The 104487-nt window shown below is 42.6% G+C and overlaps 1 protein-coding gene across 11 annotated transcripts; it reads right to left on the bottom strand.

Annotated features, from left to right (window-relative positions):
- Positions 1-509: 509 nt before the first annotated feature.
- On the bottom strand, positions 510-81557 carry ASXL1 (ASXL transcriptional regulator 1). 11 transcript variants are annotated; one of them, XM_054467020.2, is made up of 13 exons: positions 81032-81554; positions 73351-73433; positions 70702-70810; positions 48265-48357; positions 11576-11696; positions 11402-11499; positions 10404-10497; positions 9783-9935; positions 8350-8513; positions 8155-8251; positions 6851-6956; positions 5917-6550; positions 510-5401 (listed from the first exon to the last, which is right to left on the bottom strand). In XM_054467020.2, the coding sequence occupies exons 1-13, from the start codon at positions 81086-81088 to the stop codon at positions 2495-2497; spliced, it is 4716 nt and encodes a 1571-aa protein (XP_054322995.1). In that variant the 5' UTR covers positions 81089-81554; the 3' UTR covers positions 510-2494. The 11 variants fall into 11 exon arrangements, with proteins under 11 accessions (XP_054322995.1, XP_054322996.1, XP_054323006.1 ...); XM_054467021.2 differs by lacking the exon at positions 81032-81554 and adding an exon at positions 80071-80520; XM_054467031.2 differs by lacking the exon at positions 9783-9935.
- Positions 81558-104487: the final 22930 nt, after the last annotated feature.

The raw sequence follows: 104487 nt of genomic DNA, 5'->3' as shown, positions 1-104487 counted from the left end.
ATCTACTCAGGCTCACTCAACCAGCATCAGACACCCCACCCTGGGCCAGCACCTTCCTCTCACTGTCACCAAAGGCTACAGAAAGAGGTGTTTGTGGTTAAGGTTTTCCAAGGTCAGAGCTAGTCACCCTCCCACAGAAGACCACTAACCATTAGGAAGCCACTTGGCAACCTCAACCTCAGTGAAGCTGTTTGGATGAGTTGCTGCAGAGGGATGTCACAGTTTGTGACTCGCACTCCCAAGGGGAAACATTCTCATTACTCTCAGTAGATTGCTGACTGCAGTCTATGTGGTGAAGTCCGCCAAGTCATCAATGGCTAAAGACCAGTGAAGCTGCCAAGTCATTCCTTTTGGACTAATCTCCCAAAAGAAGAGCTCCAAGTATAATAAGAACAGTAGCTCCAGAGCCAAGGTGAGGAGAACTGGCGTCTACTCCTTCCCTTTCAGCTCAGCACTCCAGCTGACCTTCCCACACCAGCGAGGCAGCCACAGATGACTGAGACCACAACTGCAGGTTGTACGGGTTTATTGTTCCAATACCACAAGAGACATACAGAAGCAGTGCTTTCTCTGGGCAGCCCCATGGACCAGATCAGTGTCAGACTGTACCCTTGAGTGTCCCCAAAGGTTCCAGCAGAGGGAAGAAGAGGACTGGACATGCTTGGGCCCCTGTTCCCGGTCTTTGGTAAACAGACGCTTAAGTTGACAACTTGGACTTGGCCAATACTGCATTCTAAATCACCACATCATTCCCAACTTGTCACTCATGCTTCAGATGACGAAAATGCCACATCAGATTAAATGAGAAAAAAACCTTTCAGATAAAATGAGACTTGAAGTCATACAAATTTTATACTTGACCTAAATTAAGCAAGAACCCTCAACTCTGTAATAAGTCGAAATACAAGATATAAGGCAGGAAACAAGGCAAGGGAAAACACACACAGGGGCATCTACTTGCTGGAAACATGTTGGGAGAGAGGCAGGAGCAGGCATGGCTTTGTTTCTTCCCAAACCTGCCTGATGTCAAAAGTACGTCAAAAGGAGCCTCACAGTCCCAGGAGAGCATGGTCCCAGGTATTGCTGTGACAGGTGGTGACCCTGGAGCCAGATCTGGAAGGCCTTCCTGGGGGCTGCCCAGGGAACTCACCCATGAATCCAGAAGCACTTAACACTGGTGGTGGTGATTTGTCACATATGGCAGCGAGCAGCCATTAAGGCTGTAGGAGGAGAGATGTGAAAAGCAAGATGCGTTTGCTCGGTGGCGTGTGGACAGGCTGACTGTGGCTCTGCAGGCTGCAGCAGGTCCAGCCGGTGACCCAACAGGGCATCAGGCAACCTGGCAGGTCACAAGTCAATCATTTCACCCTCATGTCGAGCAGCACAGCACTCTGGCTCTGACAACAGGTGTAGAGAAGGAGATTGCACCACTTTAATGCAATGATGCTGAAGATGTAAAATCAGGAAGAGACGTTCATGTTCTCTGTACAATACATCCATTTACAGAATCAGCCAGTACTGTGTACAACATATAAATACATGATAAAACATTAGAGGTGCATAGAGCATACTTACAGAAGCCAAAAAATTCACTTTATACATCCAAGAATAAAGAGTTAAAAATATAAAAATAAGAAACACACACAGCTTTGAAATGTAAAATGACTTTCACATACACAGGTGCGTGGAGATGCCCACTCCCATAGGGTCCAAAGTGACAGGGAGGATGTCAAGCAGAGGAATTCACCTGCAAACGTCTGGACGGCTGACTCACAAGGTCTACAGATGGCATTTTCATAGGAAAGACAACCCTATTCCCCAACCCCATTGTCCAAGCAGAGCTATTCAAGGTTCCAAATGATCCTGTGCGTTAGCGGATCACACTGAGACACAAAAGTTCCAAATTTGCTTCAGCAACAGAACCAAGGTCAAACTTGCTCCGTCAACTGGCAAATGACTCAACTGTGACCCTAAGGTCAGCAGGTGCACCAGCCCCCTGGTGGGCAATGCCAGGAGTTACTTTAACCCTGTGCTGGCTTCTTTCCTGGCCATCAACTCCCCAAAGTAGCAGAAGAAAAGATGGCAGGGAAGGGGCAGTGGAAGACTGGCATTTCTACTTAGTTCAGGTAGGTTAACTCCCTTGGTGGAGAATGCAACCTTCTTGCTTCAGTTTCAAGTCCCTCTGGGAGTCAGGCAGTCCCCCCACACCCCGCAATCCCACTCTGTGCCACATCAGGCTCTGTCTTGCAGGAGAGCTCAGGCTGGCTGGCTGGCCTTGGGCAGCCCAATGGGTTATACCCAGGAAACCCCGCCAGCAAGACCAGAAGGGTCGCCAAGTGACAGAGGGCTTTAGCAGTATAAATTTTGGGGGAAGGCAAGAGTGCTCCTGCCTAAAAAGAGTATTGTATCAATGATATTCTGTATACAGATTTAAGATCAATCATTATCAAAATACACACACTAAATATACAATGTTTCCCATGGCCATAATTTATTATCTCACCACAAGGCACAATACACAGAGCTTTGAGGGTCCAATACAGTCATCGTGACAGAACGCACCGCAGCCTTGGCACATGATCATGGCTTTCAGGCTGCACGCACACTGGAGCGAGATGCTTTCCACCGTGCTGCTGTCAGTGAACATTTGCAAGGAAAGTGATGCACTGTGGCTCGCACCAAAGTTTGCTTTGTGGCTCAGCTGCACCACACTTCCAGCAAGGCCTTTGGGAAAGGTGGGAGAGCTAGAGGAATAATTAAAGCTGGTGGAACTCAGCTGGAGTTTAGAAAGCTTCCCATAAAATGCCTGCTTGATGCTGAGTTGGGAGGGGAGAGAAGAAGGCTCCAGAGGCTCACTGAGCCCCTTCCCTGGCTCTCGGGGTAATTTCCAGAAGGGCAAGTCCATGACAAAGGGCATCCCTTGCAAGTGACCCACCAGTTCCAGGGGACTATGCCCAGTAACTTTCCTGTTCTCGGCATTTGCCTTAAGAGGACCCCCCACAAAAGTCTTCTCATTCTTGACGCTGCCAACAGAGGCGTGTGGCTTTGGAGCCCAGTCTTCCCTTGGAGTCTGTACCCCACCAGACATGGAGTTTGTGCTTGGTCCCAACTTCCCACTGGGAAAAACTGGAGGGATCTCAGCAGGCAGAGGCATCGGGTCCGCAGGCCTGGGGCGCTGAAGGGTTGCAGCCACATTCCCAGAGCCAAAAAGCTTCCTCCCTTGGCCTGTAACATTGCTCTGATCACCCAGGGCCCGACCTGTCTGCTCCGGACCAAAGGAGATCATATTTGGAGATGAGAAACGAGGTGTTCTCGAGGTAGTAAGATCTCCTGGGCTCTTGCCTGGAGCAGCATTTGAATTACTGTCCTGTGACATGGCACAGACTTCCTTCTGATCTTCACAACTGAAGGAAGAGAACTGCTCTTTGGAATCCATTTCTTCCAGTTTCCTAGAGGATGTAATGGGATTTGTCACTGGACGGAGGGAGTCAAAACTTGGGACTGCCTTGGAATTCTTTTGGCGTGCTCCAGGAGCCTGGGTGGCCTCAATCCTGGCAAGACCAGTGCCTGTTTCACAGCTATCTGGTAGAAGAGGCTCCTTCAAAGCCCTTAAAGAACTTGGGCTGCTTCCACCAACCATGCCACTGTTTTTTCCAAGACCATGTAAAGATCCCATGCATAGGGAGCCACGGCTCTGCTCTTTTGTAAGTGGTACCTGTGGGGATTCTGACATGCTGTCATCATGGGCTGGTGGAAGAACCTTCTCTAGGGGCAAGTTACCCTGCAGCAACTGCATCACAAGTGGGTTAGTGGCCTCTACTGAGGACCCAGGCCTGGACAGGCACACGGCTCTCGGCTGGTACTCAGTATTGGCCAGCAGTAGGGAATCTGGGATCTTTTGGCGGACCGCACATACTCGAGACACCCAGCTCTGAGGAGCAACCATCCCATCTGTCCTTGTAACCAGACACACGTCACCATTCACCTTGGACAGTGAGGCAGATTGGTTCCAATTGGGTTTCTCATCCTTGTCCACCGAAGATCCCTTTGTCACTGCAGCTTCACTAGTGTCAGCCTCACTGCTGTCCTCCGTGAGGTGACCTTCAAAGTCAGAGGCTGTATCTGTGGACTCACTGTGAGGACTCAGTGCTTCAGAGTCTCCGTTGATTTTTAGCTTTTCAATGTCCACCTGTTGACAGTAACTGCCAGTGCTGTCATTGCCTCCTCGAGATGGCACAGTCCAGAGTGAAGTAAGGCTGTCAGGAGGATCTAGACCCTCCTCGGCTGTCAAATCCCCAGGCAATGCAGGAGGGGTGGGAGCAGCTTTCTCCCACTCCTCTCCAACCTGGGGCTCAACAGATGGTACATGTTCTCTGGATTCTGGTTCAGGCTGTTTCACTACCTCATCATTCGATGGAATGGGTATCCAATGCACAGAACTGTTAGAAACAAGAGCCTTGGTTTTCAAGTCTTCTTGTCCAGTATCACTTTCCCTCATAGAAGGGCATGAGCCACCAAGCCCTAATTCGTCATCAAATGGTCTGTTCTGTAGGCAATCAGTCGGTGAGGATTCAGGTGTGGAACTGGGGGTCACATTTACAGGATCCTTCATAGTGGGATGACTGTCAAGAGCTTGGCCAGTTCCTTTCTCTAATGTATCATCTCCCACTAGAGACGGAATAGGGCCATTGTCTGCGGCAATGGTGGGTCCTCGCTCCTCATCATCACTTTCCCAGGAAGTGGTGCCAGACTCACATTCAGTTCTAACATCCGGACGCAACTGAGGCTGCTCCACTAATCTCTCAGCTACTGAGGTTTGGGAGGACAGTGGGGACAAGGCCTGGCATGGCTGGTCCCCAGTGGGAGCAATGGGGAGTTGGGAGGCATCTCCTAGCCCATCTGTGAGTCCAACTGTAGCCCTCTGTAGTAGGCAGCTTTCCTCCTTTCTCAGAGAAGGCAGGTCCTCTCTCCTAGCTCTGGATACGGCAGTTCTGGCCTGGGTATGCTCCCCATTTAGAGGATAAGGCGGCAGTAGTTGTGTTCGCTGTAGATCTGACGTACACTTTCCAGGGGTGCTCGGGCCTCCCCTGGGCTCAGGGTGGCCACAGGTCTCACCACCATCACCACTGCTGCCGCCTCTGCCACCTCCCTCATCGGTGGCCCCGCCGCCACCTCCACCCGGGCCACCCCCCCCTCCGATGGCAGTGGTGGCCGCCTCTCTATGGCAGTGGTGACCTCTCGCCCCTCGGACCTGCAGAGCACGGGCTTTAATGTCTGCGAGGGTCCTGGCGCCAGTCCAACCCCGGCAGGAGGACTCCGTGGTGGGGATGATCCGGGGGCATATCTGGTAAGTGGGCTGACCTTTAACCACCCAGGGTGGTTTGATACGTGAAAGTTGAATCTGCAAAAAAAGAATTAGAAAATAGTTTTAACTGACTGGGTGATCTGACCTAGGGGCTGTAAAGCAAAACAAGGATTCTAGTAGCTTAAGGGTCATGGCATACAGAATCAAATAATTTCCTTAAAACAATGAAATCATCATAGTAAAATGGCTGCCATAACACACCATTCAGAGAAGATTCTGCTCAAGGGCTGTTATATGCCACACTTCTAAATTTAATTTCTGGTGGGACTGTGTGAGTCACTACAGCAAAGAATCTAACGCTATCTTTAAAAGATTTTAAAACCCCAAAGGATTTTGACCTCTCAAGATAACTTCAACAGAGTGAACAAAAAAGTGAGGAAGAAAAGAACCTATCTCACTAAACTTGAAGGCTGTCTCAAGCAAACCTCTCATAAAAAGCTCTATATTCCCACATAATTAACTTCAGGGCCCCAGAGTTAAGGGCTCTATAATCTCATGACCCTCAAAGAAAACCTGGCTCCAGGGCAGCCAGGAATCAAACAGTCTCCTACCCGGATGGGCGGGACTTTGGGCTCCTCTTTAGTGGGCTGTGGCTTTTCGGTGTGAACACTTTCAATTGTGTTACGAAAGGACTGACGATCTTCAAGCCGGGGCTTCTTTTCGGGAAAGGATGCAGAGGCCGCCTGCTCAAAGGATTTCCTCTTCTGATCCTTGGGTTCCTGATCCACAGTTTCCTGAGGCAGGCTAGGAATTCTGTTTGGAGACACAGAGGCACGTGCCAAGTTGTCTGGCTCAGCCTGGATCCGAGAAGCCACAGATTCAACTGGGAATTCGGGACGCTCCAGGTCGGGTGCTGCAGAGGATGTGCCTGGCAGATGGGGACTGCTCAGCCCTGCTGGGTCAGTCTTAGCCTCCCCATCCTTGTAGAGGGGAACATCTGAGGCCACAGATTTTGCATCCTTAGCAACCCCTGCTTGTTCTGGCTCCTGTTTTTTGTATAGATTCCTTCTGGCTCTGGTTCGGAGATCTGGCCGAGAGCGTTTCTTAAAATGCCCATCTCGCTGTCGCGTGGCTGGACCACGCTGTGTACGCACTGATTCTCCCGGGACACACAAGCCACTTTTGATTTCAGCCTCCTCCTGGCCCACGTTCTGCTGCAATGACTCTTCTTTGGTCAAACCCAGCCTGCAAATCAAAATCACAGCCATCAGTTTCAAGCCAGAATGGACATGTCTCTTTTATTTCTATGAATAATATGGACCCAGAAACACAGATATCTCAGAACAAAATCAATCTGCGTGGTGCACAGTCTAACCATGGAAAAACTTCTGTTAGCTTCACTATGAATGGCATTAAGATAAATGACCCAAGTGTCACTGCAATCTCCACATTCTTGTCCAACACATAAGTATACGCTATTTTGAGACCATCTACCTCTATCCCCTCAAAACCCCAGACCAGGACTCATAGCTCCAACTGCCTTACTTCTGTCCATAGTAGTCTTCAAAGAACTTTTCTTTCCATTGTTCCACCTTCTTTTCCTTCTCCATTTCCTGTCGTATCCTGACTTGCATCTCATGAGTAAATTCGCCTAGGGAGAAATAAACCTCTTCTAGTAAGTGCATTCGGGATATTAATGTCTTATGGACAGCTGAATCTCCCAGTTTTAAAACAACACGTCTCTTCTAAAGGCTCTCTCACATCATGCTCTTATAGGGACAGAGCTAACACATCTACTATAAGGGAAATTCACTCTTCCTTAAAGTGAGACCAAGCAACTCCTTGATCGAAAAAACAAAACAACAAACAAAAGAACCATTCTTATTTCCTGTGTAGATAAAAAGTTAACATAGTAGGTAGGCCTGATTGTTTACTCTTAGAAAGGCCTACTTAAAAGAACAGCCCTTGGCTGACATCTGGGAACTTAGATTTCACGAGGGTTCGTAACCACCCTAACTGATATGAATTGTTCACTGTGCCTAAATTGTTTATGCAAACAATACAGCTTATGCTGAACACCTGCCTTCCTTTTGGGAATCTGGAATCTGGGTATGTGCCAAGCAGTGGCTTCCTACATGATCAGCCCTTGATAAAAACCCTGGGCACCAAGTCTTTAACAGGTTTCCCTAGTAGACATTTCATACATGTTGTCATAACTTGTTACTGGGGGAATTAAATGTGTCCTGTGTGACACCACTGAGAGAGGACCTTGGAAGCCAACACATGGTTTCCCTGGACCTCACCCCATGTGCCTCTCCATCTGCTGATTTTACTTTGTATTCTTCTGCTGTAATAAACTGCAGCCCTGTACATATAACTATATGCTGAGTCCTGCTAGCAAATCATCAAACCTAGGGGTGTTCTTAGAGCCCTCTCAACACTTTCCCCACAAAATTAAATTAATAGAAGCTAACAATCACTCCAAGTGACAATGCCTAAAAAGACAGAGCATGGTGGAGCTTGTCAACTCCACAGTGTACTTTCCTCCACCCTTCCAGACGATGCCATGATTACTGGAATAGGTGTTTATAGTTTTAATGATTTTAAAAAGGAGATGATGAATGAGTATATACATACAATATAGTGAAAGTCTAAACCTAAACACCCTGTTATTTCTTCAGAGCTGTGTGGCATATTAATACCCACCACATTTATTAGTAATGAGGAAAGCCTGTCTTATACTAAATAACCCTTTGAGAAGAGCGAGCTTGGGTTTTAAATACCAGGAGACATGCAACACCACACGACAGGTGCGTTGCAAGCCGTCCGAGATGATCAAGTCTACATACCATCAGCCAGGCGCTCCCGCCAGCTCTGAGCCGCATGGGTAAAAAACTCGTTATTTAGTGCACTGCTGCTGAGACGCAACAGGCCATCTGTCCCCACCTAGAAGGATCAAGGGGGGAAAAAATCCTAATAAATAAACTTATAAGAGAACAGAAGCCCACCCAGAGAGAGGCAAAGGGGAGGCTGCCCATGTGCACCTGTCTGTCTACTTCAGGCAGGAGGAAGAGGAGCTGCTGCTGGAAGTGTGATGGTAAGGCATGGAAGGTCCGAGAGTTGATCAGGGCACGGAGGTTGGTGTTGACAAGAATGGACCCAGGTGTCTCAAAATCTATTTCTTCCCCTCTGTTGCGCTTCATTTGACCTATGATTTTTGAAGCAAGAAGAAGCAAGGTACAGATTTCAGCTTTTTAAAAGAAAAAACAAATGCCAACTGATGGGAAAACTTTGGTGACAGCATCCAAGCTACCCAGAAGTTATCTGCACACAATCTGCTCAATTGTCCAGTCCATCCTAACCTGTATATTCTTTCCAGGTTACTGTCATTGCCATCAAACCTAGGACAACACTTGGGGTTGCATCCCCTCAGACAAAACTCTGTACCGTGCTGTGTCACAGCCTGAAAAGGACCCTTCCCACAGAAAATCAGGCAAGGGGCAGGTTCTGAGCTTCCCTCCAAAGCTGGAGAACAGGCTCCACAAAGCTCAACTGGAGAAATCATGGAAATTGTCCAAAAGTAAATCTAGTTAGTATACTATAGAAAAATCTGCAGAAGCCTTCTGCGAATGGGCTGGAGAGGGATGATCTCCATGCAGAAATGTACTAAGGACTGTTCAAAGCCAACTGAGATGCTAATACCTCTCACAGAAGCCTCAGCAAATGTTACTTTTATCTGAAAAACTCACTAGGACTAGAGACCTGTGAGACCTTAGATTGAGCACTGCTGATGAGCTGGAAAAGCAGCAAAACAGCAAACCTAGTTCTCACATGGGCAAAGGTTTACTCTAATTCTCAGAAGCAAAAGCTTGTCTTCTTAATGGTTTCATCTACAAAAAAAATCAGTATGTGGGTCATTAAGAATTAAATCCTGAAATAGCAAAGAGCATACTAATATTGCAAATAACCCTAATGGGGGTGGGGTGGGGTGAGGGGTGGGAGGTATAGATAATAGCACTACTGAATTTGTTTGCATCACCAAAATTCAACACATGCTTCCACTCAACATACTGACTAGGTTGTAAAAAAGGGAGCGTCTGATAGAGACTACAGATGCTGGGAACAAACGTGGCAAGATGCTACTGAAGAGAGAAAAGGGGTGTTGGAATTCTTCACTGAGAAGCTCAGAAGCAGTTTTCACTCACTCACTACGCAGTACAAGGCAGGCACAGACTAGGCCTACAGGGACATACGAGAAACAGTGTGGCATCATCTCTGCCTGAAAGGAGTTCTCACAGTCTAGCAGAGAGCTACAAATGAAATAACCAAATTACAAAGTAAAAATAAACAAAAAACAGAGGGCCACCCAAGAAGTAAAAATAAACTGGTAAAGGAATTGGAATAGAAGACATCATCTTCTCACTAGGCCTGCAGGGGCCCCCTTTACAGGCAGAGAAATAAGTGCCAAGCCACTCACCTGTGGCTGGCTTCCGGAAGCCTCTCAGGAGCGGGGCAGGGTCCTGGGTGACCTCGGCCTGGCCACGAATAGCAGCGCTGCCCAGGGCCAGAGAGCCGCTGCTGCTGCTGGATGGGCTGCCGCTCTCGCCATCGGCGTGGCAGCCCGAGAACCCTGAAGGCACAGCATTCCACTGGTCAAAAGTATCACAAGCCGCGCCCATGGCTCTCAGACAAGCTCACTTCTCCCAGCTCTCCCTGAGATGCTGCCAGCAATACTGGGATGCTTCTATCTCCCAGCCTTAGGCTGAGAGAAACCACCACTTCATGGTCTGGCTGTAAAATATCACCTTACAGGTGCCAAACCGCCATCTTTATTTGTATAGCACTACACCTTTTACAAAGCACTGGCACAATCAAATCCTCCGTTGAATCCTCACGACTGCCCTGGGAGACAAAGAGGAAGGCACACAGCAGAGCCCAGCACTAGAACCTATGGCAGGCCTCATCCACTGGCAGGGCTCTTGCCTGTGGCCCGACAGCTCTCCTCGTATCACACTATTAGGTCAGAAACTGCTGACAGAGGGCGGCCAGGTCCCCAGGACCTGAGGAAAAAGCATCACAACCATGAGTTTACACATACCTGATGCAGATTCCACGTGGGCCCCGTTTACCTTCAGAGGAGTCAGGACAACTCGAGGCAGCATCACCCCAGTCTTTTTCTTTTGTTTGTTCGCCTACGTTCCAAGAGAGAACAAAAGAGAGCCCAAGTCAACTGCAGAGCCACAAAAGCATTCCCTGGCGACACTATCTCTACTCACTCTCTTGTAAAATGAAGTTCGTCTTCAACCAGATCTGTCAAATAATGCTGACAAGAGCACGGGTTAATGTTACTGAGCTACGTGCTGGTCACTGTGCCAAGCATCATTCCAAGCTACAAAAACGTACTGCTATCCCCATTTTACAGGTAAGGAATTTTCCCAAAGTCTCAAGGCTAGTAAGTGCAGGGTTATCATTCAAACTGCTCACTCCCAATGTCCTGTTCTCTCTACTCTGCACTAACCACACTTTTCCCTGAATGTTCACGTGTATATTACAAGAATGAACAGAATCAGGCTGGGCATGGTGACTCACGCCTGTAATCCCAGCACTTTGGGAGGCCGACGCAGACAGATCACTTGAGGTCAGGAATTCAAGACTAGCCTGGCCGACGTGGCAAAACCCCATCTCTACTAAAAATACAAATATTAGCCAGGCACGGTGGTACGTGCCTGTAATCCCAGCTACTCGGGAGGCTGAGGCAGGAGAATTGCTTGAACCCCAGAGGCAAAGGCTGCAGTAAGCGGAGATCATGCCACTGCACTCCAGCCTGAGCGACAGGCGCGACTCCATCTCAAAAAAAAAAAGAATGAACAAAATCACTCAGCCAAGGTAAAAAAAAAAAAAAGAAAAAACTTACTCTGCTCAAACCTACTGTTCACTTTTCCTGCGGCCCCCTGTTAAATGCTACTAACAGCTGGAGACCAGACTTCTATTCTTCACTCTCTGAACACACTCACAGCTCACTACAGGAGAAGGAGGGATCTTGCCTTATACCTGTCATCATTCATCCTCCCGGGCTAGGCTCTACCTCTTCCTTACCTGTGAGGAAGCTCTGTAGCTGTCCCTGGGATTGGAAAGAGGTCGACTCTGAGATTCTGTAGAACAGGATGCGTTCGAAGATGTTTCATCAAGAGATACTGGAAGAGAGGAAAATAAAGCTTAGTCCCTAGTGCCTGCTGTGGCTCCCTCACCCATCCAGTAAAGGGTCCTTACCATCGTTTTCACCACTCACAGTGCTGGCTTCATTAGACCCACAGCTCTCCACATCAGCCGTGTCCTCTGGCTCCTCTACCTCCACTGTAGCTGGATGGCGAGACCACTGCAGGGCATCCTTCTGTGATAGCAAGGTACAACTCAGGTAAACAAAACCCTACAAATTCTTAAAGCAAGGCAGTCATTCCTAAATGTGTATGCTTTTGAAAAAGAGGAATTTAGAATACTGACAAGTTCCTAACCCTTTCTAACTGACCTTTTTCTCAGCAAGTTCTTTTCATAAATATATCATTAAGAAAGTTAGATACATTTTTGCATTCAAACATTCATTAAACATTTATAGGGTGCCTCCTATAAGCTATACTATGTTAGTTCTGGGGAGGGTGGAGTGCTAAGGAGCAGGAATCAGGGCCCTGCTCTCAAGGAGCTCAAATAAGTAGGGGGGTCAATTAAACTGCTTACAATACAAAGTACAGTACATAGGTGAACATGGAGAGCCGTGGCAGCCCAGAAGAGGGGGCACTTAACTTCAATGAGTTGAGCGAAAGATGGCATGGAGGTGAATAACGATCAGGGAAGTAACACATCCAAAAGGATGTGTTGCTTAAGCCGGGTTTTAAAATAAATTAGCAACTAGACAGACAGGTTGGCAGTAGAGAGATTGCAGGAAGTTCTAGAGAGTGGGATGAGCAAATGTGAAAGAATATTCCAAACTCAGGGAAACTAGGGCTTGTGGGGAACTCAATATGCAGGACGCTAGAGAGGGCACGAGGGCAGATGGGTAAGACCCATGTGGAGTGATCAAGAATTTGATTGTTCCAGAGTCACTGAAGGATATTAACTACAGGAATGATTTGAGTTTCCGGAATTTCATCTGGCAATCACGGGAAGCCTAGAGGCAGGAAGAAGAGGTAGACACTATGACAGATGTCCAACGAAAAATGCCAAAGATCTAAACCAAAGATTGTGGCCACAGGGCTAGAGTGTAGAGGAGAACTCCATCCCAAATTTCACCTCCTAAGAAAAGCTTCTTCCAATAGACTCACTAGATGTAGACTCAGAATTAAACTCTACCCATTCCGAAGAAGAACTTAGGAGTTATCTCACACCTCAAAACTACAAAGAGTGTGGATGAGAATACTGGCAGTTGGAGACAAGAAGATGATAAGTTGGGGCAGAGAAGAATGTCTTCTTTGAATAAAAGTATGTGAAAAAGAGTTGATGAAGTCATGACTCTGCTAAAAAGGCACCATAAATTTAAAATGGGTGCCCACAACAATCTAACTCATCAATTTCATGAGTCTCTTGATCCACTACATTGAAGTTTCATCAATTTATTTTCATTGGTTTTAGCCAAAATCATGTATCTTAAATTAATAAAAAAGAGGCCAGGTGCAGTGGCTCACACCTGTAATCCCAGCACTTTGGGAGGCTGAGGCAGGTGGATCACGAGGTCAGGAAATTGAGACCATCCTGGCCAACATGGTGAAACCCCGTTTCTACTAAAATACAAAAAATTAGCCAAGTGTGGCGGCACGCACCTGTAGTACCAGCTACTCGGGAGGCTAAGGCAGGGGAATCGCTTGAACCCGGGAGGTGGAGGATGCAGTGAGCTGAGATTACGCCACTGCACTCCAGCCTGGCGACAGAGCAAGACTCCGTCTCAAAAAAAAGAAAGAAAGAAAAAAGAAAACAGTTTTCTAGATCTTTACCTCTTTTCCTTAACTGGGCATACATGGTCTTCAGAATCAAAAGCTAAATAATATTTTTAGTTATGCTTATTGACTGTCATGTTCTTGGTATAATAAAACAAATTTAATCTCTCTTCTCTCATGGGCAAACTAAGATAAAATACTCCTTAATGAATTAAGAAAGTCTATTACACCGGCAAAGTTGACCCCAAATCTCCAGTTCTGACAAGAGTATGAGAAAATCATACATACACTCTTGATGAAAGTAAAAATGGCATAAAAAGGTTCACATGCTGCCAACGGAAAACTATTAGCCAAAACCTAAAAAATATGTATGTATCTTTTATCCCAGTACAAGATTTACACAAGACATTAAAAATATTAATTCTTACAAAGGAGAAAACAAATCAATTAAACTACATTAAAATTAAGACCTCCTATTCATCAAAAAACACTATTACCTACAGAGCTGAAAAAGATATCTGCAACTTACATAACCAATAAAGAACTTGTATTTAGACTACATTTATAAATCAGGCCGGGCACGGTGGCTTGCACCTGTAATCCCAGCACTTTGGGAGGCCGAGGCAGATGGATCACTTGAGGTCAGGGGTTCAAGACCAGCCTGGTCAACATGGTGAAACCCTGTCTCTACTAAAAATATAAAAAGTAGCTGGGCGTGGAGGCGCACACCTGTAGTCCCAGCTACTTGGGAGGCTGAGGCAGGAGAATCACTTGAACGAAGGAGGCAGAGGTTAGTAAGCCAAGATTGCACCACTGTACTCCAGCCTGGGTGACAGAGCCAGACTCCTTCTCGGGGGCGGGGGGAGGGGGGGAACAAACATAAATCAATGGGCAAGAGGCAACTCAGAAGAAAAATAAAAGATGTGAATTAGGCACTGCACAAGAGGATACTGAAGTAGCCAAAACATATAAAAGGGTATTTAATCTCACTAACAATAAGGAAAATGCAAAATAATGCAAATTAAAACCACAATGAAATAATACCACATCCATCAGAATGCCTAAAATTAAAGTTTGACAATATCAAGTAGCATTAATTAGGAGTAGAAGAAGTACACTGAAAACGGATCCAAGCATTCGAGAATATAATTTGGCCTTATCTGGTACAGTTGAAGATACAAATATCCTCTGACCCAGCAACGTCCCTCCTAGGCTTGGATTCCCTAGAGAAGTACATGCACATCCACACAAATCACAACCCACATGTTCATGATGCAGCATTTGAAATCTGGATTATAAACAATCAAAGTAGCTGCCAAAGGCAGAATCAAATTGTAGTACATTCAATAAATGGATGATTATACAGCAACAAAAAATGAATGAACTATAGCTACTAATGACATAGATGAATATTAAAAACAAAATAGTGAATGAAAGCCAGATACAAAATAATGCATAGTTGATGATTCTGTTTGTGAAAAGTTCAAAATAAGCTCAACTAAACTACAGCATTAGGAATGCAAAGACGGGTAGGTAATCTAAAGGAAAGCAAGAAAATAACTTTCATAAAGTCAGGACAGAAGTTACCTTCAGCGGGAAGAATGGGGCTGTGACTGGGAAGGAGCAGTGGGGGGTAGGGGAGGTGCTCCTGGCTGCTGGCCATATTCGATGTCGTGATCTAAGTGGCAGTTACAGGGTGTTCACTTTATAATAATTCATTGAGCTGAACATTTGTGTCCTATGCATTCACTGTATTACATTCCCACAACTATAAAAGTTTAAAAACAAAAAATTTTAAGGTATTTCCTTCAAGGAACACTACCACAGATAGCCATTTAAAAGAAAGCTGTAGAGCATTTAATGACGAGAAACGATGATACAACAAGCTAATTAGGCAGTTAAATTCATACAGTATGATTCTATCATCTTTTTTAAAAAATGAAAATTTGAATGTGTTTGCACAGAAAAATGCAAGAGAAATTCTTGCTAGGCTGTTGGCCACCACCATCTCTAGGTGGCAGGTTTTTTGTTTGTTTTTTGAGACAAGAGTCTCGCTCTGTCACCCAGGATGGAGTGCAGCGGCATGATCTCGGCTCACTGCAACCTTCTCCTGGGTTCAAGCGATTTTCCTGCCTCAGCCTCCCGAGCAGCTGGGATTACAGGCGGCTGCCACCACGCCCAGCTCATTTTTGTAGTTTTAGTAGATATGGGGTTTCACCATGTTGGCCAGGGTGGTCTTGAACTCCTGACCTCAGGTGATCCCCCCACTTCAGCCTCCCAAAGTGCTGGGATTACAGGTGTAAGCCACCGTGCCCGGCCTAGGTGGTAGAATTTTATTAAGTGCTTTATATTCTCTTCAATTGTGGGTATTTTCTACTATTAACATGTGTTGTTTTCTGTGATCAAGAAAATAACAATGAAAAAGAAAAATTAGATGCTAAATGCTTTACCAAGAGCTAAATCAAAATTTCTTTCCTCTAGGTCCTAGAGTCTGGGGAAACCAAGTACTGTTTACAAATCTCATTAGTTAAACAAACAGGAATAGGGCCTGCTTGTCTGCAATTCAGACTACCCAGAAGTTTCTAAAGCCATGCATTTTCAGTAAAAAAACAATGAGGAAAACAAAACTTTTAAGAGTAAGATTTGCTATTCTAATACTGCATAATTTTTATTGTACAGACAGGGTCTTGGTCTGTTGCCCAGGCTGGTCTCAAAGTCCTGGGCTTGGCCGGGTGCAGTGGCTCAAGCCTGTAATTCCAGCATTTTGGGAGGCCGAGGCAGGCAGATCACTTGAGGTCAGGAGTTCGAGACCAGCCTGACCAACATAATGAAACCCTGACTCTACTTAAATACAAAAATTAGTTGGGTGTGCTGCACATGCCTGTATTCCCAGCTACTTGGGAGGCTGTGGCAGGAGGATCGCTTGAACCCAGGACGTGCGGGCTGCAGTGAGCCAAGATCGTGCCATTGCACTCCAGCCTCGGCAACAGGGTGAAACTCCATCTCAAATAAATAAATTAAATAAATAAATAAATAAATAAATAAATAAAAATGCTGGGTATCGTGGCTTACACCTGTAATCCAGCACTTTGGGAGGCCAAGATGGGTGGACCACCTGAAGCTGGGAGTTCAAGACCAGCCTGGGCCAACATGATGAACCCCCCCCCTACTAAATATACACACACACAAAAAAATTAGCTGGGCATGGTGGCACACACCTGTAATCCCAGCTACTTGGGAAGCTGAGGCACAAGAATCGCTTGAACCTGCGAGGTGGAGGTTGCAGTGAGCTGAGATCATGCCATTGCACTTCAGCCAGGGCGACAGAGTGAGACTGTCTCAAAAAATAAAAAAAATAAAAAAAAAAAAATCAAACTCCTGGACTCAAGCGATCCTCCCGCCTCAGCCTCCCAAAGTGCCAGGTTACAGGCCAGTTCTACAATTAGCCACATCCAGCCAATTCTGCATTTGTAAAAGATCATTAATCTTTCCATATAAACTCTATAAGTTTGACATAATTGACTTTTCATACATTAACCCTGTATGTCTGACAAAAACGAAATGGGTTACTGAAAATAACAGGTGCCAGAAAACATGCCCTAGGATTCAAGATTTTAACATTTTGCAAGAATAATTTTCATCATGAAGCTTTTAAAAAAATAATGGTTGATCTTTCACTGAATCCTACATATAAAAAATTCTATAGGCCGGGCACGGTAGCTCATGCCTGTAATCCCAGCACTTTGGGAGGCCAAGGCGGGTGGATCACAAGGTCAGGAGTTCGAGACCAGCCTGGCCAACATGGTGAAACCCCGTCTCTACTAAAAATACAAAAATTAGCCGGGCATGGTGGTGCACGCTTGTAATCCCAGCTACTTGGGAGGCTGAGGCACAAGAATCACTTGAACCTGGAAGGCAGAGGTTGCAGTAAGCCGAGATCGTGCCATTGCACTCCAGCCTTGGAGACAGTGCAAGACTCTGTCTTAAAAAAAAAAAAAAAAAAAAAAAAAAATTAACCAATCCTTCACCACACACAGTTACCATGAGAGGGAGAGTGTGAGATGGGTAGTGTGAAGACAATTAAGATCTACTCTCTGCAAATTTCAAGACACTGGGATATCTGAATGTGAACTGCATACTAGATGGTAATGCTGCATTAATGTTAAATTTTCTGAGTGTGATAACTGTATTGTGCTTATGTAGGAGAATGCCCTTGGATCAATGTATACCTCCTCATATCCTTCCCCTATTTTTTTTTAAATTAAACTTTAATTTAAACACAGTGATATGCACAGATCTTAGGTGTACCATTTAATGAGTTCTAACAAATGCATATCAAGATATAGTACATTTCCAACACCCCCAAAAGTTTCCTTGTGCCCCTTCCTAATCAACCCCCATTTGAAACCACCCCTCTCGGCGGGGTGCAATGGCTCATGCCTGTAATCCCAGCACTTTGGAAGGCCGAGGCAGGCGGATCACGAGGTCAGGAGATAGAGACCATCCTGGCTAACACGGTGAAACCCCGTCTCTACTAAAAATACAAAAAAAAAAAATTAGCCAGGAGTGGTGGCGGTCGCCTGTAGTCCCAGCTACTTGGGAGGCTGAGGCAGGAGAATGCCGTGAACCCGGGAGGCGGAGCTTGCAGTGAGCCGAGATCACGCCACTGAGCCGAGATCACGCCACTGCACTCCAGCCTGGGTGACAGAGTGAGACTCCATCTCAAAAAAAAAAAAAAAAAAAAAAAAAGAAAGAAACCACCCCTCTCACCCCACTAAGGCAATCATTGTTCTGACTTCTATCTCCATAACGTACTTTTGCCTGTTCTTGGTCTTCATGTAAATGGACTCATACATATATATTCTTTTGCATCTGGCTTCTTTCACTCAGCCTGTTTATGCTATTCATCTACGTTGTTGCATGCATCAGTAGTTCATTATTTGTTATTACAGAGTAATATTCTCATATATGACCATTTGTATATTCTCTCTTGATGGATATTTGGGTTATTTCCAGGTTCTAGCTATTATGAACATTCTTGTAAACTTTTTGTAGACGTTTTCATTTCTCCTGAATAACTATCTAGGAGTAGAAATGCCAAGTCATAAGATGGATGAAAACTAACTTTATTAAAAAAAAATTATACTCCCAACAGCACTTGATGAGAGTTCCAGTTGATCCAAATCCTCACCATTATTTGAAGCTGGAAGTCTTATTTTAACCATTCTAGTGGGAGTATAATGGTACCTCATTGTGGTTTTAATTTTAATTCAGAGTGCTAGAATTCAATGATTTTCATTTTAATTTGCCTAATGTCTAAAGATGTTGAGCATTTTTTTTTTTGAAGTTGTTTTTTTTTTTTAATTTTACTTTAAGTTCTGGGATACGTGTGCAGAACGTGCAGGTTTGTTACATAAGTATACATGTGCCATGGTGGTTTGCTGCACCTATTAACCTGTCATCTAGGTTTTAAGCCCCGCATGCATTAGGTATTTGTCCTAATGCTCTCCCTCCTCTTTCCCCCCACTCCACAACAGGCCCCGGTGTGTGATGTTTCCCTTCCTGTGTCCATGGGTTCTCACTGTTCACTCCCATTTATGAGTGAGAACATGGGGTGTTTGGTTTTCTGTTCCTGTGTTAGTTTGCTGAGGATGATGGTTTCCAGCTTCATCCATGTCCCTGCAAAGGGTATGAACTCATTCTTTTTATGGCTGCATGAGCACTTCTTAATGTGCTTATTGGTCATATTCATATCTTCCTCTTTAAGTATTTGTTCAAGTCTTTCATCCATTTTTTTTTGAGTTGTCTTTTAAAAACTGTAGTTGTAGGGATTCTTTATTCTGAAACTTTTTAATACTGATGATGAGTATGTATTCCTTTCACAAATACATTTTGAACATTTTTATATGGAAAGAAATTCAATTTTACAAGAAAGCTGCAAGAGCTTTTCATTCTACTTTTGCAAGAGTAAAACAGTACAAAGAAGACTTGCTGTATACTTTTTACTCACGTTCATCTATTAATAAAAATAAGTGTTTCTAAAACGCATAACGTAGTTCGGCAAGGTAACTAGAAAAGAAGCTAATGATGAAAAAAAATAAACCATCAGTAATAGGTAAACCAAAATAAAATGTTCTCCCACAGGTCAGATGTTTTAAAAAATACAAGACACTATGAATGTAGCAAATCTGAGCAAAGGAGAGCTAACATTTAAATTGATAAAGTTTAAACTGCCCAAGATTAGATTCTGAAGTAAAAAAAAAAAAAAAAAAAGCAAAATATCAGTTATACCTCTCCTTATATCTTTCCTGAGCAAAAAATAAGTACTATCTCTTAGGAGAAGGCTGACTTCAAGGCTGTTAAAAACTAAGAACATACCAACCATTCAATGTATACTAGAATTCCTTTCAATGCATAACAGAAACAAGAAGGGATTAGAAGAGAAAAGCATGTCATAATTTCCAGATAGCATAATTATTTACATTAAAGATCCAAGAGACTCAGACCTAGTAAAAGATTTTGGCCACATTGTGACATTTAAGATCACATTAAAAAAAAAAAAAAAAAAAAAGGAAAAATCAAGTGATACTAACATCACCAATTAACATCATCAATTAGAAAATTTATCCATCAGCCGGGCGTGGTGGCTCATGCCTGTAATCCCAGCACTTTGGGAGGCCCAGGTGGGTGGATCACCTGAGGTCAGGAGTTCAAGACCAGCCTGGCCCACATGGTGAAACCCCGACTCTAGTAAAAATACAAAAATTAGCCTGGCGTGGTAGCGCATGCCTGTAATCCCGGCCACTTGGGAGGCTGAGGCAGGAGAATTGCTTGAACTGGGAGATGGAGATTGCAGTGAGCTGACATGGTGCCACTGCACTCCAGCCTGGGCAACAAGAGCAAAACTCCGTCTCAAAAAAAAAAAAAGAAAATATATCCATTTGCCAGGGTTGAAGAAAAAAGAAAACAAAAATATAATTTATAACAAAAATATAATTTATAACAAAAAAGAACATAAGTTACCCAGGGATAAATTCCACAAAAGAATTATAATCATTTTATGAGGAAAACATAAAACTTTATCAAAAAAGGTTTAAAACCTTAGTAAAGCCAGGCATGTTGGCTATGCTTGTGATCCCAGCACTTTGGGAAGCTGAGGAAGGAGGATCACCTGAGCCCAAGAGTTCAAGACCAACATGAGCAACATTAAGGAGACCCCCGCTCTACAAAAAAATTCAAAAATTAGCTGGACATGGTGACGCGCACCTGTAGTCTCAGCTACTCGGGAGGCTGAGGTGGGAGGATTGCTTGAGCCCAGGAGTTTGAGGTTGCAGCGAGCTATGATCGCACCACTGCACTCTAGCCTGAGAGACAGAACAAGACCCTGTCTCAAAAAAAAAAAAAAAAAACCCTAAATAAATGGAGAGCTATACCATGTTCTTGATTAAGAAGATTTTATATCATAAAGATGTCAATTTGGCTGGGCGTGGTGGCTCAAGCCTGTAATCCCAGCACTTTGGGAGGCTCAAGTGGGCAGATCACAACATCAGGAGTTCAAGACCAGCCTGACCAACATGGTGAAACCCCATCTCTACCAAAAATACAAAAATTAGCCAGACATGGCGGCGTGCACCTGTAATCCTAGCTACTCACGAGGCTAAGGCAGGAGAATCGGTTGAACCTGGAAGGCGGAGGTTACAGTAGGCCAAGATTGTGCCACTGCATTCCAGCCTGGGTTGACAGAGCAAGACTCCATCTCAAAAAAAAAAAAAAGACGTCAATTCTTCCCATTTTGATTTGTCAATTCAATGCAGTTCCAATAAAGCTCTCAACACGATCTTTTACAGAACTTTACATGGAAAAGCACAGGGTCACAAAGAGCCAAGATACTCTTGAAGAACAAGATGAGAGGAGTTGTTTTTTAGAAAGTTCTAGTAATTAAATGAGTAGACTGGTGATGCTAGGGACTAGGAGGTGAGAATAGGAATGACCTACTGGGGTTTCCTTTTGGGGTGATGGAAATATTATGCAATCAGACCATGGTGATGGTTGCATAACTTCGTGAATATACTAGAAGCCACTGAATTGTATACTTTAAATGGGTGAACTGTATGGTCTATGAATTAAATCCCAATAAAAGTAGGTAAACAATGGCTTACAAAATTTTACTGATAGTTCTAAAACATATTTTTTGTTTTTGTTTTTTGAGACAGGGTCTCACTGTGCGGGCCCAGGCTAAAGTGCCACGGTGCTATCACAGCTCACTTGCAGCCTTGACCTCCCAGGCTTAAGTGATCTTCCCACCTCAGCCTCTCAAGCAGCTTTCCGGAACTAGAGGCACGCACCACCACTCCAGGCTAATTTATTTCTTTATTTCTTTCTTTATTTTATTTATTTATTTATTTATTTTTTTGAGACGGAGTCTTGCTCTGTCATCTGGGCTGGAGTACAGTGGCTCCATCTCAGCTCACTGCAACCTCCGCCTCCCCGGTTCAAGCAATTCTCCTGCCTCAGCCTCCCGAGTAGCTGGGGTTACAAGCGCCCGCCACTATGCCCAACTAATTTTTTGTATTTTTAGTAGAGATGGGGTTTCCCCATATTGGCCAGGCTAGTCTCGAACTCCTGACCTCGTGATTTGCCTGCCTCAGCCTCCCAAAGTGCTGGGATTACAGACATGAGTCACCGCGCCCGGCCAACTTTGTTATTTTTTGTAGAGATGGGGTTTTTCCCATATTGCCCAGGCTGGTCTTGAACTCCTGAGCGCAAGCAATCCACCCTCCTCGGCCTCAAGTGCTGGGATTACAGGTGTGAGCCACCACACCTGGCCTAAAACAAAAGATTCTGATAAAAAAAAAAAAAAATGTTTTTAAACCTACACATACCTATTAAAGTACACAGAAAGTTTAAAGATCCAAAGTCAAAATGCAACTTTGGAAAACTGTGGCTAAAATGATCCATTAATGATGTTTTAATTTTCTCATGAAAATCCTAAAGAAGAATTAAAACTAGGAAAGCAATCTCCATACACGCTTGAGAAAAGGCTCCTCCATTTAAACAAAATACTTAACCTAAAAAGGTTCTATTGAATGTGAAATCCATTTGCATTATCAAAAGCAATTTCAATATTATAGCTATCAACGAAAGAAAAGGAAGAGTTGTTATTTAAAAAATGAACACACTCTTGGAAAATAGTTTAAAGAAACTGTCTGAGTTCTTATTAATAATAAGAAAGGAGTTTCTATCAACCAGAAATAAATTCTTGTAAGTTGCCATTCACAGCTGAAACTTTCTAGCTAATGGTGACCACAGGTCCACAATCCCTTACCTGAAATCTTTGGGTCTAGATGTGTTTTTATTTAGAATTTCTTGAATTTTAGAATGTTAATATATGCATATATTGTGTATTAGCACCACCAACAACCCATAATCAAACACATTAATTTTTTAAAAAATAAAATGTAGACAAAGACCAAGTGAAACAAATAAGCTAACCTAGCCCTGTCAATCTACATCAGAGTTTTGACACAAAATGAGTTTAGACAGGTCAGGTTTTACTACTAAATCAGTCAAGGGGAAAAAAATTCAGTTCTCATAATATTTTGGATTTCAGAATTGTTAATAAGGGACTATAGATCTGTATTAGGAATTTGAAGAGTTCATCATTAAACACAAGGAATTACAGACTTTTTAAGCATAAAACTTGATGTCATGATCATAACAAAGCATGTTTCTCAAAACTTTTAAAAAAGATTATTTTTCTCATCATAATTACAAAATGCAAAGAAAATGTAATGAAATCTTTTCACTAACCCCCACAGAAAAAGCCTCCAAGTCACTTCCATTTTACCCAAGCATACAATATGAAAAGGTAAGGGAATAGTCCCTTAGAGAAATTCTCACACATTTGGGCATGGAGATTAAGGATAAATGTTGCTGCAGTGTTTATAACAGAGATTAGAAAACAGTGAAAAACGCACATGTTCATAGCAGGGGACTGGATAAATAAAATCCAGTAGCTATATTGATATGGTACACTATTAAACATTAAAGAAAATAAAATACACTTATATAAACAAACACACCACATACCTCCATATGAATAGGAGATGCATGTTAAATTAATGATAGTGGTTGTAGCTACTGGGAAGAACAGGGGCAACAGGCCAGGGTGGCAGGTGGGGACACAGGGATTGGGGTTTGGCATAAAAGCCAAGGGCATTTTCCACTTTCTCTGTACAAAGCCTTGAGCTTCCATATTTAAACATGGCAAAATAGAAGTTGGTTAAGGGGTATAAAATTACAGTTAAATAGAAGGAGTAAGTTCTAATATTCAATAGTAGAGTAGGAAATATATAGTAAATAATCATTTACTATATATTTCAAAATAACTAGAAAAGAAGAATTTTAATGTTCCCAACACAAAGAAAAATGTCTATGCATTGCATACAGGTATCAAAATATCACCTGTACCCCCAAAATACATATAACTATTATATCTCAATTTTCAAAATTTGTAGTGTACTGCATTGAATCTACAAATCAAATTGGGAAGAACTGACATCTTTACGATATAGAATCTTCTTAAGAACATTGGTATAGCTGCTCTCCATTTATTTAGGGTTTGTTTTGTTTTTGTTTTTTTCTTTTTTAAAATATTTTTTCTTTTGTTTTCTTTTGTTTAATGTTATTTGGGGGTTGTGGATAAACATGGCAAAATGAACACATACTTCTTTGCATCTTCCTGAGCGTTCACTAGAATGACTATAAGGGAATAGTAAAAGTGTACATGCATAAAGACAAAGAGTAAGGGGAAGGAAAAAGGCAGCAGATGAGGGATGTCAACAGAAATATGAAAGACCAGGTTGAGCAGGAAGATAAGAAGTAACTGACTCAGCAAAGAAGGAAAGTTTACGGCTGCAGAGGGAAAAGCCACAAAAAGCAAGCCAGTACTTCAAAAGCCCAGAGCAGGCAGGGAAGTGGGAGGCACCAGGAACCACTGCAGCCAAGAGTTGAGAGGCAGGGGCTGAGAACAGGAGAACTGTTTCAAACTCTGAATAAAGAAGTCAGACCCCTTCAGGTCTCCTTCCTGTCCCTAAACAGTAAGGCAATACACCCTTCTCCCACTCCAGAGGAAAACAGATTTATATTCTGATTAAACTGAACCACAGAAGTTCTGGAATAGACTAGAGGCACAGCTCAAGGGATGGGGCATGGAGTGAGATGCCACACTCTAAATAAGACCAACAATAGAAAATCATGATGCAGGCCGGGCATGGCGGCTCACACCTGTAATCCCAGCACTTTGGGAGGCTGAGGCAGGAAGATCACCTGAGGTCAGGAGTTCGAGACCAGCCTGGGCAACATGGCGAAACCCCATCTATACTAAAAATACAAAAATTAGCCAGGGGTGATGGCGGGCATCTGTAATCCCAGCTACTAGGGAGGCTGAGGCTGGAGAATTGCCTGAACCCAGGAGGTGGAGGTTGCAGTGAGTTGAGATGGCACCACTGTACTCCAGCCTGGGTGGCAAGAGATAAACTCCATCTCAAACAAAACAAAACAAAACAAAACAAAACAAAACACACCAGAAAATCATGTCGCCACTAGCTTCCCTCCCCACCTTGGCTCCCAAAGCTCCCCAAATAGTGGTAGTACTATGACCCCAACCACAGCCTACTGTCATGTAGATGGCAAGAGATGAAAGGATTTCTCCTCCTGGAAAAAGTGACCAGCCTAGGAGAAAACACTTTCAGAAATGGATAACAGGAGGATCCCCTAAAAGCATCTAGGTCCCCACCCTCTATCACAGCCAATAAACACTGCTCACAAACACAGGATCCATCAGTTTGCTCACTGTTGAGTGACCTATCAAGAATCACCAGCTATTTAAGCACATTGTTATATAAAAGATAATCACAATAAACAAAAGAAGAACGGAAAGGAAACAAAGATAAATAAAATTTCACAGTAAATGTTCTCAAAGAGGCCCAAAACAAACATAGAGTGCTTTTTTAAAAATAAGATATGGGGTGTTGCTATGTTGCCCAGGCTGGACTCAAACTCCTGGGCGTAAGCCAATTCTCCCACCTTGGCCTCCCCAGTAGTCGGGACTACAGACACGTACTACAGCTCAGCCAGAATATTTTTTAAAAAAAATAAAGCAACATTAAAGAACATGAACAATCTGCTAGAAATTAAAAATGAGAGGCCAAAAACAACAGATTATCTCCTAGAGAACTGATTAAAAAAAAAGAAAAAGAAGCTCCATTAAGAGAGTTCCACATCCAACAAATAGAAGGTCCAGAGGAAGAAAGCCAAAAGACAGAAATAATACAAGAAATTCTCCCAAAATGAGAAGACTCCAGTTTCCGAGTTTAATAAGACAAAACACTCAGCATAATCAATGAAAAAGACCCATTCCACAGCATTATCATGAAATCTCAAAACACAGGAGAGAAACAGATCCTAAAATCTTCTGGTCAGAAAAAACACACGATACCCAGAAATCACAATGGCATGTTTCTCAAAAGCAGCTCTGAAGAATGTAATAGTAAGAGTAACATCTTCTGGAATTCTGAGCCCAACCAATAATCCAGTGTGGAACACAGAATAAAGACATGTAAGGCCTCAATTTACCTCCTAGGCACCTGTTCTCAAGAAGCAACTCTACGCCATTCTGCTCTACATAAATGTATTGTGTAGAGAATGCGCACACAACTAAAGGAGTAACAATAAATGAGATTTGTGTGAGATCTAGGAAAGGCAGGACATAACACAGGAGAAAGTGAAGAGAATTCCCAAGGTACATATAAGGAAAGTCCGAGGAAAACAGCCACATGCACGTGAAAAGAGTAACCAACAGGCCCCAGTTTGCCTGGGAGTTTCCAGTTTTAGCACTGAAAGTCCTACACCCCGGGAAATCCCTCAATCCTGGGAAAACCAGGATGGCTAGCCACCTTACACCACAAACTGTCCATGCGGAGAGCAGGAAAAAAGATGGCTCCAGGAACAAACATTCAGAAAGAAGAATGAAATCAATACGTTGAACACATCGAGTATTGTATAGCTGTTAATAGCACTGGGTTTCATCTTTTGTTTGTAACCCATTTTGTTTTTTATTTACCATCTTTGTTATTTTATCTACATATTGAATTATGTGAAATATAACATGATTACAAATCAAAACTATATAAAAGGTTATACTCAGAGTAAGTGACAACTGCTCCCCACCATCCCTTCCATTTCCATCCCCCTCCAACTCTCCATTCCATTCCTGTTAGTCCCCTAACCAACCTCATTGTTTCCAGTGTATTCTTCTTGTGTTTCTTTTTGTACAAATGATAATATACACATCTATTTTATTTATCCTTCATCCTTAAACAACAACAACAACAACAACAAAATCTGCATGCCTCAGAGAGTATTTTGCACTTCAATTTTTCACTTAACAATATATTCTGGAAATTACTCTATCGTTTCATAGAAAACTTCCTCATTTTCTTCTCAGCTGCATGATACTCCATGATGTTGATGTATCAAAGTTTATATAACCACTCCCTCATGTACCACCAGCATTTAGATGGCTTTTAATATTCTGCAACTACAAATACTACTGCCTTGAATAATCAAATGGAAACAATCGGTCAAAAGGTAGATGCAAATATAATTTTGTTAATAGTGTCAAATCCCCCAACAAAAAAAAGTATCAATTTGTTTTCCTGACCTGGGGACAGTGGCTCACGCCTGTAATCCTAACACTTTGGAAGGACAAGGCGGGAGGATCACTTGAGCCCAGGAGTTCAAGATAAGCCTAGGCAACACAGTGAGACCCCCATGTCTGGAAAAAAAAAAAAAAAAAATTAGCCGGCCATGATGCATATGCCTGTAGTCCCAGCTACTTGGGAGGGTGACGTGAGCTACGATCCCACCACTGCCCTCCAGCCTGGGAGACAGAGTGAGACCTGTTTCAAAAAAAAAAAAAAAATTATTTCTTTTCTTAAGGGTAATGCAACAGTGCTTGTTTTCCCACAGCACTAAAAAGAGGAAGTGGTTGTGATACATTTAAAATTTTTACTGACATATACTTAAAGTGAATAACCACACTGAAGGGGCACAAGGACAGATCTAACCCAGGTAATTCTTCAAGTATTTTGACTATGTATCATTAGGCTAAAAACCTAAATGAACTATAAACAAATACTGAGTTTTAGTTAGATTTGTTCTTCCACAGTGGAATGGGTTAACAATTATAAAACTACTAAGTGTTTATACTAAAACTGAGCAAGTAGGTAGATACAAAGTACATAACAGAAGCCAGGTTGTTCAATGTTGGAGTAGCAAGATACACATATAGAAGGGTAAAGTTAGAATGAAACCCCCAGTAAGAGACTAATTTCAAGGTATTAGTATGAATACTATATTTACCTATAGACAGACAAAGAGAGAAACAAGTACAGATGTATACATGCATACTATTCTAAGCTAAAAGAAACCAGAGCTCTCCAGGAAAATGGATGATTCTAGAAGTGGGGCTGGGAAAATATAAGCTAAGCCCAGAACATCTTGCTGGGTCAGAAAGCAGGTAAGTAAAGAAGTGTTCAGGAATGAGGAAGACACATTAAAAGGACACAAAAGCTGGAGTACATGCAATTCCACTGGCCAAATAAGCGACAATTTGTACATTAAAAATGATAGTAAGATTATAACTCAATAATAAAATAAGAATCCATGGGTAGGGCTGGGCACAATGGCTCATGCCTATAATCTCAGCACTTTGGGAGGCCAAAGCAGGTGGATAACTTGAGGTCAGGAGTTCGAGATCAGCCTGGCCAACATGGTGAAACCCCATCTCTACTAAAAATATAAAAGCCGGGTGTGGTGGCACAAACCTGTAATCCCAGCTACTCGTGAGGCTGAGGCAGGAGAATCACTTGAACCCAGGCGGCAGAGGCTGCAGTGAGCCAAGATCGCACCACTGCACTCCAGCCTAGGCAACAGAGCGAGTCTTCATATTTAAAAAAAAAAAAAAAAAAAAGGAATCTATGGCCGGGCACAGTGGCTCATGCCTGTAATCCCAGCACTTTGGGAGGCCAAGGCGGGTGGATCGCTTGAGGCCAGGAGTTGGAGACAAGCCTGGCCAACATGGTGAAACCCCGTCTCTACTAAAAAGACAAAAATCAGCCGGGCATGGTGGCAGGCACCTGTAATCCCAGCTATTCGGGAAGCTAAGGAAGATGAATCACTTGAACCCAGGAGACAGAGGTTGCAGTGAGCCGAGATTGTGCTACTACATTCCAGCCTGCGCAACAGAGTGCATGAGACTGCATCTCAAAAAAAAAAAAAAAAATCCATAAATTCACAACGAATAAACAAATGGGGGGATAAATTAAAGCTCTCCCCCTTACTGAAGAATCACAACTAATAGATGTCAGATAAATGGCAGAACTAAAAAAAAAAAAAAAAAAATCACCACTTGACAACAACCCTCAGGGTACTAATTTTTTTTTTTTTTTTAGACTGAGTCTTGTTCTGTTGCCCAGGCTGGAGTGCAGTGGCACGATCTCAGCTCACTGCAACCTCCATCTCCAGGGTTCAAGCGATTCTCCTGCCTCAGCCTCCCCCAGTAGCTGAGATTACAGGCGTGCGCCATCATGTCCAGCTAATTTTTTTGTATTTTTAGCAGAGACAGGGTTTCACCATGTTGGCCAGGCTGGTCTCAAACTCCTGACCTCAAATGATCCACCCACCTCGGTCCCCAAAGTGTTGGGATTACAGGCGTGAGCCACTGCACCCAGCCTCAGTGTACTAACTCTTTTAGGTAGGAATCCTTCATCAGTGGATGCTAAAACCAGTGAATGAAAGTACATGAGACTAATCATATTGTCTCAAAGTACAGTAAGTCCCCCCTACCCGGTTTCACTTTCCATAGTTTCAATAACCTGTGGTCAACAGCAGTCCAAAAATATTACAGTATTTTGAGAGAGAAAGAAGGATCACATCCACATAACTTTGATTATAGTACATTGTTGCAATTGTTATATTTTATTCTTAGTTATTGTTGTTATTCTTTTACTGTGCCTAATTTATAAATTAAACTTGTGGGGCTGGGCACAGTGGCTCACACCTGTAATCCCAACACTTTGGGAGACCAACGCAGGAGGATCACTTGAGGCCAGAAGTTCAGGACCAGGCTGGGCAATGGTGTAAGACTGTACTTCTAAAAACTAAATAAAGGAATAATAAAATAAAATTTATCATAGGTACGTATGCATAGGAAAAAACAGTATATATAGGGCTTGGGACTATCTGTAATTTCAGGCACCCACTGGTCTTCAAACATCCCCAGCAGATAAAGGGGACTACTGTATCTCTCTACAAGGTACTATTTACAGGAGAGAAATAAGGCAGACACCACCTTAACCAAGTGATTGAAGTTATCGTTATCAGAAATCAGACAAACAGGTATCATGTGTCTCCTGATAAAATGTACTGAGGAGGACATGCTGAGGTATTCCTGTCAAAATTATTTCATTACTTTAATAATGAAAAGCATCAAGACAAATCCATATTGGAGAACTTACTATTAATACAAAATAAATGGTCTGTACTTAAAAAAAAAAATTAAGTCATAAAAGACAATGTTTGTGAGAACTTTTTCAGATTAAAGGAAACGAGATTTGACAAATAAATGTACCATGTGATCAAAGATGAGATCCTCAACCAGAATTTTGCTTTATAATTGGCATTAGAAAACAATAGGTAAAATTTCAGTAAAATATGCAGATTTTTTTTTTTAAAGAAAGGGATCTCACTATTGTTGCCCGGGCTGGAGTACAGTGGCTATTCACAGGGTTGATCATGGCATACTGCAGCCTTCAACTCCTAGGCTCAAGCGATCCTCCCACCTCAGCCTCCTGAGTAGCTAGGACTATAGGTGTATACCACCAAGCCCAGCTCAAAGTATGCACATTAGACAGCAAGCAGTATCATACCAACATTAATTTTCTGACATTGATAATTGCAATGTGGTTATGAAAGAGAATGTACTTGTTGTTAATAACTATTTAGAGGTTAGGGGGCATTATGTCTGCACTTTAGCACATGAAAAAAATAACGTAGCTAGAATTATAAAGCAAATACAATTGTGTCTGAAATTATGTCAAAATTACAAGTTATTAAAAAATCAGCTGTATACCTGCTAGGGCAAAAAACTGGGAAACAAAATTTTAAAACAAATTCAATTTATAATAGCATCGCAAATAAAAATAGTTGAGGCTGGGCATGGTGGCTCACGCCTACAATCCCAGCACTCTGGAAGGCCAAGGCAGGTAGATCAAGAGGTCAAGAGTTCAAGAACAGCCTGGCCAACATGGTGAAACCCCATCTCCACTAAAAATACAAAAAATTAGCCAGGTATGGTGGTGCCCGCATGTAATCCCAGCTACTAGGGAGGCTGAGGCAGGTGAATCGCTTGAAACCAGGAGGCAAAGGTTGCAGTGAGCCGAGATTCCGCCATTGCACTCCAGCCTGGGCAACAAGAGCAAAACTCCATCTCAAAAAAATAAATTAATTTTAAAAATTTAAAAAATAAAAATACTTGAGAAAAAAATGTTAAGGCATGCAAGACCTCACCGGAAACTATAAAACACCAAGAAAAATTAAAGATGATAATAACTGGAGATTATACCACGTTCATGGATTGAAAAAAATGCTGTTGAGAAGTTAATTCTCCCTACAAAGTCAACATAAACCCAATCAAAATCCCAATTTTTTTAATTGATAAAAATTGACAAGTTGATTCTAAAATTTATATGAAAACGCAAAGAAGGCTGGGCATGGTGGCTCACACACATAATCCCAGCGCCTTGGGAGCTTGAGGCAGGAGGATGGCTTGAGCCCAGAAGTTTTAGGATGCAGTAAGCTAGGACTGCGTCACTGCACTACAGCCTGCCGACAGAGCAAGACCTTATCTCTAAAAAAGAAAGAAAGAAAAATAAATGCAAAGAACCAAAAGCAGTCCAAGCAATTTTAAGAAGGAAGAACACAGAGGATTCACACTACTAACACTATCCAATCTCATGACTTACTAAAATCAGGAGAGTAAAATATTGGTATAAAAATAAACAGATTAATGGAACAGAACAGAGTACAAAAACATATCCTTATGTATGGACTCAACTGATTTTTGACAAAGGCACCAAAGCTATTCAATAAAGAGGGGAATATCATTTCAACAAATAAAGCTGAAACAAGATAAACAAGTAAAAACGCAAACCTGAATGACTACCTTGAACCATACATAGAAATTAATTTGAGGCCAGGCATGGTGACTCAAGCCTGTGATCCCAGCAACTTTGGGAGGCTGAGGCAGGCGGGTCACCTGAGGTCAGGAGTTCAAGACCAGGCTGGCAAACATGGTAAAACCCCGTCTCTACTAAAAATAGAAAAATAGTCAGGCATGGTGGCAACTGCTTATAATCCCAGCTACTCAGGAGGCTGAGGTAGAATTGCTTGAACCTGGCAGGTGGAGATTGCAGTGAGCCAAGATCGTGCCACTGCACTCCAGCCTGGGTGACAAAGCTAGACTCCTTCTCAAAAATAAAAATTAATTTGACATAAATCGCACACCTAAGAGCCAAAAATATAAAGCCAAAAAATATTTTTGTGCTACTATTGATAGGCAAAAGTTTCTAAAAACACATTGTTTTAATGTTGATTAAAATAGACTTCCTCAAAACAAAAAAACTTCTCATCAAAACACACTTTAATAAAAATGCAAAGGCAGGCCAGGCCAGGCCAGGCATGGTGGCTCACCAGCACTTTGGGAGGCTGAGGTGGGATGATCACTTGAGCCTAGGTGTTCGAGACCACCCTAGGCAACATAGTGAGACCTCATCTCTACAAAAAATAGACAAAATGGGCCAGGAGTGGTGGCACGTGTCTGTAGTCCCAGCTACTGAAGAGACTGAGGTGGGAGGATCACTTTGAGCCCAGGAAGTTGAGGCTGCGGTGAGTTGTGACTGTGCTACCGCACTCTAGCGTGGGTGACAGAGGAAGACCCTGTCTCAAAAAAAGAAATAAAAGGCAGGCCACAGACTGGGAGAAAATATTTGCAATACACATACTCAGGATACAGTATGTAACCAGAGTGTGTATATGTGTGTGTATATATATATTTCAATTCTTTTTTTTCCCCCGAGACGGAGTCTAGCTCTGTTGCCCAGGTTGGAGAGCAGTGGCACAATCTCAGCTCACTGCAACCTCCACCTTCCAGGTTCAAGCAATTCTTGTGCCTCAGCCTTCTGAGTAGCTGGAATTACAGGTGCCCTCCACCACCACACCCAGCTAATTTTTCTGTATTTTTAGTAGAGATGGAGTTTCACCATGTTGACCAGGCTGATCTCAAACTCCTAAACCAAAGTGATCCACCTGCCTCAGCCTCCCAAAGTGCTGGGATTACATGCGTGAGCCACCAGGCCCAGCCTATATATTTCAATTCTATAAACCTAAAACAAAAAGACAAACCAATCTTTTTAAAAGGGAAGAGCTGCCGTTCTCTTCCCCCAAACTAGTCTTCCCTTCCATTACATGGTACACAGCAAGGTAGGCATCCATACAAAAGTTGGGGCCTGAGTCTAGGTAGACAACAGTAGAGTCAGAGCCTGAGTGGAGCACAGAAGGTATCTGTGTGTATCTGAGTGTGGTATGACGTGGGAGTCGGAGATCAAGAAGAGTGAAATGCCCAAACAGGGAATGACAAAGGGCAGGGTACTGAAGCCCACGTGGGTTGAGGAGGGCATGTATACAGGAGAACACCCTGATGTGACTGATCAGAGCGTGAGTGAACTCATCCATGGGATGAGAGTGGAGCCAATCCAACACAGGGTGTTGGAGTCCAAGCAAAGTAAAGAGGACATCTGCATGAAGAAAGGGCTGCAACAGTGAAGAGTGGGTGATTAAATAATTAGGTAAATATATTAGGGATAACAGGAAAAATAGAAGCCAGATTTGAGAGAGGGTCTCACTCAGTAGCGCTGGCTGGAGTGCAGTGGTGCAATCTCGGCTCGCTGTAACCTTGACCTCCTGAGCTCAAGCGATCCTCCCACCTCAGCCTCCCAAGTAGCTGGGACTACAGGCATGTGACACCGCACCTAACTTTTTTTTTTCCCCCCCGTATAGATGGGGTTTTGACATGTTGCCCAGGCTGATCTAGAACTCCTGTGTTCAAGCAATCCACCCACCTCAGCCTTCCAAAGTGCTGGGATTACAGGTGTGAGCCACTGTGCCCAGACCAGATTTATTATTGTTGGAAAAAGGACTTATAAATATGGAAAGGGAAAAAACTAGAATGACTGGATTAGAACTTGTATTATTGGGGTAAGCTCATAGTTTTCAACATATTTAGATAAAGACAGATATAAATATAGATTGAGTGAACATATGTGTATGTATGTAAATATACCCATATATTCCTTAGCCCCTTCCCACTGAAAGGAACTGGGATCACCAATACTCCAACAGCAGCAAACATACTTAGAAACTAGATCTTGGCTTCTAACTATGACTGTATATATTACTATTAATTTTTTTTGAGACATTGCACTCCAGCCTGGGCAAGAGGAGCAAAACTCCATCTCAAAAAAAAAAGGGGGTGGGGGTAAAAAGGAGCTTTATAGTGATGAAGGATGGCAGATGTTACCTTAACCAAGTGATCTAAGAGATAATCAATAATAGGACAAACTGAAATAAAGAGCTACCTGACAGGACACACTAAGAACCTAGCATCACTTCTCTGCTATACCTGACAAAGATGCAAAACCTGAATCCAATTATGAGAAAATTCAAACTAAAAAAGATTCCACAAAATAACTGGTCTGTAGTCTTCAAAAGAGTCAAGGTCACGAAAATCAAAGAAAGATTAAAGAACTGTTCTAGAATGAAGGAGACCAAAGACATATGACAACTCCATGCAACACATAATTCTGACCTAGATCCTTTAGACAAAAAGGACAGTACATGGACAATTAGCTAAACTTTAATGAAATCTGAAGATTAGATGGTAATAATGACTCAATGTAATTTTCTGAATTTTATGAACGTATTGTGGACATGCAGCAAGGAGAATGCCATTAACTTTAAGGTGAATACACTAAAACATTAATACTAAAGTATTAAGGGTAGGGCCAGGTGCGGTGGTGCATGCCTATAATCCCAACACTTTGGGAGGCTGAGGCAAGAGGATCGCTTGAGCCCAGAAGTTCAAAAAATTAAAATTAAAAAAATTAGCCAGGCATGGTGGCACACACTTGTAGTCCCAGCTACTCAGGAGGCTGAGGCAGGAGGATCGCTTATGCCCTGGAGTGAGCTATGATCGTACCACTGCACTCCAGTCTGTAAGACAGAGTGACAGACCCTGTCCTCAAAAAATAAATAAAAATAGTAAGGAACAACAGGGCTCTAAAATGGGTCAGGAAAAAACAAAGTTCTTTGTACTGTACTTAAAACTTTATGAAAGCTTAAAATTGCTACAAAATAAAAACTATTTTTTAAGTGGGCAAAACTAATAGAAAATTCACACAGGAAGATGATAAAATGGTCAGTAAGCAAATGAAAAGGAATTCATCATCAAGGAAATGCAAACTAAAACAATGAGATGTGAACAGAAAGCATAATTATTTATATCAATGCAGAAACTTTGACAAAATTCAACATATACATTCATGATAAAAACTCTCAGTAAACTAGGAATAGAAGAAAACATCCTCAACTTGATAAAGACCATCTATAAAATGTCTATAACTAACATCATGCTAGTGGTGAAACACTAAAGGCTTTCTATCTGAAAGCGGGAATAAGGCAAGAATGTCCACACTAAGCACTCATATTCGACACAGCAAACAAGTCCCAGCTAGGCAATCAAGCAAGAAAAGGAAATAAAAGGCACACATATCAGAAAGGAATATATTAAACCGGCCCTATTAACAGATGATATGATGGTCTAACAGAGAAAATCCCAAAGATTCTAGGAGAAAAACTTGTAGAACTAGTAAGTGAGTTTATAAAGGTCACAGAATATAGATCAACACACTAACATCAATAATGTCTATATATAAGCAATCAGCAATTAGAAACAAAAATTAAAAGCAAAATTTCATTTATAATAGTTTACCAAAAAAAAAACTAGGTATATATCTAACAAAACTGTACAAAATATGCATGCTAAAACCTATGAAATGCTGATAAAAATATCAAAGATGACCTAAATATATTGTTAAGTAAAGGAAGAGGCACAGAAAGATAAATATCACATGTTGTCACTCCTATGTGGGAGCTAAAAGAGTTGATCTCATGGAGGCAGAGAGTAAAATGATGGTTACCAGAGCTGGGAAGGGGGCAGGGAGATAAAGAGGGGTTGGCCAATGGGTACAAACATACAGTTAGATAGAAGAAATTAGTTCCAGCGTTCAACAGCACAGTATGGTGACTGTAGTTAACTATAATTTGTTGTATATTTCAAAATACCTAGAAGGGAAGAGTTGAAAAATTCCCAACATAAAGAAATGATAAATATTTGAGGTGATGGATATCCTAAATACCTTGCTTTGATCATTATACACTGCATACCTGTATCAAAATATCACATGCACCCCATAAATACGTACAATTATTATGTACCTTTAAAAAAAAAGACAACCTAAATAAATGTAAAAAAGCATATTATATCCATGAACTGGAAGACAACATGGCCAAGATGTCACTTCTCCCCAAACTAACCAATGGGTTTAATGCATTTACTATTGAAACTCCACCAAAATTTTATTGCAGATAATATGATTCTAAAATTTAGACACAGCTGACTGTGGTGGCTCATGCCTTTAATCCCAGCACTTTGGGAGGCTGAGGCAGGAAGATCACTTGAGCCCAGGTGTTTGAGACCAACATGGGCAACAGCGTGACACCCCAGCACTACAAAAAATGTAAAAATTAGCTGGGAGTGGTGGTGTACATCTGTAGTCCCAGCTACCTGGAAGGCTGAGGCAGGAGGATCCCTTGACCCCAGGAATTCGAGGCAGCAGTGAACTATGATCACACCACCACACCCCAGCCCGGGCAAAAGACTGAGGCTGTCTCAAGAAAATAAATAATAAATAAATAGAATTTCCATGTAAAGACAAAGAAATCAGAATAGCTGAAACAACTCTGAAAAAGAAAAACAAAGGTGGAGGAATAACACTACCTGATTTTAGGACTTACTATACAGCTACATTACAGTAATCAAGACAGTATGGTATGGACAGAGGAACAGATGTGTAGGTCAATGAGCCAGAACAGTGTGCGTAGGAACAGAACTTTTCACAAAATATGGCCAACTGACTTTTGCTAGAGGTGAGAAAGCAATTCAATAGATAAAGAATAATCATTTTAAGCAAACAGTTTTGGAATAATTGGCCCCCCAAAAAGGAAAATGAACACTGATGTAACCTTATGCTTAATTTAAAAATTAATTCAAATGCGATCACAGACTTAAATGTAAAGCATACAACTTTTAGAAAAAAAAAGGAGAAAATTTTGTTAGCCAAAGAGTGCTTAGATATGACACCAAAAAAAAAATGATAAAATTTAAAAACAGATAAATTAGACTTCATAAGAATTCAAACCTTTTGCTCTATGAAACACACTCTTAGACAAATTAAAAGATTAGGAGAAAATATTTGCAAATCACATATCCAACAAATAACTTATGTCTAGAACGCTCAACAATAAGAAAAAATCCAATTTGAAAATAGAAAAAGACTTGAACATAAACTACACCAAAGAGAATATTCAAATGGAACCTAAGTAGATGAAAAGATATTCAACATCATTAGCCATTACAGAAATGCAAATTTAAGGCACGAGATACTACTATGCATCTATTACAATGCACAGAAGGAAAAATACTGACAATACCAAGTGCTAATAAAAAAGCAGAACAATTGGATTTCTTATACATTGTTAGTGGGAATGAAAAACTACCACCACTCTGGAAAACAGTGTATATTTAACAGAGTTAAATATACATGTATCACACGACCCAGCAATTCCACTCATAGGTAGGTATTCATCCTAGAGAAATAAAAATATTTTCACACTAAAATCCGCATGCAAATGTTCACAGCAGCTTTATTTGTAATAGCCCCAAACTGGGAACAACTCAAATGTTCTTCAGTGGGGCCAGGCACAGTGGCACATGCCTCTAATCCCAGCACTTTGGAAGGCTGAGGCAGGAGGATAGATTGAGCCCAGGAGTTGGAGACCAACCACAAAACAAGACCCCGTCTCTGTCTGTAATTTAGGGGGGAAAAATGTTCTCAATGGAAGAATGGGTAAACTGTAGTGTGCCCAAGAATAGAATACTACTCACCAATAAAAAGAAACAGTGTTAATACATAGAACTTGGATCGATTTCAAAGGCATTTTGCCGAGTTAAAAAAGAAAAGCCAATCTCAAAGGTTAACATATTATATGATTCTATTTACAGTAGTCACCACTTACCCTTGCTTTCAGTTACGCATGGTCAACTGCAGCCTGAAAATTTACAGTATTTTGAGAGAGAAACCACATTCACATAACTTTTATTACAGTATATTGTTATAATTTATTATTATTGTTAATCTCTTACTGTGCCTAATTTATAAATTAAATTTCATCATAGGTATATATGTATAGTAGGCCAGGTGCAGTGGCTCACGCCTGTAACCCCAGCACTTTGGGAGGCTAAGGTGGGTGGATCACTTGAGGTCAGGAGTTCGAGACCAGCCTGGCCAACATAGTGAAACCCCGCCTCAACTAAAAATACAAAAAATTAGCCTGGCATGGTAGCACGAACCTGTAATCCCAGTCACCCAGGAGGCTGAGGCAGAAGAATCACTTGAACCTGTGAGGTGGAGATTGCAGGGAGCCAAGATCACACCACTGCACCCTAGTCTGGGTGACAAGAGTGAGACTCCATCTCAAAAAAAAGGAAAAAAAAAACAAAACATGCATACACACACATATATGGTTCAGTATTATAGCTGGTTTCAGGCATCCACTGGGGGTCTTAGAACATATCACCACAGATAACGGGGACTACTGTATTATGACATTCTGAGAAAGATAAAATTATAGTGAAAGTGATAAAATTCAGACAACTGGTAGCTGCCAGGATTAAAGTTGGTTGGTTGATTGGTTGCGGGGGCTGGAGGGAGGACATGATGACTACACAAGAGTAGTACAAAGGCGTTTCATTAAAATGATGGAATACTTCTATAACCTGACTGTAGTGATAATTACACGAAATCTATACACGTGATAAAACTTCATAGAACTGTACATTAACCATGCCAGCTCAAAATAGTTCATGTGAAAATATGAAATAAGGCATGAGGTTTAGTTAGCACTATTATACCAATGTCAATTTCCTAGTTTTAATAACTATACTATGGTTATGTAAAATGTTATCATGGGGGAAGTGGGTGAAAGATACCTCAGAATTCTGTATTATTCCTGCAGCTTTTAGTAAGCCTAAAATTATTTATAAAAGAAAATTTGAAAAAAACTTTTCAAGCACAACAGGGACCAGATTTACCCTCTCACCTTAAACCACTAAAATAACTAACAAAACATGAAACTATAGCTTTCAAGATGCTGCGTAGCAGGCAATGAGAGACAGCAATCCCCAAAAGAAGAGAAACAAATATATGAGTCCTATGATGGCCAAACTTAATGCCTGAAGAGAGTTTCCTGGGCACCATGCAGAAGCAGAAGCCCTATGGAGGCTGCAGAACTCAAAATTGAAGAGAGAGAGCTCAGCCGAGAGTGCAGGACTTAGGCAGCTAGAATTCGTGGGACAATACCACACAGTAGAGGGCTGCGGAGATCTAGAGAGGAAACCTCTGAAGTACTCAGCTGAGTACTGACTGGCCCATAGTGTGATGAAGCTACCCAAGACCATGGGCAGCAAGGAGAGGAAAACAACACCCAAAAGAATTATGAACAGTACTCCGCCCTTGCCCACTCAAGTAGCTATCAGACTGGAAATCTCAAGACAACCCTCAAGATTTGGGAAGAATCTTGTCTCAGAAGTGAGGAAGAATTAGCCATAAACCAACTACTACACCGTTCCCAGCTAACAAATCTTACAAACAAGACCTAAAGGAATCAACGGTTTTCAAGTGACTTAACTGCATCCAATAACAAAGTTAAAGAACATACGTAGAAATACAAATATCCCCAGCACCCAACGAGGTAAAACTCACTATGTCTGACATCCAATCAAAGATCACCAGGCAAGAGGCAAGGAAAAAAAAGTATACTAAAGAGAATAGTCAATTGCAACCAACCCTGAAATGACACAGATGTTAGAGTGAGTACACAAGGACATTATAAGAGTTATATCTGCATTTCATATATTCAAAAACTTAAGTAGAGACAGGAAAGTTTTTTTTTTAAACCAAATCAAAATTCTAACGATAAAAAAAGGTAAAATATGGCCAGGCATGGTGGCTCACACCTGTAATCCCATCAATTTGGGAGGCTGAGGCAAGCAGATCACTTGAGGTCAGGAGTTCAAGACCAGCCTGGCCAACATGGCGAAACCCCGTCTCTACTACAAATACAAAAATGAGCCAGGCGTAGAGGCGGGTGCCTGTAGTCCCAGCTACTCAGGAGGCTGAGGCAGGAGGATCGCTTGAAACCAGGAGGCGGAGGTTGTAGTGAGCTGAAATTGTGCCACTGCACCCCAGCCCAGGCAACAGAGTGAGACTCGGTCTAAAAAAAAAAAAAAAGAGTAAAATATGTGAGATTTTTAAAAATGCTAAATGTGACTAACTTCGGATTACACACTGCAAAAGAAAGTAAATTCAAAGGCACAGAAATAGAATCTTTCAAATAAAACACAGCTTAAAACAAAAACTATCAGTAAGCTATGGGGCAACTTCAAGCAGCCTAATGTTTGGATAAAGAGTACCTGACTAAAAAGAAAAGAGAAATTAGATGGAAAATAATTTGAAAAAAATGGCAAAAAAAAAAAAAAATCCGAAACCTGAAGAAAGCTATAAACCGACATATCCAAGAACATCAATGAACCACAAGCACAATAAACACAAGAAAAACCATACTGGCATATCATAATCTAATGCTCAAAACCAGTAATAAAGAGAACATAATAAAAGCAGCAAGGAAAAAAAAAGCATGCAAAATACAGAACAAAGATAGCAGATTTCTTGTTAGAAACAAGGTGAGTGGAAAGACAGTGGTATATCATCTTTAAAGTATTGAAAGAAAAAAAACCTGTCAACTACGTATTCTTTTTTTTTTCTTTGAAACGAGTCTTGCTCTTGTTGCCCAGGCTAGAGTGCAGTGGCATGATCTTGGCTAACTGCAAACTGCTTCCCGGGTTCAAGCAATTCTCCTGCCTCAGCCTTCCAAGTAGCTGGGATTACAGGTACCCGCCACCATGCCCGACTAATTTTTAGTGAAGATGGGGTTTCACTATGTTGGCCAGGCTGGGCCAACTCGGCCTCCCAAAGTCTGGGATATAGGCATGAGCCACCACCCCTGGCCCAACCTTATTCTTAATCCAGCAAAAGTATCTTACTAAAACAAAACCAGCCACAAAAGGCTACATACGCTATGATTCCATTTGTATAAAATATCCAGAACAGGTAAATCCACAGAAACAGAGCAGACTGGTGTTTGCCAGAAGCGAGTGAAGGGAAAAGGACAGAGAGAAAAATGCTTAATAAATATGGGGTTTTCTTTTAAAGAAAAAAAAAACGTTTTGGAACCAGATAAAGATGGTGGTTACCCAACACTGTGAAAGTACTAAATGCCACTTAACTGTGCACTTTAAAATGGTTAATTAAGGCTGAGAATCGCTTGAACCCAGGAGGCAGATGTTGCAGTGAGCCAAGATCGCATCACTGCACTCCAGCCTGGGCGACAGAGTGAGACTCCATCTCAGAAAATATATATAAAATTTTAAAAAATAATAAAATGGTTAATTTTGTTAAGTGAATTTCATCTCAATTTTTAAAAGAGAAACAACCTATTGATTCATGTAACAACATGAATGAATTTTAAATGTATTTTTCTAAGGAAAGAAACCACACCCAAAAGGATACATAACAATAACTTTATAACAGCGTTTTGACTAGATACTATAAGGCTACAAGCGAACCAATCTATATCTATACATAAATACCGTACTACAATCGGTAAATTTGTTTCACATCTAAGGAAACATGACAACTAAATGCAATGTGGTATTCTGTGTACTGTAACAGAAAGATAACAGTGGAAAAACTGATAAAATGCAAAGACATTACAGGCGTGAGCCAAGGCACTTGGCCTGTAACTTTTAAATTCATGTTCCAGAGCAAGTTTGTCCAACCTGCGGCCAGCACATCGCACACAGCCCAGGACAGCTTTCAATGCGGCCCAACACAAATTTGTAAACTTTGAATGCGGCCCAACACTAATTCATAAACTTTTCTTAAAACACAGTTGGCTTGGCATGGTGGCTCACGCCTGCAATTCCAGCAGCATTTGGGAGGCCCAGGTGGGTGGATCACTTGAGGTCAGGAGTTCGAGACCAGCCTGGCCAATATGGTGAAACCTGCCTCTACTAAAAAATACAAAAAACTAGCTGGGAGTGGCGGCACGCACCTGTAATCCCAGCTACTCGGGAGGGTGAGGCAGGAGAATTGCTTGAACCCGGGAGGCGGTGGCTGCAGTGAGCCGAGATCGTGCCACTGCACTCCAGCCTGGGTGACAAAGTGAGACTCCATCTCAAAAAAAAAAAAAAAAAAGGCCAGGAGTGGTGGCTCACACCTGTAATCCCAGCACTTTAGGAGGCCAAGGCAGGTGGATTACAAGGTCAAGAGTTCGAGACCAGCCTGGCCAACACGATGAAACCCCATCTCTACTAAAAAAAAAAAAAAAAAAAGCCAGGCGTGGTGGGTTCACGCCTTTAATCCCAGCTACTCAGGAGGCTGAGGCAGGAGAACTGCTTGAACCTGGGAGGTGAAGGTTGCAGTGAGCCAAGATCACACCACTGCACTCCAGCCTGAGCAACAGAGCACGACTTCATCTCAGGAAAAAGAAAAATACAGGAAAAAAAAAAAAGCCACCGTGAGTTTTTTTGTTTTTTTGTTTTTTGCAATTTTTAATTTTTAGCTAATCAGCTATCATTAGTGTATTTTATGTGTGGCCCAAGACAATTCTTCTTCTAATGTGGCCCAGGGAAGCCAAAAGATTGGATACCACTGTTTAGAGTCATTTCAAAATGAACACATAAAAAATGCTAACTTACGTAAGCAGTATGTGACCTCATGTATAAACAAATATGTATAGAGAGAGAGAATGAGAGTTTGAGCTCAAAACAATTTTTTATATTACCATTAGGGGAATAATTTTTTTAAGTGAATCCTACTGCTGTAGGCACTGAAAAGTAATGCAGTGACAGTATCAGAATTGTGCTTTAGAATTATTCTGACAGTAGTCTGTACACTGCATTAGAGACAGAAAAAGTCTGGGAACTAGAGTGCCAATTAAGAAGCTAATGCAACAGTTAGGCAAGAGGTAATTACTCCCTAACTAAGAATGTTACAAATATAAGGAAAAAGATTGTTACAGATTAAATAAGAATAAATAAAGAGGGAAATAAGAAAACATGTATATCTGTATACCCTTACAAAAATAAACACAGAAAGGATAAGTCCCACCTAACAAAGCTAAAAAGCAAACCTCAAATGAATTAGTTTCCAGCTAACTCATCTGCACTCCAGAACAAAGCTCAAAAATACCAACATGAATACAAAAATATCCACAACCCAAAGTGAAATTCACAGTGTCTTTCATCTAAACAGAATTTATTAGGATTGCAAAGAACTGGGAAAATCTGACCCATAATGACAAGAAAAACAGAATACATAAAAACAGACCCAAAGATGACATAGAGACAGAATCAGAAGAGATTATGAAAACAGTTATATTTCACATGTTCAACATTGAGCACATTAAGCAGAGAAATGTAAGATGTTTTTTAAGAAACAAACCAGGTGTGGTTGCTCATGCCTGTAAACCCAGCACTCTAGGAGGCTGAGGCAGGTGGATCACCTGAAGTCAGGGGTTGGAGACCAGCCTAGCAAACATGGTGAAGCCCTGTCTCTACTAAAAATACAAAAACTAGTCAGACGTGGTGATGCACACCTGTAATCCCAGCTACTTGGGAGGCTGAGACAGGAGAATCGCTTGAACCTGGGAGGTGGAGGTTGCAGTGAGCCAAGATCATGCCACTGCACTTCAGCCTGGGTGACAGAATGACACTCCGTCTCAAAAAAAGAAAAAAAAAAGAAACAAACTGAATTTTTAAAGATAAAAGGTATAATTCTGGATAAGAGTAACAGATTTAACATGGGAAAGATAGAGACTAGTGAAATGAAGATCTATCAGTAGAAACTACCCAAAACAAAGAGAATCAAATAACTAAAAAACATAACAGTGCATGAGTGAGTTGTATGACTACTTCAAGCAGCCAAATATACATGTAATTACAGACTCCAGATGCGGTGGGGAAGTACAAAAGAAAAATATTTCAAGAAATAATAGCTGAATATGTAAATTTCATCCATGAAGCTCAAGAGAATTCAAACACAAGAAATATGACGCAAACTACAACAAAGTATATAATAAACACACTGCTGAAAAAGCAGTGATAAAAAGAAAATATTAAAAATTAACCAAAAAAGGCAAAAAAGATAAATTGCTCACTGAAGAACAAAGATTAAAATAACAGATTTCACAGGAGAAATAATGCAAGCTAGAGACAGTGGAGCAACATCTTTAAAGTACACAATGAAAAAAAAACCTGTCAACCTAGAATTCTGTATCAAAGTAATATATCTTTCTAAAAACAAGAGGAAGTACTTTTTCAAACACACCAAAGCTTAAAGATATCACCAGCAGACCTACACTACAAGAAACACATTAAAGGAAGTCCTCTGGCAGAAAGAAATCTGAACTGACGAGAAAAAACTGAAAAAAATCTGGCAGATGAGAATCTGGAACCACTCATAGGCAATAAAGAACACCAGAAATGGAAAATATATAAAGCAAAAGACATTTTTTCTTACTTTTAAAATCTTTTTAGGCCAGGCATGGTGGCTCATGCCTGTAATCCCAACACTTTGGGAGGCCAAGACAGGCGGATCACTTGAGCTCAGGAGTTCGAGACCTGCTTGGCCAACGTGGCAAAACCCCATCTCTACTAATAATACAAAAATCAGCCAGGCATGATGGGGCACACCTGTAATCCCAGCTACTCAGGAAGCTGAGGCATGAGAATCACTTGAACCCAGGAGGCAGAGGCTGCAGTAAGCCGAGATTGCGCCACTGCACTCTAGCCTGGGCGACAGAGTGAGACTCCGTCTCAAAACAACAACAAAAAAAAATTGTTTTAAAAAAATTGACTACTTGAATGAAAAATAACAATGTATCGTGGAGTTTACAACATATGTAAAAGTAAAGTGTATGATAAACATAGCACAAAGTCTGAGAGGAAAATGAAGCATACTGCTATAAGGTTCTTGTAATATAGATGAAGTGGTATAATATTAAAGACTGAGTTTCACAAGTTGAACTCAATAAACACTAAAGCAGCCACTAAAATAACAAAGTACTAATGAGCCAAGAAAGGACTTAAAAATGAACCACTAAAAAATCCTCAATCCAGGCCAGGCATGGCATAGCTCACTCCTGTAATCCCAGCACTTTGGGAGGCCAAGGGGGGCGGATTACTTGAGGTCAGGAATTCGAGACCAGCTTGGCCAACATGGCGAAACCCCATCTCTACTAAAAATACAAAAATTAGGACGGGCACAGTGGCTCACGCCTGTAATCCCAGCACTTTGAGAGGCCAAGGTGGGCAGATCACAAGGTCAGGAATTTGAGACCAGCCTGGCCAATATAGTGAAACCCTGTCTCTACTAAAAATACAAAACATTAGCTGGGTGTGGTGATGGGCGCCTGTAATCCCAGCTACTTGGGAGGCTGAGGCAGGAGAATCGCTTGAACCCGGGAGGCGGAGACTGCAGTGAGCCGAGATCGCGCCACTGCACTCCAGCCCAGGTGACAGTGCAAGACTCTGTCTCAAACCAAAAAAATAAAAAAATAGCCGGGTATAGTGACACGCACCTGTAATCCCAGCTACTTGGGAGGCTGAAACAGGAAAACTGCTTGAACCCAGGAGGCAAATGTTACAGTGAGTCGAGATTGCACCACTGCACTCCAGCCTAGGTGCCAGAGTGACAGTCCATCTTAAAAACAAACAAACAAACAAAAAAAAAACACCACAACGGACAAATAGAAAAGATGATAGTTTAAACTCTATAAAAATCAGTAAACATCCAGCCGCAGTGGCTCACACCTGTAATCCCAGCACTTTGGGAGGCTGAGGTGGGCGGATCACAAGGTCAGGAGTTTGAGACCAACCTGGCCAATATGGTGAAACCCCGTCTCTACTAAAAATACAAAAATTAGCCGCGCGTGGTGGCAGGTGCCTGTAGTCCCAGCTACTTGGGAGGCTGAGGCAAGAGAATCACTTGAACCCGGGAGGCGGAGGTTGGAGTGAGCTGAGATCGTGCCACTGCACTGCAGCCTGGGCGACAGAGCGAGACTCCGTCTCAAAAACAATCAGTAATCACATTAAACATAAATAGTCTACAAACTCCAATTAAAAGGCAAACACTATCAAACTGGATAAAAGCAAGATCCCAACTACACGATGCCTGGACAAAAAAACCCACTTTAAACATAAAGACACAGGTGACAAGTTTTTTTTAAATATAAAAATATATGCCATACAAACACTAATCAAATGAAAAGCACGAGTAGCTATATCATGAGACAAAGTAAGTTCTGTCATTTCAAAATGACAGAGACCAATTCATCAAGACAACGACAATCATAAATGCTTATGTACCTTATAAGTAAATTTCAAAGCAAAAACAAACAGAATTGAGATTTTAACACCTCTCTCTATAATTGATAGAACAGAAAATCGGTAAGAATACAGAAGACTTGAACATTATCAATCAACAAGCAAAACAGAATTGAGATTTTAACACCCTCTCTCTATAACCGATAGAATAGGAAATCGGTAAGAATACAGAAGACTTGAACATTATCAATCAACAAGCCAATCAACATTAATAGAATGCTCTACCTAACAACAGTAGAATACACATTCTTTTCAAGTGCCCGTGGAACCTTTATCAAGACACCTTATTCTGATCCATAAAACAAGTCTCAATCAATTTAAAAGGATTCAAATCATACAAGGTATGTTCTCTTACCACAATGGAATTAAATCAAAAATCAATAACAGAAAGATCTCTGGATTTTTATTCCCAAAATATAATATCGCACTTCTAAATAATCAGTAAGTTAAAGAATAAATCAAAAGAAAAATTAGATATTTTAAGCTGAATGAAAATTAAAACATAGCATATCAAAATGTGTGTGTGCATTAAATGTCTATCTCAGAAAAGAGGAAAGATTTTAGGGCCGGGAGCAGTGGCTGCCCACCTCAGCCTCCCAGCACAGGTGTGATCTGCCCGCCTCAGCCTTCCAACACTTTGGGAGGCCGAGGCAGGCAGATCACGAGGTCAGGAGTTCAAGACCAGCCTGGCCAACATAGTAAAACCCCATCTCTACTAAAAATACAGAATTAGCTGGGCATGATGGCGGGCACCTGTAATCCCAGCTACTCGGGAGACTGAGGCAGGAGAATGGCTTGAACCCAGGAGGCAGAGGCTGCAGTGAGCCAAGATCACGCCACTGCACCTCCAGAGTGGGCAACAAGAGCAAAACTCCATCTCAAAAAAAAAAAAAAAAAAATCAGCTAGGCTTGGTGGCATACACCTGTAATCCCAGCTTCTCGGGAGACTGCAGTGAGATGACTGCTTGAGCCCAGAAGTTAGAGGCTTCAGTGAGCCATGATCATGCCACTGGCACTCCAGCCTGGGTGACACAGCGAGACCTTGGCTCTAAAAATAAATAAATAACAAATAGCTAGATGGTGGACTTAAACCAACCATATCAGTAATTAAATACACATGGTCCAAGCATCCCAAGTAAAAGACACATTAGGAAAAACTAGACACACATTAGGTCCAAGCATCCCAAGTAAAAGAATTAGGAAAAAAAAAAAAATCAAGGTCCAACTACAAATATAATGAAACAGAGAGTATAACACAAAAGGATGGAAAAAATATACTACGCAAAAACTAAGCATTGAAAAGAACTGGAGTGACTATATCAGTATCAAAGTAAATTTCAGAAAAAAATATTGCCAGGAAGAGCAGAAATTTTACTAAAACACAAAAACCTTGGCTGGGCTTGGTGGCTCACACCTGCAATCCCAGCACTTTGGGAGGCCAAGGCAGGAGGACTGCTTGAGCTCAGAAGTTCAATACCAGCCTGGGAAACATAGCCAGACCTTATCTCTACTAAAAATCAAAACTTAGCCAGGCATGGTGACACACACCTGTACTCTCAGCTACCTGGGAGGCTGAGGTGAGAGGATCGCTTGAGCCTAGAAGATCGAGGCTGCAGTGAGCTATAATATAATCTTGCCATTGCACTCCAGCCTGGGCAAGAGAGTAAGGCTCTGCCTCAAATACAACAAAAACAAAAACTTGAATGTAAGATGGTGAAGCCACTTTGGAAAACAGCTTAGCTATTTCTTTAAAAGTTAAACAGAAATTACCATCCAACCCAGCAATTACTCCAAGGTTTATCTACCCAAGAATAATGAAACTGTATGTCCACATAGAAACTTACATACAAATATTTATTCACAGCAGCATTACTCACAGCAGCCAAAAGGAGGAAGCAGTCCAAATGTCTATCAACTGAAGAATGAATAGGCAAAATGTGGTACATCTATACAATGAGATACTACCCTGCAATATACAGACATAAACTGCTACCAACTGTAATGGTTCACACCTGTAATCCCAGCACTTTGAGAGGCATAGGTGGGAGGATTCCTTGGGGCCAGGAGTTTGAAATCAGCCTGGGCAACAGAATGACATCCTCTCTCTACCAAGAAAAAAAAAAAAAATTAGCTGAACATGGTGGTGTGTGCCTGCAGTCCCAGCTACTCAGGAGGCTGAAGTGGGAGGATTGCTTGAGTTTAAGCCTACAGTGAACTATGATCGTGCCACTGCACTTCAGCCTGGGTGACAGCACAAGACCTTGTTTCCAAAAAGAAAAAAAAGAAAAAGGAAATAAATTGCTAATACACATCACAAGACAAATAAATCTCAAATACTTCACACTAAGTAAAAGACGCCAGACTCAAAGTGTTATATAATGTAGGATTCAATTTATACGACATTCTGGAAAAGACAGTACTGCAAGGACAGAGAACAAATCAGTGGTCACCAGGAGCTGGGAGTGAAGAAAGAAGCTGACTACAAAAGGATATAGGGAAAGTTTCTGGGATGATGAAACTGTTCTGGATCTTAATTATGGTGGTGGCAGGGCACACTGGCTCATTCCTGTAATCCTAGCACTTTGGGAGGCTGGGGCAGGAGGATCACTTAAGGCCAGGAGTTTGAGGCTGCAGTGAGCTATGATCATGCCACTGCATTCCAGCCTGGGTGACAGTGAGACTGTCACAAAAATATATTTTTTTTAATTAAAAAAGAATCATGGGTGGGGATTACATATCTGTATATACATCTGTCATAACTTACAAGACTATACACAAAAAAAGGTGAATTTCCTGGATTTTAAAATGGAAGAAGTATGTTAGCACCAATAAAATATACAGCATATCCTGACTTACGATTTTTTGAGTTTACGATGGTATATGAAAGTGATATGCATTGAAGAGAAGCCATACTCTGACTACTCATACAACTATTGTTTTTCACTTTAGTATTCAATAAATTATATAAGATATTCAACACTTTATTATAAAATAGGCTTTGTGTTTGATGATTTGCCCACTGTAAACTAACGTAAGTGTTCTAAGCGCATTTAAGGTAGGCTAAATTAGGATTTACAGCAGGTTAGTCGTATTAAATGCATTTTCAACTTAATATTTTCAACTTACGGTGGGTTTACAGGGACATAAAAACATCATAAGTCAAGGACCATCTGTACTAGGATAATTGCATTCAAGCCATATATGGCATATATTTAAATAGCACTGTTAAAATACCAAATATAACTTTAAAACAAATTTGAACTAAAGAAATCAAACTCTCACAAAGCTGTATACTTGTACACTAAAAAGGGTGAATTTGGCTGGGCGTGGTGGCTCATGCCTATAATCACAACACTTGGGGAGGCCAAGGTGGGTGGATCACCTGAGGTAAGGAGTTTGAGACCAGCCTGGCCAACATGGTGAAACCCTGTCTCTAGTGAAAATGCAAAAATTAGCCTGGCAGGCACCTGTAATCCCAGCTACTTGTGAGGCTGAGGCAGGAGAATCGCTTGAACCCAGGAAGTAAAGGTTGCAGTAAGCTGAGATCGTGCCACTGCACTCCAGCCTGGGCAACAGAGCAAGACTCTGTCTCAAAAAAAAAAAAAAAAAGGTGGGGCAGGGGGGCGGTGGTAAATTTTACTGTATGTAAATTATGCCATAAACTGAGAGGGGAAAAAAACAAAAACAAGATACTATTATACACTCACAATACTCAGTCCCATTCCCATCAACATATACACCCTAGAGAAGTGAATGCACACATGCATCAGGAGACACATACACAAGCACTAAATGCAGCTGTTTGTTACAGCAAGAACCAGAAACAACCCAAATACATACTAAGAACAGGTAAATCATATGGCACTTTGATAGCATAAGATGGTACACAGCAGAAAATATGAAGTATTTCTATAAATGCACCAACATAGATCAAGCTCAGAAATGAGAGGCAAAAGCAGCAAATCAGAGAAAATACATCCACCAGTATGATTTCATTGACACAAAAATACATTTTAAAGCAGGAAAAATTATTATTTAGGACTTAAACTTCAGTAACACATGTGGGTTAAAAGCAAAAGAATCATTAATATGAAAATCTGAATAGAGGTTATCTAAAGCAGTGAGGGAAAGGAAAATGCTCAGAGGCTCCAAAGGGGTGTATAGTCTAGAGGGGTGGGGGAAAATAAATAAAGAAAAGAGTGTAAAGGATGTTTTGTTTGACGATGGTTGGATGTGGGGGCGTGCAATTTATTTTTAGCTATTATTCTTTAAAGGAACACAAACTCTGTATATATATTTTTTAAAATAAATTATATATTTCATAACAAGGAAAGTAAAAACAATATATTCCCACAATAAAACATACATGCCCAGGTCTTACAGGCATGATCTACCAAAAAGAATGAATAATCACTATCTTAAAGAGACTACTACTGAGAATCAAGAGAGGAAAAACAGCACAGCTTGTTTTGATAATAAAACTGGAAAAGGCCTGAAATTAGAATATAACACTTGTAAATACAGATGCAAAAATTCTCAATAATTTATAACCTAAATCCAGCAATGTATATTTAAAAGGAAAATCATGTTGAAGTACCATTTATCCTAGGAATGCAAGGATGCTTGAGCACTGGAAAAAAAAAATCTATTAACATAACTCACTATATTACCAAATTAAAGGAAATAAAATACATCCCTTTACCCAAAGGAATAAAAAATTTGGCCAAGCATGGTGGCTCATGCCTGTAATCCCAACACTTTGGGAGGCTGAGGCGGGCGGATGACCTGAGGTCAGGAGTTTGAGACCAGCCTGGCCAACATGGTGAAACCCCATCTCTACTAAAAAACACAAAAATTAGCCGGGCATGGTGGTGCATGCCTGCAGCCCCAGCTACTCGGGAGGCTGAGACAGAATTGCTTAAGCCTGGAAGACAGAGGTTGCAGTGAGCCAAGATCAAGCCACCGCATTCCAGCTGGGGCGACAGAGCAAGACTCTGTCTCAAAATAAATAAATAAATAAATAAAATATATCTTCGGTGTTGAGGAAGGTGGCAAGAATGGAAGGAAGGAGACCAGTTAGGAAGGTACTAAAATAACCTAAGAGATGAAGGTGGCTTAAACCACTCTGGTGGCAGAGGGAGTGATAAAATGAGATATATTCTGAAGGTAGAGCCAACAGGATTTATTTGTGATTACATGTGCCACAAGAGCAAAGGGACAGACTCCAAGATGGATGACTCCCAGGTTTCTGATTTAACCAACTTAAAAAATGGAGTTCCCACTAATTTATACAGTCAACACAAGGGTGGAACAGGTTGGTTTTGCACGTTAATTTTGAGATGCCATTAGATATCCGAATAGAGATACTGAGGAGGTAACTGAATATATGAGTCTGACGTTCAAAAAGGAATATCCAGGATGGGGATATAACTTGGAAGTCATCAATGACAGAGAAACAAATGGAGAAGCAAAGAGAATAGTTAGCAAAGCAAAGGAAGATGAGATCTAAGTGTTGCAGAGGGAGATGCTGAAAAGAACCAAGCAGATTCATCCCCTGAACTGCCGACAGGCTAAGAGCTTAAACCAGACAAGGATGGAGGATGGAGTGGAAAACATGGGGATTATTTAAAGTGTGCATCAGGAGATAGACATCTCTACTTCAGAACCATGCATCGAAGTAAAAACCACTTCCCCACTTCTGTAAGAGACAAGTGAAGTCACAAAACCACAATGCACTGAATTCGCCAGTAGTATTTAAGAGCCTGACTCTCAAGCATCACACCTCAATCAAGGATCAGCAGACATCTGAGTAAGGCTATGATGTGAAAGAAACAGGGCATGACAAATAGAAAAGCCTGGGCTGGATATTATATACATAATATTAAATTTTTTATGTATTTTATTTATATTTTGAGACAGGGTCTTGCTCTGTTACCCAGGCTGGAGTACAGTCGCCCAATCTCGGCTCACTGAAACCTGTTTCCCAGTTCCAGTGATTCTCATACCTCAGCCTCCTGAGTAACTGGGATTACGGGGGTGCACAACCATGCCCAGTTAATTTTTGTTTTTTGTTTTTTTAGTAGAAGGGGTTTCACCATGTCGGCTAGGCTGGTTTTGAACTCCTGACCTCAAGTGTTCCTCCCACCTCAGCCTCTCAAAGTGCATGAGCCACTGCACCTGGCTTAAATTTTTCATTTGCATTATGAAATGTTTCTAACATAAAGTTAAATACTGACAGTTTCAGAACAAATGGCTAGTTACGCACCAGCTGGAAAAACTGTAAAATCATTTCCCAGACCTGAGACACATGAGTTGCTAGACCTAATAGCACAAAGGGTGAGAAAAGACCCATATCAAGGTACATAATCGTGGAAAAAAAGATCCTAAAAACTTTCGGGGAGAGGTAGCAAAAAAAAAAAAAAAAAAAAAAGAGAGAGAGAGAGAGAGGTCATACACAAAAGATCAGGAATCAATATGGCACTTGATTTCAATTTCAGAAGTAACACTGGGCCGGGCACGGTGGCTCTCATCTGTAATCCCAGCACTTCAGGAGGCCAAGGCTGGCAGATCACTTGAGGCCAGGAGCTTGAGACCAGCCTGGTCAACATGGTGAAACCCCATCTATAATAATTATACAAAAAACAGCTGGGCATGGTGGCACACACCTGTAATCCCAGCTATTCCAGAGGCTAAGGCATGAGAATTACTTAAACTCGGGAGGTGGAGGTTGCAGTGAGCTGGGATCATGCCACTGCACTCCAGCCTGGGCAACAGAACAAGACTCTGTCTCAAAAAAAAGTAACCCCAAATATGACTTTTTTCTTTTGAGAAAAAAAAAAAAACTTACACTTTGGAGGTTTTCAAACATTCCATTCCATGAGAAAAAGATCTTGCTAAACATTCCATACTACACATCTCCATTTTGACACTAAAAATTACTATTGTAAACCAATTCAACTGTTGGCACTGAGAACTGCCGCCACAGCACCTCTTCTATGTGTTTTTCCACTGCCTTTATTCAACAAACATTTATTGAATACCTACCATAAGAGCTCCTAGGGATATAAACAAGAACAAAATAATACAGATTCTCTGCCCCTAAGGCCCAGTCAGGAGAGACACATCAAACAATCACCCAAATAATTATAAACTTGTGATAACAAGTAAGGTTTGGACACAGGAAAATCCAATTTAGAGATAAACGAAGGATCCTCTTAAGAACTGAGGTAAGTTGTCAGCTCTTGAAACCTGTGGCCAGGAAAAAGTGGAGGAGAAAGAGTTCAAAATGGGAAATCCTGAAACTAGAAAAAGCTTAAGGAATTCAAATTACTGAAAGAAGGGCAGTGTGGCCAAACAAGATTTGGATTTTTCTGCAACTGCCATGGGAAACCATGGATAAGTATCAAACATAGATCTGTCATAATCAAATTATGTTTTGAAAAAAATCCCTCTGGCCACTGGATTAAAAGGAGCAAAGCACTGGATCATAAGGGGGCGAAGTGAAAGTAAGTAGACCAGGCAGAAGCTATTTCAGTATCCAGCATAAGAGGATAATTTAGGATAGGGTGGTGGCAATGGAAATGAAGACTAAAAAAAAAAAAAAAGTTGAAGTTTTCGAAGTAGAATTGTCAGGACAGATAACTTTCCAAAGAAAACCAGCTCGAAGAGTCATCTGTATTTCAAAAAAGACTAAAACAAAATAATTAGCTAATGCGTTTAAGAAGTATCATACAAGCAAAGCCCATTTAGCACCACTGCATCAAAAAAGACAGCATCATTTAGAAGAAATTATACATATTTTTGCTCCCTACTCCTCTCATGATGTACAAGTTAATTAAGCTATTCCTCCAGAACCTCGAGCATGCTTCTCAAACATTTGAGAACTGACTCATTTAGCTGAAGCTTCAAAGTTCCTAACCTGTCCTCTCTGTATTAAAAACAAATCTCTCAACCAAAAGTGTTACTTTGTACAATTTACTTAAACTCTCACAGGCAATTTCCTATTACAGGACTTGGAAACATATTTATGCTTCAGAAGGACCAATATAAGGAGTATAACCTCTGTCTGGAATACAGTTAGCACTCAAACATCAGGTTCCATCTTTTCTTCCAGATTTAGCTAAGCTAGAATCAACTTTCTTAGACTAAACAAATTCTTCAGCTAACTCTCCCCAAAAGCCTGATCTGAAGGATTGAGATCAAATGCAGTTTTCATACTGGCTGACCCAAAGAAAAGTTTATTTTTTTCAAATACAGTCCCAAGGAAGCCTAGAGTATGTACAATCTTCTCATTTTCCCAGAACCCTCATGCTTTAAAATCAAACTTAATAGAAACATTTATAACCTTCTTATTTAAAAAAAATACATCCCTTTAGCACCTTTGAAGTAAGCATCCTGCCCACTCCGCTAGGCTACCACAAAATCGTCCCAGTGCTGGTGCTTTTCAAACTACTGCTACTTGACCTTTACCATTTCATTTTCACAGGACTCTGAACTTCAGGAGGTAGGAGGACAAAAGGCAGTTCATCTCTTGGGCATAAAACCAGACTCTGACCAGGGCCCTGAAAACAATCAAGTTCTCTCCTCTCCCAGAGCTAGCTAGGAATACTGACACTGGAATACCCCTTCTTTTGAAGACAGATCCAGATGTCCTTTGGGAATTAGTCAAAGAAGGAACCTTTTACCAAATGAGGGGTCAAAGCCTCCTTCAAAACCAGATTGCTGGCCAGGCACAGTGGCTCACACCTGTAATCCTAGCACTTTGGGAGGCCGAAGCAAATGGATCACTTGAGGTCAGGAGTTTAAGACCAGCCTGGGGGTGAAACCCCATCTCTACTAAAAATACAAAATTAGCCGGGCATGGTGGCACACACCTGTAATCCCACTTGGGAGGCCGAGGCAGGATAATCGCTTGAACCCAGGAGGCGGAGGTTGCAGTGAGCAAAGATCACACCACTGCACTCCAGCCTGAGCAACACAGCAAGACTCTGTCTCAATAAAAAAAAAAAAAAAAAAAAACAGACTGCTGCTACAATTGACCAAAGCAAATGGTACTGCTCTATTAACTAGGCTTTCTGAGCAGACCTCCTACAGTACACAGTGGAACAGAGTTTGCAACAAAACAAGCAGCCTCCAGTAAATACCAAATGCATCACAAAATAGGAAAGAAAAATATCCATAGCTGACTTACTGTTCACACACAACAATCTAAAAAGGCTAGAATGTGAGTATCAGAAGGTCTGTAATGGTTTTTAGCCCAAGAGATTTTCAACAGAGCTCTGGGATGGAGGAAAGATGCCTTAGGAGATCAAGATGTCAGACAGTGATGGTGGAGCCCATGAGAGATGGAGAAACTGAGCCCTCATGCTTGTTTCAAAAGCAGTTTCAGAGTCATCCATTAATATTCTGCAGTTCCATTTCATGGGATACCAGCGTTTTACACCCACAGTTTTTAAACAACCAATTATACCTCTTCAGTGTTAGAGACAAGTGGAGATATCCAAGTAACACATGAGGTGCTATGCTGTACCTCAGTCCTTGACTCCTATTCCAGTGCTCTTAGTACCACCATATATCGCTCAATCTGGCACAGAAAAGAAAACCAACAACTGGCCGGGTGCAATGGCTCGTGCCTGTAATCTCAGCACTTCTGGGAGGCCGAGGCGGGCGGATCACAAGGTCAGGAGAGGGAGACCATCCTGGCGAACACAGTGAAACCCCGTCTCTATTAAAAATACAAAAAAATTAGCCGGGTGTGGTGGCGGGCGCCTATAGTCCCAGCTACTCAGGAGGCTGAGGCAGGAGAATGGCGTGAACCCGGGAGGCAGAGCTTGCAGTGAGCCGAGATCACGCCACTGCATTCTAGCCTGGGCGACAGAGAGAGACTCCATCTCAAAAGAAAAAAAAAAAAGAAAACCAACAACTATAAATGCCAATATAATGGAGAGCACAAAAACTCCAGCCTAAGGAACAGGTTCACATTTAAGGATATGAAAGGCTACTTTCACTTAACAAGAACTTTCATTGAAGAGAATAAAACTGACATTTTGAGAAATATCAAGGAACTTACAAGATCCTTCAAAAGATGAAGTGGCCGAAGGTCAGAAAACCAAGAGAAAAAATTTTATTCTAAATTGCCATAATGAAAAGAAATCAAATCAAAGATTGGGTCCTGGGTTCTAACCTCAACTCAGCCATGTGCAATTATCATATAGATATATAGATGTATGGTATAAATCCTTTCATCTATCAGAAGTTTAGTTTTTATCTGTAAAATGACAGTAAATTAGATAACTTGAGAGCTCCTCCCTCACTAAAAATTCTAGGATTCTAAGCATTAAAAATCACATATATTTGATGAGATTCACACAGACTACATAAGTTATTATCTAAAATGTTGCTACCATTCATTTTTAAATGAATGCAAAATTCCTTTTTTTTTGAGACAGGGTCTTACTCTGTTGCCCAGGCTGGAGTGCAGTGGCACAATCACAGCTCACTGCAGCCGCAACTTGCCAGGCTCAAGCAATCCTCCCATCTCAGCCTCCTGAGTAGCCGGGACCACAGGCATGCGCCACCACGCCTGGCTAATTTTTTTTTTTTTTTGTAGAGACGAGGTCTCCATATGTTGCCCAGGCTGGTACCAAACTCCTGGGCTCAAGTGATTTCCTGACGACTCAGCCTCCCAAAATGCTGGGATTACAGGCATGAGGCACAGTGCCTGGCCTCTTTTTTCTAACAAGATGATCAAAGTTCAAAACTCTAACAGGAATAATATATCTAAAAACCACCTAGAATGTTTAAACTGTTCCTAAGGGTTCAGTTTCTTCCTTCAGCAATTAAAATGAACCAGATTATGGCCACAGCCTGAGAAAGGTTTATTTCTAACATCAGCAGATTATTCCACAGATTTATGTAGAACCGCTCTAAAGAGGGCAAGAGGCCAGGCGCGCTGGCTCACGCCTGTAATCCCAGGACTTCGGGAGGCCGAGGCGGGCGGATCACCTGAGGATGAGAGTTCAAGAACAGCCTGACCAACATGGAAAAACCCTGTCTCTAGTAAAAAAAAAAAAAAAAAAAAAAAAAAAAATTAACCAGGCCTGATGGCGCATGTCTGTAATCCCAGCTACTCGGGAGGCTGAGGCAGGAGAATCGCTTGAACCCGTGAAGTGGAGGTTGCCATTAGCTGAGATCACGCCACTGCACTCCAGCCTGGGCAACAAAAACAAAATTCTGTCTCAAAAAAAAAAGCAAGAAAAAAAAAGATTCTTCAAAGTTAACTTGCTGAGCAGAAGAAAAATAACCTAAAAAGCAGCACATTCTATAACAAAAACTGATATAAAAGCAAGGTGAGATACAAGAATTAACAAGTTTAAGATTTTGGTAAGAGGCGGCCAGGCACAGTGGCTCACACCTGTAATCCCAGCACTTTGGGAGGCCGAAGCGGGCGGATCAAGAGGTCAAGAGATCGAGACCATCCTGGCCAACATGGTGAAACCCTGTCTCTACTAAAAATATAAAAAATTAGCCGGGCGTGGTAGCGGGCACCTGTAGTCCCAGTTACTCGGGAGGCTGAGGCAGGAGAATGGCATGAACCCGGGAGGCGGAGCTTGCGGTGAGCCGAGATCCTGCCACTGCACTCCAAGCCTAGGCGACAGAGCGAGACTCCGTCTCAAAAAAAAAAAAGATTTTGGTAAGAGGCTGGACCAGTGGCTCACACCTATAATCTCAGCATTTTGGGAGGCTGAGGCAGGTGGATCACTTGAGCCCAGGAGTTTGACACCATTCTGGGCAACACAGTAAGACCTCATCTCTACAAATAAAAAAATTGGCCAGGCATGGTGACACACACCTGTGGTCCCAGCTTCTCAGGAGGCTGAGGTGGGAGGATCATTTGAGTCCAAGAAGTCAAGGCTGCAGTGAGCTGTGATGGCACCACTGCACTCAGCCTCGATAACAGAGGGAAATTTTGTCTCAAAAAAAAGGACTTTGGTAATGTTCTCTTCTACTACTTCTACTACTGAAGTCAGCTTTTTTGGTTGCATTCAGCCAATATTTATTAGTACCTATAATGTGCAAGAAGTTACCGCAGAATTTTCCAGGTAAACAAGCTAGCAAATGCAAGGTCCCTAAAGTGTACCCAAGATTGGGGTGTTTGAGAAATAGGCTGAAGGCCAGAATGGCTGAAACACAATGAATAATGACCAATTAGAATGTGCTAGGAGAACCATTCGAGAAATAGGCAAGGGCCAAGCAGAAAAGTGACATGATGTGACTTGCATTTTTCAAAAGGGCCACTTTGCTTGCTAGGCACCTATGAAAAGTCAAAAACGCCTTTCAAATGATAAGCTCCATGATTTTATTGTATCTAAATCTAAGCTTACTCCAGTCATTATTTTCTTGATATTTAATGGTAAGTAAATCATTTGGGTTTTTTTTGTTTCTTTCTTTGTTCATTGAGACAGGGTCTCAATTAGTCGCCCAGGATAGAGTCTAGTGGCTTGATGTCAGCTGCAGCCTCAACCTGCTGGGCTCAAGCAATCCTCTCACGTCAGCTTCCCCAGTACCTCCAACTACAGATGCAGGCTACCACACGTGGCTAATTTTGTTTATTTCTTGTAGAGACAAAGTTTCACTATGTTGCCCAGACTGGTCTCGAATTCCAGGGCTCAAGCAATTCTCCCACCTTGGGCTCCCAAAGTACTGGGATTACAGGCATAAGACACCACACCTGGCAATAAGGCATTTGCAAATTGCTATTAAATGTGGAATTGTACACAAAAATTTTAATTGTAATTATTTAACATTGTAAAAATGCAGTAATTATCTCACTCTCTTCCTCCACTGCTTTTTCCTTTATTTGCAAACTATGGATTTAAATGGAAGATAATTTAAATGTAGTCATCTATTTCTTTTTTTTATGGGAGAGACGGAGTCTCCTTGTCGCCCAGGCTACAGTGCAGTTGCGCAATAGGCTCATTGCAATCTCTGCCTCCCGGGTTCAAGGGATTCTCCTGCCTCTGCCTCCCAAGTGGCTGGGATTACAGGCAGCTGCCACCACACCCAGCTAATTTTTGTATTTTTAGTAGAGATGGGGTTTCACTGTGTTGGCCAGGCTGGTCTTGAACTCCTGACCTCAGGTGATCCACCCGACTCAGCCTCCCAAAGTACTGGGATTACAGGGGTGAGCCACCATGCCCAGCCAACCATTTCTTTTATTAAGTTTTTTTACACTTTTAAAAAATATTCTAAACAGGAAAAGGGTTCAACTGAACTTAACTGAAAAAAGACACTGACGCTCAACCATATATCATCACATGAAGTATAATAAAGTACAAATACCCATAAGTGACATCTTTTTATTTTTTTCTTTTTTTGAGATGCAGTCTCGCTCTGTCGCCCAGGCTGGAGTGCAATGGTGCGATCTCGGCTCACTGCAACCTCTGCCTCCCGGGTTCAAGTGATTCTCTTGCCTCAGCCTCCCTAGTAGCTGGGATTACAGGTGCCCGCCTGTAATCCCAGCTAATTTTCATATTTTTAGTAGAGACAGGGTTTCACCAGGTTGGCCAGGCTGGTCTCAAACTCCTGACCTCAGGTGATCCACATGCCTCGGCCTCCCAAAGTGCTGGGATTACAGGCGTGAGCCACCATGCCTGGCCGTGACATCTTATGTAACAACAAAAGTGAATAATGTTGGCTGGGCACAGTGGCTCACACCTGTAATCCCAGCACTTTGGGAGGCCAAGGCAGGTGGATCACATGAGGTCAGGAGTTCAAAGCCAGCCTGACCAACATGGCAAAACTCCATCTCTACTAAATAATAATAATAATAATAAATAAATAAATTAGTTGGGCGTGGTGGTCTGCACCTGTAATCCCAGCTACCCGGGAGGCTGAGGCAGGAGAATTGCTTGAACCCAGAAGGTGGAGGTTGCAGTGAGCTGAGACTGCACCACTGCTCTCCAGCCTGGGTGACAGAAGGAGACTCTGTCTCAAAAAAAAAAAAAAAAAAGACTGAAGTTATACCTGACAGTGAGTGCTGGAATCACCATTTATGAACCCAATTTATTTATTTGTGTGTGTGTGTGTGAGAGACAGAGTCTCACTCTGTCGCGGGGTTCAAGTGATTCTCCTGCCTCAGCCTCCCGAGTAGCTGGGACTACAGGTGTGCACCACCACACCTGGCTAGTTTTTTTTTTATTTTTAATAGAGACAGGGCTTCGCCGTGTTAGCCAGGCTGGTCTTGAACTCCTGACCTCAGGTGATCCGCCTGCCTCCGCCTCCCAAAGTGCTGGGATTACAGGCATGAGCCACCGAGCCTGGCCTATTTAACCAGATTTAGTTGAGGGTTTTTTTTTTTTTTTTTTTTTGAGACAGGGTAAGCATGAGCCACCATGCCCGGCCTGGACCCTATTTAAACTCAGCAAAGACACAACCACCATTTCATAAAAGCATAGTATTTCAGCATGAAAGTCCTAAGAATGTACAACACTACAAGGGAGTTCACAGTGATCTTATGACAAGAGGAAATCCCAAGTGTAAAAAACAATACAAATCCTACCTCTAACCGGGCAATAATTAACACTGACAGATGACTTTAGGAAAAGCTTAAGAAAAAAGAATTCAAATTAAGAACTCAAAGTAGAGATAATTTTCACCTGTCCCACCAGTGAGGACTAGCTCCAAGTACTGATGCAAGATCTGTATATAAATTGTCAAATGTACAGGCTGAGCATCCCTAATCCAAAACTCCAAGAAGCTCCAAAATCTGAAACCTTTGGAGTGCCAACCTGACGCCAAAAATGGAAATTTCTACACCTGACCTCACGTGATGGGTTGCCATCAAAACACAGTCAAAGGCTGGGCATGGTGGTTCACACCTATAATCCTAGCACTTTGGGAGGTCAAGGTGGGCAGATGGCTTGAGCCCAGGAGGTCAAGACCAGGCTGGGCAACATGGCAAAACCCCATCTCTATTAAAACACACACACACACACACACACACACACACACACACACACACAAAAATTACTCAGCCACAGTGGCATGTGCCTGTAGTCCCAACTACTTGGGAGGCTAAAGTGGGAGGATCGTTTGAGCCCAGGAAGCTAAGGTTGCAGTGAGCTGTGATCATGCCACTGCACTCCAGCCTGGGAGACAGAGTGAGACTCTGTCTCCAAAACACACACACACACACACACACACACACACACAGTCAAAACTTTATTTTGGGGCCAGGTGCGGTGGTTCACACCTGTAATCCCAGGACTTTGGGAGGCTGAGGCAGGCAGATCACTTCAGGTCAGGGGTTTGAGACCAGCCTGGCCAACATGGTGAAACCCCATCTCTACTAAAAATACAAAAATTTGCCGGGCATGGTGCCTCATGTCTGTAATCCCAGCTACTCGGGAGGGTGAGGTAAGAGAATCGCTTGGACTTGGGAGGCGGAGGCTGCAGTGAGCCAAGACCATGCCATTGCACTCCAGCCTGGACGACAGAGTGAGACTCCGTCTCAAAAAAAACAAAACAAAACAAACAACTTTGTTTCATGCATATAAGGTAAATATGAAACACAAACGAATTCTGTGTTTAGACTTGGGCCCCATCCTTCAGATACCTTACTATGTATGTGGTAAATATTCCAAGATGCTAAAAATTCTCAAATCCAAAACACTTCATGTCGAGCATTTCAGATAAAGGATACTCAACCTCTACCATCACATTACCCAGAAAAACTTTTATCAAAGAAGAAACCCTTTGTCATGCCCAAAAAATCTCCAGCAAATCAGTAAACCTTTGACAATCATAGATAAGTCCACACAAATGTTTCCAGAACCAAAAAATAAAAATAAAAAATTGCAATTATTTTCAAATAGTAAAACCACATAGATAAAATATAATTCTGGCCAGGCACGTGGCTCACGCCTGTAATCCCAGCATTTTGGGAGGCTAAGGTGGGTGAATCACCTGAGGTCAGGTGATACAATATACACAGATATATTATATATAATATATATTATAGATATCTATATATTATATATCATATTAATATATCTATCGATATATAATATATTAATCTATTATATATTATATATCGATATATAATATATTAATATATTAACATATTATATATCGATATATATATATTAACATATTATATATCGATATATATTATATTAATATATTATATATCGATATATAATATTATAATATATTAATATATTATATATCGATATATATTATAATATATTAATATATTATATATCGATATATAATATATATTATATATCAATATATTATATATTGATATGTAATATATATTATATATTAATATATTATATATTATATATTATATATATTATATATTATATATTATATATTAATATATCTATAATATATTATATAGATATCTATATATTATATATTAATATATCTATATTATATAGATAGCTATATATTATATATCTATATAATATATATATCTATTACTATATTAATATATCTATTAATATATATTATATAGATATCTATATAATATATAATATATATCTATGTATATTATATCACCTGACCTCAGGTGATCCACCCACCTTAGCCTCCCAAAGTGCTGGGATTACAGGCGTGAGCCACGTGCCTGGTCAGAATTATATTTTATCTATGTGGTTTTACTATTTGAAAATAATTGCAATTTTTTATTTTTATTTTATATATATAAAATATATAACATATAATTATATATTATACATATTATATATCTATCATTATATATATATTATATATTATATATTATATAAAATACATTATATATACAATAGATATATAATACATAATATACAAAATTCTGACCCTAATGTCCCACCAGATGAGATTTCCAAGTATGGAGGAGAAAAAACTAACAAGCCATTCTGCACATAAGCTTATCCTTAACACAAGGGAGAAAAGGCAAAGAAAATGCCAAAAGATTTCAAAGGTGTCACTACTACGTTTAAAAGGAAAAGGGAGAAATATGAGTTAAATAACTGGTGTCAGCTGGGTGTGGTGGCTCACGCCTGTAATCCCAACACTTTGGGGGGCTGAGGTGGGTGGATCACCTGAGGTAAGAGTTCAAGACCAGCCTGGCCAACATGGTAAAACCCCGTCTCTACTAAAAATACAAAAAATTAGTCGGGTGTGGTGGCTCACGCCTATAATCCCAGCTACTCAAGAGGCTGAGGCAGGAGGATCACTTCATCCCGGGAGGCAGAGGTTACAGTGAGCCGAGATTGTGCCACTGCACTCCAGCCTGGGTGATACAGTGAGACTCTGCCTCAAAGATAACATAACACAACACAACACAACAGAAAATATAAAATAAAAATAAAAATAAAAATAAAATAAAATAAAATAACTGGTGTCTTCCTGTCCATTATCATAGGCAAGACACTCACCAAACTAGCCCTTGGTCGACCACTATTCAAAACTTCCCACCACTTTCATCCTTTGCTGCTGAATCCTTTGGACAACCTGGAACAGTAGACATGACTACTGTCTGGCATTACTACATTACTACTGGCAGTAAACTATAAAGGATTCTGGAAATAACCAACATTTCTACATTTTTATTAGTCCTTAAAAAATGTACTTAATTGCCAAGCCTGGTGGCTCACACCTATAATCCCAGCACTTTGGGAGGCTGAGGTGGGAGGATTGCTTTGAGTCCAGGAGTTCAAGACCAGCCTGGGCAACATGACAAAACCCCGTCTCTACTAAAAATACAAAAATTAGCTAGGCGTGGTGTCATGCACCACCAATTCCAGCTACTTAGGAAGCTAAGGCACAAGATTGCTTGAGCACAGGAGACAGAGGTTGCAGTAAGCCGTGATCATGCCACTGCACTCCAGCCTGCGCGACGGAGCCAGGCCCTGTCTCCAAAAAAAAAAAAAAAAAAAAAAACTACTTAATTCTATACGACAACTAGTCTGGATTGTTGAAAAATATCATGATTGGATACAGGATTTTAGGCCACAAAGAATAATTTTGAAAAGAGAGAAAAATTTGAATATGGACTATGTATTATATACAATCATATCAATGTTAAGTTTCTTGAGTGTGATAATGGCATTGTGGTTATGTAGCAAAATGTCTTTGTTCTTTTTTCACTTTTTTTTTTTTTTTTTTGAGACCAAGTCTTGCTCTGTCACCCAGGCTAGAGTGCAGTGGTGCCATCTCGGCTCACTGCAGCCTCTGCCTCCTAGGTTCAAGTGATTCTCCAGCCTCAGCCTCCTGAGTAGCTGGGATTACAGGTGCACACCACCACGCCCGACTAATTTTTTGTATTTTTAGTAGTGACGGGGTTTTGCCTCGAACTCCTGACCTAAGGTGATCCGCCCGACTCAGCCTCCCAAAGTGCTGGGATTACAGGCATGAGCCACTGCGCCAGGCCATGTCTTTGTTCTTAAGACATACTATCTACAGTGCTCAGAGGTGGCTGGGCACGGTGGCTCATGCCCGTAATCCCAGCACTTTGGGAGGCCAAGGCAGGCCTTGAGGTCAGGAGTTCGAGTCCAGCCTGACCAACATGGCAAAACACTGACCAGATATGTCTCCTCAACCTTGGCCTCCATAACTGTAAGAAATAAATTACTTTTCTTTATAAATTACTCACTTTTGGATATTCTGTTATAAGTAATAGAAAATGGACTAAGACACTATGGTACTGCTTCAATTTTTCTATAGGTTTGAAATTTTTCAAAATAAATAAACGTAAAAAAAATGTATTTAACAACACCTTGGATTAGGGTGTTTATTGGACAGACCTGAGTTCTCAAGTGATCAAGATGGTAATCAGCTGGTTCAGATCTTTGATATCCTTTCTCATCCATTCCTGAGTAACAATAAACTAAATGCCTGCACAACTTCTGGGAGAAGTGTGGTGTTGATGAGGCATGTAACAAGGGACTAGTTAGTAATCACACACTCATGGCCGGAAATCTGGAATTCTTAAAACAGCCTTCAAAAAGAATAAGGGGCCAGGCACCGTGGCTCACACCTGTAATCCCAGCACTTCGGGAGGCTGAAGCAGAGGATTGCTTGAGGCCAGGAGTTTGAGACTAGCCTGAGGTACAAAATGAGACCCCCTCCATCTCTATAAAAAAAATTTTTTTTAATTAGGTGCAGTGGTGCATGCCTGTGGTCCCAGCTACTGGGGAGGCTGACCGGAAGATTCCTTGAGCCCAGGAGCTCAAGGTTGTAGTGAGCTATGATGGTGCCACTGCACCATCTAGCTTTAGGCCACAGAGCGAGACCCTGTATCTAAAAATAAAAAACTGGGTGAGCACAGTGGCTCGTGCCTATAATCCCAGCACTTTGGGAAGCCAAGATGGGAGGATTGCTTGAGCTCAGGAATTCAAGACTAGTGAACTCCCACCTCAACAAAAACTGCAAAAATTAGCTGGGTGTGATGGCATGCACCTGTAGTCCCAGCTACTAAGGAAGCTGGAAGGATTGCTTGAGCCCAGGAAGTCAAGAGTGCAGTGAGCCATGATTGTACCACTGAACTCCAGCCTGGATGACAAAGTGAGATTCTGTCTCAAAAAAATAAATAAATACACACATATATATACACATATATAAGACATGTCTATATATAACACCATGGCAAGTGGTTCAAAATATATTAACTGAAAGAAGCAATGATGAAATTTTTTCAAATATTAATTATTTAGGTTACAGGTATCTGAATTTTTTTTTCTTTTTCTTAAGAGTCTCTGTCACCCAGGCTAGAGTGCAGTGGTGCGATCTTGGCTCACTGCAACCTCCACCTCCCAGGTTCAAGCAATTCTCCAGCCTCAGCCTCCCCAAGTAGCTGGAATTACAGGCACCCACCACCACGCCCAGCTAATTTTCGCATTTTCAATAGAGACAGGGTTTCACCATGTTGGCCAAGCTGGTCTCGAACTCCTGACCTCAAGTGATCCACCCGCCTCAACCTCCCAAAGTGCTGGGATTACAGGCATGAGCCATCACAGCTGGCCACAGGTAGAATTTTATGGATTACTTTCATTTTCTCTGTTGCATTTACGTATATTGCTTCTATAATAGGTCAAAAAAATTAAGGCACACACATAATTAACCAAGCTAAAATTTACCAAACCCAGAGGTAAGCACCCTTCATTCTGGCTCTGAGATATGAGCTAGATGCCAGATGCAAATCCAGGGACAGTTTCATCAAAACTGTTTTTGAGATGGAGCTTTACTCTTGTTGCCCAGGCTGGAGTGCAATCGCACAATCTCGGCTCACTGCAACCTCCATCTCCCGGGTTAAAGCGATTCTCCTGCCTCAGCCTCCTGAGTAGCTAGGATTACAGGCGTGCACACCCACGCCTGGCTAATTTTTGTATTTTTAGTAGAGATGGGGTTTCACCATGTTGGCCAGGCTGGTCTTGAACTCCTGACCTCAAGTGATCCACCCACCTCAGCCTCTCAAAGTGCTGGGATTACAGGTGTGAGCCACCGTGCCCAGCCCAACAAAATTATGAAGAAGGACAGATGAGGTGGCTCATGCATGTAATCCCAACACTTTGGGAGGCTGAGGTGGGTGGATCACTTGAGTCCAAAAGTTCAAGACCAGCCTGGGCAACAAAGCGAGACTGTCTCTACCAAAAAAAAAAAGAAAAAAAGAAAACCATAAACAGTATTTATCATCAAATGTCAAAAGAATAATGAAGGCTGGGTGCGGTGGCTCACGCCTGTAATCCCAGCACTTTGGGAGGCCGAGGCAGACAGATCACGAGGTCAAGAGTTCAAGACCAGCCTGGCCAACATAGTAAAACCCCATCTCTACCAAAAATACAAAAATTAGCCAGGCATGGTGGTGCACGCCTGTAGTCCTAGCTACTCGGGAGGCTGAGGCAGGAGAATCACTTCAGCCTGGGAGGTGGAGGTTGCAGTGAGCCAAGATCACACCACTGCACTCCAGCGTGGGTTAGAGCAAGATTCTGTCTCAGAAAAAAAAAAAAAAAAAGAATAACGAAGTACAAAAATGTAGCCATTATTCACTAAATTCATTCATTAAATATATATTTATTGAAGGCAACTATGTACCTAGTACTGTGAGTAATTAATAAAATACAGACTCTGCTCTCAAGGAGTTTATAGTCTAATTAGAGGAACCAACCAAGCAAACCATTACTCCATTAAAAGAGCACAACGAATATCAGAGAAGTGAGGCCTATGGATGTAAAAGGCCAATGAACAAGATACTATGAAGGATAAGCAACATAAAGCCAAAGGCAGTTAAGATGAGGTACTGAGCAAATATTCAATTAGCACGTCTCAGACACAAGCTGTAGACTAACAGACCACTCCCAAGCTTACGGCAGGTTCATACAATGGTGTTTATTCAAAGATATATTAAAATTAAGATGAAGGGGCCTGGTGCAGTGGCTCACACCTGTAAAATTAAGATGAAGAAATATAATTCAGTTCGCACAAAGCATGTACTATGTCAAGAATTCTGCCCAGAGCCAAATTACAAACACAAATAAAACTCAGTTCCTGCCCTTAAGGTACTCATAGAAAAAAGTAATTATCTTTCCTTTTAAAAACAGAATATATCATTAACAGGCATATTTGTAATAAACATATAATATGTATTAAATAATTATAACTATATATAATTATAGCATATGTAACAATATGCTATATATATGATAATAAAGGGCCAGGTATGGTTGCTCACACCTGTAATCCCAGTGCTTTGTGAAGCTGTGGTGGGAAGATCACTTGAGGCCAGGAGTTTGAGACCAGTTTAACCAACATAGCAAGACTTCATCTCTAGGAAAAAATTTAAAAATTAGCTGGGGTGGTGGTGTATGCTACTCGGGAGGCTAACGTGGGGCTACTACTTGAGCCCAGGAGTTCAAGGCTACAGTGAGCTATGGTTATACCACTGCACTCCAGCTGTGGACAACAGAGTGAGACCCTGTTTCTAAAAATATAAATTAATATTAAATTAAAAAATAATAGGCCAGGTGCAGTGGCTCACGTCTGTAATCCTGGCACTTTGGGAGGCCAAAGCCAGTGGATCGCTTGACCCCAGGAGTTCGAGACCAGCCTGGGCAACATGGCAAAACTCCTTCTCCACAAAAAATACAAAACATTAGCCAGGCATAGTGGTATGCGCCTGAAGTCCTAGCTACTCAGAAGGCTGAGGTGGGAGGATCTTTTGAGCCTAGGAGGTCAAGGCTGCAGTGAGCTGTGACTGTGCTACTGCACTCCAGTCCAGGTGACAGAACAAGACCCTATCTCAAAAAATATATAATATTAATAGAAAAATGCCATTAACAGGCAATTACGGATGATAAACCTCAGATCATCATAAAGGCTATCATTTATTAAGGACTGACTCAATGCCAGGGATGCACATTCCACCAAAAAGAGGGGTTAAATCCCTCCCAGGTTACAAAGCTAGGTTTTTGTTTTGAGACAGGGTCTTGCTATGTGACCCAGGCTGGAGAGCAGTGGTGTGATCACAGCTCACTGCAGCCTCCATCTCCAAGCTACCCTCCTGCCTCAGCCTCCTGAGTAGCTAAGACTATAAGCACACACACCACCATGCAAGGCTTTTTTTTTTTTTTAATAGAGACAAGGTCACGTACTCCTGAGTTTAAGCAATCCTCCTGCCTTAGCCTCCTAAAGTGCTGGGATTACAGGCATGAGCCACCACACCTGACCACAAAGCTAGGTTTTGAGCTCAGTGGCTCTGTCTCTTCCAAGGCTCGATTACAAGAAAAGCATACAAAACTGAAAGGAAAAAGACCAAACTATTGGATATAAAAACAATATAGAAAACAGCACAGACATCTGACCCCAAGATAAACTTTATTTATATATAAAGACCAAGTTTTATGGCTTCATGTTATATAGTTGGTATTTGTTCAGGTATTTATTTTGAATACAGTCCATCAAGAAAACAAAAAGGAAAGTTTGTATTGACTGCTACAATTTATAACACACTATGGAAGAACGAAAGGGTCAGCATCAAATTTTCAGTTTCTCCAATGTCGACAAGTCATCTTATGTCTAAATCAGGGGTCGACAAAGTACAGCCCCAAATCAAATCTGGCCTGCAGCCTGTTTTCGTAAGTAAAACAAACATTTGTAAATAAAATAATTTTTTTTTTATTGGAACACAGCCATGCCCATTCATTGGGGTATGGCTGCTTTCCTACTACAATGGCAGACCTGAGTGGTTAAGACAAAGACAGTATGATCCACAAAACAAAAAAACATTGATTTTCTGGTCCTTTACAGAAAAACTTTTTAGACCCCCGGTCTAAATGATTACCATATATATCACAAATGGTGGAAAAATAATTAGCCTGTTCATTTCGGCCCTATTTAAGCTTTATTATGAACTCCACCTGATTTAAGTACTCTTCCTTTATAATTACTGTCACTTAATTTCCACAAATATGTTCACATTTCAGTTATTTTCCATAGAGTAGGTCTTACATTAGCTGCCCAGTAATTTATCCTTCACATCATTACTACAACAATATCCTAATTAAGGCACATCTGTGGCCAGGTGCGGTGGTTCATGCCTGTAATCCCAGCACTTTGGGAGGCTAAGGCGGACGGATCACGAGGTCAGGAGTTCAAGACAAGCCTGGCCAACATGGTGAAACCCCGTCTCTACTAAAAATACAAAAATTACCTGGGCATGGTAGTGCACTCCTAGCTACTCAGGAGGCTGAGGCAGAAGAATTGCTTGAACCTGGGAGGTGGAGGTTGCAATGAGCTGAGATCGCACCACTGCACTCCAGCCTGGGCAACAGAGTGAGACTCCATCTCAAAAAAAAAAAAAAAAAAAAAAAGGCACATCGGCAATTATCCCCATAGTTATGCTTCAGTTTTGTACAATCTACAAAGATATAGACAAGAAAAGATGAACACACAGACAAGAGCTGCTATGACTAAATAATTTCTAATATCTAATTCATATTAGAACACCTCAAAGTGCCATTTAGAAGCAACAGCATCTGGCCAGGTGCGGTGGCTCATGCCTGTAATCCCAGCACTTTGGGAGGCCGAGGCAGGTGGATCACCTCAGGTCAGGATTTCGAGACCAGCCTGGCCAACATGGTGAAACCCCGTCTCTATTAAAAAAATTAAAAAATTAGCGGGGCATGGTGGCACGTGCCTGTAGTCCCAGCTACTTGGGAGGTTGAGCTGGGAGAATCACTTGAACACGGGAGGCAGAGGTTGCAGTGAGCCGAGATCTCGCCCCATTGCACTCCAGCCTGGGTGACACAGCGAGACTACGTCTAAAAAAAAGAACAACATCAATGTCACCTGACTGCATGTGAGAAATGCAAATTCATGGCCCCTATTCCAGACCTACCAGGTGATTCTTATGCACATTAAAAGTCCAAGAATCACTGCGCCAAAACAGAGTTCATATCACTTACCTTGAGTGTGAAAAGGCTGATTCGGCCAGGCAGTTTATAAAACAACCCCTCTCCTCCTCTTGAATTGGAATGTAGCATAGCATTGAGGCATGCGAGAGGGGACGTCCCACTGTAAAACCACAAAAGAATGGATAAGGGTCATACAATCCATCTGCCTACTTAAAGACCTAATCCCTCCAACTCATTCTTAAATGAGAAGAAGCTAAGCAAGAAATACAGAAGAAAAAAATCTCATGACAATTTCACTGTGAAAATAGTAAAAGAATAACCAAATGAAATTCACATAAATCACACTCAGAGAACTCTGGAATAAACATTATGTGATACCCGAAATCCATAACTAACACTTCTTCAGTGCTTTTTGACAATATAAATCAAATTTCCAAGAAAAACCTCACAATTTTTTCAAGTTATATTTTAATAAGTTAATAAATTAAGTTTTAGTAAAATTTTACTATTAAAAGTTTCCTAGCCTCTATATTTCAATCTACATATCATACTCAGAAACTGCCATAGAATATTATGACAAAGAATCACAGAATCAATGGTGCTGTGCCAATAAAACAAGCAGAACTTTTTTCCAGTTAAACATTTTCTAGTAAGTACACAAAAAGAACAGTATTTCATTTGTTTTTTTCTCTGCTGGAAGTGGGGAGATTGAGTTTTATTCTGTATCTACCCAGGAACAATTATTTAAACCTAAATGCAAAAAGTAAGTCAAGTGGATTTAGTTCCCAGTAATGCTTAAACATTAAACTGAAACAATGGCATACTAAGTTGTTTCATGGTCCCTGCCACAACAGCAGGTTGCAAAACGTGACAATTCAGTGCGAAGGATGCTACTTACTGAATCTTTAAATAGAAAAGCTACCAAAAATATCAACAAATGCCCATTACTAATATTAACTGAGTTTGGCACTAGCATATTAGTGCTAGCAGTCACCTGTGCACCCTCTCTTCCCTCTCCCCAGCATGTTAAAAAACACATAAATAGCTTAAGTAAGCCTCTTCACATTTTTCAGAACTAGAGGCCCTAATTTATGCAGTGTTAAAAATAAATTCTGAGTCTAAAAAAACCATTAAAAAACTATTACTTATTTTGCCTTGGAACACACTGGATGCTAAAAAATTTTTCACCAAGAACCAATCTCTAAAAGAAACCTTGTGCAAAATCTGGAGTATCAAGTGGGTGTGCTAGCATCTCTGCTACAAGGGGAACAGCATGCTGGCACAGCTCTTCTGTGACTCCTACATATTATACCTCTGTCTACAAATTACAGAGCTGCTCACTCATCATGAGCCATCATGACTGCTTCATAATTCCTGTAAGAACAAGAAGCAGAAACAAGTTAAGGTTCTCAATTCCATATGTCCCAAAGGGACTCATTTACCTTCTATAGGCAAAGTGGTCCAACAGCAGTGCAGACAGCAGCATGATGGGAAATAGCCCATAAAAACAAAAATAAAGCACAATTATAACACTATACAGTGGATAAGTACAAGTCAAATAAATGTGATGTAGACAATCTTAATCTTCCCTCCCCCACAAAACATCAACTTGAGAATGTTTGAACTGACAACTGGAAAGTGAAGGCCTTTTGACCCTAAAAGGTCAATTAAAGCAGCTAAGTTTGACTAGCAAAAACATGAAGTTTGCTCTGAGTCCCAGGCAAGGACTGTGTAGTACTCTCCTCTTTCCTCATTTAAGTACTTTTTTTGTTTTGTTTTGTTTTTTGAGATGGAGTCTTATTCTGTTGCCCAGGCTGGAGTGCAGTGGTGCAATCTCGGCTCACTGCAACCTCCGTCTCCTGAGTTCAAGCGATTCTCCGGCCTCAGCCTCCCAAGCTGGAACTACAGGCTACAGGCATGCATCTCCATGCCAGCTAATCTTTGTATTGTTAGTAGAGACGGAGTTTTGCCATGTTGGCCAGGCTGGTCTCGAACTCCTGTCCTAAGTGATTTGTCTGCCTTGGCCTCCCAAAGTGCTGGGATTACAGGCGTGCGCCACTACACCCAGCATTTTTTTTTTTTTTTTTTTTAAGTTTGAAGTTAGGATGAGGAAAAAGAAGATTAAAGATAGTCACTGGCTTTCAGGCCAGCAATTCTATGTTTCTAACTTGTTACTTCTCTAGGAAAACTACACCATAAATTTAGAAAATAAAGGTTCACCTCAAAATTCAGTAAATTCATATCACATTTGACTGGAATTAGTAGGGGGAAAAAAGTCAGTGGTTTATGTTGATGAGACCACCGTTCTTTTATTCCAAAAGAAAGAAATTCAGTGATATGGCATAGAGAAAAGGGTAGCGTAAGGCACAATAGAGGCTATCAGGTCTGAAACTTCTGAAACAGCACAAGAGAAAATGTGCCCTGACTCCTTACACAAAAAACAAGCTCTATGCCAAGATTTAAGGAAGAGCAAGGAGATGCGGAAAGCCACTGCACCTCTAAATGAAAACAAATGGATGTTCACCCACTGCCACCCTCCACTCAGACGACACACAATTTGGGAAATGGATAGTTCCATCTCACTACCAGACACAGAAGCACAAATACATACACAGATGTACTTACTCTTATCACTACACAACTAAAGAAAGACACATATCCTATGAAACCCTCATGTTAAGCAACAAGAACAATACAAACCTCATTTCCTTTAGTCCTTCTGCCTCTATGACCTGCAGAATCTGTTTTGGTGTCATTGGAGCATCCGAGTAGTTTTCTAATACCTGAAGAAATATAAACGTCCTAATTTCAGTGTGCAATTTCCATTTATATCCATCCATCCACCCATATATCATGGGCTAAAGTTATGCTATGAGGTACCACTGGTGACAACTTAGTTTCTCCACAGTTAAAATTACTTCAGAAATCAAATTACACATATATCCAGTTACTGAAAAGTTATTGCAATTAACTGAAATGTTCTAATTCTCAATTCTAAGGATGCATATCTTCTCAGCATACATGGTATAGTATGCAAGACCTTAGCAACACTGGTTACTGTTTAGCTTGATGCTGTTAATACTGCTAAACCACAGAATATATAGCGCTGCACAAGAAATGTATGAGACAGAAATGCATTCACATTTTCTTTCCCAAGGAAGTTTGATTAGTACGTACATATATATACTAATTTTTGTATTTCAGTAGAGACTAGAGCTAGTCTCGAACTCCTGACCTCAGGTGATCTACCCACCTCAGCCTCCTAAAGTGCTGGGATTATAGAAGTGAGCCACCACGCCCGGCCAAGTACCCATATTTTTAAACGGTGCTTTTTGCCACTGTGTTGTTAATTTGTGGTGTTAACTGCCACAGTACGTTCTGCCATTTGGCACACGATGCTATGATTCTGCATGACTGGTGCAATGAGAAACAGAACATCCCATTTATGTTAGCATCACCTATAACCAAGTCATGGCAGTATTGCAGTATTTTCTTAGTGTGCAACTGCAGCTCTCTTGCTTTAAGACTTGTTTTAGATACATTATTCTCCTAAAGGAAGAAAAAAGCTGTCAACATCTTTGTACTTTGCCTGCCTGTGCAGCTACTCAGGGTACTCCAAATCAAGCTAACATCTTACAGTCCATTTAACTACCATAACCAAGTACTGCTGTCACAAGCAAAACATAAAGCAGTAAGTCGGATAGGACGCTGCTGTCTACAGCCATACCACCCTGAATGTGCCCGATCTCGTCTGATAGGTCTGCTGCGGAAGGTACTCTCTATGGAAGAACATAAGACCTCAGCACCAAAGTCAAGGTTTGGAGAAGATACTAAAATAAAACCCCTATTTCCCATGGTCCTATTCTTTGCTTCTCTTTTCAGATTTTCCATTCTCCATGGGTAACATTATCATCTCAGTTTCAGCTACTACCTAAATTCTGATAACTACCTAATCTCTACCTCTAGCTCTGACTTCTCCCCCAAATTTCAGATTCAAATATTCAGTTGTGTACTGATTATACCCCTTCATTATCTACTCTAATTCAGCTCTACTCTTAATTCATCTAATTGGCAACTCTAATTCACCTCTTCTCCAGACCCACTCTTCTTCCTGTATTCCCTACCTTGATTGACAGCCTGTATAATCACCTAATTCAGAAACGCAGGTGTCATCCTTCTCGCTCATCTGTCCGCCAAGTCCCAAAACCAGTCTCTTACCTGACCCAACACAACAGCCTGTTAATATTTATCCCTCCATCCAGTCCTGCTTTCCTCAAATCCATTCTGACTCTGTTGTCATCCTTCATTCAACAAACACATGGAACACGTACCTTGTGCCAGACACAATTCTAGAGATTCACAGTAAACAAGACCAAATCCCTGCTCTGGTAGAACTTACATGTTATAGCCTGAGGTCAACCCAGCAAAGCAAACCTGCCCTCATCACTTTCAGCTCGAAAATCCTTCAACAGGCCAGGCACACTGGTGCACATCTATAGTCTCAGCTGAGACTGAGGCAGGAGGGTCATTTGCGCTCAGGAGCTCCAGGCTGTAGTGCACCATGATCGTGCCTGTGTATAGCCACTGCACTCCAGCCTGGGTAACACAGTGAAATCTCATCTCTTTAAAGAATTTTAAAAATATATATGGCTGGGTAAAGTGGGTCACACCTGTAATCCCAGCACTTTGGGAGGCCAAGGTGGGCAGACTGCTTGAGCCTAGGAGTTCAAAACCAGCCTGGGCAACATGGTGAAACCCTGTCTCTACAAAAAAATACAAAAAACTAGCTGGGCATGGTGGCGCATGCCTGTAATCCCAGCTACACAGGAGGCTGAGGTGGGAGAATCATCTGAGCCCAGGAAGTGGAAGCTGCAGTGAGCTGTGATGGCACCACTGCACTTCAGCCAGGGTGACAGAGTGAGACCCTGTCTCAAAAAATAATAATAATAATAATAGAAAGCAAATAAAATCCTTCAACAGCTCCTTAATCACATACTGCAAAAGCTGAAGCGTCCAAAGTCCACTGGCCCACTGGTAAAGAACAGGACCTAGAGTTAGATTCAAATTTTTACATTCTAAACTGGGGCAACTACAACCCAACCCGAACCTAGGTTCTCTTTTGAAGGATACTGATGTCTTCCTCTCAGAGTTGTTGGACAGATTAGAGACAATGTAAGTAACGCCTACAATGTCTGGCACAGAGTAGGTGCTCACTGGCCTGGCATATGGAACCCTCACAATCTGGTCTCTGCCTGTCTCTTTACCCATCCACAGTGACACTCTACAAACTTTATGTTCCAATAATTTGTAGATATACCTAATTCTCACACTTTGCAAATACATACACACCCTCTCACCCTTTCTCTCTCTCTCCCACTCTGACTCTTTCTCTCCTGCTATGTGTTGTTACCAGCTCCTGCTTATGCCCTCTGTGATTGGCTTAACTCCTAGTTACCCTTCAAGATTCAGCTCAGAAAGCACCTTCCTCCAGGAAGCCTTCCCTGATCTCTGCCAGGCAGAGGTAAATGTCTCTTTTCAATGTTCCCATTGTTTCATAACACATACAATTATCTTCCAAACCAGGACAGTTGAGAGTGAAAGGAGAAATTCTTTATGACTGGACAAAAGGCAGCAACTGGGATATCTGTTTATGATTTATACAACTATGATAACACGTATCATGACTGTAGTAAAATTCTGTTCCTGTGTCTGGACCTTCTTCATCCCCAGAAGACCATAAGCCCTGAGGGGCAAACCTTATCCACCTCTGTATTCCAAGAACCTAAGTGCCAAGATGGGCAGTACTGACTTGAACAAACCTACAATAAACCCTGGAACAAGCTACTAATGTTCACCGCCACAGATATCATTTCTTTGATACTAATTAAATGAAAGCTGAGCCAGTGAATTTTTGTAGCATTTTTTTTTTTTAAGAAGCATGACTCAAATAGTAACTACCAATTATTTAAACAGCAATCAGAAATAACCTAAGAATTTAAGACAGGAGAAAACAGAATTTCTAAAGGGAAGTTACATCAAAAGATACAAAGTATTCATTTTTATTAAAACTGTTTATGCCTCCAGCTCTTGGTATAAGAACAAGTCAGCAGTGTTCTATTCCTAATCTCTTTCTAGACTACATTTTCTTTTTTTTAAGTATCTCTTCTCTTACTTCAAAGGGGAAAAAAATGTTTGATGTAAGAACTGGTCAGTCATGAATCAAAGTAAAAGATAAAGCATGCAACAAAGAGTTTCTCAAAGCCAGGGAGAATCCATTTAGGGTCCTTGATTTAAAGGGAAATCCCCTTGGCTATTTCTCCCAAACAAACTGTTCGTAACAAGTTGGAGGATTTATATCCACTCGACCACGTAAGGTCTACTTCTTACATCTAGAAAAGACAATATTACAAAATGTGTGAAAGAAAGTCTATTTTTCAACAGCATAATTAACATCTGCAAAAATCAATCTCCTGGGCTATACTATACTGAAATTCTTAAGAAGAATCTTCTTTCCTCTACAAAAGGTTTTTTTTTGTTTGTTTGTTTCTGTTTGTTTTTAAGACAGAGTCTCGCTCTGTCACCCAGGCTGGAGTGCAGTGGCTCGATCTCGGCTCACTGCAAGCTCTGCCTCCCGCGTTCACGCCATTCTCCTGCCTCAGCCTCCCGAGTAGCTGGGGACTACAGGCACTCGCCACCAAGCCTGGCTAATTTTTTGTATTTTTAGTAGAGATGGGGTTTCACCGTGTTAGCCAGGATGGTCTCGATCTCCTGACCTCGTGATCCACCCGCCTCAACCTCCCAAAGTGCTGGGATTACAGGCGTGAGCCACCGCGCCCAGCCTACAAAAAACAATTCTTAAAAGGATTCCCAGTAACACTCCAGTCACCAACCTGAGTGGGGTCAGGAGCAATCTGAAAGTGTTCCCATGGAAGTGCATACAATTGCCATTGCAAACACTCCAAATTCACCTGCCCAAAGCGAAGAGTAGTGTTCAGGTGTTCTAATCAACTGTCCTACGTTCCCTCCTAGTCAAGTTTCTCTCAGTCCAGTGTACACTCTCTCAAATTCTCCAGCACAGTGTTACAGCAACTTTTTTTAAACATTAAGAGGACTGGTTTTTTCTTTTGTTTTGTTTTTGAGACGAAGTCTCACTGTCGCCGCTGGAGTGCAGTGGCGCAATCTGGGTTCACTGCAACCTCCACCTCCCGGGTTCAAGTGATACTCCTGCCTCAGCCTCCCGAGTAGCTGAGGTTACAGGCATGCACCATCACCATGCCTGGCTAATTTTTGTGTTTTTAGTAGAGACGGGGTTTCACCATGTTTGCCAGGCTGGTCTCGAACTCCTGACCTCAGGTGATCCATCTGCCTCAGCCTCCCAAAGAGCTGGGATTACAGGCGTGAGCCACCGCGCCCGGCCTAGGACTCTTAAAAAGTTCCCCCTCACCTACCATCCAGTCCCATCCAAAGAAATGGAAAATTCTAAAACAAAAAACACACACAAGATATTCAAATTACATATCACATTCTCAACAAGTCCTCTTTTTCTTTTTTTTTTTTTTTTTTTTTTGAGACGAGTCTCGCTCTGTCACCCAGGCTGGAGTGCAGTGGCATGACCTTGGCTCTCTGCAACCTCCACCTCCCAAGTTCAAGTGATTCTCCTGTCTCAGCCCCCTCAGTAGCTGGGATTACAGGCATGTACCACCACACCCAGCTAATTTTTGTATATTTAGTAGAGACTGGGTTTTACCATGTTGGCCAAGCTGGTCTAGAACTCCTGACCCTGTGATCCACCCACCTCAGCGTCCCAAAGTGCTGAGATTACAGGCGTGAGCCATGGCGCCCAGCCTCATTACTTTTTTTAGAGTCAGGGTCTCCCTCTATCACCCAGGCTGGAGTGCAGTGGTACAATTAATCACTGGGCACTGCAGCCTCCAACTCCTCAGCCTAAGCTATCCTCAGCCTCCCGAGTAGCTAGGACCACAGGTGTGTACCCCCATGCCCAGCTCATTTTGTTGCTGTTGTTGTAGAGACCGGGTCTATGTTGCCCAGGCTCATCTCGAACTCCTAGCCTCAAGTGATTATTCCGCCTCAGCCTCCCAAAGTCTCGCAAATCCTTTTTCACATGTATAACAGCACCACAAAGTAACCCCTATTCATAGGCTGGGCGCGGTGGCTCACGCCTGTAATCCCAGCACTTTGGGAGGCCAAGGTGGGCGGATAACCTAAGGTCACGAGTTTGAGACCAGCCTGACCAACATGAAAAAACCCCATCTTTACTAAAAATACAAAATTAGCCGGGTGTGGTGGCAAACAAACGAAAAACAAACAAACAAACAAAGTAACTCCTATTCATCATATTACTATTTTTAATGAAGAGCCTTAGAAGAAAAAGAGGAATAACTTACCCTGATAACCTGGCTTGAAGTTGAGTCAATGATAAAACAGAAATAGCAACCTCGATGTTGAAGTTCAGACCACAGTAAATTCGAGAATCTAAAGAGACTTAACAGTGGACCCCAAATTCCTAAAGTCAACTAGTAAGAGCCAACAGAACTTTGAGACAAACAGATTTTATAATTCTGTCAAGACATAAATAACACAGGACTTAAAGGTACTTTCACCTACCTCTAACAAGTAAAACTCTGGCAAGCAAATTTCCTTGGGTGCCCAGGGTCATAAACACCCGCATAACAGGAACGCCAAGGAGAATATCAATGAACACACAAAACTCATCGTCCAGGAGGAGAACGAGAGCTCTCTCCCACTCCCCATCAGGCCTATATTTGTTTCCAGGTGAAGAACCATTAGAGAAATCCTGAAATTTCTACAAGATCCTGAAAACTAGCCCAAGCTTCCAATTTTGACTGAATCAGAAAAAAAAAAATATTTCGGAACCTCAAAATCTTCAAACTTCACATGCCAGGCCAAAATAAACTGAAGCACAAAACTTCAGCATACAAACAATTGCTATTTTTGTTCCCTGGGCAACAAATGACTAGGGAAGAGGATAGCAAGCACCAATGAAAATTCTGTAGCCCAAATTCCTTCAGTTTTTATAAATCCGTAACTTTTACAGACTTCGAGAAAGAAAAAGGTGTACTTCAGGTTTGTGTCAAACTCTCCCCGATACTTTTTTTTTTTTTTTTTGCACAACATCTTTGAAGCAGAAAACTCACTTCAAAATAAGAGAGAAAATTGTCTGAGCTTCACTCATCATTAAAACTGAATTACAACCACTACATATAAACTACAGTGTCAAGAGACACTTATGCTATCCGCACCACAACCTCGCTGTGTGACAGATCTTAGGAACTGACATCTTAGTATAACCTGTTACTACTGATATCAGCAGATAATTACCCGAATATGTCTCAAAGTGTCTGAGCTTTGTGGGTGTAATCCAAAAGGAAGCTATTTCACCTGCAAGTCCTCTGACGCTCTGAACACAAAATTCACAACCCCCATCAGTTGAACGAGACGGCTTCAAACACTCAAATTACGCTCTCCCTTGCTGAATCTTCAGTGAACAATGTCTCCCAACAGAGATACTTTGTCTTTATCCAACATACATTCTTTGCAAAGTGGATTCAGCTCTCCTCAAAATACCAATTTCCAGTCCAGCTTCTGAAGGCAAGCACCCCAGTCAGCGTTTCTCAAAGTGGGGTCCGTGAGCCACTGCGTTTGAATCACCTGGGAAGCTGGTGAAAGCGCAGATTCCCAGGCTCTATCCCAGACCCTGAGGCTCAGCAGGTCTTACGAAGGGCCCTAGGAGGAGCGTTCCTAACCGTCTCCCAGGTGTCGCCCACAGGACACTAAAGTTAGAGAACCGCTGCTCAGGGTTCAAGCTGGGAGTAAGCACTTGCTTCCCTCCACGCACCTGGTTTAGATTGGGAAAGCTCAAAATGCCATTGGCGTCCTTGAATGTGGGGTCGCTTTTCCACCCCCGGAGTCAAAGGCACCACCCCATTACCCACCAGGAAGCGAGGGAGGAGCTTCCGACCCTTCCCGGAAACCCAACTCCCCCGGGTGAATGAACGAAGCTGCCCCAGACCCCCAGACGCTGCTAAATAGTGGGGGAGGGGAGGCGGGACCCCGCTGCCCAGAGGGGGAGGAGCCGGCCTGCCAGCTCGCCCCTCCGTAGGAATTTAGCTGCGCGGGGCGGGGGGGGGCGCGAGGGCCAACGGAAAAAGGCGCCACATCCCATCCCGGTGGAGCGCTCCCCACCCCTCGCCTTGCGAGGCCGTCCCGTTCGTAAAGGAAGATGGCCCCGCCCCCTCCCGCGGTGGGCAGGGCCTCGCCCCTCCCCCTCCAGTGGGGGGTGCGCGGCGAGCCCCCCCCCCCCCGGGGCCCCACGGAGCCCCCCCTCGGCTGCCCGCCTCACCAGGCGCGCGGCCTCGGCCCACGTGCGCTCCTTCTTCTTCTTCTGTTTGTCCTTCATCCTTCTCCCCGGCGGCGGCGGCAGCTCCACGCGGGACCTCCGGGCTGGGCGGGCTGGGGCGGTGGCGCGGGGCTGGGGCGGCGGCGGCGGTGGGGGGGCGCGTGGCAGCGGCGGCGCGCGAGGTCTCGGGTGCGGCCGGGGAGAAGGGGCGGGCACGCGGGGACCGGCTGGCGCGAGAGCGGCGGTGGGGGAGGGGCGGCGGCGGCTCCACGCGCCCGCGCTGCGTCAGTCGCCCACGGCGGCAGCGGCGGCTGCCCCGCGATCGCTAAGGAATGCGGCGGCCCCGCATAACCACGGGGTCAGAGGTCACGGCTCCGGCCTCCGCTTTCCCTCTCTGCTGAGGGACTGAGACAGGACCGACGGCGGGGCGGGAGGGCGAGACGCGGCTTTCCCTTCGGCGCCCGGGTGCGTGCGTGTCTGCCGTGGGTGTGTGTGAGTGTGTGTGAAGAGTGAGGAGGGGGAGTGTGGGGTTTTTTTTTTTTGAACAAAAACAAACCGAAAGGGCGTCTGGGAGTCGTAGTCTCAGCGGCCTCTCTGGCCTCCCCCGCTCCGGAAGAATATGGCCGCGTGAAGCACGTGGACCACACTTCCCAGCGTGCCCGGCGGCCCCCTTCCGCTCTCCCTCTCGCGTCCTCCGCCCAGCACCGACCTCAGCTAGGAACGGGGACGGATCGCTGTTCGGGGAAGGGGCTGGGTGGAGTCTCGCGAGGTGCGAGAACTGGCTGGGGGCCTGCGGGATTCTGGGAGGCGATGCTGGGAAGGGGCGGTGGCTGGGCTCCCCCGGCCACCCTTAACCCCTTCGGTGCTTTTTGCTTCAGGACCTCCGGGCGGGTGCGTGTAGGGAGTGAGGATGGGGAGCTCGACTCGCAGTTCCCACTTCGTGCTTCTCCTCGCCTAAACGGTTCTCACCTACACTTTTCGTAGGGGACGAGAGGCAGGACTTTCCCTTTTGGTCCCCTCTGAATGACTCACTGCCACATAATAATGAGACAAAAAGACCCTCATACCAGTAAAACGGTTATTCCACGGCTGATGGATTTAGACGGTTCCTCATTTCTTCCTGTGCTTTCAGGCCGCTGTGTATTTGCAGAGCCTGCACCCGCAGCCTAGAGCGTTCTTAGGAACTTGGTGATATGTTGACGGGTCGTGTAAAGAACTTGGACTCTGGGGCCATACTGAACAGAATGCACCTGAGGGCGTTTTTAGAGGCAGGCAGTACCCTGGAGAGAACTCAGGCCCTGGAGTCCAACGGACCTAGACTGGAATCTTGGCTGAGTCACTCCCTGGCTGTCCACTCAACCTCTCTGAGCCTCAGTTTTCTGATCTGCATTTGTCTTGTATTTCATGGCATTATTGGAATTAAAATTAACATACAATTCTTGACAGATTGGAAGAGGATGTGAAGGGAGATCTTGACATTATTAGGTCCGTATGATTTGGCGCCTGGCATAGAGCAAATGTTTAATAAATGGTAGCTGTTATTACCAGCTGAGAAACAATGGGCAATGTACTTAGCCTCTCTGAGCCTTAGTTTTAGAACCTGAAATGAAATTCAGAGCGCCCAGCACATAGGTTTGCTGTAACTGTAGGTTCAGTCGTTGTCCAGAAACATTTCTAGAGTCCGTCCGGAGTTGGATTGATGCCAGCTCTTAAAAACTGTGAAGGCAGGATCAGTGGCCACATTTAAACGGTTTCCCTGGGTGAGGAAACACACTCTCCACTCCCTAATGTTAACACGTAGCAAGAGCCAGTATTGACAGGACACCATTATGGTGTAGCCCAAACTCTAACGCCAAGGGGTTCAGTGTTCTGCTTCTAATACTGGTCACAGAAAACTTTTGAGTCTGGTAAGCAAAATTCTACAAAGGGAAAAGACTGCAAAGTTAGAATAAGACACCTCTTAGAATCTCTCTAGCTTTACCCTGAGAGAAAGGAGGAACTACCGTCCCTCAAAAAACTGTTTGACTTGATTTTTTACAAAGGATTTTTAACTTTTTTTTTTTAATCTACAGCCGATACAGTATTCTTTGGCAAGTCATTTGGCTTCTTTCAGATGTCTTCTGAAGTAGCTTTACTGCCCTCTGACCTACAGGGAATAACTGAAATTTACATGTTTAATACAGGCACTGTGGTAGGCAGAATAATGTCTTCCCCCCTTGCCCAAAACTGTCCAAGCCCTAGTCCCTGGAACCTGTGAATATGTTGCTTTTTTTTTTTTTTTTTTTTTTTTTTTGAGACAGAGTCTCGCTCTGTTGCCCAGGCTGGAGTGCAGTGGCGTGATCTTGGCTCACTGCAACCTCCGCCTCCCGGGTTCATGCGATCCTCCTGCCTCAGCCTCCGAAGTAGCTGGGATTACAGGCATGCGCTACCATGCCCAGCTAATTTTTGTATCTTTAGTAGTGACTGGCTTTCTCCATGTTGGCCAGGCTGGTCTTGAACTCCTGACCTCAGGTGATCCACCCATCTCGGCCTCCCAAAGCGCTGGGATTACCAGCCAGCATTCTTTGGCAAAAGATATTTTGCCAATGGAAATAAAGCCCTTAAAATAAGATGATTCCGTATCATCTGAGTGAGCCCAATGTAATCACGTGAACCCTTGAAAGCAGAAGAGGGAGGCAAAAGAGATGTTTTGGAGAGATGAGGCAGAGGAATTAAATTCAAAGTATGAGAGGAATTCAACCTACTGTTGCTGGCTTTGAAAGTGGCCACAAGCCAGGGAATCCAGGCAGCCTGTAAAAGCTCAGAGGAAGTCCTGCCAAGATCCAGCAAGGAAATGGGGACTTCAGTCCTACAACCTCACAGAGCTGAGTTCTGACAAGCTGAATGAACTTGGGAACAGATTATACCCCCTCCCCAACTCTCTAGAAAGGAATATAGACACTTGATTTCAGCCTGGTGAGACTGGAAGCAGAGAATCAGCTGAGCCATGGAATCCAGACGTCGGGCCCACAAGAAGTGTGAAACAGAAATGAATATTGTTTTATGACACTAAATCTGTGGTAACTTCTTACAGCCCCCAAAGAAAGCTAATACAGGCATTATGGAAACACCTTTATTTCTTTCAGCGAACACTGCCTGACTTCAGTTGGGTCAAACCATGGGGGAATCCAGATTTGAATATTTCAAGGTCTCTGCCCTTGCAGAATCAAACAGAAACAAATGACAACATTGTAGTTAAGTGTGAAAATAGTATGTTCAGAGAACTGTACAGATATGTTAGAAAGTTGGCTTCAGTCATTAAACCTTAAGTAGATGTGATTTTTTTAAAGTTAATGACATTCATGAGTTTATTTTCTTCTCAGAAGCACCAACAGACAAACCTATACATTTGTGGTGTGTGTTTTTCTGTTTTTTAATCACAGTGCTTTTATTATAGATTATCTTCAGAAGTTAGTGCAGGTGGCATGTGGAAGATAAACAGAACAGATACTCAACCCTGCCTAGTTTGGGGATGAGTCACTGTTTTCAAACTGCACAGTTAAAAGCAAAGTGCATATTCAAGAACCAAGTTAACAGGCCACCAGCAGACACCCAGGAATTCCCAAAGGGACACATATATCCCATAAACTGCACTGCAAGATAATATATTCTCATTGGCTCTGCACGTCAGCAGGCCTGGGTTTGAATCTCTGCAGTCTTTCTCCATCCAGCTCTGTGGCCTTGGGCAAGTTATGAAACCTCTCACTGACTCAGTGCCGTCATTTGGACAGCAGGGTACGTAGCAAATTCAAAGAATGGAACTGAGATTAAATGAGATCTTTGTAAAGTGCCTAGCACGTAGTAGATACTCACTAAATACCAGCCCTCTTTGCCTCCAAAAAGTTTTAGTGTCTAAAGTGTAAAAAGTGCCTCATTGTTTATACTTTGAGTGAATGAAACCTTGGAACAGGGTTTGCCCCTGTAACAAATGTTCTCTCTCAATAATATTATCCCCGTTTTCAAATGAAGCTGAGGTTCAGAGAGGTCAGATTACCTCCCCCGGGTCCAGATGATTAAATGAGATTACATTTGCTAAATAAACTTCCAGCATAGCAGATGATCAGTACATGTATAGCTCTCCTTGTCCCTCCCACATTTAATTTCTTTGTGTGACTTTGGTTTAGTGATTGTGTTCATGCTAGCATCTTTGGTTTCATCATCATATCCCCAATGCATGGCACAGTCTTGGCACATGGTAGGCACCCAATCTGTTGAATAAATGACCCAATCTCAGTAATTACTTTATTGGAGAAGCTCTGAAGACTAATTTCCCTTTGAACCCTAAACAATGTTTGGAACCTGCTCAGGGAGAATCGGGAAAGACTAAGACAGGATTTCACCCAAATATATCTATGCAAGTTATAAAGATGCTCATGGATAGAGAGCATGACTTCAGCTGGGCGTGGTAGCGTGTGCCTATAGTCCCAGCTACTCAGGAGGCTGAGGCAGGAGGATCATTTGAGCCCAAGAGTTTGAGGCTGCCGTGAGCCATGGTTGCGCCATCGCACTCCAGCTTGGGTGACAGAGCAAGGCCCTGTATAGGAGACTTCATGACCTTATTATTGTCATTAAGTCACAGAATCTGCCCACGTGATGGGCAGCCCTCACTCATAGCTCACCTTCCATTCACCAGCATTTAAATCCTGCTGTTCAGTCTCCCAGTAGGGAGGAAAACGTGTTTAAATTACCAAAATGTCTTTTTCGTTTGTTTGAGACAGGGTCTCTCTGTTGCCTAGACTGGAGTGTCATTGTAGCCTTGACCTCCTGGGCTCAAGTAATTCTCCCACCTCAGCCTCCCAAAGTGCTGGGATTGCAGGCATGAGCCACTGTGCCTGGCAACAAAATGTCAATAACGGTTACCTCTGGGTAACCATAAGACTATGGCAACTTTTGATTGTCTTTTTTTTTTTTTTTTTGAGACAACGTCTCACTCAGTCACCCAGGCTGGAGTGCAGTAGCATGATCATGGCTCACTACAGTCTTGACCTCCTGGGCTTAAGCCATCCTCCCACCTCAGACTCCTGAGTAGCTAGGAGTAGGTAGGGCCACAGACACATTCCCCCACCCCCAGCTAATTTTTTTTTAATTTTTTGTGGAGACAGGGTCTCGCTATGTTGCCCAGGATAGTCTCAAACTCCTAACCTCAAGTGATCCTCCAGCCTCGGCCTCCCAAAGTGCTGGCATTACAGTTGTGAGCCATGGCCATATTACCTCTTGTTTTTGAGACAAAGTCTTGCTCTGTCATCCAGGGTGGAGTGCAGTGGCATAATCTTGGCTCACTGCAACCTCTGCCTCCCAGGTTCAAGCAATCTTCCTACCTCAGTTGCTGGGATAACAGGCATGTGCCACAACACCAGGTTAATTTTTGTATTTTTAGTAGAGACGGGGTTTCTACATGTTTGGCCAGGCTGGTCTCAAACTCCAGACCTCAAGTGATCTGCCTGCCTCAGCCTCCCAAAGTGCTGGGATTATAGGCATGAGCCACCACGCCCGGCCCATATTACACTTCTTAATTGAAAAAAATTCTTTTTCATTTCAACCACAAAACATAGAACATTTAGATTAAGGTAGTAGCTATGGGTAATATTTTTTCTTTTTTATATTTGTATTTTCAAAACCTAGAATTAGTATGTGCTACTTTTATGATGGAAAAACAAATTCCATTCTCAATGCAATATACCTCAACAATGTGAAAACAACTTTAATAATTATTAATATTTTTATTTTGCTTAAAAAGATTTGTGGGACCCCCTAGAATGGCCTCAAAGGAAGGACAACCTGAACTTCTTTTTACCGAAATCATGGAAAATGGCAGCTCTCTGATGCTTTAAGGTTTTCAAGTATTGATTTCAGGACCTCAATAAGGTACCCATCCCAATTTTTAATCTCTCTTAATAATGCAGAGATTTACTCACATCCACCATAATGCTTCTGGCCTCAATTTAAGCCATTTCCCCTATTATTTCTTCTGTGAAAGAAGGAAAAGAACCTTTAAAATGTATTTTAACATCAAAATGCTGAGCGGGTGGTATGCCAAAGTGATGAGAGCGGTGAATGGGTTATTTCTTTGTTTCCCATGATTTATAATAAAAACATCAACTTACACCCTACCCTAAATGCCTTTTCTTCCTCTAATATCTAAATGTGAAGTTGGGGGCTTATATAAATGGCTTTTCACAGGACTTAACTCTTGAATTCCAAAACCATCATACGAGGTGAATGAGAAAAGTGGGCCAGTAAAGAAAAGACACTTTCCCAAGATCGCACAATTGGTCGTTGCTGGAGTCGACATTTAAACCCCAAGCTCCTCATTCCAAGTTCTTTCTAAGGCACTGTGGTAGCCTTAGAAATAGCAACCTCCTCACAATCATATCCTTTTTTAGTCCCCTCCCACTTTGATTAGGGCTGAACTCTGTAACTGTGGAAATAAGCATACGTGGCTACTGGGGCTAAGTCAGAGAAAACATTGCAGCTCTGCCTTGTTTCAGGTCACATGCTCTGGGGGAAACTAGCCACCATGTCATAAGGACACTCAAGCAGTTTTCTGGAGAGGTCTATATGACAGTAGCCCCAGACAAACTTTCACATGACTTCAGCCTTGGCCAACATCTTGCCTACAACCTCATGAAAGACCTCAAGCCAGAATCATCCACATAAGCTGGATTCCAGACCCACAGAAACAGTGAGACATGATATGTTGATTTTTTGTTGTTGTTGTTGTTGTGGGTTTTGTTTTTGTTTTTTGTTTTTTGTTTTTTTGAGATGGAGTCTTACTCTGTCGCCCAGGCTGGAGTGCAGTGGTGTGATCTCAGCTCACTGCAACCTCTGCCACCCGGGTTCAGGCGATTCTCCTGCCTCAGCCTCCCGAGTAGCTGGGATTATAGGTGCCTGCCATCGGGCCCAGCTAATTTTTGTATTTTTAGTAAAGGTGGGGTTTCACCATGTTGGCCAGGCTGGTCTTGAACTCCTGACCTCATGATCCACCCAACTCAGCCTCCCAAAATGCTGGGATTACAGGTGAGGGCCACTGCACCCAGCCGAAATGTCGATTGTTTTAAGTCACTAAATTTTGAGGTAATTCATTTCACAGCAATTGACAACTAATAAAGACATAGTGTCTCCCCTTCTGAGTGGTGCTTACCTTTTGTGAAGCCTGTTAAAAAGCAATGGACCCTCTTTCCAGAAAAACTTATACCTATTTATAGGAAATTCTCTATAGTGTTCCAAGGTATTCCTGGCCCCTCTTGAAACCCCAAGAAATACAACTACATGTCCCAGTTTATGGAGTTAATAGATGCCAGAGCCAGGATTCAAACCCAACTACCTCAACTACACAGCTCACATCCTCTGCCCCTTTGCCATTCTGCCTTCCTAGAGGCCGGGTTCAGAACCACCTGCTCTAAGTTCAGTTGTCCTTACGTCTTCATCTTCCTTCTGCATTCTATCCCTTTATTCTTTTTTTCTTTTTTTCAAGAGTGAGCAGCAGCAAGATTTATTGTGAAGAGCAAAAGAACAAAGCTTCCACAGCATGGAAGGGGACCCACGCAGGTTGCCCTATCCCTTTATTCTTATAGGTCACATTTCTCTGGACCCATTTTAATTGCAATTCCTGAGTGACCCATTGTGTATTACGTCCCAGCAAAAACACAAAGACAAGCTCACTGACTCTGAAGGCCCCTGGTCTAATGGGATCTTAGAGATGGAAATAAATAACCGTACACATTATTAAAACCTATTATCTTAGGTCCTTTTGGACAAGGAGGCAGCAACAAACTCCGAGAGGGCAGCCTTCACAGAAGAGCTAATACTTTAGCTGGGCCTTGAAAGCCCAAAGGAAAGAGGGTGGCTCAGGTGAATTCTGGGTAGAAGTGACAGTGAGTATGATAGGGAGTAGTCTCCATGGGTCTGTGTGTGAAAGAGCAAATGTGTTCACTTGGGGACAGGCCAGCAGTCCAGAGGGGCAGGAGCAGGAGACAAAGCCAGAAAGGTGGGCTGGGCAGATCCCAAGCAAAGAAGTCTTGACCACCTCCTGTAACAACCAGCTCAATAGAGCTATGATCTGAGCTCATATATTGGCTCTTACCCAACCCTGTGACCCCAGACCCAACAGCAGAGGCCCTGACACAGGTGTTTGTCAACGTTTGCTGAATGAATTCATTCAAGCAGAACTGGGTGCTAAGACTGGTCTGCAGTTGGGGCAGGGAAAGCAAGATAGGGTTGCAGAGTCACCCTTGATGCCTCCTTGAATGTCATTTCTTTGGCAAGGTTTTGTCTAATTTCCTGCATTCATTAAGCCGTCCATCCTCCCATACCACTCAATGCGTTCTTCAACATATAATGAAAAATCTAATTCACTCTTGACATTAATGATGACTTCAATGTCTACTCCAAATTAGACAGTCAGCCAGATGACATCAGGGACTGCTTGCTTCTTCACTGATCTGCTCTCCATCCTAGAGGAAAGACTCCTCTATCCTAGAAAACAACAGTAATACAGCATGGGGCACCATCTTCCATTGGCACTGATAGCCTCTTACTGGGATGCCAGCCCTGTGCTGAGCTCTGGGGACTTACAGCCTAAATAGACACAGTTCCTGTGTTTACACAGATGGATTACAAATGATGGCAAGCCAACGTAGTAGGTGCCCTAGCAGATAGAAGCCTGGGGTGCTGTTAGAGTTGAGAGAAGGGGATGTCTGAAAGCTGACACCGGGTAGGGGAGAAATTATTTCCAAACTCAACAATTATAGTCACTTTGGGTGCAAAATAAGCATTCAAAAATGAATAACTTTTAATGTACTACTACTAATTCCATTAGAAAATGGTGGGATGAGGGCCAGGCACAGTGGCTCATGCCTGTAATCCTAGCACTTTGGGAGACCAAGGTGGTAGGGTTGCTTGAGGTCAGGCATTCAAGACCAGCCTGGGCAACATAGTGAGACCGTGTCTCAAAAAAAAAAAAAAAAAAGAAGAAGAAAAAAAGAAGGAGAAGGAGGAAGAGGAAGAAGAAGAGGGAAAAGAAGAACAAGAAGAAAAAGAAGAGGAAGAGGAAGAAGAAGAAGGAGAAGAAAATAATAATAATAATAATGGTGAGATGGCTGGGCACAGTGGTTCACACCTGCAATCTCAGCATTTTGGGAGGCTGAGGCAGGGGTATCATTTCAGCCCAGGAGTTCAAGACCAGCCTGCACAACATAACAAGACTTCATCTATACTAAAAATAAAATAAATTAACTGGGTATGGTGATGCACACCTGTAGTCCCAGCTACCTGGGAGGCGGGGGCAGGAGAGCTGCTTGAGCCTAGGAGTTCAACGTTGCAGTGACCTCTGATCATGCCATTGCACTCCAGTCTGGGCAACAGAGTGAGACATGTCTCAAAAACAGGAAATAGGTTGGGAGAAAAAAACAAAATGGGTTGGGAGAAAAAAAAATGGTGGGTGAAAAAGGATTCCATTCACAAGAGCAATCAAAATATTACACCATCTGGGCTGGGCACAGTGGCTCACACCTGTAATCCCAGCACTTTGGGAGGCCGAGGTGGGAGGATCACTTGAGGTCAGGAGTCTGAGACCAGCCTGACCAACATGGTGAAACCAGTCTCTACTAAAAATACAAAAATTAGCCAGGCATGGTGGTGCATGCCTCTAATTCCGGCTACTTGGGAGGCTGAGGCAGGAGAATTGCTTGAACCTTGCAGGTGGAAGTTGCAGTGAGCCAAGATGGTGTCACTGCACTCCAGCCTGGGTGACAGAGTGAGACTGTGTCTCAAAAAAAATAATAATAATAGTAACTTTAAAAAATTACACCGTCTGGAAATAAAGTTTAGAAAAATGTACAGGTCTTATATAAAGAAAACTATAAAACTCTACTGAAGAGCGTAACATCTTGGACCAGTGGAAATCAGAGCTTTCCTTAGAGTGGAAGGTCCTATAACGTGGATATTAATTATCCCAAAATCATCCCACCAAGTAAATGTCATCCCAATGAAGATCCCAGTGAGATTTTATTGTCAAAACAATCCTAAAATTCAACTGGAAAAATAGGTGCATCATTTTCATAACAAAAAGACCTAACATTTACTGACCACTCACCATGTGCCAGGTGCCTTCCTGAGGACTTGCTATGCATCGTCTCATCACATCTTCACAAACACACTGTGAGGTAGGTACTGTTATTGTTAACAATATACAGATGAGGCAGCAGAAGTTCAGAGAGCAAAAAAATAACTTGTTCAAGATAACACAGCTAGTTAGCGGGTAACCTGGGATTAAAGCTCAGGCTGGCTGACCTCAAGGTCCATGAATTTAACCACTTTGCTCTACTGCCAAGAAAACTTTGAAGAAGATTAACGAGCTGGGACTTGTTCTACCAGATATAAAATGCATTAGATAGCTACAACGGCTAAAACAGCAATTTCGACAAAGAAACACAGTCCTATTAAACCAAACAGAGTATAGAAATAGAGCCAGGTGTATGAGGAATTGTAGTGTATGATAAAGGTGACATTTCCAACTGGTGGAGAAAAAGAAGTCAATACACAGAATGGGACTAGCCACAGACTAGCCATTTGGAGAAAAATTAAGCTAGAGCTCCACCTCTCTCATTAAATCTAAATTCCACCTAGATCAAAAATTTGCATGTGATAAAAGAAACAATAAAAGTATTGAAAGAAACAAATGGATATTTTTTATAATCCTGGAACTATTAATCTTTTAACTATATTTTAATAATTAGGCAGCTTTTCTAAGCACAATATGGAAGTTAAAAAATCCTTGGGGGCCGGGCGCGGTGGCTCATGCCTGTAATCCCAGCACTTTGTGACGCTGAGGCAGGCAGATCACTTGAGGTCAGGAGTTGGAGACCAGCCTGGACAACATGGTGAAACCCCGTCTCTACTAAAATTACAAAAATTAGCCCGGCATGGTGGCACGTGCCTGTAGTCCCAGCTACCTGAGAGGCTGAGGCAGGAGAATCGCTTGAACCCGGGAGGCAGAGTTTGCAGTAAGCTGAGATTGCGCCGTTGCACTCCAGCCTGGGTGACAGAGGGAGACTCTGTCTCAAAAAAAAGAGGCCTAAACATGCTATTAACAAAAGAAGAAATACAAATGGAAATAAATACTTGAAAAGATTTTCAGCCTCATTAGGAATGGAACTACAGGTTAAAACAAGACTGAGATATTTTTCAATAGATCAGAGTGGCAAAGGTTAAAAAAATTGGCAGAATTCAGCAAAGATGGAGGGAAACAGACACAACTCACGCACTGTTGATGGGAGTGCAAATTCATACAGTTGATTTGGGAGGCAGGTTACCAATATGTAACAAAATCATACTTGCTCTGGGTGTATCAGGATTTGAACACAAGTCTGGCTAACACAAGAAAATTATAGGCCAACAGTGGTGGCTCACACCTGTAATCTCAGCACTTTGGGAGGCTGAAGTGAGAGGATTGCTTGAGCCCAGGAGTTCAAGACCATTCTGGGCAACACAGTGAGACCCTGTCTCTTTATAAAAAATAACAATTTAAAAGATTTTAGCTGGGCATGGTGGCTCACGCCTGTGATCCTAGCACTTTGGGAGGCTGAGGTGGGCAGATCACCTGAGGTAGACCAGCCTGACCAACATGGAGAAACCCCGTCTCTACTAAAAGTACAAAATTAGCTGGGTGTGGTGGCGCATGCCTGTAGTCCCAGCTACTTGAGATGCTGAGGCAGGAGAATCGCTTGAACACGGGAGGCGGAAGTTGCGGTGAGCCAAGATCACTTTATTGCACTCCAGCCTGGGCAACAAGAGCAAAACTCCGTCTCAAAAAAAAAATTAGTAAAATTATAATGGGAAAACCTTTTGATTTGGTAATTCATGTACAGTGATTTATTCCAGGAGGAAATTAAACAAGCGAACAGCGATCTTTGTCCAAGGTTGCTTAATATAGCATTGTATAAAATGGTAAAAATCTGGAAATAGCTTCAATGACCATCAATAGTGTTAAATTCTGGTACAATACAATATAATATAATGCAAGGTACTGATTTAAAACAATAATATAAATTTAAATTTATTAACTGGATATATGTCCACAACATATCATTGAGTGAAAATAGGACAGGTGAGTAGAATAAACTTACATATACTATGATGGTCAAACTAAAAGAGTTTGCACAAAGAGGTATCCAAAATATTATCATTGACTCTGGGTAATGGAGTTTCCAGTGATTTGTAACTACTTTCTTAAAAAAGTTTTTGTATTGTTTGAATTTTTTACCATTAGAAGATGTAACTTTTATAAATCAAAATATTCAGTACCAGCCTAGGCAACATGGCAAAACCATGTTTCTTTTTTTTTCCCGAGACAGAGTCTTGCTCTGTCGCCCAGGCTAGAGTGCAGTGATGTGATCTCAGCTCACTGCAACCTCTGCCTCTCAGGTTCAAGCAATTCTCCTGCCTCAGCCTCCCAAGCAGCTGGGATTACAGGCATGCGCCACCACGCTTGGTTAATTTTTGTATTTCTAGTAGAGACGGAGTTTCACCCTGTTGGCCAGGCTGGTCTCAAACTCCTGACCTTGTGATCCGCCCCCCTCAGCCTCCCAAAGTGCTGGGATTACAGGCGTGAGCCACCACGCCCCACCTGCAAAACCACGTTTCTACACAAAATACAAAAAATTGGCTGGGCATGGTGGTGCGCACCTGTACTCCCGGTTACTTGGGAGGCTGAGGTGGAAGGATCGCTTGAGCCAGGGAGGTGGATGTTGCACTGAACCAAGATGGTGCCACCGCACTTCAGCCTGTGAAACAGGGCAAGACCCTGTCTCAAAAATAAACAAACAAACAAAAAATTTCAATAGAGCTCACTGCATTTGGTTTTAAAGTAGCACTTAACTGAGCATCTATTATATAGCCTTCAAAGTCTATGTTCTTATTTATTCCCTACATCAACCCTACATAGGAGGTCTTACTCATTTATTTTGCAGGTGAGGAGACAACTAAAGGCTCAGAAAGGTTAAGAAGCTTGCTCTGGATGTATCAGAATTTGAACACAGGGCTGGCTGACACAAGAACTCTTTCCATGATGCTCCACTACTTATCTTAATATTGCTATTAATATCTAATAATGTATGCCTCGTATTGTGTGCCTATTAAGTGTCAGGCACTTGATGGATATTTCTTTAATCCCTTCAGCAACCCTGCAGGGTATTAACCCTCCCCCAGTGGTGCAATAGCTCAAAACAGATAGTAAGTACCAACCCTGGTTTATCCGGCTTCAAAACCTCCCTGCTCCATTTGGCTACATTTCCTGCTGATTTAGTAGTGTACTGTCTTTGATTGAAGACGTTATTTGCCCCGAGGTCTGTGCTCCTCTACATGCCTTTACATCTCCATCTTGTAGCTTTTTGGTTTGACTGCTGTGCTTAAATATAGATTATGGATTTAACCATAATGCAAATATTTACTTTTACCATGCAGTACTTAAACAAGAATGTTGTGAACTCTTAGTTTATCCACCAACTTTATCACCCAGCTCAGAAGCCTTCAGAGTCTCCCCTGGCAGAATAAAAGCAAAACTCAGCAGCTAGGTTCCTTCACAGTCTAGCTCTAATGTGCGTGGCCAGGAGGCTCCCAGAATGCCCTGGGCTCCCTCCTGCAGGCTCCTGACCATGCTCCTCCTGGGTTTTGCAGCTCAATAGCCCCAGCGCCCAGCAGGATGCTCAGCCCAAAGTGGCATTCAGTAAATGCTGGATGAAAAGAGGAAAAGAGAAAGCTCTACACCCTGAGACAAAGATTTCACCCAGGCAACAAGATGGGGGCCTTGGAGGCTGAATGAAATTCAATTGAGCAGAGATGAGGTAAGGCTTCAATGAAGGCGACATGCTCATGGCACAGTCACCTTGAGACCTACCTCTCTGCTGTGCTATCCAGCTTTACAAAATGCTTTCACATAATAACCCTAACTGCTACTACTTCTAGAAAGCTCACCACATGCCAGGCACTAGGTGCTTTACAAATATGCTTTCTTATTTTATTAGGATTACTATGATTATTATTAATTTCTGTCCCTCTGCACTAGCTCCACACAAGCTCCAGGAGGGCAGAGGTTTTTGTCTGTGGTGTTCAAAACAGTGCTGGGCACATAGTAGGTATTAAATAGGTCACTGAATTCTTCACAGAGCTCCATGAAGGAGGATTTTTTTTTAATAGGGTCTCTCTGTCACCCAGTCTGGAGTACAGTGGTGTGTTAACAACTCATTGCAGCCTCCAACTCCTGGGCTCAAGAGATGCTTCTGCCTCAGACTCCTGGTACTTGGGACTACAGGTGTGCACCACCACACTCGGCTAATTTATCAATTTTTTTGTAGAGACAGGGGTCTCGCTATGTTGCCCGGGCTAGTCTTTTATTATTATTATTATTTTATTTATTTTTTATTTTTTTGAGACGGAGTCTCGCTCTGTCGCCCAGGCTGGAGTGCAGTGGCGTGATCTCAGCTCACTGCAAGCTCCGCCTTCTGGGTTCACACCATTCTCCGGCCTCAGCCTCCCGAGTAGCCAGGACTACAGGCGCCCGCCATCACGCCAGCTCAATTTTTGTATTTTTAGTAGAGACGGGGTTTCACCATGTTAGCCAGGATGGTCTCGATCTCCTGACCTCGTGATCCGCCTGCCTCGGCCTCCCAAAGTGCTGGGATTACAGGCTGAGCCACCGTGCCTGGCCAGCCCAGGCTAGTCTTGAACCCAGTGCATCAAGCAATCCTCCCACCTTGGCCATCCAGAGTCCTGAAATTATGTGCTTTGAGCCACTGTGCCAGGCCTGAAGTAAGGATGATTTTAACCTCCATTTTACAGATGAGCAACTTAAGGCTTAGAGGGGTAAGTGACTTTTCCAAAGGTACAGATCCAACAAAAGGCACAGCCAGCACTAAAAACAGGTCACCCTATTGCTCTTGCAACCTATTACCCTCGCAACCACCTGGATTCAGAAATGTCCACTCCTGGTCATGAAGTTGGGAGCCACCACCTGTCTGCAGGACTTCTTAATTGACTAATAATGATAACACGGTACCAATTAACATTCGTATTAACATTGCCACATACCAGGCACTGTTCCCAGTGCTTCACATGTGTGACTCACGGCAACTTAAGAATTACAGTCATGCATTGCATAATAATGCTTCAGTCAACAAAGGACCACATATAAGACAGTGATCCCAAAAGATTATGGTGGAGCATATACAGAAACATAAGGCCAGGCACAGTGGCTCATGCCTGTAATCTCAGCACTTTAAAAGGCCAAGGTGGGAGACTCACTTGAGGCTAGGAGTTTGAAACCAGCCTGGGCAACATAGTGAGACCCCCATCTCTACAAAAAATACAAAAATTAGTCAGAGGTAGTGGCACAAGCCTGTAGTCCTAGCTACTCAGGAGGCTGAGCTGGGAGAATTGCTTGAGCCCAGGAGTTTCAGAATTCTGCTACTGCACTTCCCCCTGGGCATCAGAGTGAGACCCTGTCTTTTTTTTTTTTTTTTTAAAAAGGAAATCAGAGTGAGACCCTGTCTTTTTTTTTTTTTTTTTTAAAAAGGAAATAAAGAAAAAAATGGAAATCTGATATATGGCACTTGATATTGACATTGCAGCTCAAGTAGAGGAGATGAGTGATATTCAGTAATGGTGCCGGGACACTGCATTTTCCACATGAAAAAATATAGGAGAATGGCTAGAACCCAGGAGCTCAAGACCAGTCTGGGCAATACAGGGAGACCCCTGTCTCTACCAAAAAATTAAAAACTTAGCTGGATGTGGTGGTGCACACCTGTGGTCTCAGCTACTGGGGAGGCTGAGGTGGGAGGATCACTTGAACCTGGGTGACAGAGTGAGACCCTGTCTCAAGAAAAAAAAAAGAGAAGAAAAAAATATATAAATAAAATGTATATACCATCTACATTTGTGTAAGTACACTCTATGATGTTCACACAATGACAAAATTGCCTAAATAATGCATTTATCAGAAAGTATCCCGACATTAAGGGATGCATGACTATACTTGCTATGACTCATTTTTGATAGTCGAGGAATCTGAAACCCCAAGGAGGTCTAGAAACATTGCCAGAATTGCAAAGCTAGTAAATCGTGAGTTCAGAATTCCCAATCCAGCCATATGGGTCTGGCACCCACACTCTTCACTACAGCTCACACTGCCTCAGTAATGCATCATCAGAGCTGTCCTGCTCTGGGATGGCAAACCAGGAGTCAGGGCAGCAGTGAAAGGCACAGCCACCTTTTTTGGCCTGCTACACAAGCTGTCATGTTTTCACATTACCTTTTAAAACCTCACAGTTACCCTGTGAAGTTATAGATGAGCAAATAGCAATACAGATAAGACCCAAAAAGAGCCAGGAGCAGACAAGACAAGAAAGCGGATTAGAGGTTGCCTAGGGCCACAGAGTTGAAAGAAAATGGGGAGTGACTGGTAATGCATACTTGGGGTGATGAAAATGTTTTTTGTTTTGTTTTGGGGATGGAGTCTCCCTCTGTCACCCAGGCTGGAGTATGGTGGCACAATCTTGGCTCACTGCAACCCCTGCCTCCCAGGTTCAAGCGATTCTCATGACTCAGCCTCCCGAGTAGCTGAGATTACAGGTGTGCACCACCATGCCCAACTAATTTTTTGTATTTTTAGTAGAGACAGGGTTTCACCATGTTGGTCAGGCTGGTCTTGAACTCCTAACCTTGAATGATCCACCAGCCTCGGCCTCCCAAAGTGCTAGGATTACAGGAGTCAGCCACTGGGCCCCGCCTGAAAATGTTTTTAAATTAATGATAGTGGCTGAGTGCTGTGGCTTACGCCTGTAATCCAGCACTTTGGGAGGCCAAGGCAGGCGGATCACCTGAGGTCAAGAATTGGAGACCAGCCTGACCAACATGGTGAAACCCTGCCTCTACCAAAAATACAAAAATTAGCTGGGTGTGGTGGCGGGCACCTGTAATCCCAGCTACTCTGGAGGCTGAGGCCAGAGAATTGCTTGAACCTGGGAGGCGGAGGTTGCAGTGAGCCGAGATCATGTCACTGCACTCCAGTCTGGGTGACAGAGTGAGACTCCGTCTCAAAAAATAAACTAAAATTAATGACGGTGATGGTTGCACAACTGCGAATACACTAAAAAAGCATTGAATTATACACTAAATAGGTGAATTGTATGTTAAGTGAATTACAGCCACACACCACATAAGGACATTTTGGTCAATGACAGACTGCATATACCACAGTGGTCCCATAAGATTATAATAACATATTTTTACTGTACCTTTTCTGCTTAGAAATGTTTAGCCACACAAATACTTACCATTGTGTTACAATTGCCTACCGCATTCAGTGCAGTAACATGCTTTACAGCTTTGTAGCCTAGGTGCAATAGGCTATACGATATAGCCTAATTGTGTGGTATGCTATACCAGTAAGCTTGTGCACATACACTTCATAGTGATCATGCAGTGATGAAATCACCTAATGATGCATTTCTCAGATGGTCTCCCCATTGTTAAGCAATGCATGACTGTAAATCTCAATAAAGCTGTGTGGGTTTTGCTGTATTTTTGTTTTTTAAAAAGGGAAAAAACGGGCTGGGCGTGGTGCTCACGCCTGTAATCCTAGCACTTTGGGAGGCTGAGGCGGGCGGATCACAAGGCCAGGAGTTCAAGACCAGCTTGACCAATATGGTGAAACCCCGTCTCTATTAAAAATACAAAAATTAGCCGGCCATGGTGGCACATGCCTGTAATTCCAGCTACTCAGGAGGTTGAGGCAGGAGAATCGCTTGAACCTGGGAGGCAGAGGTTGCAGTGAGCCAAGATTATGCCACTGCACTCCAGCCTGGGTGACAGAGCAAGACTCTGTCTCAAAAAAAAAAAAGAAAGAAAGAGAAGGGAAAAAAACACATGGAAGCAAGTGGCATAGGTTGAATTTCAATAAGTTTCAGATCAAAAGCCTTGGAACTATTGTTGCTTCTTTTTATCTCCCCTCTCATCTCTGATTATCAGCAGACAAAATAAATCTAAGGCATGTTCCCACTTCTCTGTCCCCACCGCCTGGTCCAAGCTGCCCTCTCTCATCTGCATTACCTTTGCGGCCCCACTGCACCCCCCCACCCCATCCCCGCGTCCCCAAGCTCCCTGCCGCTCCAAGCAGTCTCCTCACTTCCCCTTCTGCTCCCTACAGTTTGTCTCCACCAAGCAGCCAGAGGGATCCTTTGAGAGCATTCTTGTCAGATCATTTCCCTCTTTTGCTCAGAAGTGTCCAATAGCTCAAAAATAAAATTCACTTACGACTTGCCTCTGCCCACCTTCCTAACCTACTGCCCACTAAGCACACTTGTCCCCTTCCTGTCTCTAAATGCACTCCCACCTCCTTTGCACTCTTTTTTTTTTCTTTTTTTGAGATGGAGTCTTACTCCGTTGCCCAGGCTGGAGTGCAGTGGCGCAATCTCGGCTCACTGCAACCTCCACCTCCTAGGTTCAAATAATTCTCCTGCCTCAGCCTCCTGAGTAGCTGCAATTACAGGTGCATGTCACCATGCCCGGCTAATTGTTGTATTTTTAGTAGAGACAGGGTTTCACCATGTTGGCCAGGCTCATCTTGAACTCCTGACCTCAGGTTATCTGCCTGCCTCAGCCTCTCAAAGTGCTGGGATTTCAGGTGTGAGCCACCATGTCCAGCCACACTCTGACTCTTACTTCCTAGAATATTCTGCCTCCAGGTACCAGACACACAGCTTGCTCCCTAATTTCACTCAGGGCTCTGCTCAAATGTACATCTCATCACTCCAGAGATGCTTTCCCTGCCCTCCCAATCCAGTTCAGCCACACTCCAGCTCTTTACTTTCTGACCTGCCTGGTTTTACTTCAGAGCACTTCTGACCACCATTAGACACACCATGTTTGTCCTTTGACAACCATCTGCCTCCACTATTAGGATGTGACATTCCTTAGGGCAGGAGCTGCCTTCTGTATCCCTAGGATCTAGAAGAATGCCCAGTACTTAGATGCTCAAAGAATGAATAAATGAATCTGATGCCAAAGTCCTGGCTCCTCACTGTCCCTGGAATAATCTAGCAGAGGGTGATCACTGCATTAACAAAGCCCCTTATGGAAATCTGTGACGCCTCCTTTGTGCTGTATCTGTGCCACTGCTCACCTTAAATTTACTTATTTGTGAATGGCCAGAATTTCCTCCAGACTGAGAGTTCTGGAAGGGCAGGGTTCATGGCTGCTGTAGCCCATGACATGGAGTCTTGAACAGCATAGGTTATTTAATCTTTTGTTGACTGAACAGAAAAACAAATCCCCAAACCAATGGCAGAAGTTTAATTTCTCTGCTGCCAAATGCAGAATAGGGGCCACCTTCCAGCCCACTGCCCTGAAAAAAGACTAGGCCCCATTCCTAGGGAACCAAGACCTTGGAGTCAAGCTCAAGTGCTCCTTAGAATTCCTTGGGTAGTGAGCTGTGCCAGGGAAAGCTCCTGGCAGAATGCAATTTGCCAACTAAGCCCAGAAAGCTGTGTGAACAGCAGGCAAACTTAAAGCAGGCACTTAGTGAAATTGCTTTCTGTTATCTCAAAAAGAAATAATAGCATGCCAGGCTGGCTTAAGGGGAAAATATTCGAGTGTAAATAGGGCTGCACTTCACTCCCCTGGTCTCCAAAACACACAAAAGCCTCCAAGGGCTCTCCCTCTAACTTGAGCCATGGAGTCGAGACCCTCCCAGCCCCGTTCTCCATCCCCATTCCATCATTCCAGGCCCATCAGATTCCCCAGTCACCAGGAACTCTCCTTGCATTTATTCATGTTGTCCCCTTTGTCTGGCATGCTTGTCCTTCCTTCCTCTGTCACCCAGGCTGGAGTGCAGTGGTGCAATCGTAACTCACTGCACCCTTGACCTCCTAGGCTTAAGTGAGCCTCCAACCTCAACCTTCTGAGTAGCTGGGACTACAGGTTCATGTCACTATGCCTGATGAATTAAAATTTTTTTTTGTGGCTGGACGTGGTGGCTCACGCCTGTAATTTGGGAGGCTGAGGCAGGCAGATCATGAGGTCAGGAGATCGAGACCATCCTGGTTAACATGGTGAAACCCCATCTCTACTAAAAATATAAAAAAATAGCTGGGCATGGTGGCACCAGCCTATAGTCCCAGCTACTCGGGAGGCTGAGGCAGGACAATTGCTTGAACCTGGGAGGCGGAGATGGGGAAAACCACAACGAATGGCTGGGGAAGGCTTCTCTGAGGAGGTGACATTCAACTGGTTCCTGATGGATGAGTAGGAGTTAGCCAAGCAAAGAATGAGGAGAAAATGTTTCAGGCAGAAGGCATATGGCATCTGTGAAGGTGTGAAGGTGCCAGGCAGCAAAGCACATGGCATAACCCAGGAACCAAATGGAGCCCTGTGTGGCTCTGGCCTCAGAGGACTAGGAGGGCTGTGTGAGGAGAGGAGGCAGGCCTCCTACGCAGCAAGTGCTCTGAATTGCCATCCTTGTGTTTCTGTCTCCCCTCTCCTCAGAAGGGCTGTGGTACATCTACTCCCCTCCATATCTCCAGTGCAGGGCAAGGCACCTGGTGCATAGAGGGCACTCAACAAGTGCCTGTGGGCTACACTGTCCCCAGGGATGCGGTGAGCCATCGCTCCCTCTGCCCACTCCTCCACCCCAACAGCAAGTCCCCAGTTGGCACGCCTAACTGAAGCACCCAGGGACCAGTTAACCACAAGACTAGTGAAAGAAATGGAGGATGAAACAGGAGCAGCTGCAAGAGCTACAGTTACATCCTTGACAAATGCCACCGACAACCCAGTTGGCAGATGTGCCCACCACATGGTCCTTGGAGACCAGAATCTCAGGGTAAGCTTCAATCAGATGGTAACTCTAATATAAGAGGGCCTGCCAAAATCACAGCCCCCAAGACTTAAATTATCAGTTTGAAGTTCAAAATACAGTTTCCAAAATTCAGTAGTTTGTTGATTAAAATTTTAAAAATCCAAAAGATAAAAAAACCAAAGCTGAGTTGGTAGGAATTTCCAAGTTGCCAGGTGCCCCGTCTGTCCTGTATTTCCCCTGATGAATTAGCATCTGGCCCAACCAAGAATTCTGTCATTTTCTTTTCTTTTTTTTTTTTTTTTTTTTTAGATGGATGGATGGAGTTCCACTGTTGTTGCCCAGGCTGGAGTGCAATGGAGCGATCTCGGTTCACCACAACCTCTGCCTCCTGGGTTCAAGCGATTCTCCTCCCTCAGCCTCCTGAGTAGCTGGGATTACAGGGACGTTCCACCATGCCTGGCTAATTTTGTATTTTTAGTAGAGACGGGGATTCTCCACGTTGGTCAGGCTGGTCTCGATCTCCTGACCTCAGATGATCCACCCACCTTGGCCTCCCAAAGTGCTGGGATTACAGGCGTGAGCCACTGCACCCAGCAAATTCTGTCATTTTCAAGAACACACTCACAGTTCTTCAAATCCTACTTTGAACTCTTGCTTTCTGGGTAATAGATTCTGAACTATTCTAAACTAGTAATTATTGAGGCTAAGCCAAGCTGTTTCTTAACTCTTTTTGGAAGGGTGGGGAGTAAACAGACATTACACATAGTTTGAAAGCATCTTATGAAGAAACACAATTATGAAACGTTTGCCCGAGTCGCACAGGCCACTGTCCCCTTTGTGCTCTTTACATTTTTTGTTGCTATCTTTAAAGTCCTAGACTGTAATCTTTTCTACAGTTCTCCATGCTACCCTCTAGTGAGGGTAAAAAGGGACTGCAGATACCTCGTTGTGAAATTTGAGTCTGTTCTGCAAAACCCTCGCAAACACTGTTCCCCAATCCCTTCACAAATGCCCTTCCCTCCTCCTTGCCCAGCTAACTCCTGTCCTCTAGATCTCACTGTAACTGTCATTTCTTCAAAGAGCCCTTTCCTACTTTACCCACCCCATCTAAATTAGGTCTCCACTCTCCTTTTATAATATTCTATTATATTGGCCACACACTTTGGGAAGCTGAGGCAGGAGGATCACTTGAGCCCATAAGTTCAAGACCATCCTGAGCAAAATGACAAAATCCTATCTCTATAAAAAATTTAAAAAAATTATTCAGGTGTGGTGGTTCGCACCTTGGTCCCAGTTACTTGGAGGACTGAGGCAGGAGGATCGTTTGAGCCCAGGAGGTTGAGGCTACAGTGAGCCATGATCACGCCACCGTACTTCAGCCTGGGTGACAGAGCGAGACCTCGTCTCAAAAACAAAAACAAAAACCTATTATAACTTCATGACATTTGACACAATTCATAATCATATATTTGTGTGCATTTGGTTAATTTAACATTTACCCATCCTCCATCCCCATTAAACTGCAAGTTCCATGTGGGCAGGTTCCTGGTGTTATGTCTATATATCTAGTGCCTAGAATAGCTTGACACATAGTAGGTACTCAATACACATTACTAAACAGTTAACAGCTTTTCTTTAGGATTTTCTAAAGATGGTATGTCCAATACTGACTTCTAGTTTCTCGGGACAGAAAGTGTTCATGGTATCTTCTAAACACAGCGCCTTATCACAGCAATAACCACATTTTTTTCATGTTTGCTCTATCCCATACTGTACTTGCTGCTTTAAATGTATCGCTGATCCTCAAAATGGCCCTTCAAAGTGGGGATAATCACTCCACTTTACAGACAAAGGCCCCAAAGTTCAGAGAGGTCAATTAAATTCCTCCTAGTCATATGGTTAGTAAGCAGTGGCAATACTAGAATTCAAACCCAGCTTGGAGTCCAGGGTCTGTGCTCCTTCCACCCAGTCCCACTTCTCAACTAAGGGGCACAACCCCCCAGGGTCACTCCAGCAGGCCTACGAGCATGGAAATCCAAAAGACAATGTGTGGGCCATTTTTTGTATCTTCTTTTCCTGACGGTAAGCAACATAAAATACGTTTGTGTTAAAAAAGGCACAGACCAGCCTGGGCAACATAGAGAGACCCCATTTCTACAAAAAATAAAAAATTAGCCAGGTATAGTGGTGCACACCTATAGTCTTGGCTGAGGTGGGAAGATCACTTGAGCCTGTGAGGCTGAGGCTGCAGAGAACCGTGATCACGCCACTGCATTCCAGCCTGGGCAACAGAATGATGCCCTGTCTCAAAAAAAAAAAAGGCACATATATTTTAAAGTATGACGTATAATAGTAAATTTACTTTTAAAACAAAACACAAAAGTTAAAAGAAATTTCATGCCTGCTGCCCAGGCCAGTCTCAGGAACCTCCACAGAAAAGCATGAAAAACACTTATTTGTCACTCTATCCTTCTTCATTTTATGCCCTTTTCCTTGTTGCTATATTATTTATTTATTTTTTATTTACTTATTTATTTTTGAGATGGAGTCTCGCTCCGCTGCCCAGGCT

The sequence above is a fragment of the Pongo pygmaeus genome, chromosome 21, assembly GCF_028885625.2.
Source record: "Pongo pygmaeus isolate AG05252 chromosome 21, NHGRI_mPonPyg2-v2.0_pri, whole genome shotgun sequence".
In the NCBI taxonomy this organism is placed as follows: Eukaryota; Metazoa; Chordata; class Mammalia; order Primates; family Hominidae; genus Pongo; species Pongo pygmaeus.
Note: the sequence above shows the minus strand (reverse complement) of the source record. Positions and strands in the feature narration are given on the sequence as shown.

Bases quoted from the DNA above. Each gene is read 5' to 3' on its own strand.
- ASXL1 (XM_054467020.2), bottom strand. From the start codon at position 81,088: ATGAAGGACAAACAGAAGAAGAAGAAGGAGCGCACGTGGGCCGAGGCC. The intron at 48,358-70,701 runs GTAAGTGATATG...TTTTCTTGGTAG, and splicing joins TCAGCCTTTTCACACTCAAG to AGAGAGGATGTCATTCTGTT. The intron at 11,697-48,264 runs GTGTGAACCATT...TTGCTATCACAG, and splicing joins TCAAAGTGCTGGGATTACAG to AAGGATGCCCTGCAGTGGTC.